This window comes from Gymnodraco acuticeps, unplaced genomic scaffold (assembly GCF_902827175.1).
Source record: "Gymnodraco acuticeps unplaced genomic scaffold, fGymAcu1.1, whole genome shotgun sequence".
Lineage (NCBI taxonomy): Eukaryota > Metazoa > Chordata > Actinopteri > Perciformes > Bathydraconidae > Gymnodraco > Gymnodraco acuticeps.
Window position 1 is genome coordinate 1 of NW_022990989.1, and position 122,078 is coordinate 122,078.

At 41.0% G+C, this 122,078-nt stretch overlaps 6 protein-coding genes, 1 long non-coding RNA gene and 1 pseudogene across 9 annotated transcripts; 3 read left to right on the top strand and 5 right to left on the bottom strand.

Annotated features, from left to right (window-relative positions):
* Positions 1-5,168: 5,168 nt before the first annotated feature.
* api5 (apoptosis inhibitor 5) lies at positions 5,169-15,228 on the bottom strand. 3 transcript variants are annotated; one of them, XM_034235779.1, is made up of 14 exons: positions 15,103-15,227; positions 14,922-15,004; positions 13,326-13,487; positions 13,107-13,200; positions 12,800-12,865; positions 12,125-12,483; positions 11,843-11,947; positions 11,265-11,354; positions 10,617-10,798; positions 10,407-10,500; positions 9,687-9,743; positions 9,496-9,575; positions 9,255-9,397; positions 5,169-5,787 (listed from the first exon to the last, which is right to left on the bottom strand). In XM_034235779.1, the coding sequence occupies exons 2-14, from the start codon at positions 14,991-14,993 to the stop codon at positions 5,717-5,719; spliced, it is 1,575 nt and encodes a 524-aa protein (XP_034091670.1). In that variant the 5' UTR covers positions 14,994-15,004; positions 15,103-15,227; the 3' UTR covers positions 5,169-5,716. The 3 variants fall into 3 exon arrangements, with proteins under 3 accessions (XP_034091670.1, XP_034091671.1, XP_034091669.1); XM_034235780.1 differs by having other exon boundaries at positions 9,291-9,397; positions 14,922-15,228; XM_034235778.1 differs by having other exon boundaries at positions 14,922-15,228.
* Positions 15,229-15,876: 648 nt separating this feature from the next.
* On the bottom strand, positions 15,877-21,640 carry isg20 (interferon stimulated exonuclease gene). The gene is made up of 4 exons (XM_034235781.1): positions 21,550-21,640; positions 20,031-20,685; positions 18,632-18,832; positions 15,877-16,887 (listed from the first exon to the last, which is right to left on the bottom strand). The coding sequence occupies exons 2-4, from the start codon at positions 20,652-20,654 to the stop codon at positions 16,687-16,689; spliced, it is 1,026 nt and encodes a 341-aa protein (XP_034091672.1). The 5' UTR covers positions 20,655-20,685; positions 21,550-21,640; the 3' UTR covers positions 15,877-16,686.
* Positions 21,641-25,394: 3,754 nt separating this feature from the next.
* rlbp1b (retinaldehyde binding protein 1b) lies at positions 25,395-35,459 on the top strand. The gene is made up of 8 exons (XM_034235782.1): positions 25,395-25,498; positions 26,978-27,021; positions 28,260-28,388; positions 30,628-30,832; positions 31,596-31,774; positions 32,710-32,868; positions 33,222-33,332; positions 34,979-35,459. The coding sequence occupies exons 2-8, from the start codon at positions 27,010-27,012 to the stop codon at positions 35,105-35,107; spliced, it is 924 nt and encodes a 307-aa protein (XP_034091673.1). The 5' UTR covers positions 25,395-25,498; positions 26,978-27,009; the 3' UTR covers positions 35,108-35,459.
* Positions 35,460-37,457: 1,998 nt separating this feature from the next.
* Positions 37,458-50,828, bottom strand: LOC117559119 (annotated as a pseudogene).
* Positions 50,829-57,473: 6,645 nt separating this feature from the next.
* Positions 57,474-87,031, top strand: mfge8b (milk fat globule EGF and factor V/VIII domain containing b). Its single transcript, XM_034235774.1, is given in 11 exon segments — positions 57,474-57,650; positions 67,729-67,851; positions 68,268-68,399; positions 78,727-78,840; positions 79,654-79,835; positions 80,334-80,489; positions 82,279-82,423; positions 84,773-84,975; positions 85,201-85,356; positions 86,888-86,918; positions 86,921-87,031. Coding segments are annotated over 11 exon segments (1,422 nt in total). The 5' UTR covers positions 57,474-57,580; the 3' UTR covers position 87,031.
* A 13,442-nt stretch (positions 87,032-100,473) lies between these two features.
* Positions 100,474-107,626, top strand: hapln3 (hyaluronan and proteoglycan link protein 3). Its single transcript, XM_034235777.1, has 5 exons — positions 100,474-100,606; positions 101,380-101,518; positions 103,565-103,963; positions 104,196-104,498; positions 106,494-107,626. Exons 2-5 carry the CDS (start codon positions 101,386-101,388, stop codon positions 106,769-106,771), a joined length of 1,113 nt encoding a protein of 370 aa, XP_034091668.1. The 5' UTR covers positions 100,474-100,606; positions 101,380-101,385; the 3' UTR covers positions 106,772-107,626.
* On the bottom strand, positions 103,748-105,301 carry LOC117559114. Its single transcript, XR_004570926.1, has 3 exons — positions 105,189-105,301; positions 104,234-104,520; positions 103,748-103,950 (listed from the first exon to the last, which is right to left on the bottom strand). It is a non-coding gene; the product is annotated as an uncharacterized LOC117559114 (long non-coding RNA).
* A 1,815-nt stretch (positions 107,627-109,441) lies between the features above and the next one.
* acanb (aggrecan b) lies at positions 109,442-121,679 on the bottom strand (the record flags this gene model as incomplete). Its single annotated transcript, XM_034235776.1, is given in 15 exon segments — positions 109,442-111,357; positions 111,602-111,784; positions 113,596-113,740; positions 113,822-113,904; positions 114,466-114,624; positions 114,752-114,856; positions 115,220-116,347; positions 116,434-116,541; positions 116,701-116,817; positions 117,207-117,500; positions 117,807-117,934; positions 119,121-119,295; positions 119,651-119,851; positions 120,502-120,795; positions 121,552-121,679. Coding segments are annotated over 15 exon segments (3,319 nt in total), but the record flags the coding sequence as incomplete, so codon positions are not given.
* Positions 121,680-122,078: the final 399 nt, after the last annotated feature.

Consider the following 122,078-nt stretch of genomic DNA (forward strand, 5'->3'; position numbering starts at 1 on the left):
TCTGTTCTTGTTGTACTTCCTATACAAGTGGAATCACCAACTTGGGTGCGTGTGTTGCTGTGTGTGTGTGTGCGTGTGTGTGTGTGTGTGTGTGTGTGTGTGTGTGTGTGTGTGTGTGTGTGTGTGTGTGTGTGTGTGTGTGTGTGCATGCGGGGGAGGGGGGGGGTGAATTGTAACGTGACTAGTCTCAGGGGACACCAGAGTACACTGTGTTCCCTGGGTAAGTGTGAGTTTTGGGAGCTCTATGCATACAGACCAAGTGAACTGGCTTAGGCAGTAACGGATGATGTGTAAAGAGATGACGTAATGAGGGTTAACATAAGTAAGTAACTGTATTTGATTACATTAAAAACACAAGTAATCAGATTACTATTACCTTTTTTGAAATAGAGATTACAATACATTCTTCTTATATGAAATATCTTTGTTTCTTCTTTTCTCCGGCACATAGACTTAAGTAAAAAACATGTTATTGTTTTTATTTTCATTGCATTTGATATTGAGGTAATCCACAAGTAATGGAAAGTAATCAGATTACTTTAATATTTCGATCCTCAGATTTCTGATAATTTTTTTTGACATGCAACTAGTTATTGTAACGGATTCCATGTTTAACGTCACCATGCATATAACATCCCCGCCTCCTCTCCCAGCATCCACGACTCTTGACATTCACATGCCAGATTACGTAACGTAGTAAGAGGGGGGCGGGGGGGGGGGGGGGTAAAGAGCCAGAGGTGATGGGGGGTGTTTGAGGTCTCCTTCCATCACAGATAAACGCACGGTTTGCTGCACGAGCGTGTTTGATTGAGACGAACTCATGAGGTGTGTTTTTTCTATACTTCTATTTCTGAAAAGGAGGTCGGGATAAAAATAAACTACCCCCCCCCCCCCCCACACACACACACACCCCTCCCAAAATCCATCATCCACTCTTTGATTCAGAAAGTGTTCAAACCCTTCCTCCATCATCGTGTAAATATGTATCAGGAGATCGGCCGAGGATGCGGCTTTATCGAGATAATGACGATATTTGGGGGGGGGGGGGGGGGGAATTGAGGGGAAAACCCCCCGGTGCAGAAATCAGTTTAATCACCGTTTTCACTTCCTGAATGTCTCACTTTCAAGATGGAATAAATGAAGGAGGTAATTTGCTATCATTTCTGTCTTTTCAGACGCTGAGAGGGTAAACACACCTCTCTTCAAATATCATGTTGTTGTCGTGCGACAGGAGGAACGATCGTGCCTTTTGTAAATAAACCATTGAGCATGTGATAAACAGCAGCAGATAGAGGCTGGTTGGTATTTTTAGCGGTGCTGTGTGCTTCCACAGCCGCTTCCCTGCACTGCTGCTGGAGTTGACATGTTAACACTCACTGGCTGCTATATTTAGCTCAGCCTCACAGTGCTGTTACTATTCCCAGCCTTGTACATGAGGGGGCGGAGGGTGCGTTTTTTAAATATATAAATAAAAAAGGGAAGAAAAAGTTCCCTTTTCACGACAGATATGAAATGGGTTTTTTTCCGAGTACATCCAGGGTCCACATATGACACTGATTCCTCACTAGATCAGACACACTGCAGTTAAAGGGCATCACGAGGTTTGAGACTGAAAGGTGATCGGTTAGATGGAAGATAAATTACTGCATGAAAATAAACAGCTTATGATGCTGGGTGCAGGAAGTAAGGGCATCATTCCACAAGAAAAAGCACTGACCATGAACTCTGACCTCTAAAGGAGCGACAGGTAAGAAAGAAAAGCACTTCTTTAAATTATACATCTTATCAGATTCCAAATAAATATGTTCAAGGTGTCTCATTTTGGACATGGCCTACGACATGATGCTTTTACACTCTATACACCCAAGTCTGGTGAAGCACTAAAGACAAGCATTTCATGTGTTCATTTTTAATCAAATGCTGCTGTCACTGTTGGGAAATTAAGTCCTTACCATTTTTGTAAAGAACAAATCCCATTGGTTGCATTATGGCTGCCTGATTCAAGCCTGTTGTGATTTCAGCACCAAGGACAGTTCACTACGTTTGTGGTGAGAAACAGAGTCCTGAAGAGACCCCAACACATAATGTCCTCTACATGTCTATGGTCCGTAAGATGTGGTCCTTTTCCCTCTAAAACAAGTTAACCTTGACAATGAAGGAGTAAACCATGAGGCCTGAAGGACAGATAAGAGAGAAACTGTGGTGTTAAGGAAATACAATCATTGTTGGAACCAAACTTGGGCATGGGAGGTCGAGAACATGTTGCAAACTGCTCTAAAAGGTATGTTTTAAAATGTAGTTGGCCAGCTGTATCATTACATATCATTACATGTCACTTGTTAGACGCTTTTATCCAAAGCGACTTACATAATCAATACTGTGCAATCCCCACAGGAGCAATTTGGGGTGAAGTGTCTTCAGGGACACAACGACATGCTGGCTGCAGTGGGATTTGAACCTGTGCTCCTCGCCACAGCCTCCCTCCTCATTACAGCAGGAACTGTTAGGTTACATTAGTCATAACAACAATTGGCCATACGCTTAAGTAACCTTATATAACCATATATCTACATTTTAGCCCTCAGTTACACTTTCTTTTCAGGAGACAAAACTTGTGTTGAGAATGATTTTTTTTACCCAACAAAATAAGATGCACTGAAGGCAACACAAACATGTACTAGAGAAGGCTATCAAGTAAAAGCACACACCACAAAAAGGTTACTTAACCAACTTTTAGATGATTTTAGATCACCAAAGCAACACAAGCCTGCAAAACAGAATGACAGATATGTAATGTAGCAGGAAACCGAAACCCTCAGCGTGCACAGTGTACATCTCGCCTCTTGTTTTTGGGGTACAGTAGGTTTTATCCCCACCCAAAGGTTGGTGGTAAAGTAAGGAAACCCATTGAGCTCCACCTCGTGCTTCAGGACTATTGATTTACCTTCACTGCTACTCTCACATGGACTCAGTACAGCCGCTGCTGCCTTCCTTCTCTCTCTGAGGGTCTTCTTCGCTTCCTCTCCTGCTGCAGCCGCCCACTCCTCCTCCTCCTCCTGATTATTTTCAGATCCACCGTGTGTGCGTGTGCGCGTAAAAACGCATGTGCCAGGCTTTGGCTGGCTGGATGGCGGGCTGGTTTGGGAAATACCTGGTCACGATCAATGAGGAGAGGCTGTATCTCGGTTGTATATCGCCCCCTTCTGTCCTGAAATGAGAATAACACGTAGACCTTAAACGCACCATGATGCCTGAGCAAAATGATGTACAGTATCTCTGCGAAGAAAATAGAGACGAAAGCCATCAGCCTGCAACTCAGTGAGAAGGAAGCATGACATTAGTTAACAAAGAGAAGGGGAAATTAATGCATCGTAAAGAATGTCGATGAATAAATCCAAGCATCACTCAATGTATATTCACACACATGTACAATTAAACACATACATTGCATCAAAAATAACCCATTTGTGTTGAATGTTATTCTTTCTCGCCGTTTTATAGTCTTATTTCATTTCAGCTCTGACTGAGCAAGATGCTTAAACAGTAATTGACAAACACACCGGATTATCAATATTCGCATCCATAAAATAAAGGGATGGTGATTTAGTTTCGCGTTGTCTCTGTCCTCTGCATTGCTCGCCAGCATCGCAGTGTTCCTCCGTGCCTCTTATACCGAGCAGAAATACAAAGAGAGACAAAAAGACATCATGAAAGCTTTAAGTGACTCGTTGGGTTTGGGCTAAAAATAGATCTGGTTGCTCTGCGAGGAAAACCCTGGTCTGGGTCGCCCTCTGCAGGGGAGAGTCTGCCAAGACCAGAGACTATTTTAGGATGGACAAGCTTCTAGTTCTCATTATATATATATATATATATATATATATATATTCCTTTTAATACATTTAACGCACTTCCGTAGTCTAAGAAAAACTGGTAACTTCCTTCTGCATTTTAAAGAGGACCACCAAAAGGATGCTTTATCTCCATGCACATTCTTAACAGAGGTATGTTATTTCTGACAGTGAAGCAGATGCATTTCATACCATTTACTCACTGTAGTGCTCCCCATTATGTTTCATTTGTGTCCACTTGATTGTCTCCTCCATGATTTCCTGTTTGTGTTTTTATCATGTTCTGTTGACTATTAGCGTTTTCTTTTTTTTAACAAATTGTACGGTGGCCTTGGGTGTCATGAAAGACGCCTACAAATACAATTTATTATTAGTTATTTAGTGTATTTATTCATTGTTATCCTCTTGTGAATATGTACCGTCCTGTTTTTTCATTTCCACTGCTTTAAACTCCTGAATTTCCCCATGGGGATAAATAACAGTCGATGGTATCTTATTTGCAACTTCTCAAAAAATAAATTGGGTATATTTGTTTATTTGATTAAAACTATTCTCAGATGCCTCTCTGTTAAACACTTCCCCTTTAGAAAATCAAGGCCCTTGCTCCAAAGCATCCCCCCCGGACATTTAAAAACCACAAGTCATTATTGCATACCGTGTAGGAACTCAATTCGGCTTTTGATAAGAGTATAGGTTTAGTTCGATTAAAGTCGGATAAGAATGTTTTCAACGGTCAACTTTCACATCCAATTGGTGCTCCGGACCATCTACAGTTTTAACACCGAGAAGCTACTGAAAGCATTGAAGGACACACCAGGTTAAATACAGAACTATTGAAAATGACAGCAAAATTAAACCCAGCCAAACGTTTAAGGTACACTTCACTCCAGTGTTTAGTATGAAGTTATCGTGCGTTTATAAAAACAGGACAGAGCAAGCAGATCCTCCACCACCAGTGTGTTAAATAAAGTTTTCTAAATATGGCAGCAACTATTTATAGCCCGTTTAATTATGGACACCCTGATTCTAATGCAAAGCTAAACCACACACACTGGGCTGAGGCAGTGCTGCTGCAGACTGCTGAGGAGGCACTCACCGTCTCCCCACTCTGCTTTAGTAGAGATAGATGTGGAAAACAGAAACAAGAGGGAAGACAGATAAAATATATGATGAATGAGATCGTCAGAGGAGTGGATGGGTGGAAATAAAGTCTGGAAAAGGATTGAAACATGCAGAAAGTACATTCGAAGCAGCAGAAGTGTGTGGAGTTGCATCGTTGTCTGGATACCGGACTTAAAACACAAGTAATGAGGACAAAAGTTCATACTTCCATACAAGTTTATGATAAAAATCCAATGAAACCTCATTGATTCATACAAAGTAGCATAGTGAGCCAATTCAACTTAAGATCTAAAAAAAAAAGATTAAATAAAAAGGTAGAAATAAAATGCATTCAACATCTCAAACAAGAGGATCTTTAACTTTCCCTACAACAAGCCGACAAAAATATTTATCAGATACAACTTGGCGGTCTTTTTTTCCACAAAAATACACAGAATATTTATTTTTTAAATGAACGGGGGAAAACATTTAGGTTTACTATAACTATTGCCCAAGAGGATTATGGGGAGTAAATGTTAAAAAGTCTTGATGTGGGATATTCTGAAGACGAAACTGAACCCCAATCAAACAACGACACAAACTGGATGTGCGAGTTGGAAAGTGAAAAAGACGTGGAGACCAGTTTAAAAAAAAACAAAAAACAGTAGTGACAAATAGTCCGTCTTGATGCGGAAAAGATCCTGATGTGATGCAGTTCAATGAGCAATATGTACTGTGTGTGTGCGGGGGGGGGGGGGGGGGGGGTCTCAGTAGGGCCGGCCTCGGCTCCTGTTGCCTCTGAAGCCTCGTCCTCGGCCCCTGAAGCCGCCGCGCTGCTCTGGGGTTACAACAACAAAAAACAACAGGTCAGTATCAACATGCGACAACAACCTGAGCGATGTTAACTATACGAGGCAGATCCCCTCGGGTAAAAGTTATACATAGTTGTATAACAAAGAACTTTCTATAAAATAAATGGATTGTTTTCCGTTGTTAAAGGACACGTCTTATCTTTAACAGGGTTCCTGACGGTGTCACCAACTCAAATGTAAGACTTTTTAAGACCACTTTGAATAGAATTTAAGACCTATTTCACGGCAAGAAAGTATGAAGGAAAATTGCTATGAAAGAAGAAATACGTCCCATAATTACTTACAAAGTAAATGTATTCACGTTCAACATAAGAACGATGACTGAACATAACCGTACACAGAACTGTGTTAGCCAAAAAGAGTGTGTGTGTGTGTGTGAGACAAGAGCTATAGTCAGAGCTCTGCTGCCTTCATGCTGTTGTATGATTGGTGTTTAGCTACGGTATTTAGCGTCTACAGCAGCTCCGCTTTTAGAGTTGACGTAGACCCAAACGTCGCCCGGAGGTCCCCCGGTGTTGTTGCGGGAGCTGCTGCACTAGCTAACGCTGCACTAGCTAACGCTGCACTTGCTAACGCTGCACTAGCAAAACAAACGCCAATTTATTTTGCAAAAGGTGCAGCGGGCTTCAAACACGTTCCCCTCCACTGGTTTCAACCAAGCACTAAATTAGATGTTTTCCAACCAAATACGGTTAAACTTACACTTCCCCATATTTATTTAAGTAGATTCGAAGATACATGAGTTTGACTGCAGCTAGCTGAAGCTTGGTTGCTAGGTTACTAGCTGGGTGTTCTCCAATAAGGTGCCGGGGGAAACGAAGTGATTACTGGTTCCATGTTGATTTAATTCAATACAGATTGCTTTCTGCCCTCCTGCTTCTACTCATGTTGTTTGTTTGTCGGATGTAAAAATTGTCTAATTGTTGAAATAGTAGAATAAATAAAAACATATTCACAAACTTCCGGAAAATCCTAGTTTTTTTGTTTTGCTTTTCAAGGAAGAACTAAATCAATCTTCCTGTAACTAACTCCGATAGCTATCACATTTACTCCCTGTATGTCAATAGCCGCGTTCACACCGGAGTACTTTTGCCCTTTAGTTCCGTTAGTACCCCTTATGTTGCGTTCACACCAAAAAGAGAACTTAGTGCCGGGAACTTTTACCCCCATGTTTAGTGCCTGCTAGAGAGGTGGTACTATCCTGGGGAGAAAAAGTGACCCAGTTCTGATTGGCTGGGCGAATTGCAAACCACGCCCCGTAAAACTCTGAAAAGTTTTGTGAAGCCACCATTTTATTTGTGGCATTAGCATTATTAGCTTTAGCATTAGCCCAGCGCACCAACGGAGAGAGAATAACTTATGGCAACACAAAAGAAAACATGGGAGTGGTGGAGATGAGGAGGTGTCGGCGTTCTGTAGGGGTTTAACGGTACACGCACCGAAATTATTCGGTATATATATAACGGTAAAAAAAAAAATTGAGAACGTGAATAACTTCTTGGAAGTAATCTCAGGTGCTGCAGGTAATTTACTCACATTGGGTTCAACTCGTCATAGAGCGACCAAGTCATTTCATTGGACGAGAGGCATACTATGAGAGCTGGTCACAGGGATGCGTTCAAATTTAGTCAGTAATTTGAGGAACTGTCGAAATAGCGAACGCAGATAAAGTTGAGCTCGAAAATCCTCCAGCATCATTGAAGTCTCCGGTTTTGGTTTCGCAGTTACGTACAAGGATGACGGACAAAGACAGGTGGACCGAACCAAAGCTGTTTGTCGGCATTGTTCAACTACGGCTGGCAATACATCAAACATTCATTTGAAAAGGCATCACCCGAACGTGAATATCACCGGTACCAAAAGAAAAAAGACTGAAGTGCAAACCCAACTCCCACTAGCATGTAAGCCTCCACCACTCGCAGAGAGTTCAGACCGAGCCAAAGCTATTACAAACGCCAAATATCCTTATGTTGCCATGTTAGCAAAGCGCTACCTGGCTGTATCTGCTACCTCTGTCCCTAGCGAGAGGGTGTTCTCCACAGCAGGAGACATTGTTAGTGCCAGCAGATCTGCCCTTTCAGCAAGCAATGTAGACAAGTTCATCTTTCTTTAAAAAAAACATGAAAATACAATGACAAGCAAGTCATTATGTCAAACTGGCTGCTTAGGTACAGTACAGTTCAAATACAGATTATTTCAGTTCAGCGAAAATATTGTTCTGCTCTGGTTTTGTGTTTCTGCCATCTCCGTTGCTCAGCTGATTATGTTTGGCTGCTGTTTAGTTCCTAGCCTCTGCCGTCCTGCCATTAGCCAAACGAGCTCACCGTCGTGCTCTGCTATCCGTGGAATCCCAGCTCTGGAATACCCCAACTGGGCTCCTCTCTGCCCCGCTCCCTGGACTACCCACGAACCCTCCCTCAGTCCTGCCATCTCAAGTGGGGGGTTTTCCATCACCGCTGCTGAGGTTCGAGGTCCGGTTTCTCCCAGGCTAATGGTGCTAGCTGCTAGCTGGCTCGCTGTTCTTCCCACATGCCCTACCCCGGAGCCTGCGGTCTTCAGACTCTGGCCCCCCGCACCAACCTGTGAACCTTCAGGGATAGAGCCTTCAGTATGGCAGCCCCCACTCTCTGGAACGCTCTCCCTGCGGAGATCCACAACATCCCCACACTTGACGCCTTCAAAAGGGCCCTCAAGTCCCATCTGTCTGCCAAGGACTTCGGCCCCAAATCTATTTGTTGTTTTGTCTGACTGCCTTTTGTTATGTTGTGTTTGTTTATACTCCTGTTCTTCCTTGTAAAGCGACCTTGGGTATTATGAAAGGCGCTATAGAAATCCAAGTTATTATTATTATTAATGTTTATTTTATTGTGTATTTATTTGAGTGAATATTCACAGTTTAATAATAATTTTAAAAAATATATATATTTTATGATAATTTTTTCTGCTGTACCGAAAACGTACCGAACCGAACCGTGACCTAAAAACCGAGGTACGTGCCGAACCGAAATGTTTGTGAACCGTTACACCCCTAGCGTTCTGTTGATTTAATCTGAAGCCAGTCCCCAACTCCGGGGACTTCCGCCCGGGGACTTCGGGTGGCAGTACACGCCATGAAGTTGTTTGCAGCCTGCCAGTAAACCCAAAGCAGAAGACGAAGTGACGTCAGCGGCTCATTTGCGTAATCTTCCCTCAGGGAAAAGTACTCCGGTGTGAACGCGATTGGTACTTAGTGCCCTGGGGGTAATAAGTGCCGGCACTTAGTACTGCAAAGTACGCGGTGTGAATGCGGCTACTGAGAAAGAGTTCCTGTAGCAGTATTAGGTCAAAAGGTAAGAGTGAAATAACCCAATGTGCAGGTGAACATAAAAAGTGAACATGCTGAACCAGTGATTACTAAAACACAAATATCCAAGTGCCACAGAGTGCTCCTCACCATTAGTAAAATTGCCAATGGTGGCGCTGTACTTGCCGCTGGGGGGGTTGTAGATCTGCCGCGCGTCCCTCCGGGGCAGAGGAGAGATCTGCTTCTTTGTGCTGCCGCCGGGGCCCAACTCCTCACCTGAGGGGCGCTTCGGCCTGGAAAAAAACAAAAGACAGGAAGTTGAAGTTGAAGACGAGCAAACAAGGAACTGAAACCGTGTTTGGCTTCTGATGCTGAAGAAAGGTAGACTCACGCCGCTGCCTCCGACTTCTGCACCGGTTTCCAGGACAGAGTGACTGAGCTCTTGAATGATGGAGGGTTGTGGAAGAGATCCTGGGAAGAAAAACAAGATATTTAGTGCAAGCTAGATAAAGAAATGTTGATTTGGAACATGTTGAAGCCGAGTGTTACACTGCCACACATGTTAGCCTGAAAATAGCTTACCTTGATGAGGACGTTGATGTTGTTCGTGATCTTGAGGGCCACCACCTTCATTTTGTTCTGATGAGAGAGAAGATAAGTTAGTCTGATATATTTTTAAAGCAAAAGTCAGTACATCTAGACCAGGGGTGCCCAATACGTCGATCGCAAAGGAAGTGTGGGTATAAAATTGACCAAAAATGTACCGAGTTGTATTGTGCCATACGCAGTGTTTCCCCTACCATTGTCTTGGCGGGGCGCTGCGCCCTGCTAACGGAGCCCTGCCTGAAATTCAAGGTGTTTTTTTAAATTAAAAAATATATATATTTATAGCACCAAATTGCAACTGAAGTAATCTATCTCCAATCACTTTTCACATGTGCTCTTTTATTAAATAAACTAAACACCTATGTTATTTATCCAATGCATGTTTCAGTGTCCACTGCTTTGCGTTTCACATTCTCCCTCTGCTCTGTTTCTGAAGGGCGGGGCGGGCAACTCATTTGATCAGCAAATTATTGTCATAAAATGCTGTTTTCAGCATGAGGGGATTTTTTGTATCTCATTTGAACTTATTAGATTGTTTTGGAATGATAAAAAGGACATTATACACACTTTTCTTATATTTGAGTAACTAGTAATCACGATAATTGTTCATTGTTAAGTGCAGCCCTTTAGCTCAGTCTTTATTAGGGTTCCACCCAGACAAAGATAAGTCAAAAAAATAAATAAATCAGTCGTTACCTCGTCGGTCTTCAGAGCGTCTCCCGTCTTTCCTTGCAGTGCTACTCGCAGCTGTCGGATGTAAACCTGCAGGCCTCTGGCAAAGTACTGTAACCTGTCGAACAAAAAGCACAAACACGCATGCTCAGAATATCCAGACCTCATTTTCCTTTACTAATTAAACCCCTGGAGCTGTTTTGGGGATTTCATGATTTGGCCTCACTCCCTCACCTGATCTTGAAGTCTTTGAGGCTCTCGGCGTCCACTTTTTCGATGAGGAAGTCGGGCAGCTTCTTGCCGAGCTGGTGGAAGCCGAAGAGGAGACACTCCACGTAGCTGAACTGCAGTTTGGGTTCCTCCATCGCTGAGTTCTCCCCGTTCTCCGCCTCATCTGGTGGCAGAGGCATGAACTCCTACACAGACAAACAATACATTTAACATCTCATCTTTGTCTCGTTTACTTTATCGTCAAACAACTGGGACCACGCGTGTTAACAGGAGCAAAGAGACATCAGTGTTTCAAACTCTTTTTCAGTTTTGTACTGCCTTTAAAACATTTGTTTTCACAGTTCAAGTAACACCTGATCAGTCCTAAGATTATTGGTAGAAAAATACGTCTACGTGAAAGAGATAAATACAGTGCTGCGCCCTCGACTAATTAATATGACCAAGGAAAGTGAATAAGTACAAATAAATTGCAAGAAAATGTATCCTTAGTAGGCCACAGCAGAAAGCCCTTAAGAGGATGCGCAACAATATGAATGGAAATGTTTAAAGTAGTAACAGCTCGTAATGATCAGTGGTGAAAAACAGCTGTGTTTTGATTATGAGGTGTTTCCACTTGTGTTCCTCCACGTGTAACAGCATCAGGTCTCTCACCACCAGCTTGGTGAACAGCATGCTGAGGTTGGGCTCCAGCTTATCCATGTCTCCACAGTATGGACTCATCTCAGCCAGCAGCTTCAGCACCTACACACACACACACACACACAGCTTAGCAGATCCCTCACACAGTGTAATGTGCACTGCTAATGAGAAACAGTGTTGTGTGGACTAATGAGCCATTAACAACATGCAGCGGCTGACGCCTCCGACAGGTGGCTGCCACGCGCACTTTGTTCACTACGACCACTCACCCAATGTCACATCACAACTGTGGCCATATTTAGTTTGTTCTGCCCTCTTTTATTCAAATGAATTGAGCCATTGGCAATTCAATATGCAACATCATTTTTGATTTAATTGATGAAAATGTAAATTAAATAAACTCCATATTGTCATGTTTTTGAATTAGCAAATTGTCATTGCAACCCTCAATTCAGTTCTAAAGATTAAAAAACAACATGTGTAGAAACCTGGTCTAATCAGTGGTATATAAAAACACATTTTAAATAACTACGGGAATTCACAAGTCTACCTACATTTGACTTGTGTCTCAATATGAAGCCAGAACTCACCTCCAGCTGGATGTCCAGCTCCGGCACGGGACTCGTCAGGGCGCTGAGGTTGGGCAGCACGTGTTCACAGAAGTACGTGATGAAACGTGTAGAGTGGACGTTTTTCTACAGGAGAGGAGAAAACCACGATTAGTTCAAGCTTTAAATCAAAGTAAACTTCTCAATCTTGAGCTTCATGGTCTTCTCGATAAACTGAATGACTTTGGCGAATTGAAGAAGTAACTTTGGGATTGGGCGATTAGCTTTTTTGATAATACACGGTGTTGAATGTGTGTTACTCACGGAGAAGAGGGGCAGCGCCTGGCGGGTGCACTGCAGGAGGCGGTCCACGAGGTCGGGGTCGGCCGTGTTCAGCGCCTGCTCCAGGAAGGCCTGCTCCACCACCAGCTCCACCAGCTGCTGCCGCCCGTTCACCGTCTGCAGCACCCGCAGGTTGGACACCACGCGCATCAAGAGGACAAACTCCTCCCCCGTCACGTCCTCCAGAACCTTCTTTGTTTCTGCAAAGACGTAGTCCTCCACCTCCTTCGTCATGACCTCCTCTGTCAGGGTCTTCAGTTTGGTGGACAGAAACTTGATGGCCCTTTCCCGAACAATGTCCTCTCCCTGCAGGATCTGAGAGAAGAGACCGCCAAGAGTACCTGGAGGACAATAGAGAGAAGGGGTTGCGTCAATGCAGTTTAATAATTACAAACTCAATGGGATTACCCAGGATGCAATAATAATGACATACACAAGAAGTTAGATCCAGCAAACGAGCAGATCTACTGGATAGAATGAGAAAGTGACTTAAAAACAGGCCAAAAATATATATTTGGTTTCACACGGCCAACAAGTCAACTTGAAAAACAACATCACAGGTTACAACTAAATATTTAAACAGGTAGAAGGAAGTCCTACTACCTTTAGGCACAGCTCTGAATCATTTAAGAGCATTAATATGAAAACAACACTCACCTTTAGCATCCATCTTGAAGATAGCAATAAGTGATCCAGTCACTTGGTTGAATTCTGCTGTATCATCTGAAAGCACAACAAAAACAAAAATGGTGGATTCTTCAGTAGTTATTCTTGGAAAAGTATATTTAATATTAGACAGTTTGCCGTTTGGACTGATCGGCTAATCTGATCTCCACAATAGAACATAGCCGAGCATTTAAACAACATGGTATACACTTTCACTGTGAGGAAGGTTGTATGTAAAACAAATACCCAAAAACAGGATATCAAAGTAACTTTAGTGTCTAGCATTAAGCATCCATACCTGTCTGAAGGAGCTGGGTGAGAATATCAGCAACTCTGAGGATGTTTTCTCCAGTCGCAAAACGAGGAAGCTCCTTGATGGCCTGTCGTCGGATCTGGACGTAGACAAGAACACAGCGAGGATTACGATGGGACTACAAATACTGAAGTTAAGGGAGGAAAGCCCACACAAACTATAGCTTACTATGTACCCATGCACACAGTATTCTTTCAAACTCACCGACACATCCTCATCTTCACAGAGATCGAGCTGGGCATTGATGGCTGAATCCGCCAGTTCTGGAAAGCTGCTGAAGAACTTGGGAATAAACTGCGCAGCCAGGCGCTTTTCCTTCGGGCCGCCTTTCACGCCATCCAAGATGACTTGGTAGGCATCTTTGTGCTGCAGAGGAAAAGACACATCAATAAACATGTACAGGATAACAACATTACAATTCATATGAAACTCCAGTTATAATACGATCCAATTCCTAGATAGTGACTGTAGTCCAGGTATAACTGTAGTGAATACAGCTGACCCCAAAACCAGCAGGTGTTACTGAGGACAATGACATTTGGGTATCAGCCCACCAGGTTATGTAGAAACCCCCAATGTGCGGTGAGAGTGACCTGAAACTCTTTAAAAAAGGGCAGATTGAGGACAGTCTGCTTTAGCGGGATAATCACGTGATGCATCTATGCTTCATTTGACTAAATATTTTAGCTCCTAATCCCGTGAAAACCGTTCTTTGAAAAACAACCCGTGTGGTGGCATTCAGCTTTTAAATGGGAGACTGTAACTTTGTTTTTAAATGTACAAACAGGGGCTGTGTAGTTTGAAAAAGGTCTTAGCGTCTGCCTCATCGATTTGGACCAATCAGTCTCTTTGCAGGCCATCTAATAAAGCTCACTACAAAGTGAAACCCCCCTTTACCCATAGCTCGTTAAGGTTAACACTCAGTTCAATAACTAGAAGATATCTCACAAGACAATGGAGAAGTTTTTAATGCGTAGAAAGGCAGGGTAGTTTTGGATATATTACAGTCACAAAACAAACAATGAACCTGCGTGCCTGTTTTAGAGAGTAATCCAACCTGCATGACTCAATGCTACTGACATAGGAACCATTTGATCTGTGCATAACAATGAACTTATATTTGAATGGAAATACATAATTTCCCCAGGAGTGTTTCGGTGTAACAAATCCAGATTCACTGTCTTGCTGGAAATGCAATATAACAACATTATCATAATAAAGATGCCCTGATTTAGTGTAAATTAAAATGTGCTCAATGTTAATTAAATCAACGTTTGGTTAAACAATATAATTGTGGTTATACAAGAATTTAAAAATGTCTTAAAATACAATAAAAAAAACTTTAAAAAGCAAATATTTACATATATTCAGAAGACTATAATGTGTATTCTTAGATACTCTTCTCAATATGTATTTTCTACTATGAATATATAATGTATTTGCTTTTAATATTTATTCAAATGTGTTCTATTTTTAGTAAATGTTGCAATATCGTACTATGACTGTCAAAAATGCTACTGTGACAAAACCATTTCCCAACTTTGGATAAATAATGGATATATCTATCTATCTAGAATAAAATATAATGTTAATATTTACTATTAGTCGAGTTGTATCCTAAGGGTCGCCATTGACATTAGCACGGTCACTACGTTAGCCTAGCCACAGTTAGCACACCACGCACACAACAATGTTATGTAGCTTATAGCGAACAGTTGACGTTAAATAAGCTAATGTGAGGAACCAACACACAAATCAATTCAACTAGGTTTTAAACCACACATTATAAGCGTTAATTACCTGGCTGAGGTCGTCCTTAGCGTCAGCCAGGACCCCGTAGCTCCGATAGAGATCCTCGATAGTGACCGCCATCAGCGTGCGTCCTGCAGCAGAAAAAGATTTAAAAAACTAACAAGGAAACCACTCTCTGGTCCCTTTAGCTCCGATTCAGGGGAGGGTAGCACAAAGGACGCTGTACTACCGGGATATATGTTCTTAGGAAAGGGGATGGTGAGAGGAAATGTCGAGAAACCCGTGAATGAATAACGCTAGCAGTCTGTCTTCCCGCAATCTCAAGCTAATGTGCTACGGAACAATGAGCAGAGCGCATGCGCAGATGTAGCAAGTAGCGTGGAGGATGGCAACACATGTGACCACTTGTGTGCGCAGAAATGGTGCGCAGTAGAACTATTGATTTGTTTTGTTTAATTCAAAAATATGAACATGAAATCAACCTGCTCACGCCGGTTGTTAAAATTAGTTTTATTTCTCGTATATATTTATATTGCATTGTTTGAGGAACCTGTGACCCAAGGTTTTCATTACACAAGATTGAAGTCAAAGATTCAAAGGTTTAATTCTCATGACATATACAAAACTACTGTGTAATTATGTATTTATTCAATTTATCCGTGGCTGTGTATGACATTATACCTTTGAACTTAAATACTAATTCAAATTTGTAAAATACACCATTAATTTGATTGCCTTCATAATGTTTTCTACATGGTACCATATTGGGGTGGATTTGCAGGTACTTAACATGGTTAGGAATCAGCACATCTCTCCCTATGGATGTGGAATTTTTGCCATGAATATAAATTACTGCAGAAAAAAAAACGTTATTCTATCACCTTTAAAATATATATAAATGTCTTTATAGGAAGCAAGCAAAGTACTGTGTGGATTAAAAATGTGTATAAATTACCTTAATTAGGACATCAGAAAGAATGAATTAATCACGCCAAATCAGTCAAACAATATCAATATATTTATATATTATAGTTTCCATAGAGTTGTCACATTCACTCATTAAAAGCAAACATTTAATTTGAACAGGGTGCATTTTTATTGGGACATTTAAGAGCAAATACCAGTGAGAAGTAAGGATATAACATCATTACATTTCACAATTGGTAAGATATAAAACCTTTAAGGCCACATGTACATGGAGGTAACTGCAACAATTTAAACAGGACAATAGTTTGAACTACTTTTTTAAATGTGTTGATCTTTTTCCTTTTGAAAAAGCTGCAACTTGTTCACTGGAACCACATTTCAAACTTCTCAAGATAATAGAAATTAAAAAAACCTGCTCAATTGAAAAATACTTTTGGCAGTATGTGTCAGTTCCATGTCTTATTAATAGTTCAATGTTACATTTCAAGTAAGAGCAAATACTGTTTTAAAACTCTTCATATCATAAGTTAATAAGCCCAAACTTTAAGAGTACCAACATTTGTCCCCCAATAAACACCATTCAACCAACAAACAACTCTATGGTAAATATAGCACAGCAAATACATGCTCTTAGTAACTCCAATCATGTTTAACAGTCATAAGTTAGCATTCTCATTCAGGTGATAAAGTAATATCCCAACGAAATGTAGTTCATCCTTTTCAGTTTTTAGAACCATTTAGCATCAATTTGAATCCCGACTTTATTTACTGTGAATAATTTTTAATTCACATTATTTATAGTTATCTGAATCTGCTCCGATGACTGTACATCACCGTATAATCTGTTGAGGTATGTCCCACTACACATGTCATAAATACTGTCCCCTCATTGGCTGTCAGCTATGACATCACCAGGCCAGTACTCGTCCTTCATGTAGTGGTTTGAGGCGGCGAAGCTGGGTTCTATTGGAGCGTCGTCGCTTCTCAGCTTGTTCTGCAGCTCCTGCTCCCACTCGCCCTCCACCAGCTTGTAGAGGTCGAGGGAGGCGAGCGCATCCTCCACCGAGCAGTGACCCCGCTTCCCCACCTGGACAGGAGAGACACACCGGGTCAGCATTGAAGACCTACTTTTTACATTGGCTTTTGTTTCTACTTGTGTGTGATGTGTTCTGTCCTTATGTTTGTTCCTCTCAGGACTCCACGTGGTCTGTGTTTTTTTTATGTTAACCTTAAGTTTCTGCCTCATGTTGACGTTGTATTCATGTTTCTGGGGTCTTAAATTTGAACTTTTGTTCTTTCTTGTGAATTATATTTCTGTGAAAGGTGAAATAAACGTATTATTATTATTATTATTATTATTATTATTATAAAACGGAGCAAACAGCTTTTCATTCTGGAAACAGACTTTAAAATCACAAAACCATAACGTAGTATCGTCCATTTTCTCTAAGAAGTAACTATTAAAAAAATCTGCAATGTCTCCTACTCTCCAAATCAAACAAAAGGCAGTCACAGGCACAAGCGGCCATTTTTCTCAACTTAGTTTAGGGTTGCGTTCCAATAGTCCATTTAGCTTAGGAACCTTCCTAACGGAGTGAAATGACCCGGAAGTCCCTCAGTGGCAGCCATGACAAGTGCCGTTCCAATTCTCTAAATGAAAGGAAAGGAGGTTTCAAACTTCCTTTATAACCTCCTTTAGCTTTACCACTGGACCTCCCTAACCGAAAGGAGAGGAGAAAATGCTGCCCCACAATGCATTGCAGCCACAGCATTTGCCATCACTCAACAGTCGGCCGTTCACGGAAACAACCGATTATGACCGAGAAATGATATCATGAAAGTTACGGTGCTTATTAAGCATTTTAAAACGTATGTGGTAAGTTGCCAAAGTGCTTTGTTCTGAACGTTCATCAGTATTATAATCAAAGAGAGAAATATGAACGTTAGTTTTTACTGAAATGATCAAATAAAGTCAACATCTCACAGTCTTTACTGAGCTGTGTGGGGTTTGTTCAACTTTTAAAAGATGTTTGAATGGTGATATACACAGTGATAGATGTTAAGGACTAACGTTTATAATAAATACACCTGTATTGATTTTAAGATATTTTCATAGTTCATACAATCATACGTATTGGGATCATTTGTATTAATGTGGACCGGAGGGAGAGGGTGACGAGCATAAGTTTCACTTTCCTTTTTTATTTCAATTCCAACTTTGGTCCTGAAGAATATGTTTCTCTGTTGTCCACGTTCATAAAGCATAAAGCAACAGCATCAGAGCACAGAGTCTCTAGATGAGTCCCTCGTTCTTATTGAACATCCATGTTGTAGTCCGCTGTATAGAAAACTGTAGTTTCCATAGTTACCCCACAGCAGCAGACGCACATTCATGACGTCCGCTGGCGCATCATAAACACGTCGGATAGTGAAAGTGCAGTCGGATTCTCTAAAGCACCGCAGTCTCTTCTCCTAAATCCTTTTGAATTCTCCTATCCACTTTCCCTTAACGTTTCACTCAGAGGTCAAGGAATAGGAAATAGGGTTAGAATTTAGGAGCTGATTTTTGGATTATCGGAACGCAACCCTGGTGTCCTTCCAACAGGTTTTTAACAGAAACCAAATTAGCTGCCGCTTTGACCCTCTCCAAATCGAAGGGATCGTTTCATGAGGATTTGTGAGATAGCTTTTGGTACTTTCAATTAAAACCTTTTTTATCAGTAAGTGTATAGTATGTGGACAATCTAATTTGAATAGACAAAACAGTGGGCCGAACTTTTTATTGAAATAAATGCCCATATTTAGAGCACATTAAGTCTGAAAATGCTCACCTGTATCTTCCGGTCTAGCAGCTTACTGGCCAAGATTTTGAGGGAAGAGCAGCGTTCTCGGGGGAATCCGGCCAGCCGGCTAAGGTAGCGCGTCGTGCACGTGTCTCTGACCATGTGACCTGGGAGGACGGTATCCAACACCTCAAAGTCGTTGTAGATGGCGTGGCCGACCACCACTTTGCCCTCAAGAATACTGAGGATCTACAAGAGAGAAGCAAGTGGAAAGGAAGATCATTATTTACCTTAAGTGGGGGAGTGCATCTGACGAAGAGTTAGGTTGTTGTGCTCCCTATCTCTGTTTCTTATCTATATCTAATAGAACTGCTCGGGTCTTAATAGATTGAGTGGGGAAGTTCATGAGATCTTTCTAGAGGGTTATCAAGAATAACTTTTATCCAATGACCCTCTCTGTCTGTGTCTGTGTATTCTCTTGTTCCGATTAACCCAGACAAATCTTTTTTTTCTCGTTTAGTATCTATATCTACGCCGGGATCCGGAGTCGAGGCTGATCCTCTTGCTGTAGTCCTGTGTCTTGGACCCTCTATTCTGAGTTCTGGATTAAGTCGTGGACTTCGGGTCGTGGCTGAACCTGTCTCTGCGGTCCTGCCTTGGGTCTCGCCATGCTGCTTCCCTGATGGCTTCCTCAGGATTGTAGCTGACATCCTCGTGGATTCATCTTCTTATTACAGACACATGCATTTCCTAACATTCGGTCTATATGCTGTAAAATGTATTATCTCTTCGATTTACACACGGCATCTATTGCACGTCTGTCCGTCCTGGGAGAGGGATCCCTCCTCTGTTGCTCTCCCTGAGGTTTCTCCCATTTTTTCCCTTTAAACTGTGGGTTTTCTCTGGAAGTGTTTCCTTGTACGATGTGAGGGTCTAAGGACAGAGGGTCTAAGGACAGAGGGTCTAAGGACAGAGGGTGTCGTTTTTCTCATACTGATATTCTGAACAATCTGTGCTGTTGTATTTGCTGTAAAGTGTCTCTACTGTAGGCTATTTTTATTATATGTACAGCACTTTGGCTCGATCAAAAATCGTTTATAAATGTGCTATATAAATAAAACTTGATTTGATTCCATTACAAGCTTTCCCAGTCAATAACCTGAGCACTTTACCCAACCTTTTATACATGTTTACTCACTGCCTAAGGTGACTTATTCATTATATCCTTAGTATCACAAGTGTAGGAGCCAAAATGCTTATTTTGTCACTGCTTCCGGCAATTTTCACATGGGTGTGGTTTAGTTGTATTTAAGTCACCTGTTGGATGCCAGTTTTATGGATTACAAAAAGGGTGAACTGTTCTGAGGAGACACTTAGGGAACAAACCACTTGTTCTCGGAGGGAACAAACCACTTGTTCTCAGAATTAAAAGTAAAGCGGGCCTCACCTCCTCCCTGGCCTGATTGAAGGGCACGGCGTTGTACAGGTGATGCCTCCGGATGCCGCTCCAGCGCGTCCTGTAGTCTGTGACGGGATGACACGGTCGCACATATTTATCATACAACACGTTTCCGTGATAGTCCAGGACGCTGCAGCGGGCCAGCGCACTGCAGCGCCCGCCGGGCCCGGTTCCGACCATCTCACAGTCCAACGCTACTACTGTGGTGGAGCCGGATCCGAGGCAAGGTGAGCTTCGTCCGCTGGCTGGAGGACTCGCTTCAGAGGAGAAACCACTGTCCACCTCCCAGCTGTCTCTAAGGGATTTGTCCACATTGTTGTGCTCGGAGAGGCCAGCTTCAGATGCAGCAGTGCTCCTGTTTTCAGAGTCCAGAGTGCTTTGATTCTGGTTTGCATTGGTTGATTTAGTTTTTTTAAGCAGTTTATCCGAGTCGTCGTCCGGTGTGTGTTCGGTTTGGTTCTCCATTGCTTTCCTCTTCACGTTGGCAGCTATTACATTCTGCTGCCATGTTTTCCTGGCTCTTGCGTTGTCCATGGCACGAAGCAGCAGGGATTTTTTACACAAATATCTGTAATTGCTGAAAAGCCCCTGTGAGGAAGACTGCGCCATCATCAACAAATCGAACCCTCCTTACAGTCATTTTCTGAAGAAGTAAAAACACAACACTCTATTATTATCTTGTGAGGACAGCATACACCAGTGTATATTACTTACTTATGAATAAAACAGACTCACCATGAGATTAATTACAATACAGATTCATGTTTTAAAACTCCTTTGTGTTACATTCAGTTCTCATGAGATTTTGAAGATGTGGCCATTAATAGATATCTGACTTGAGGGGCAGGTGATTGACAGGAACAAATGACAAAAGGCCAAATATGGAGTAATAAGACTAATTTTATTTTGCATTGGCTCATGAATTTAACTGACGAATAAGATAATCAATACAAACAACTCTAGCAAAGTTAAGTATGCAAGTGTGGTGAATGTGGAGGAGTATTATTCCGCTGGAGATAATGGACAACAACACATGGTTAGTGTACAACTAAGACAGTTGTACACTTAGCATACACCAAACTAGTAAAACTGTAAGTACCATCCACCACATGTTTACTACAAATGCTTCTCCACAGCCCGACCACGATGGGCAGCAGCGATCAACATGTGACCATGTTTTTTAAAAGCTTAATACCATTTACAGAGACCTGATTAATGAGTAGTAATAAAGCCGAATTGACCACTGACCCAATAGAGATTCAGAGTAAGCAGGGAAGTGTGTTTTATGCTGTGTTTATATTTGTTGGTAGCTCAAACCAACTATAAATGACAGATTTTTCGACAGAGTTTGGTGTCATTCTGCATAGCTTACGCCACGTCAAACAACAAGACGATAAACCTCGATTAATGTCACCTAAGATTAATGCAAGAGGTTAACTAGTTGACTCAAATCACAAGAATAGCGTTACAACATGACATTTTTATGTTATATAATCATTTACATTACCTTTTGAGGTAGCACGTGTACAGTCTGAACGATGCCTGGACATGTTGCTTTTTCTTCTTCTCTTGAAATAAGCGGCGTAGCGTAAAGAGCGTCAGGATGTATACTGCCACCTGCTGTACAGGAGTGAGTACTACCACAGTATTTTAACCCATATCTTTCACCTACCCACCAGCACAAGTGATGTCTTATTTAAAATGTCCTATTTAAAGTATAAAGGAAGCTTATCTTTACCTCCAGAACTAAAAGAGGTTCAATGTATTTATCCTTCAGGAGATCTTATATAGATATTTTTCTGTAGTGAAGAAAATGGAAACTTCTTCTGTCTTTATAGCAATACTTTCTGGTGTGATTTGTATGATTGGCTAGATAAACAAATATTATATTACTCCCATTTTCCTACAATCTATTATTATGAAACATGACTTAGTACTAGTATTTCTACTTTATATGAGTGAATGTGACAAAAAGGAAAACTGAAACATTAAAAGGGATAGTTCGCTCTTCTCTGTTGTTACCTTTTGACATGAAACTTAAAGAAATGGTATCCATCTATGCTCTTACCAAAGACACCAGTCTCAATAACCTCCCAGAAAATGGGGGTGGGTGGCGGTGGGCTACCGCTGCAACCATTGGTTAGTATGTCCGAATCCAACCAATCATACGTCACACAAACTATCGGGCGAAAGCAGAGGAAGACCTTCACCCTCCCTGAGCTTTTTTAACTCCTTGTAGCTCAATGTTTTGGTTTTCAGGTCGGTAATTTCTTTTTGGTTCACTCTCACTGAAGAGGTTTTCAAAACAGATGCATACTACCTGCAACACTAAGCAGTAGTTAGAGACTAGCTGGTGAACATGGTGGTGCACATAGTGGCTATAAATAATGGCGTATTACCCCAGTTGATGGAGAACAAAAAAGAGCAAAAGAAAGTGTACATATCCAAATTAATATATAGTATAAATATAATGCTATCTTTTATGTTTGTGAGATGAATTGCCTTGTTGCATGTGACACGAATTGCAGAGGAACAATTCCAACTATGTCGTCACAGTCTTACCTCTTGATCCAGTGACATGTTAGCAATTAAAGCAGCATAGTTAGCAGGAAGCACATATTAACGTATGTTAGTGTTGGGAAACAGTGTCTTAAAGGTCCCATGTCATGGCCATTTCGACTGATCATAATTCCATTGTTGAGGTCTACTAGAATAGATTTATATTGTGCAATTTTCCAAAATCACATTGGTTTCTCATACAGCATCTCTGTATAGCATCTATGTGTATTCACTCTCTGTCCCCCCCCCTCCCCCCCTCTACTGTGCTCTGATTGGTCAGCTCGCCCACTATGTTCTGATGAGTCCACCACCGTTACAGCAGAACATCAGTGATTATGTTTTACAATGGCGTTGGTTAGCAACCAGAAAATTACACCAGTAATGACAAACAGATGAGAATGCTGCGTGGGGTCTGGGCGCCGTGTTGGCGGGACGTTGCGCGGCTGAGCTGGGTTAATTTCCTGCTTGCTGCGTGGGGTCTGCGAGACAGCGAGACATGGCGAATGGACGCGGGAAGGAGGGGGTGCTGAGGGGGCTGCAGCACGCCCATCTGCGAGGCTCCACTAGCTAAAAAACTGAATCAGGATCTGATATTGTCTAATTAAATGTCCAAATAGGTTACAAAGCACACTGCACTGACTGTTGACTAACCCAAGAAAGCTGGAAGATATGTAAGTCCGGATTTCCACTTTCATTATGTTTATCTTTTAATCTTTCCCAGCATTCCCATCGATAGATACTGACATTCATGAGAGTCATTGAGCTGAATTTCTGCAGAGCCTTATGTGGGTTAGTAAAGCTCTGAAGATATGAGCGTCACTCTGGGTTGTGATATATTGCATTTAATATGTGATTTAAATATAAAACAAAGCGTGCTGCAGGTGGAGCTGTACATTTTGTTTTGCCACGTGGCTCTAAATAGCTTTGTCATTCAAACCCATGAACACACAAAGCCTGAACTCGGCCCCCCAGCTCAGGCTATAGGGAGCGAACACAGAGGAGCTTTGTTTGGGCCCAATCCATCAAATGTATTCCCCAAATCGCTTTATTAGATCAGGCCTGATTTTCAGATTACTGCTTCGACTGCTTGCTCCTTCATTGTTACATCAGAAGAAAAGCGTGTGTTGGTGACGTTAGTGTTAGGGTCAGAGAGAGGAAGATGGCCGACTTACAAACAACCACAGGAAAGATTTTGTTTGTCATTTGTTGATAATCTATTAAGGTTACTGATACAGGTTAACTTGTAAACAAGCTTCCTGTACTCTTTTCAGCTAATCCGAAACTCAGATCGTAGAAACTCCAACACTGGACAGAGGTATATGTCAAGTATGTTTTTATCAAATAATAAAATCAAGACTGTTCTGGTGGTCTTGATGTTTGGCATGCTCGACATTTGGTTGTGGCGTTCCCAGTTCAGGTAAATCAAAAATATTTGTTGCAAAGAAGAATTAAAGATCCAGAGTGTAGGATTTAGAGAGCTCTATGAACTGTAGTGGAATATCTTTTAATAACAATGTTTTCATTTGTTTAAAATCATCTGTAACTAAGAATTGTTGTGTTTCTGTTAGGTTAAAATGTACTCTTCCTATCTATACAGGAAGCTCATCCTCTTCCACTTTTTTGCATGCCATTTTGCACCACTTTCTTTTAGTAGGCCAGGATGGACAAACCAATCCTTTTGTCATTCTCTTGCACATTTTATTTGTATTTATGGGGTCTTTAAAGTACAGTATACAAACCCACAATACATTTTGTTATAAATAAACAACGAGTGATGCATCATCTTCACTCGAAGACTCAAACAATTGTGTGAGATTGTTCTGTGCAAACTTAAACAACATGTTTCTCTCATGAGTTGAATTTGTTCAGTGGATCAGTGGCACCTCGACATCATGAGTGTGTTTGGGGATTACTAAATACGTGCACAAAGTTGATTTGAAACCATGAAGTCCTTTACGGATAAAAGTTAACAACATAAACGGATAAAACAACATAAAATAAAAAAGTGCCACAAGTTTGATCCAGAATATGAATATATGAATATAAAACAAATGTTTAGGAATGATTGATAAGACTTTTTCACTCAAAGGTTATGTTTACTGTCCAGTGGGTCTTTGTTCATTTCTTTTAACACACCTCTCTGTGGCTCAATTACTAGAGATTCATCTAGAGATTTTTTTGCACATGTGTCCGATTAGATGGAGTGCTCACAGAACTGATCACGTTATATAAACCTTTATATCACTCTCAGCTCCTAATGCTGATAAAATGTTTACGTGAGAACCCAACACATGGAGTTCTGGATAGTTTGGGGTTAACTTTTACAGCTATGAATGCGCTTGAGGCAAAAACCAAACCCTTGTGATATGTGTGAAATGAGAATAAATAAAAAAGTGAAAAACATTTTATTAAGTCACACAAAGAGACCTTTATCTTTATCTAAATCCCAGCCGTTTTTGGATGCTCATTCTAGGAAAAGCAATAGTTGTTGTTGCTGTTACTGGTCACATTAAACATTTCACAAACAGACATTTTGAACACCTCTCTTCTCTCACCAAATCAAACTGCGAGTCGGCAGTCACAAACTCTTTTTACTCAAGTCTCCTTGGAATGCAACCAAATCCCTCCACAGCTCTTACCTAAAGTAGTGTATTTAAAATTACATCATATGAAAAGTGCACTGGCCCTGCCTTTTATCACCAGAGACCCTCCACTATTGGCCCAACACTCTCCCCATCACTTCCTCCCACCTTCTGCCACTTTTATGCTGATTGGAAACAAAAAAAGTCGGATGTAATCTGGCGTGACGCGACTAATCCCAGCACTACAAATCATAGGAGCCGTGCACCTCGCTCCACACAGACGAGCCCTCGCCAGCAACCTCACATCTGCCTCAGGTAAGTCCTCTCCGTGATGTGCTGCTTCACTTCTCTTCTCCTCCTCGGATGTTGTGAAACTCTGAAGTTGTTCAATGCTCCTCTGTAGTAACTTTTGTTAAAGGTGCAGTGATTTTGACATTGTTGTCTTATAAAGTGGCATGAAGTAAAAAAAAAAAAGGCTGCCTTTAACTCACTAACACACTTTTCTTCTTGGATCTTGAGGTATTTGAGGGCTAGATAATATTAAGTGAAGACTATTATAAGACTGCGTAGATGCATCATGGGACTTACTGATGAGGTTCATTCTGTGAACCACAATCACTCGTAGTTCTGGGTAAAATGCCAAATATTTATAATATGATAATAATATAAAGATGTCTTGTATTCTGTCCTCTGAAATGTGCTGCAGTGAGACAAAACAGCAGGTGGAAGGTCTTTTAGTCTTCTGAATCCAAATAAATGGAGTAGTAATTTATTTGAAACAGTCGTTAATGCTTGTTTGCACATCAAACCCATGAGAAAAATGCTCAGAAAAGTGTCCAAAGAATTACAGGGAAACGTCTGAAAAAAGATGCAGAAGGCATTTAAATTGAAGTTGCAGCCACACAAATTTACTTTTTTCCACTCAGTTGAAGTATGATATTAAATAAGGGCTGCAACTAAAGATTATTTCATCATGATTAAACTGCTGGTTATTGTAAAAGTGTGGTCTGTGAAATGACACATTTAGTGTAGAGAAATATTCAAACACGTCCAACACAATTGCTAAAAGCCCAAGGTAATGTCTTCATATTGCTTGTTTCGTGAGTTAAGAAATCACATGTACCATCACACATCCTACAGAGAGCTAGAGGTTGTATTTTTACTTGAGAAGTGATTAATATGGCGTGTGACGCAGTGAGTTAGTGCGCTGATCTTCAAATCAGAGGATAGCAAGTTCGAGTACCACTGCAGTCAGCATGTCGTTGTGTCCCTGAGGCACTTCACCCCAAATTGCTCCTGTGGGGATTGCCCACAGTATTGGGTATGTAAGTCGCTTTGGATAAAAGCGTCTAACAAGTGACATGTAATTAATTCATTGTATAATAGATGCAGATACAAAGCCTGTAAAACAATCAATTGATTCATATTAAAACAGCAGGAGGTATGTGCTACAACACACTGTGAGACTGTTTTACTTGTAATCTTCTTATAGGGTTTTATCCTATATTCTTAGGGTTGGTTTTACAAATAATACAAACTGAATTTCTCAACAATGAAGGCCATACAGAATGTGTATTAAGAGATTAAGCTTTGACAACAACTGAGAGCCTGTTGATTATGAAATTGTCGACCCTAAATCTCCTGATAATTCATCCAGGAATGAACGAGAGCTAAATATAGGCTCCAAGTCAAGGTACCCTGTGACAGCAGAGAGGGTGAGATGAAGAGGGATTACAGTGCAGAACAATGTGTCAATTGTTTTTGTATTTTTACCTCTTTTTCTATTTCTTACAGACAGAACAAAGCTGACATAAAGAGCAGAAGACATGGCTGTGGTTGTGAGTATTTCCACTTTGAGTTTATCTACTTATTTTGCCCTAAGAAAACTAATCAATGCTGATCATTTACTGAGCTAAAATTGAGTAATGCTCCAAAACAAAAATGTATTAATCTCCCTGCAACATGGACTCAGCTGCGGCTCAACATTTCTCAACACCAAAGGCCATTGTTGTGGATGCCGTCCACAGCTAGTCTAGCCTTAGCTGCTAATCTCTACTAGTAGCCATTACCATGTATTTACGGGCTTTACTGGAGCCTTGTGAGGGAGATTAATAAACACTGAGGTCTATTGATTGTTGTTCCTGCAACACTGGTGGAAAGGCATTTGTGTCTCACGTGGATAAGATGTGTTTTAAACCTCACACGGCAGAACTAAAGTCTTGTGAGGGAATTATATAACGTGTTTGGCTTCTATCCAGAATGAAATGCAACGATAGATACAAGCTTAGATATCCAGATTTACTAGCAGTCAATGGGACATAAGCTATCCCCATGAGTGAGTATCCATAATAGCAGGGCCCTGGATTTGGCCCAGCATCCATTATTAATGTTATTAATAACACCTGTGCTTCTCCTGCTATGATCAACTATCCACTGTGGAAATAACTTATTCAGGTGTGGACAAAAGTGCAACAGCCTGCTGAGCAGAGTCATTGGATTCGGTGCTCTGACATCAATGATCTGTTAGTTTGCAAAGACAGAAATAGTTTTGTTCCTCTCCTTACTATGAAGCACTTATATTGCAACTTGCCTCCGTACTTTTTGGTGAATGTCAAGTTCTGATATGGCTGTGTGTGTGTGTGTGTGTGTGTGTGTGTGTGGTGTGTGTGTGTGTGTGTGTGTGTGTGTGTGTGTGTGTGTGTGTGTGTGTGTGTGTGTGTGTGTGTGAAGCAACCACATCAAAGAGGTTCAAATCAATTCAACAATTAAAATATATATATCATTAAGGTCATGAAGTGCAAAACCAAGCTGTATAGAAGCCAGTCAAATAAATACAATGAACACTGGAATAGATAGTCTTACTAATGTGAACAAAATCAAATAAAAAATGACCTAGTTACACAAAATCATTTCTGTAAAAGTTTTTAACAAATTAATTTGTCAAACATTTTTTTCTTTCTTATCACTTCTCACACGTCATTGACTAGAATAAAATGGGCTTTTATTCAACTCATCTTTACTGTTCGAACATATTAAGTCAAAAGTCTTTACAACAATACTTTTGCATCTTTTTCAGAGTGGAACTTACCGTATGGTGTCGGAGGAGGAGCAGGCTCTCCGGTCCAAGCTGGAGCGTCTCACCGTCAAGGACCACGGGCCGGTGTTCGGACCCTGCGCCAGCCTGCCGGACCACACCAAGCAGAAGGTGAACACTCCAAAACATCAGGACACAAAACATATCAGCTTTAAGAGTTTAATCACTATACTGCAATATATTACTCATGATGTATTGAACTATATCTAATAATAGGATGAATACAGAAAGCAAAGCTCGTTCTTTTCAAAGTAAGAGATTAGTTTATCATGTAACATCAGCATACATAGGCACTAGCAGTTGAAAAGAGCCAGGCGATGCGTTTACCCTTACATTTATTCACAAAATGTTTTATTCCTGTAGTAACAGTGTCTCACCTGTACAAACCCATCTGCATTACTTTCCCCCATGTTAATCTAAACTAAACTACAGTTGATTTGATTTTAAATGTTGTAAGTGTTAGGGAATAATTTATATAAAATAATGCTGGATTTTCAACAGCACAAAGGTATAATCTGGCATTAGTAAACACTAAAACAGTTTTAAAGCAAACTCAAATCACAGGGTAGGCTAAATATCTTAGTGTATGTATTCTTCAGTGGGTAAAAGGCTGGCTACACTAGTTACAAAACATAGTTCAGCTTTAATAAGCCCCAAGGACCCCCTCGGCGGGTCCTTTTTTTTTTTCCACGACACTGTGTCTCAGGGGATCTTAATATTTAAGAATCTATTAATGTGTTATACCAGATTAACGGGAATAATCTCAGCTAACTGACGATACAAACCAAAACAAAACACAAGTCTCATAAGAAGCATCTAAATGACCCCTGAGCGAAAAATGCTAACGCACTTTGGCACAGAACTCAAGATAAAAGATACCCTTATTACTTATCGTAGCTGCACATACAATATATCCGATTAAAGCTGAGGTTCCACAGATTATTTAGGTATAGTATCATCACTGAGTGATCCGAACTCGCGACAGGGGAAGCAAACACAGACATCACAACACGTACCTTTACGGAGCTTTTACGGGAGATCGTCTCACCGTAGCTGTCAATCTGATCAAGAGACTTGTTCAATGGCATTAAAACGAGAAAGAACGCCGCTGAATCGGTTAATCCATAGGTTGATAATGTTTCTGTGGAACTGAAATAATTATTTATAATCCATAATTCCATTTGTATGTAAACATCGGAGAGTAAAAGTTAGCTGCTATTGTAGCCACCAGAGTTATCGCAGCTTCCGGTTTTGGCTATGCGTCAGTCTCACACACACACATGACCAAATAAGGAGTATGTGGGAGTTCCCCTCGATTCCATTGGCTCTGACGGTTAGAAAGAGATGTCAATCAGCAATATCGAGCAAATTTCACTTGTTTTGCATCAATCTTGATACAGGGTACTTATTATATGTTGTAGTTTGGATTCCTAAAACTTTTAGTCTACCATCCTCCATCATTCAAGGGTGGTTTTTACTATAGGTAATTTTTTTGGATGGACACAATAATTTACATTTTTTTACTGTGAATTAACTTTAAAATAAAAACATCTATATTGATTCTGACACTTCTACATCCAACTCACAGGTGTAACCTTGCTTTGAGAAAAAATGTTATTAATTTAACCCTTTTAGAAGGGAAGATATGGTCATTTGTTCTGGGAATGTCATTTTCGAGCCTGAGACCTGAAAAACAGGCTGGGGGCTTAACAGGTTCACTATACTGCAATATATTACTCATGATGTATTGAACTATATCTAATAATAGGATGAATACAGAAAGCAAAGCTCGTTCTTTTCAAAGTGAGAGATTAGTTTATCATGTAACATCAGCAAACATAGGCAGATGAAAAGAGCCAGGCTATGTGTTTACCCTTACATTTATTCACAAAATGTTTTATTCCTGTTTCACCTGTACAAACCCATCTGCATTACTTTCCCTCATGTTAATCTAAACTAAACTATAGTTGATTTGATTTAAAATGTTGTAAGTATAAAATAATGCTGCATCTTCAACAGCACAAAGGTATAATCTGGCATTAATAAACACTAAAACAGTTTTAAAGCAAACTCAAATCACAGGGTAGGCTAAATATCTTAGTGTATGTATTCTTCAGTCAGAGGGTTAAAGGCTGGCTACGCTAGTTAGCTCGCGAGCAATAAAAAGCACGGTTAGACTGAATATCAGGGAAATAAAAAGGTCAGATTAAACCAAATTGAAACAAATCATTGTCAAACTGTACTCCGTACTCGCAACATTAATAATCATACAGTAAAACCCTAACACTCAACTGTATGAAACAAAGATACAGTTAACTGAGCTAACAGTCTACTGTGGCTCCCCCTGCAGGCCAAGGACGAGCTGAGCGAGACAGATGAGAAGAAAGTGTCATCAGCGAAGGAACTGCGAGAGATAATAAAGGAGAAGGCTGATGGAGGGGACGACCTGGCTAAGGGCGTGCAGGACACGTTTGGGGAGAAACCGGACGAGATGCTGCTCCGCTTCATCCGCGCCAGGAAGTACGACGTGTCCAGAGCCTACGACCTCATGAAGGGTAGGAAACTGTGACCTTTTTTAACATTAAAGCATGTAAACATGTCACAGTAGAGGCTCAAAATACAAATATGAACTTGAAAATTAGCATAATAGGGCCCCTTTAAGAAATGTAATGAATAAGGTTATATTGTTTCACTTCTTTTCGCTGAGCCTTACCTGAAACAGTTTGATCTGTTGGAGGCACATCACCCATTTTTAAACCTCTGACCTAAAGTGTTATTGAACAGTTAAAATGTTAAAAGATAAAAAGATAAGATAAGACTTTATTTATCCTGCAGGAAATTGTTGTGCCAGAGTTACAAAAATACAATAAAAATACAACTGTACACTAAAAAGAGCAACTAAATATCTACAGGAAACATGAAACATAGACGCTCACATAATTAAAGTAAATATGACCAGTATTAGTAGTGCAAAAAACGTAGTGGCAGATACGTAATTGCACGTTATCATAGCACATATTAATAATAATAATATTGCACAAGTCAAAGTTTCAAGGTTTTTATTTGTCATACGAACATAGCTACAGTGTAGTTATGACGATGAAAATCTTAGGTCACAGGCTCACTCCAACAGTGCAACACAATAAAACAGATATTTATATAAGTTATATAGCATCGAGTGTTTTGTAATGATGGTAATGATATTTATATTGCACATAGTGTTGGTGTGGAAGTTCTCAGTTCTCAGTAATACTTCAATACTTGACACCAGAACATTCCTGGTGTGCCCCTTTAATCTGCTCCTGTGTTTCCTCTCAGGCTACGTGCGTTTCAGGAAGGATTACCCCGAGCTGTTTGAGAACCTGACCCCGGAGGCCGTACGCAGCACCATAGAGGCCGGATACCCCGGCATCCTGCAGAGCAGAGACAAGGACGGCCGCGTGGTTCTGCTCTTCAACATCGAGAACTGGGACTACGAGGAGATCACATTCGATGAGGTTTGTCAGAGAGAGAGTTTCTGGTTGAAGGGTCCAATAATGCACCTACAAAAGCACTTCTCTCAAACTAGTTTTCTTTTAAATGCTTAAAGAACTTCTTTGCTGCCGGAATCTGATCTCGTTCTCTGATCTCGTTCTCTGATCTCTCCGAGTTGTGGAAGAAGTACTCCAGTATTTCGTACATTAGATAGATAGATAGATAGATAGATAGATAGATAGGTAGGTAGATAGATAGATAGATAGATAGATAGATAGATAAATAGATAGATAGATAGATAGGTAGATAGATAGATAGGTAGGTAGATAGATAGATAGATAGATAGATAGATAGGTAGATAGATAGATAGATAGATAGGTAGATAGATAGATAGATAGATAGATAGGTAGATAGATAGGTAGATAGATAGATAGATAGGTAGGTAGATAGATAGGTAGGTCGCTAGCATAGATAGGTAGATAGATAGATAGATAGATAGATAGATAGGTATAGATAGATAGGTAGATAGATAGATAGGTAGATAGATAGGTAGATAGATAAGTACTTATTGATCCCAAATTGGGATTTATTTGCGTTGCAGCAGCATAAAAAGACAAGGCAATGTACATACGAGAAATTAAAACACTAGAAATAAACAATCCAAAATAATTCTGAAATGGAAATAAAATAGCATTAAAGTTACAAAGTATACATGTGGAAAATATACATGTTGAAATACAAATTTACAGTAACAAAATATAAAGCAGGATATTATATATATATAATTGTGCAAGGATCACAGTGTAAAAACATTCTGTCACAAATGAATTACCTGCATTCCGAAACATACACAATTATTAGCATACAAATAATACTGTGTGTGTGTGTGTGTGTGTGTGTGTGTGTGTGTGTGTGTGTGTGTGTGTGTGTGTGTGTGTGTGTGTGTGTGTGTGTTCAGATCCTGCGTGCGTACTGTGTGATCCTGGAGAAGCTGCTGGAGAACGAGGAGACTCAGATCAACGGGTTCTGCATCATCGAGAACTTTAAGGGCTTCACCATGCAGCAGGCGTCAGGAATCAAACCCACCGAGCTGAAGAAGATGGTGGACATGCTGCAGGTGGGAGAGGACGATATTCTAGAAAAAACACAACAGATATATAGCCAAGCTTGCATTTAAGTTTCAAATTGCTCGACTGTTTTTAAAGCTTGGGAACTCTGCATGAGTGTACTAGAGTTAAGTGGAAAATATGATACACACTAGACTTAATGATTATCCTTGAAGCAAAAAAGGAGCACTTATAGCAACTTACAATGTGTTTTATCTGCCTTATATTACATGTTCATTCTCCTTGCATTTTCTTAACTACACAAGGCAGTTTACTTTACTGTGCCAAGAAGAGTTGCTTGCAGGACTTCTCTTCAATTTTCTATAGAAGTTATATCACCAAACCTTGTGTCTTGTTCCACCAGGATTCATTCCCTGCCCGTTTCAAAGCTGTGCACTTCATCCACCAGCCCTGGTACTTCACCACCACCTACAACGTGGTCAAACCGCTGATGAAGGGCAAGCTGCTGGAGAGAGTGAGTCACACCAAGTGATCCTGTAATGACCGACTGCAACACTGCTGCTCCTGCCTCTCAGTCTGGGACACGCACTCATGTTAGAGGAAACAGTCTGAACAGAGATAACATCGCACTCATTCATAATTTCATTTAGAAATTGCATGTAAAGTTATACTGCGTGTTGTAATATCACATTACATACAGTCTAATTATAGATTACATTGTATTCAACCTATTCGCTTTTATCCAAAGCAACTGACAATCAGTGCAATCAACCAAGAGGTTCCAAATTCAGAACAGCCTTAGCATTGAGTAAGCCGAAACGTTTAAGGGCCACATACAGAATTAAGAGAGTTGTGAAAATAAAATGGAACAAACCATAAAAATACACCGTTTTTAGCATCAAATATCTTAATTTAGCTTTTACATTTTGGATTTAACACGTCAAATATTAAACAAAAAGTGATCCTGTAATGACCGACTGCAACACTGCGGCTCCTGCCTTCAACCTTCAGCCTGAGATACAGTCATGTTAGAGGAAACTCCACCTTACTACTTTATCCTTGTATTTAGAAATTGTGTCTCAAGTTATAGTATTATTTTTGTATTACATAAAGTTTCAAGGCAAGTTTTATTTTTATTATTACATCACATTTTTTTAGCCTACACTTTTATCTAAAGTAACTTACAATAAGTGGGTCATGACCGAAAGAACGAGATCGCGGATACAAGCGGCCAGGATGGGTTTTCTCCGCAGGGTGGCTGGCGTCTCCCTTAGGGATAAGGTGAGAAGTTCGGTCATCAGGGAGGGACTCGGATTTGAGCCGCTCCTCCTTCGCCGTCGAAAGGAGCCTAGTTGAGGTGGTTCGGGCACCTAGTTAGGATGCCACCTGGGCACCTCCCTAGGGAGGTGTTCCAGGCACGTCCAGCTGGGAAGAGACCAAGGGGTAGACCTAGGACCAGGTGGAGGGATTATATCTCTTCGCTGGCCTGGGAGCGCCTTGGGATCCCCCAGTCAGAGCTGGTTGATGTCGCCAGGGAAAGGAAAGTTTGGGGCTCTCTGCTGGAACTGCTACCCCTGCGACCCGACCACGGATAAGCGGGAGAAGATGGATGGATGGAACTTGCAATAAGTGCAATCAACCAAGAGGATCCAAATTAAGAATAGCAAGAACCTAAGCATCAAATAAGCCAACTCTTTTAAGGGTTAACACAACAATTAGACCTGTCATTTGTATCAGACCAGGTTGTGAAGTAAAATGGTACCGTTCACAAAAGTACACAATGTGTAGCTTTTAGCTTTTGGATTCAAAACACAGAATGAATCCAATAATTAATCTATTTCTATTTCACTTCAGTAATGCTTTGGTTTAAAAAATGTCACATAACAGCACTTCCTTTTGATGTAAAATGTTGCAGGCCAACATGAATACTACAAATACCTATTATTCCCCAAAACGCCATTTTACATTGAACTTTATGCAGTATTTATGCAATTTCTATCTGATCTGTTTCCTAATTTTAACCATTTGTTGCACTCAATTCATAAAGACTTCCCACTTCAGGGTATAATATAATAATAATAGGCCTACTCAAACTAGATGTCCTCTATTTCACACGTGGGACAGTCGTCAGGTGTCTCTAACTGCTGCTGTTCTCTCTAGGTGTTCGTCCACGGAGACGAGCTGGAGAACTACCACAAGGAGTTTGACGCTGACATCCTTCCCTCTGAGTTCAATGGAAAAGGTTCCAAGTACGACGGCAAGGCCATAGCCACCAAACTGTTCGACTAAACATCCTCCTCCTTCTTCTTCTGCACCAACGAGGCCGAGAGCTGTTATATATAATACACACCCTGCAGACTGTGGAGAGACTCAAGGCCCAGTTCTAGCTGTGTGGTTGTAGGGGAAATGTTATGAAGAAAGTTTGTGACAAGGACGAATGATGTTGTTTTCCAGAAGTCCTGACAAAGCACAGTCCAACAGGACACCACTTACACTTACATGCTACCACGTTACACCGGTTTTGCTTGAAAATATGTTAAGATGTTACCGTAATTAAACAAATATTTAAGCAGTCTGTGTTGCCTTTCTGCTTTCAGTACACTGCAAACATTGCTTGTCAAATAAAAAATGGAAGGAAATCAAATCTAACATTCTTTTATTAAACACAATTCAACAATGAACATAAAAAACAAAGATTACATTTCAAAGTGGAGTTTTCAACTGACAGCTATAGTGGAACTTTGCAGAATTGAAATGTAAAAATGTAAAGAAAGTGCTTCTCATTTGTCTTTGAGATGTTCCGTCTCTCTCCTGTGTTTTGTTTGGACTGTATTTCAGCCACACGGCTTGTTTCTAACTCTGGCAGGCCCCAGCTTTCTGAGTTCCACCCTCTGCCCCCCCCCCCCCGTCCGTCGTCGTCTCTCCTTGAAGTACAAGGCTGAAATTCCAACAAATGTCTGTCTCTCTCTCTCTCGTGTGTTTTTTAGTATGAGTATTATGAAGTTTTACCCCATCGAGCTTCCTGGCGCACCAATAAGAATGTCAACAAATGCACAATAAACTGTATATAAATATGAGTTGTGGTCTTTGCATCAATTTGCAAATCTAGGACAGGGTAGAATGTAACCAGGTGCATTAGCTCAAGTACTGCCATTTTGTAAAATGTTCCACTCCACTGTATTTAAGAGGGTAAATATTGTTACTCATCTTATAAGTAAAGTGCTTTTTAAAAACATGTTCTGTTCATATGATATGATGCATAATCTATAGACTATTATACAAAGCACTCAATGTTGAATAACTACATCTCTAAAATGCTGTTGAATGTATTTTCTTCTTAATATCCTAAGATAACTTCAGGTGCTAATGTTACGATACTTTGAAAATGGCAATTCCTCACAATGTTTACTTTTAAGTGCATTTTGCCGACAATACTTCTGGACTTTGTAAGATATTGAATCCAGGAATTAAGTATTTATGTAGACTGTGGTATTTATACTTTCTATTAGTTAAAGAGCTTCTACAATCACTGCTCATATCATACAAATAGATCCGCATGTTTATTATTGCTTTCTTTCTTTCTTGTTTAAGTAATGTGATATAATTAGGAGTATTGGATGTTTTGGTGGGAAGAATATCAGTCTAGCCTACATTTTTTGGCATGTGGGTATAATGTTTAAAAGCATGCCAACACGCAACACCAATAATTAGACACAGAATTGGATTGGTACCTGACCTGTATTGTTCATTTTGTCACCAGGGAACCATTGGCTCTTTCTTACATGTTGTATGGGAGTGTCCAGGAGTATTACACTTTTGGGGGAAGGTTATTAGTACCCTTACAGATTTAATAGGGTTGAGATTACCAATGGAACCTGCTGTACATCTTCTAAATGATGAACCCCACCTTTCCCTTACGGGGAAAACTCTAAAAATCTGGCTAACAGGCTTGACTGCAGCTAAAAAGATTATAGTCCAACGTTGGAAACCTCCTCACGATATTTCAAGTTCTCACTGGCTTCAGAGTTTTTTGAACATTTCTTACCTTGAACTGTCCTCTGCGAGAATCAACGATGCAAAACCTGATACAATTTTAATGTGGACAGATCTGATATCTAACTTAAAGGAGCTCCTGACAAATAAGAATGCTATCCCTGAGGGGATATTGTTGCCCCGGTGGTTGGTGGAGGGGGGGGGGGATGGGTGGGCGATGGAGTGGGTGGGGGGGGGGGCTATGGAGTGGGTGGGTAGATGGGTGGGATGTAGGATAGAGGGATGGGATTGAATTAATCCAAAATGTTGTGCAACCTGAATTGTCTTCTGTACTGTGTTGTAAATTGAAGATGTTGCAATAAAAAAAAAGTATGATAATAAAAAAGCATGCCAACACGCTACATACACGCCAACTAAAGCTGAGACTGGCCTATTTATTTTGCAGGTAAAAATACCCACATTTGACCTAATGATGGCGCTCGAGGAAAAGTCACGTGAACCCCATAGTCAGTATGAGTCATCATCTGAATCTGGAAAAGGTTAATAGTCATTTAAATATTTCTGTCTGGACCGACAGAAACTGTAGATACTTGGCTAGGAAAAGGAAAACCTAGAAAGCTTACAATAAACAGACAGAAAAAAGGAATCTATGTGAAAAATATTTATTAATGAGTGGGTTATTACAAAAATGCGTCATGTCTGTGCAGAACATTAGAACGAAACACTTTAAGATTAGATTATAAACGTTACACCCATATGCTGAATCATACTATAGTGCCACAATACAAAAATAGGAACTGTACAGACAGTAAAGTGCAAGCAAAAAGGTCGGAACATATTGCACAAATACAATAGTGGTGCTGTTGCAGATTATATTCAGTTTTTAAAAAGGACGAATAAAGAATGACAGTTTGATGATTGAAATATTGATTAATAAGACTTGCATGGAGTTGGGTGGAGTCCCCTGCATTTGTATATAGTGCGACAGGATGTTACGCACAGGAAACTGTGACTAACATCAAATATGCACACCAAAGGACCAGAATAAACAGAACACAGGATTTCTTCACATAAAACCACCTCCTTTTTTGTCCATGTTTGAGACTTCTGAATCATAAGCCATAACAGAGGTGATTTCTGTGCGATAGTTTCCATCTGTTTTCTCTTTAAATAAAGTTTTTGTTACATTAAAAATGTAACAAAAACTTTATTTAATGTTCTTGTGTCAAATCCACCCATGTGTTAAGTAGCAATAAGCAGCTTAAAACAAACCTGGAAAACCTTGGTCACTTATGTAACGTATAAATTAGCCCTTGTTCAAAAGTAACGTCTAATACGAGACCTCCATTGTTTTTGAGCCGAAGACACTGTTTTAACGAAACCCCAACAAAAAGAAAAATCACCCAAAATGCAGCAGAATCATTAAAAAAGTACAAAGTTGAGCTGCTTTTTCTAGAAAAAGTGAAGAGTGCTTTGGTCCATTTCGTTTGCCAAGTGCATAAAGTGAAAGTCCATCTGGATTTCTGATTTAATACGCTTACTGTTTGTGTCCCGTTTACTTATTTCTGTCGACAGTGTTGGTTCACACAGATTGACCTAGCTCTGTCCAGAACAGTCATGCAGAATTTGTTCAGTAACACGTGTCCTAAATTCTTTAAAGGACCTTTACTAAGCAGCATTTAGGAAATAATACAGTCTGACCATCCTCATGCTTTTACAGCAGTTCATGGAATGGGACAAGCGGACATGGAGCCATACAAAGAGTACAATCTTAACGCGAGTCTGTATGAAGTACCCACATTCTCAAGAAACAAAACCTTAAAATATGACTTTTTTTAAGCTCTTTAAAAAAAACCTGACACCCTGATTCTTTCATTTTAATTGTCAGCAGCAACAAGGCCAGCTGATGGTCCACTGCACACAATGGAAATGCAAAAAACTGACGTCAAATTGAGAAAAACTACGTCAAAAATATATAAATAAACCAAACTGGATGTTTTTTTAACGTAGTTGTCCTGCATTAAAAAAGCTAACCCTTCCGAATGGAAACAAATGAGATGATTTCGTATCAGTATACAGGAAATTACAATTCCACTCGGGCGCAACAGATGTTTTGTTGAAATCACCACTGTAAACAATAAACCACGTCATACTGCTGCTTATCAGAGGTAGCTCAATGATTCATGAGAGAAACATTTATATTAAGGCACTTAGAATACGATTGGTGAACTCTACAGCTTCTGGAAGGCTTTTTTACAAATAAGTATGTTAAGGGTTAAGGGTTTAAGGCTTCAGACTAGGATACATTTCCAGTTTTAAAAAACAATATTATTTATTCTAGTTGTGCTAACTTTTAGCATCTAGGAGAGTTTTCAGTAGTTAATCGTAGAAACACATTTTTCTCTTTGTTCTACATGCAGGTTAAAGGTCATTTTCAGCCTCTGGTTGCAGTGTGTTTCCCCCTCACTAATTATATCACCCTCAAGGAGCAGCAGCTGCCAACGAAACCAGCAGAGGGTGAACTCGTGTTACACCGGGGGTTAACTGGGAACAAGAGGAACGACTAATTCAACCCTGGGGTCGTGTTACATTTGCAGGTATCTTATGCGAGTTTCCGTTTACAGCTTCCACTTCAACTCTTCTAATCCATTTAGTGACTTCCTACATTTCCCATTAGTACTGAAGTAGAGCGAATACAGAAGAGTTTGCATGTTTTTGGTCTTCTGTGTGTTACCCGCTGAGTGTTTCCTCTGTGGTCTGCAGGCAGGCGTTAGAGTCCCGGTTGCTGCTCCTCTGGCACGCCGGCAGGTTCTTCTCCCAGTGGCAGATGGCGTTGGTGTACTCCACGATCACTTTGTCCATCCAGGTGAGCGGCTGAGGGAAGAGCACGGCCCCCTCGAAGAAGCCCAGGTGGCCTCCGTGTTGAGTCAGGGCGAATATCACATTGGGCATCTTTTCTACACATGGAAAAAGAGGGGTGAGATCAAATAAAAAACACTGTTGGAGTGCAGTGTAAATCACAGCAAACCAAAATAAAGGTTACAGCACACACTAACTAAACATGGAGAAGCAGCGTTCAGTTTAATATCTGGAACAAACTCCCAGAACCCTGCAGGGCCGCTGCAACTCTGACTACTTTTAAAATCCAGGCTGAAGGCGTTTCTTTTGCCGCTGCTTTTAAATCACACTGCACTGTAACTTTTATTATCGTTGCTTTTAAATAAGTGTTTTTAAATACCATTTTATAATATGATTGTTAATGCTCTTCAATGTTGTAAAGCTTTGAATTGCCTTGTGTTGAAAGGGGCTATATAAATAAACTTGCCTTGCCTAAGACGGACATTTATTTTAACAGATGACATTGAAAACAAGTAGAAGGGAACTATTTGTTTTGCAGACTCATCACATTCATTCTGTGCTTGATTGTGCGTCCAGGTGTGTTTTAAAATCATCTGATTTCTTGATTAGCATATATGCAATTGGTTCTTTAAGTATTTTGTATAGTACCCTCTTTTTCTTATATATTAAGAATTATTGTTGGCAAATATTCACCTTGCACAAGATTGTTTCACAATCACAAAGCATCAACAGGAAGGTCAAAGGAAACTGTAGCACAATGTGGCACCATTACAGAAACAGATAGCGCTGGTAGAGACTGCAACATCTATTGCAAGTGGAACCTTTGGACTGAAATTGGGCCCCTTTAGTTTGTAATCCAGCAATTTGGTGATTAAAGGCCCCTTGATCCGGTCAATGGAGGTGAATAATGATCTCTCCTGCTCTGAGACGTTCAGTTTACACACAGAGATACGCTCCTTTCCCTTTCTGACACTTTACACCACCTACACCCTCTCTCTCACTAGACATTGGGAGTTTCCCTGGATTTTGTCACCAATCTATTTATTTTATTATTTGAAAATAATTCAATTTGTGTGGGGTTTTCTTTCTCTCTAAAAACAGAAGAAAGTTGTTAAACTGGCATTAAACAATCATTCAAACTCATTTGTAATTTATGATTAGTATCAACATTTGTTTAAAAACAACTTAACTAAGTAAAGGGTGGTTAATTGTACAGTATTGTTTTAAACGGGGATGTTTTCCTCTAACTTTTTTACATTGTTTGTAGCCTTTATTTAACCAGGTAAAATCCCATTGAGATCAACGATCTCTTTTTCAAGGGAGACCTGCAGCACATTGGGCAGCAACAAAAAGGACATCATACAACATAAATACAGGGGTACAAATTACAACCTATTCACAATGACTGGTATCAAATAACATTTCATCCGAGCTTTAAAATGATGCAAGGGAACCAAAATGCTCAGTTTCAAAACAAATTGCATAGTGTTCCAAGCTAGAGGAGCAGCACGCATAAAAGCTTTGGTACCTAAAACAGTCCTAGCACTTGGCACATGTAATACAAACACATCCTGGGATCTCAGGCAATAGCTACTTGCCCCTCTCGGTGAGATCATAGAGCAGATATAAGTTGGTAGTTTACCCAACATGGCTTTATAGATAAACATGTACGAGCCTCCGTACAGTTAGTGAAGGCAGACCTGCCCTGGCATACAGGGTACCGTGATGAGTAAGTGCTTTACAGTTAGTAACAAATCTCAGCGCACTGCGATAGGCGGCATCTAACTTGATCAGGTAGGTGCATTCATATCGATCAGATCACCATAGTCCAGCACAGGTCAAAAGGTCACAGAGACTTTTCCTGGCTTCAAGCGGGAAACAGGACTTGTTTCTGAAAAAGAAACCTAGCTTCACCCTCAGCTTTCTAAACAGATTATTGACCTGAAGTTTATATATTTAGAGAGGAGGGAGGGAACACACCACACACCACACACACACACACACACACACACACACACACACACACACACACACACACACACACACACACACACACAACACACACACACACACACACACACACACACCACACACACACACACACACACACTACACACACCCACACACACCACACACACACACACACCACACACTACACACACACACATCACACACACACCACACACACACACACACACACACCCACACACACACACCACACACACATCACACCTCACACCACACACACACCCTCACACACACACACACACCACACACAACACACACACATCACAACACACACACACAAACACACACACACAACACACACACAACACAACACACACACACACACACACACACTACACACACACACACACACACAACACACACACACACACACAACACAACACACAACACACACACACACACACAACACACACACACACACACACACACACCTAGTCGTATCACATGGCCCTGAAAAATTCAACAAGACTGTCTGGGCTGGGCGGTGTTGAGCAGATCTCAGCAACATACCTTTATAAACGCTTAATAATGCGGCTCCAGTGTCCAGCTTCAGAACAAATAAGCACTAGCTGTAATTTAGTCTCTGAGAGGACAATGATTTACTGTTGAAGTCATTCGTTATCAGGAAACGCTCAAAACATCCAAAACAAACAAACCATGAGCGTCATAGCAACAGCTAAGTTTACTCCCACGCATTTCACTGCATGAAAACATGTGTACAGGAGGAGATACAACTTGCATAGTTTCCTGTATTGTTGTATAAGGTGGGAACATTATTGTTTTATCATATGTTCCTTTCAATAAGATAAGATGGAGCTCTATTATTCCCCGTCCTATATTTTCATCAAGAGACTCTGATAAAGCCTATGACGATGACTTGGCCATACAGATTGGCTTTTTAGGAGTTTTCCCTTTCCTGTAGTGTTATATTGGTTATTGTGCAAGTAAATGCTCTGCAAGGCTAAAATGCCAGCTAACCAATCAGAGCAGACTGGGCTCTGGTTTCAGACAGAGGGTGAAAAGAGGTGCTGCAACACAGGCAGTATGAGAGAAATAAAGAGCTTTTTGAACATTAAAGCATGGAGACATGTCACATAGAGACACTACATACATATATGAGCCTGAAAATAAACATAATAGGGCCCCTTTAATAGTTTGCGTCAAGTTGTCGATCACTTTGAAGTGGCAATGATAACTTATCACTATGGAAAAACTGTTATTTGCATAATGTAATGGTTATGTTGAAATGATACTATTAACATAATGCTTCTCAATGAGACTCGCTTATATTTAAAATTCTGACAGCCACCAGGTATGGTCTCCTGGGAAAATGAAGGCTTTAATTCTGGGACAAAGGAAGTATATCAACCCAATGTCCAAAGTAAACAGGAAGAGGACAGAGCTTTTGTTTCCCCCAGTAGATATTAGTAGCTATCCTCAGTTTCCAAAGTATCAATGGAAGTTCTTTGTTGTAACTATCCCCAGTGGCAGAAATGCATTTTGGCTTTTAACACGAACCTGCGAGTGTGCGAGGAATATCCAGCAGAGACTGATGAATGAGGGGGTCGTCTGAGGAGTTGACCAGGAGCAGAGGCACAGTGACCTGCAGACAAAACAACACCTAGATTACTTATCAGTTATATTAGTACAAGTAAAACAAGTTCCGTCAAATATTTCTGGCTTCAATTTTAAGAACTGCACATTTTACCCCTTGTTAATTTCTGAGAATTTGCTCAACAGTTGTAATAGTTGAAAAGTTGGTTAAATAAGTGGGCACGGTTTAATGTATATATATGTTTTATGTTGCTAACATTATTCTTTGATGCCAGATTTAGCAAGTTTGTGACTGAGAGAGACGAATCAGACAAAAAAAGTACATTTCCTACTGATTGCCCTATTTAGTGTCAGAATTAGATAAGTGAAGATATGTGGCTAGTGAAAAAAGTCCAGAAGTTACTTTGGTGACTATTAGGTGAAAGAATAGGTCATAATCTGTGCTCATGTTAAATTCTCCCATTCCACTGAATAGACCACGAGTCTCCTAAAGGGCAGCGGTCTCAGTGCGTCGCCTCCTCTTTAACTGGTCTATGGTAGTAGTAGTATTAGCAACAGAAACAGCAGTTAGTAGGAATAGTAATACAGAAATAGATCCAGTGTTAAGTGAAGGCACAACAGTGGTAAAAGTAGTAGAAGTATTAGCAGTTTATCAAAGTACACCTATTAATCATTGTGTTTCTACACTCACTTTGTGCAAGTGGTGCACACAGCTCTCTTTCTCGTAGTACTCCTTCAAGGAGCTGTAGCCGTGGAATTTCCTGTAGTACAAGATTGTGATAAGATCAGATAAGATAAGAGCTCCAAAGAATATGACATTAGAATAAATGTATCCAAATCTTCCCAAACTCCACCTCATGATGCTGTCGTCGATCTGCATCAGAGACGTAGCTGTGTACAGTCGGCCCAGGTCTGCATCTCCAATGTTGCTGGAGTTCAGGCCGAGCAAACTGCTCCTGTTGAACAAACAATAAAAGGTATTTAGACACTTCAAGCCAGGAAACTAAATCTTGTGTGGCTGGTTAGCCCTGTCCAACACAGTCAGAGAGGTTATTCAGCAAGTCTGACTAAAGGAAATCAAACTATTGGCCTATTTTTTCAGCATTTGGCCGACATCTAGGAATGTTACTTGTCTATATTTGACCGATAGGCAGTCAAGAAAGTATTGTACATGGCGTGTTGTCATTAGCTTTCTTGCTAGATAAATCCACTGCAATCAACAACCCAATACTCCCAAATAAAAGCAAGACCCAAGCTTTATTTTGTACATTTCTGATACAGCTGAAAGCCATGATGTCACTGCAGAAAGTGTTGTTGTATTTCCTCACCTGTGGTTCAGGATGAGCTTCTTCATGTTGTCAGCCAACACAAAGTTGTAGAGCCTCCTGCACTGATCCCACTGGAGGAATGTCTCCTGAGCCCTACACAAACACACACACACACACACACACACACACACACACACACTCATTAATGCATGCACACACAATGGGAGGAAAAACACATGACCTGCTCAGAATAAAAGCTTTAAGATAACCAATCCTTAGGTTAACATATATGAATACTCAAAGGTTTTTGGGGGCCGCAATTGGAGTACATGCATTTTAATTTTATTAAGATCAGATATAAATTCAATTTGTTTTCAGTGTTAAAAAAAATTTCATCTGTGGAAGCCGTAGTACTGTAAAAAGCATCTGAGCCGGCTCGGCTAAAGTAACTGGATGGCCTACCTGCCTGTCAGCCTTCCATCTGTGCACAAACTTATCTCGTGCCCTCATTGGTCATGTGCGCGTTCGTGTGTGTTGGAGGAGGGGCTCTGTGAGGAAGTGGCAGATTTTTTCCGGCTGTGTATTTTCAAATTCTAGCGCACTCAAGCTGGTTTCTCCAAAATGACCTACCCCACCTTTAATAATAGCATCAGATAATGTAATTTATCATATTTGACCCCTAGTGGGCCACGAAGGCATTGCAAGTAGGCCGCCAAATAATTTGCAAAACATTATGATTTGTTTGGAAACATTTTCATTATTTCAATTTCTTTTTTATTTGAACCTCCTTTCCTTTCTCTTTCTTGATCCTCCTTAGCAACGGTCATTACAGTCCTTGACAGCGGCCTGTCTGTACTACTGGATTAACAACGTGTCACATGTTCTGAATTGACCAATTGGAACTTTATTTAGCCTCCGTATTGTTTATGGTAGAATGTGGGCCACGATAAACGTTTAGATTCTTAAGTGGGCCATGAGTTGAAAATGGTTGGGAACCGCTGGTGTATACACTATAGGTCTGATGTGCACAGATGGAGGTTTATACAGCCCTGGTTCTGAGCCTGTGTTTGTCTTCACTAACCTGAGCGCGCTGTAGCCCTGGCACACGGTGACGCAGCATGCCACTCGGTCCTGGTTGGATCGGTTCTCTCCCAGGAATTTACAGACGATGTTTCCCCCCAGACTGAAGCCCACCACCACCAGCAGCGTCTCAGGAAGCGCTCGTTTGATGTAGCCCACCATGGCCGCATACTCCCACGTACAACCTGAATGACGGAAATAACTCTTTTACAACTCTGATTCAGTGATAAATACTAGGAGTGTTTGGGTAATGAAACTGATACTCAAACTTTGATGCCAACATTCAGTGTGGTTTTGTGTTCCAGTATTTAAGTACCTTCATTCTTACAGTAACAATTATGAGCCACCGATTAATCTTTACGTTTTTATAGATGGAAAAAAAACTATTATTATAATTTTGGTTTTGGTTTGGTTTTGTATCTAATATGAACCAAACCACGAATTCCGTCACACCACTAATAACTATTTCATTATGACATTAGATAAATGGTCAAATCATTTCAAATGTATTACATTTTCTTTTAAAGGCTATGATAAGTCATCTCCTTCAAAAAGGAGGAAAATCCACTTTTCTCAGTGTGTTTCTTTGTTACAACTTCTTTCCGACTCTTCTGTTTCGTTTCATTTTTCCTTTGTCATGCTGTTCTTCCCCTTAATTTCAGTTCTCCATAATTTAATGAACTAACATCAATTACACAATAAAGTGAGCTTCCCCATTAAGGTTTGAACTGTTACAAATCACACCCGTAACTCATGAGTCTACCAGTGATGATCCCTCTTACCGTAGGTGAACATGCGTGGCGAGGTGAGCTCCATGTCGGGCAGCGCGCCCAGGTGGTTCAGGACGGCGCAGCGGTACCCCCTGCCGCGGGGAGTAATCCACAAATGTCCGGATGTAGTTCTTCTCGCTATGGTTACCAATCCCAGGACAGATTACCATGGTAATGTCATCTGACAACACACACACACAAAGTAGAGTCATGTGTTGCCTAAAAGTGGACGCCGTATGTGTGTGTGTGTGTGTGGTGTGTGTGTGTGTGTGTGTGTGTGTGGTGTGTGTGTGTGTGTGTGTGTGTTTCAGGGCTTTCATTATTAACTATGGACTGCTTGTTTCTTCAGCATTGTGTATTACAATCCAAACTCAGGTAAATAATAACAATAATCAGTGAAATATCTTCACCAACTGTCAGAAGTAGTCGTGTGTAGGGGGCGGCACAATTTGTAGAAAATAACAAATTGGGATTATTTGACTGATATGGCATTTGCGATATGATTTGTAATTTACAGGGATGACCATTTTTGAAACATAGACAATTGAAAAATGTATTCATTATATGGTATGAGTTTTTCAAAGTTGTCCGCTTTCATGTAAGTGGTGTTATAGTAGGTTTAGGGCGACGTAAATGGTCGGCAAGGGCTAGTCCATAATTGAAAATCTATTCATTCTGCAGGCCCTGCTTGTGTGATTAAATCCTTAATGTGCAGTAAATCCAAAGCCAGCTGCTTTACTGCTTCACCAGATGAATCAGTTGTTGCCACTGACCTCCAGTGCTGTGGTCCCGCACGAGCTTCGAAGAGGTCAAAGCCTCGCTGTGGCCCCGTCCTGCATCGGGAGGAACTTGCGCACCCCACATGGCTTAGGAGTGTTGATTCGTCCCATCTTCCCGTACAAGGGCCGTCTGAGGTGTCCGCTCTTTCCCCACAGCAGGGGATGAATGTATCTGAAGAGAGGGATGAGCTCGTTATTACATATCACAGCTGTAACCGCCACCCTGAAGATGTCTCAGAAAAGATTATCACACATCAGAGAGGCTCGCATACCACTCCAACTATAGGAGGTGGCAGACCAGACCTACAGGACTACTGTCAGTCATTTAGAGCACCATGCCAGTCCTTAATTCAGTCTGTACTCTTTACTAGAGAACATTGCATGGTTGTGGTTGGCATTTATAGGCCAGTAAATCCTGCAACTAACTCTAGACTCCTTTGTCCCATGTACCGTAAAAATAAGTGGGTCTTCCAATATTTAGCATATCTGAGGTCTTTGAGTTCCAGGTTTGCAGGATGAACTGGAAGAGCAACATACTGCTTATCCACGTGCAAGCAGCCATGGTTTGTTTAGGATGAAGAGCATGACATCATCATGTTTAACGGTGTAGATAAACAACACGCCCGAAAGACACTGCCACCGTTATCTGAAAACTCAAGAAAAAAGATAATCACAAGTGTAGGGGAGAAACTGAATGAGTAACTCCATAACTTTGTACGCATCAACTTCAGTTTGCAGGTCTTCGGGGGCACTACAACTGAAGACAGTTTTATAAAGATCCAGAGGCAGCTCCATAAAGTTACATGTAATTTAAATGTCTTGGGGATTATCACTACAAGTTTGTACATTTGGAAAACTGGTGTAGAGTTATAAGGATTACAAGCACCACACCTTAAACTCCCACTTAACTGTCAGCTAAAAAATTGCATGTTGGGTTATGTTGGCGACTAGTTTTGAAGAATGTGCAATGTGTTTACACTGGGTTTGTATTTCTATTTGCTAGATAAAGGTCATGACACAATAGACAATTAAATTCCCTTTGAGGACTAGATGGATAGACTGGTTTAGATTTGAGGTAATCTTACAGCCCTGTTATTTGTATGCCTCTCTTTCGTTCTTGGACTGTTGAGAGAGTTACCCTAAACACAAAGCTAACAACTGATAACACAAAGAGCGTATTGTACTTCCCTAGTGACACAACAGTTCTCCTGTGGGTTTGTGTTCCACTATAACAACAACTACTTGAAGTTGGTAAAGTAAAAACTACTTTTCATCAACCTGACATCTTAGAAAGTTCTTTTTACTTTGATTCTTTACACCAAAGCATTTTTCAGGTGTTAGGCAGCTCGTACAGTTGCTAGAAGCTAACTAGTTGATTTACCAAGATAAGATAAGATCTACTTTATTGATCCAGTTTGGGATTTTTTTTAAACAAGGATTCTGCATTTGACCCATCCTTGTGTCAAATGCAGAATCCTTTTTGTTGTTGCCAGTATGTAAGGAAAGATGCCTTGCTCAGAGGCACCTTCCCTCTGTATAGCTACCTTAGATAGATTTATTTATAAATGATACTACATTTAAAAAAGGGGTTTGATGACTTAACAAATAATGTTTTTTTCTTCTTTACTTATTTTGATCGCTCCTTCTTATCACTGTATGTGAAAATGACCTCTTAAAGTAAAAAACATCTTGCACGTCCTCAGTTTCATGTCTGAGTCTCCAGGTCAAGTATGAGTCGTTAATGTCTGTGCTTGTATTACATAAGGCTGTTACTGATAACTAAGATTAGCTAGTGTAAATGTAAATGCCAAAAAGGTATGACACACACACACTCTCTAATGAGTGCTCCGGTCCAAGGTCCATCAGAAGTATTACAAACTGGGAGTGTATAATAATAATAATTAACACTCACTCTTTGGTCAACATGGGGCAGGTTTTGAACAGGTAGCGGCTCAGCGGTGTCTCCTGGTAGACGACCTCAGGAGGCGAGGCGGTGCTCTTCAGGTTCAGACAGCGCACGATGATGTAGAGGACCGTCGCCACCGCTGCCAGCTTCATGCCATCAAACATGGCCGGCAGCTCCGGGCCGCAGGTGTTCATCTCAGCGTCCTCCAGGGTGGTCATCATGCACAGAGAGAGGACCTCTGCACAGCTAGGAAAGCAGATGCATGACTTATTAAGAGCTTACAGGAGGTGTAGGGTTATCGAGACAGTAACATGACTCCGTTTTAATTGTCCAAATGGCTGAGATTGAAAGAAATAGTAGTTTTAGAAATATGCCTGTAAAGGTTTTGGGCTTCCCCTTCTTTGGCAAGTGTGGAGTTTTTACTATTCTTAGAAAAATCAAATCTGTACTCTGGTGTCAGTGGGAAGTTTTAGATCTGTCATCCTGCCAAAGTACATCCTGACACAGAATGAATAAATATTGACTTTTGGAGAAAAAAGGTATTGGCAGAGGTGGAAGAAGTATTTTACTTAAATTAATACTCCACCTAAAAAAATATCAATTGAACACCACTTACCTGAACTTAAATTCTCCTATGTTTTGATAGATTTGTTCTCTTACCCGAATTCTTAAAAAGTTGTCTGTATTTTTGGATTATCCATTCATCATGGAGACTTTGAGGAGATAATTAAAGTTATTTAAATTCTTTATCTGCTGGGTAGATGGTGAATTTCCCTAAAGGGATCAATACAGTTGTATCTTAAATAATAAAAATACATCATAGGCTACTGCTTTTGTTGTTATGTTTGCTTTACATTTCCATATGGAAAGTAACTGAAGTCATAAAATACATGGGGTATAGAGTACAATGTTTGCTTCTAACATTTTAAAAACCTAATGTTGTTGTGGATTAGATGTATGAAAAAGAAAATAGAAATACCTAAGTAAGGTGCCACAAAATGTTACCAACAGTACTTGAATAAGTGTATCTACTTTCCAGAACTGGGTGTTGGATGCTTCTATTCAAAAGTATTTATACAGATATTTATCATTGGGAAATCATTGATGAATTATTCTGTACACATAGTTTGCTATTATTAACCAACAGAGTTGCCATCTATTGATTTTACCCACCTTGTTATCTGACTTTGACGGAAATGCAGTGGTGGTCCCTCCTGTTTGTTTGATGATGCTCTCTCAGTGCTGGAAAACAAACAAATACTAGTTAAGACTTATTGGTTTCAGAGCCTTAGGGTAAACCAACAGAAGGTTACACCCAAAACATTCAAAACCAGCATGTAATGTGCTGGTTTTCACATTTTGATCCATTTATAATGCATGAACGAGAACGACACAACCGCAACGACAAAAAGTAGAATATGATAAGCTATGATAAAACAAACAGCCAGCTGAGCTCCGTTTAGCTTAAACACGACCAAAACTTAGTGCCCTTGGTTTAAGTTTCTTGTATTCTTTGTTTTGATACTCAGGTAAAACTATTCCTGAAGAAGGTGGAGATGAGGCTGAAGGCGTCCAACTAACACAAACACCACATGGACTTCACTAAAAGTACATATTAAGGTTTTAAAAAGTACACGGAGAATATTTCCGGTCGTACCATCGTTGTTCGTAGTTTTCAGTCCAGTTTATGGTCGGATCCAGCCGGAGTCAAGTCCGTGAACACACCGTCTGTTTACAGCAGAGAAGTGACTGACCAGCAGGGAACTAAGACGCGTTCAAGGGCTCTTATAAAGCTCTGACTTAAAGTCGTATAAACATCCAATAGTACAGAAATAATACATTTAGCGAATTTTTTGTATAACTGTGACTTTATATTGTTTATCACCTACTCATTAATAAGTTATCATAACTTATTTATGGATTAAATCCACATTTTCTGAGTTCTTACCTACTTTAGCTTCCGTATTCGTTTTTTCTAAGTTTGGAATCGGACAGCACTTGAAGGCAGCATTACGGTGTAGTTTACTTCCTATTTATTCAGAGAAACCAAGCATCCTAATTTATAGTAACAACATGGATGGGATTACATTGGGCAAATCCATGTCCACCTATAAGTAAACCCACTCTCTTAAAATGAAAATATAAATAAAAATCAGGGTTTAATCTTGGCCAACTTTACTGGCTTCGTAGTAAAAGAAAAAAGCATTTGTAGGCCTAGTTGTTTTTTCTCTTATTTATTTAAATTGATATTATGTCTACCACTACAACTATGATCATAATTATTATTAATATTATTGTATTATTATTACTATTAATATTACGTGTACTATTATTATTCACTGGAGGCTTACTTTTTACAATGACACGCAGATATCAACACACTTCATGTAGCTATACAAATATTGATATTATTTCAAACACTTATAGTCAATATCTTGGGTCTGATTAAGCTCAAATAAACGTAGTACCAGATATTCTGATTGTATGTGACACCAAAAGGGATATACACATAGGCCTAGATGGGATGATTTTATTTATGTGAAGTGACAACACAACAACAATTCAAACATAGTCCTGTTTTTGATTGCATTGTTAAAGCTTTTTTGTAATTCAGATAAACTGAGATTACAGGGTAGTAATTCATTACATTTCAGTGTTCAGTGATGAGCCAGACTCTACTTCATTGCGTTTTTCACCACTAGAGAGCGCCATCCACCAATGGGACATCCAGCGTGATAAGTAGCATTCATGTTTATTCACAGTGACTTTATCATGCTTTTAATGTATTCTCTTACTGATATTTGTGCAGGATCCCTTTCAAATTGATTGCATCTTTATTATAATGTGTCAATGGCACTGTTTATACGAGGAAATATGAGTACATCTTCTTCATAATGTCACCCCTTACATAATATTTAAAATGTATTAAGAGAAGGACATCCATTTGATGAAGTGGAGTGTGAGTGTTTTAAGTTGTTTTCACTTTGTAAAATATGTTATTTCAAATGTAATGATTCCTTTTATTTCATTATTTAGAATTTCAAATACACATGTCTTACAATAAATAAGGCCTAACTTTGAGAGCGTATTTTGTGTTTCATGTAAACTTGATACTTTTTTATTTTAATAAACAAAGTTGAAAGAAATAGGTGCACAGAGATGTGAATGCACGATTAAATGATGATCATTTGATTTTCTTTTTCATTTGATCTGATTCTTTGGCATCCAATCAATTCAGTATTACCTCTGAACATAAACTGTTTATCTTTAGAGACCCCTAACTCTCATTGTTGTTGTGCATTCATTGGGTGTGGCACAGTGCGGATTAACTTAGTGAGCAAAAACAGCTGTGTATAAAATAGGTTTAAATTGAACTGTGGCTTTTTTTTGTTCTTCTTCCAAATAAGAAACATCACAGGAATGTAAAATTCCCCTCCTCAATCATATCCACTTCCTCATCATGTATGTGAATCCTCACTTGTGTTTTCAGATGTAAGACAGAAGTGAAAGAGGACTCCTTTTAATGTGGAAAACAGAAGTGAAAAATTCACAGATACACAACCTGGTATAGATTTATGAATGAAAGCATTTCCTTCTCCGGGTAAAGCACATTTTCACAAGGTTTGAGTGTACAGGATTATTCTGTGCTTCACATTGAGGATTAGGATCAAACAGGCTTCTGTCACATTGAAGCTTCATCCAACAATTATGAACTTCTGCCTGTGCCTCAGACTCAGTGAGGGTCAGTCATGAGAAGAAGCTTTGTCTGACAGAGGGGGAACATCAGAGGATGCTGCCTGGTGGACGTTCACCACATTTGACGGCTACTTTGCGTCAACCAGCCCGCAGCACATGACTCCTCTTATGGTTTCATGACTGCACGGATAAAGCCATTCCCTCCCTGTTGAGACTCAGCGTTTAGGGATCTTGCTGACTCCAAAAAGAAGAGGGGTTTAAGTACTGAAACACACTTCAACATGTTGAAAGCTTTGGCATTTTCGGTGCCACGGGAGTGGAAAATATCTGTCATCCTTGCATTTTGCTGTCTTCTAAAGCATCAAGAAACCTTTTTCTGGCATGTAGTGGTTGTCACCAGCTGTTTTTATGATGCTCTTAAACCGGAAATTTGGTCAAGTCAAATATCTTAGGGACAGGAAGAGTGCTTGTCTGGGATGCTGGGATAATGACATACATACATGTGGTTTAAATAAAAAATGCATTGCAAAAAGATTTAAGGAAAAGGCTGCAGGCTGCATCTAACACAACAGTGTTTAGTTCTTTAAAGTTGTTGACAGAAGAAACATGACAGGAGGGAGACAGGGCTCAATTCATCTGTTGTGTTGGATACAACATGATCTGTGGGCCCTTTACTGGACCCCTGATTCTCCCACTCTCTCCGCACACATTTGGAATGCATTGTTTTGAACAAATGATGATCCAATTCAATTGAGAAACCATGAATCACTTGCCCTTGTGCCCCCGAGGACCTTACAAAGGTAGATGCAAAGTCTCCACCTGCACCTGCACTCTGTGGCACCTCGAAATATTTTTCAAAGGACTGAAAACTGAAAATCACGGGGGGGCACACCAACACCATAAACCATAACTGAATTCCAGGATCTATACTATGCCAGTGTAGTTTAATAGGTTAGTTAAAAAATATGAGAGTTAGGAATTGTACAGACAGACTCTGGTTTCTTATCTCATGTGCATAGAATGAATTTAGTACATTTACTTTGAATTGACAAAAATGCAGCTTTGCATGCAACACGTGTTATGTCTTCTGTTATTTTTTAAATATTACTCACATTTTTACTTAATAAGACATACAGTATATTTGGCATGCATTTGAAAGAGATATAAGGAACAAAAGCTTACTGGAATCAGCCTAGTTTAAAAACATCAATCAGAGGCTTCCCATATAATGCAAAAGAGACATGCAAGGGGTGACCAGGGGGGAAGTGCCCCCCCCCTCCCTGCTCACACCTTAGTGGTGCCAAAACTTAAAGTGCTGCTCTTGCAGATCAGTGTCAGTGCCTAAAATCCAGAGGACAGTGTCACCACCACTATGTTGCATGAGAAGAACACGATTTTGACGTTTAAACATGCTTAATATTTAGTTACAGTATACAGTTGATGGATTATATAACACATCCCTTAATGCAGAGTACAACAAATGACTAATGTGATTAGCTGTAAACTGCACTTGCTGTATTTCAAACAAACCTGCTGAAAAAATCATTTCTATAGTTCCCATATCTATCATTTAACCCCTATACTTTTCCAATACACAATTTGCACACACAGAAGCGTGTACTGTAATGTCACTGCTGCTTTAAGTTTCCAAGCATATCCTTGGTCTGCCTCGGAAACACCTCACAGCCTTCTGCATTTTAATTCACGTGATATTTAAAGGACAGAAAACTGAACACACTTTACAAGATTTGACCGAATAAAGGGAAATGTGCACTTTCATTTCTTTTTTATGTCACATCTCGGGTCACAAAGTCCTTCAGTTCCGGTCTGACAGTATATTCACCTTCTGTTTGACCTACTGTTCATCACACTAATGAGTGGGAATATATAGGAGCTTGGTATCGCCCCATTTAGCTAGAAATGTTGCTTTGATGTGAAAAGGTCATCTGGGGAAAAGGATTTTTTGTTGGTCCTGCATGTGAGAACAAGGGCTATAGGTTTCACACAAGACTGAGGCATCATTTTGAACTGCATTTGATCTTTATTACATGAGAAAGGAGAGACAAATGAAGCATGGAGATGTGATGTGAGCACACTATCAAAGCAGCCTTTTTCCTCTGTATTTTTCCACCAAGCGTGAGATCATTTAAAGCTGCATTTAAATAACTTTGGCCTGTTACTAGGCTACAGAAGAGTACATGTTCCCCTGCTAATCAAAGTGTGTAGAGTTCATCTGAGAATACGGTTGCTACTACTGTAATGAGACACATTTCAAATAACAGGGAAACAAAGAATGGATGCAGAAATATACTTCATTTTCATTTCATTTGATCATTTATTTGAATAGGGACAATGCACATTAATGAACACTTTAGACAAATAATGCTTCAAGTGTAAATATGCCGGATTTTAGCTTTGAGCTAATTTCCATCCGTAGTCCCTCACATACATTGTTTCTCAACCATTCTTTGAGTTGACCTTTGAAACTATTGAGAGTGGGACAATCCCTTATCTCAGTTGGGAGGCTATTCCACAAAGAGCTGCCTTTAATGGAGAGTACATTTTGTCCAAAAGTGGTCCGTCTGCGGTGGACTTCACAGTCTCCTCTGGTTTCTGACCTGGTGCAGCGTCCAGTGTGTTTCTTGTGGATGAATTCCCCTAAGGGAGGGGGGGGGGGGGCAGTCCATCTAAACATTTATAAATAAAACACATACTTTTAAAAGACTTAAAATTGTCAAAACTCAATAAATTGTGTTTTTCAAGGACGGTACAGTGGTGGTATGAATGTGGCTTTCTGTCAAACACCTTGATAGATCTCTTGTACACTTTTAAGGCTAAAGCAGAAGTCACATCCTTTAAAGTTGATAATGACTGTTGTTATATTCAGGCTGCTTTTGTCTCCTAAATGTGGAGAAAACATACAACCAAATCCTTTTCATAGATGCAGGAGGAATGAGGTGAAAGACAGAACCGGCCTACACGGTTGGACATCCATCTCAAATTCACACCCATTTGAAACATTTTTCGCCTCACGCCCACTGTCTCCACGAGCACAAAAATCAATTCTGACCCATCTGGATGTTGACGCAAGAAACGCCCACACATGAACCTTTTTGGCTCTCCACAATAAAACATTGGCCTTAATCTGCATTTCAGAGGAGGATTTCATGCATGGTGCAATCATGGGAATTTTCCCAGAACTATTTGAGAGTGGGCCAACAACAGAAGAAGACATTACGGATTTAAGATGCTTTGATTTCACCAGTTACTGCCTGCTTGATTCAATTAAATTAAGAACAAACATGCGAACGCAAAATAACTCTTGATCATCTGCTTAACAGAACGTAAAGCAAAGAATACATGTGTTCTGGTTCATACAATCTCACACATTTAGCAAATATTTACGAGTGTGCACTTTATAACCAACCTTTTTGTACAAATTCTACAAAGAGCTCTAATTTAGCCACATTTAATACAAGGCAGACACATGTTTTGTCAGCTCCTTATAACTTAATGGACACAGAGACCAAGAAAGCATGGTCTTACAATTTATGTGTGTTCTAAATCTGTCAATTTTAGGCAATTTCATTGAATAGTAGCAATGAAAGTCTTCCCAATCCTTTTGAAACAAGTATGACTTCACAGCCCTATCAAATGACTCAAGTAGGCTGACTTCTTCACCAACACCCACTGTTATGATCCAAATGCATTCAATTGAACACTTTATACACATTTTTCGAAACAAAAGTTACTTTAACCCTCCTATTGTCTTCGTTTCCCCCCCCTTACTTTGATGTTGGAGGTCAAATTTGACCGGTCCTGTTTTAACTGCTATTACATTAACACAAAAACCATTAATCATCACCAAATTTCATTTAACACCCTTTCAAACTGTAAATATTGTATCAGACTACTGGTATACATGAGAAACTGCAGTAAAATATACAAAGAATAGACACTGAACATGTATTGCGTGTGCCAGGTGTGATCCATGTGGGGGGATGGGCACACAAGAGCGGGAAATGTGTCAAATTGTTCTGTGTGTTTGTGTGTGTTTGTGAGTGCCAGGTGTGATTCACATGGGGGGATTGGGCACATAAGGGGGGGAACACAGATAATGTGTGTGTGTGTGTGTGTGTTTTATCTGATCCGGATGGTTACTAATTCCTTTTCTTTATGGCCGGGAACACCATGGGTGTTACAAAGTTGACTAAATCATCCAAAATGCAATGAAAGTGGTGATCAGCAATTGTATGTGTTCAAATGTGAGAAGGATATCATAAAGCCTTAATGCAATCGAATGTAAAACAAAAAAGTTATGATTGATGAAAGTAGTACATCGGTCAGATTTGACCCGAAGACAACAGGAGGGTTAAGTCAGACTTTCACAATCACAATATCATAGTAAATGCCCCCTGCAGGGAAGCATGTAACCCCATGGAAACACTAAATAGGTCAGCTGCGAAAATTGGGGAGCAATTATTCCCCTCTCTGTGGTTTAATATTAAATCATGATATATGTAATGAAATGCAGCTCATTAACGGATACTTTTTGTTTACAGGCTGATTTGCTGCTCTCTGTGAGTGTTTTTGTTTTGGGTCACACAGACAGCGGGAAGGAAGGGGGAGGACTTACAATTAAAATGCCTCGCTGTGATTGGCTGGTAGCTGATGCGCACGTGCTCCTGCTCTACGCCTGCTGCCTGGGAGTTTAGAGCCGCACAACGAGCACGAGCCACAGAAGCAACAACAGTCCGGAGAAACGCTGTATTCCGCCTGTCGTCCCTTTAACTCACTAAAACTAACAAAGTCTGACTTAAACAGCAGCCATGAAGCAGCACAGTAGTTTTGTCGTGTGGCTGCAACTTTTCTCTGCTTGTCTGGTGTTCGGTGTGAACGGTAAGTTGGCTTTTGTTAGATTTGTTAACAGTTCAAATAATAGCCGTTAACGTCCGTTACAGTTGAGTGGCAGCTTTGTCAGTTGAGATTTACGTTAATGTTGCTCTTTATCCGTGTTTTAATATAGTTGTTGTTTTAATTTTCTCAGTGTGTGTTTCATATGCGTCAATTTAAATCCAGTTGTGGAAAGTAACTAAGTACATTTACTCAAGTACTGTACTTTTTTGGACATATTTACGCTTCACTTGAGTTTTTCCTTTAGTGCTACTTTTATACTTATACTCCACTACATTTATTTTGACACTCCTAGTTAATTTGTACATAAAAACACATGTTGATATGGTATGATACTGTACTACTAATCTACACAGTATTTAAATGTAATGCGGACTAAAATCGGACTTTTACTTAATGGAGTACTTTAAGACCACAATATTTTTACTTTTAATTAAGTAAAGGACCTGAGTACTTCTTCCAACACAGTTTAAATCTAAAAAGACACAAGTGGCCCCTTCAATTCATCACCAAAGAAGTAACGGTAACAAAGAAGTGGGCATTTTAAACTAAGTGCACAAGTTCAAGCAATCCTTGATTTGAATGAGTGAACAGGACGTGTGGGAATGTTAGACTTTGTTTGCTCTGAAACTGCAAAAAAGAAGACAGCTGAATGTGTAGAGACATTTTAGAGTGAACGATTTCCATCTGGCAAACAACAATATATGCGTTTTTTGTAGGCCAGACACACTTATGTCTGAATGTATGGCTACAGAAATATCCCCTTAGGGCATTTTTCTTTGCAGAGTGCCCCTTCTAAGAAGCACATATGCAATGTGCTGGCTATTATACTGGTCCAGTGTTAACCTCTTGCCATTGGCACTTGGCTTTGTTTGCATTTCCATGCATCAAACACATTTAGGGCAATGGACAAAATGGCCTGATTCTCCTGCCTTCCTTTCCTGCTCAGCAACCAGGAAGAAGGCATCACATGTCAAGTGTTTTTGTTGGTGGGATGAAGGATTTTCCAAATGTTCCTGTTCCATTTAGACTTTTGCTTGGTGCTGTGTGAAAGCTGCCCTGTGTGTTTCTTGTCTGATGGACTTTGAGTTGAGGAATAGATAGTCAACATGTAATGCCTCATGAGTCAATGCCCACAGATAGGTCTGGGATCGTTTCATTCTTTGAGACATTTATTAGAAAATGTACAGAACAAATGTATACAATAGGTCATTTACCACAAAGTTAGTCGTATTGCTTTGGTTGTATGTGTTTCCTTATGACTTTGGCTTGAAATTATTTTATTGAATCTTAATGCAGCATTATGTGGTTATGGCGTAGTGTATTTATGCTTTACCCCATCAGCTTCCACAAAACGGCCACTAGTCTTCCTGGGGTCAACAAAAACAATATTAAAAACAAGCAGCAAAAATATAAAGATCAGCACACGAAAAAGAAAGAAAATACTTTGACACATTAATACAAATAAACAGCAACAAAACATGTTCTAAGGTTTCACTTAATTTACTTAGCTGTTCATATAGTTCACAAGACATTTTTAATTTCATAATAGTGTCCACATGTTTTGATGCTTCAGTTGATCCACTATGTTGACAGACACCGCGGCTGCAGAAGCAAGCATGTGACTTCACTTCTGGTTGATTTGTTCAATTTGGAGATTAGCGCTCTACTTATCTTGGAACCGGGTTACTACAGGAACTACATCTTTACAGATATCCAAAACGACTCCAGCTCAACTTAGATTCCTGCAACCTCCCTCCAGTGTTTCCCACACATTGATTTATTTGTGGCGGGCCACCACAAATAAATATCGTCCGCCACAAATGGATCTCATAACAACATTTAAATAATATATATATCTCTTTTTTTAATTAAATTTTGGTGGTCTAATGGATAGTGAGGTGGGCTGATGATCGGAAGGTTGCGAGTTCAAATCCCGCCTGGAACACCACTACTAGTAAGGCACTTAGCCCTCAGTTACTCCAGGGAGAAACACTGTAGACCTGCGTGTAAACCCTCCCTGGTGAATCACATACATCGATGTTTGATACCCTTTAAAAAAACAAAACGTTTAGTTTGAATAGAAATCGAAACAGAATGCTGCCTGATGACAACGGAACAAATGCCAACATGTTTGTACCCGAGGCTCAGGACAGCCTTAGGGAATAGGTGTGGTTAAACTGGTTGAGTCACTTTTCCTGGATGAATTCGCCAACACTGGCATGCCAGCGAACCTCCGCCCACAACAGCACTCGCTCAGACCTTTCCACGCTGTCAGGGAGCTGAGGGGGGGGCTGCTGGGTCGTGCAAAATGTTTACAGGGCAGGATAAGAGCTGAGGGAAGGTTCCCCCCGTGGTGTTTTACCTGATTAGGCTACATTCAGCAGGTTTAGTCCTTTTTGTTGCTGAATGGAGAAAAGTGGAAATGGTTCTCTGTCTGGGCTGAGGCAGACTTTTCTCACACCAAGACCACTTAGGGTTACTGAGTGAACAGGGGCTAAAGTCAGCACCTGGACCAATGGCGTGCCATGATTGTGTGTATGTGTATCATTTGTGAATGTAGGCGGTTGCATAATCACCTTTCAGTTGAAATTGCTGCAATTGACTTGTGGGTGTAAGATAGCGTTTGATGACAATGTATCAGGCAGTTACTGATCAGGAATGAAATCTCCTGCTGACGGGGACGATTTTTTTAATCTTCACGGAGTCAAATCATGCAGTGGGACTTTTATGTTGTATTTATTATAGATAATTGTTTTTATATTGGAATGATTGATCAGTCTGTTAACAGAATTATAAGCAGTGTTGTGCTAGTTACTGAAAACCAGTAACTAGTTACCATTACTAGTTCCTTCATTTCAAAAGTAACTCAGTTACTTTACTGATTACTTACACCAAAAAGTAATGCGTTACTGTGAAAAGTAACGTTTTCGTTACTTGTAAAAAGGGCTCCCATTAATGCCCGTATCGCCTTCATTTCAGTACTGTTATTGCATTGGAGAATAATACAATCTGTTGATCAACTTGACATGCATTATATGCAATCTGGATTGCATCGATATTAGCTGGCTTTCCATTTTTGTATATTCTTTCTCCAGGTAGTTGGAAAAAGTTTTCCGTCCCATATGCCGTGTGCCGCCCGGACATGGTATCATACTAACTAGCTCCCTGAAAGCGGGTGACTCCACTGTAGCAATAGCCTGCATGTGTTCTACAACATACCGTGCAATGGCTTTATCGACTTTCCCCTGGCCAGCAGTCCCTTGGTTAAAATCCAGCCGCTGTTGCTTAGTCGGCTGAGTCTCTGTGGTCTTAGCTACTAGCTTCGTCCCAGCATGTTGTTTTTGCAGATGTTTTAAGAGATTTGAATTACTGGTTTGGGCAGTAGATAGGATCTTTGACCCGCCAAGACACAACTTACATTTAACTAAAACGTTATTTTCTTTGTGCTCGACAAAAGTGAAATAGTGAGAATATCTCCAGGTGGAGAAACTAGACTTGAGCTCCGCCGCCGCCATGATAGTCTTGTTAGTAAACAACACAAACACGCCCACAGCCCGTCTCCGCATGTGACACAGGAAGTATCTAAGTACATTTACTCAAGTACTTAAGTACAGTTCTCATCTCTGTTCGCCTGGCTGTTGACTATATTAAAAAACTAACGGAGTAACGCACCATGTAGTAACGGTAACTGAGTTACTGAATTTAAAAAGTAATGCGTTAGAGTACTAGTTACTGCCAAAAGTCAGTGTTGGGACTAACGCGTTACTTTGTAACGCGTTAGTCCCAACACTGATTATAAGCGCCAACTATTTTGGTAATCGACCAACTACAACGAAGAACAGAACAAATCTACTCAAGAATACTGACATTTCTCAAGCAAAAAGGCCAAGTTTATCCACGTTCTGAAATGTGAGGGAAATGAAATGCATCTGTAGATGTCCTGCTGGGCTCTGGATGATTATAATGTGCATTTACAAATGATTTATAATAGACACAACTATTAATGAGTTCATCAAAAGATGGAGGAGGAGAAATAATAGTTAGAGGCAGCCCGAGCTTAATGCTCTGTGTGTCAGTAAGTTTGAATGTGTGAGAGAAATCCCATCTGCCCGGTCGGGTCTTTCTTCCCTTCAGGCTGCTGTCTTCCTCAGCACTGATGACTTTATCATTACTTTTCCTACCAAGTCCCATCGGACCGGACAGGCTCGGTTTCCTCGGTTTAAAATATGAATAGCTTCCGTGATCAATGTTTCATTGCAATATGGACTGTCTTCTCATTTGGGCCAGTTTATTAGTGGCTTGGCCCCACTTTCCAATCTGCCATGTTGAATATTTTACACGCTCTCTTGCGACCTTAAATATCGAGCCAAGGACAACTTCGGAGGTACTTGAATCCCGCAGCAAGACCGTTTCAAAGTTTGGGATCATGCAATCAGACAGAGCCACTTAGTGCCGTAGTGAGTGGAGATATATATTTATAGGTACAACTCAATTCAGTTTAGACAGGTGTTGTGACACGTACTCCAGGCTCTGTTTCAGTTACAGTGCATCAGCGGAAAGCGTGTTGTTTGCTCGTGTGTGCATGACGCAGCCGTGTGTATTTTTAGTGCCTGGGCCTTGTTTTTGTTTTGTTTTTTCTTAAGCAGCAGATGGCAGATTCTGTGGAGTAGTACTTGCAGATTACACTGTGTGTGTGTGTGTGTGTGTGTGTGTGTGTGTGTGTGTGTGTGTGTGTGTGTGTGTGTGTGTGTGTGTGGGGGGAGAGAACGCTGAGTGCCTGCTAGCCTCGACTGCAGAGCGGAGCGTTTACTGTTTTCAGGCCAAAGGACATATCAGATATTACATTACTCACTTGTTAGACGCTTTTATCCAAAGCGACTCACGTACACTCAGCACTGTGGACGATCCCCACAGGAGCACTTTGGGGTGAAGTGTCTCAGGGACACACCGACATGCTGACTGCAGTGGGACTCGAACTTGCTACCCCCTAATTCGAAGTTCAGCGCACTAACCACTGAGCCACAGCCTCCCAGATATGAGCACTGATGTAAGCTAACATACACACATATGTATATCAACATGTTTGCATTCATGCATTTAGCAGCCCCTGCTCAAGTAGCAGGTTTTCAGGAGAACACCGACATATTTGTCACTTTATTTCTTTAAGTCGCTTAAAGTTTTTGCTTATGACTTTTTCTGTATACAAACTATACTGATTTATTCCACGTCATCTTTAATAACTCAAGATTAATTCCGATTAGATAAATGTAATTGGCTGTGCACTGTGTGTTTCCCTAACATGGCACATAGCGTGCTTTGGCAGGAACACTGCCTCCCCCAGAAAGGATTTTTATCAAGGCTTGCTTGCTGACTTCTGTCAAGTAGATTTTTATCCAAAGTGCTATTTTCTCTAATATAAGCTGCAGAAACTGTCCCTATCCACCCCCACCGGTTTGTCCTGAAATGGCTCCCTCTTCTTCATCTCCATTCATGGCGCAGAGCCCTTAAATGACTTCCTAGAGAAGCTTTTACCACACAGTCTCTGGTTGTGATGCCTCCTTAAACGTATACATGGGTTATGTTAACGTTTTGTCCACCTGGGCTCATATGGTCAGAGGGCAACTTTAACTCAGATAACTGGTTGATCCTCTCAGTAACAGCCGGTGAACTTGTAGTAACTCCTCCTTCTGTGAAGCTCCTACAGCAAAGGCACCATTTGTGCTGCCCCTCGTATGTTTCCAGAAAGTACACACAAGACTTATGGTAAGACCAAGCCCCCTGAAACGAAACGCCAGGCGCTATAGTCAGTTATTAAATATAAGGCTTGCAAGTGTTAAAACCAAGAGGGGAAATAGTTCAACAATGTCAGAACAGCTTGTTCTGGTTGCACAAGTATCTCCTGTCATCAGACACAATAATGGATACTTACAATATATTAAAATACCCAGATGAAGTGTGATACCAGACAGTGTTTTTGGTGTCTATAAAATGTTGGCATTCAAATATTTTTATTGCAAAAACTGTCATTATATCCTTCCCCAGCTGTTTCCCTTATATCTGGGGCTCAAGCTTTTGCAGGATCACATTCTATTTCTTTTTGGCAGCACTGAATCATTATGTGATTCTGGCTCGAACAGCCCTTGCTTTTTTTTGTGTCTGGTATTTGAACCTAATTCTTGGACTGGGGCATCATGGGAAAGGCACAGCCCATGACTCATAAGGAAAAGCACAATACACGTTGGAAATGGCTTACCCTGCCAAACATAACTCCACATACTTTTCAAATGTGTCATAGTGGTGTGGAGGAAGTTGGGCACCATGTTGGGTGCTTTTAGTTCTGCTCTCTACAAAATAGATGTGGTTTTGGCAGTATCGTCAGACTCATCAAAAATCTGTGTGTTTGCATAATAAACAGCTAATATCTTGTTTTTGGGAATACAGCCAGTGTTTACAGGTACGTGCCTCATTTCATTAAATATCAAGACAACATTAACATGCCATGTTGGTTATGACTTCAGCAACTGCCCAATATTGTCACATGCAGACTAAAGAGGGTTACTATGAAGTGTTTGCCACACACTTGATGTGTTTTGGATAATGGAGTAGTTTTTGGTATTGTCCTTATATAGCTGAAGCAGCTCAAAGGGCAAATAACACAAAAGCATTTCTCACTTATATTTCTTGGTAACTAACCATGCAGACGGTTTGTGTTACTAGAAAGTAGTTCCAACTGTTGACAGACACGGAGACACTGATTCTGGAGAAAGATATCACTGTTGAATTCTGAAGAGGTGATTTCCCAAGCAGGAGCTCTACAGGAGATTTCTTTCATCTTCACTGTTTTTTGGGATGGAAGCTGAAATGGAATGTCTCATAAAACCACAGTTATCTGTAAAGCTGGACGTTAGTGAGGTTTGAGGAAATAGTAGCTTTTGTGCATTTGAAATACTATTTTCTGCAGCGATTTCTCAATAAACGAAACTGAAACTACACCCACAGATTTGTCTTGAAATATAAACTCCTGCTTATCTGACACTGTATTCCTCTGTCAGCTCAAGATAACGGGAAAGAACAAGTCTCTGGTTTCCTCTGAAACAGCAGAGACGTTACTGGTTGATGTCGGGCGGAAACCACATAACACACAATAACTGCACATTTTCCTTTTATTGTTTGAATGTTACATTTTGAGTGTCTCTTTTTACCCTTCCGGAAGCAAAACCTGTCAAAACACCTCATATTTCACTATAAAAATGGGGAGAATAAACGACCCTTCATTCCCATGTGGTTTTTACAGACAGTCGCATTACTAGGGATTTCCAAGGGGGCTCTGGTGGTTTGACCGCTGTCTCTTGGCAGACAACCTTGACTAATACGTCACTAATTTAATTTCCTCAATAAAACTCCCGGCTCAGTTACCCTTCAGACCAAAAGCAACGATAACAGAGATAGATTGAGTGAGATGTCTCTTTTATTTCTAACTTCTTGACATTATGAAGAAGTACATTAGTCCGATTGTTCCATTCAAATATTCTTGGAAGCGCGTCATTTATCCAACCTTGTTTTTCCTCTGCCTGTGTAGGAAGGGCGGCGGTGTAATTCTCCAAAGATAAACAGGCAGGAACTTTTGGATAAGGAATACGTAGGCAGGGCCACGAAGCCTGTTGCCTAGTCCTGTGAAGGCCATGCAACTGGATACATTACTGATAACACCAAGCATGCATGGGAAGTGCAGTGCAGTCGATAAACAGACAAACAGGATGTTGTGTATCTCATTTTGTATCGTCCCTTCTGACCTGACCTGATCTACTCTCAATGTTTAATAGATAATACATCCAGAGACTCCAGATTAAAATAGAACTGCTGTCCAATAGTGACGTGTCGGTCGCGAACACCCTTTTAAGTGAACGACGGGAGCCGGCTCGCGCCCGCGAACGAGCCATTTTTTGTTTTTGTTTTGTTAAGTAATACAAGACAGAATGATATGATCTCCGCGCTACAGCTGCTGCATGCAGTGACATGTAATATCCAAGGATTAGAGACTGTTGGATGCTGCTGTTTTGAGCATTGCAATATATTTATTTGTATTATGTTATTTATTTATGATTATCCTGAGGCTCAGCAAAGATTTGATGTCAGCTGTTGCTGTCTTTTTTTCTTTAGTTAATACTGAAATAGAGCCCTGCTGTTTTGTCAGGGCCTTTTCTTTAAATATAATTTTTAAATGTCGATACAGTAGCCCCTTTTTTTAAATGTCTATGCTTAAGTTTTTATAGGTGTTGCTATCTGCTTTGTGTAGCGTGGTTCTACAAGCAAGTCAGTGCATGCATGGGGTGGTATCAGAGAGTTAGGGTCTGTAAATGCAATGAAAACATTTGGCCACAGCAAATCATTTATATTAAACATGTCATTTTTACTTTTGAATACTTCAGTACAAAGGATGTATTGAATAATTTAAGTGATATATGTGTACACATATAAATCATTCATTAGTCAAAACAGGGCTACATTTGATTTAATTATAAAAGGTATAATATGTGGTAAACTGAAGAGCCGAAAGAGCCGGCTCTTCTTGGTGGGTCGAGCCAAATGATCTGGCTCACCAAGAAGAGCCGGAATTCCCATCACTACTGTCCAATGCAATCCACAAACAATGTTTTCATTATTCGTCTATGGTAGCAGGAGCGTTGGTTTTAACAGTGCTACTTTGTTGACCATAGTTTGTGCTGAATATACTTCTGAGCCTTGAGAGATGTATGTAGTTTGGGGTTTGAAAGATATAGAGGATTTGATGCACGGGAAGTTACAAATCTCTTCAAAATGCTGTTTGCAGCCGTGGCATCAGAATTATACCCTTAGACTAAAATGACAATTTTCTTTCCTGTAGAAGTCTATACAAATATTTATCTTCTCCCACAAGTCTTCTTTTTTGGGACTAAAAGAGGTATCGTGCTAACACACTCAAAGAAATGGGTAAGAGCTTATTTGAGCCTCCATTGCAGACACTGTGGTTCTTCAACCGCCACTTTCAAACTTGGGGTCCGACCTCAATTTCCTCAACAATTATCTAAATGAGTGTTAACTTGGAAAAGACTTCCCTGTCTTCAAGGGTGTTAAAAGCCTCCCAATTATTCACTTCCTTCATATTCTAAGTGTCAAAACACGGGGTAATTGAAACCTTGACTTCCAAAATGCTATATGCAGCATCTATATTGGGGAAAAATGTAATTACTGGTTCATTGTTCAATATGTTGTTTTTATCCTAGGTGCTATCATTTCATTTTGTCAGGAACTAGGCCTCCTTACTCGTGTATCATACATTGTTTGCCAATCATTATTTTGTAAACAGTGTGCTCATAGTTTCCAAAGGTTAGATACTTTTCAAAACCACTACACACCTCTTGATTCCCTTTTTTCCCGACCCACTGCGAGCTGACACGAATTTCCTCATGCCCAGAGAGATGCCAGATTGTCAGGTTCCGGCATCAGTGATGCTGGTGGAAGCATCCAGTGTGTTGTTGTGTTTAGTAATGGCTTACTCAGCTGTTTAGACCAGCACATCCAATGTCCAGCAGGCTCTTCACCCTTTATTCAGCAGCACAGCAAGAGAATGAAAGGTTTTAATAATGATTTGATCTGATACTCAGAACATGTTTAACTCTTAAACTGATTTCAATATCTTTGTTTTGATGCTATAAAATACAAAAGGAACAAGACATGCAGAATACCTCTTCCTAAGGCCAAAAGCAACTTGCCTTTTCCCCCCTTTTCCTGTTCTGAAATATGGGCCTTGGTTTACTTCACTTTGTACAGTTTTGTTTTGCGAGCCATAAACATTACTCACTCATTATACCAAACACACATCTTATCAGTCATGAGTCTTTAAGCCAAGTCAAACTCCCAACATCTGTCTGATTGCACTAGGGACAATATTATAATGGGTGGGGACACAAAAATGATGCCGTCTGTGTTTGGGAGGTTCTGTGAATTACAAACAATCTTTTTGACGAAATACATTTCTTTGAACTTAAAACAATCCCTCTCCTTCTCTCTCCCTCTCTAGGTGATTACTGTCAAATAAACGTGTGCAGTAATGGTGGAACCTGTGTGATCGGGGCAGGAGCTCCGTTCATCTGCATCTGCCATGATGGCTTCTCTGGAGACACCTGCAATGAGACTGAGACTGGTAAGCCAATTCTCTGATGTAAAACCACCAACGGGTCAAATTGACCCGCTATTGATTTTCAAGGTACAATGTTCTTTTATTTATCATACAGAACAGTGAGTTTTGATCGCACAGGAATTAAACTTATACCAATAGAATCTGTGGACTCTCAGCTTTTCATAGGATATAGTTTGTGCAGATAGCATGAAGTATAACATATCGCTACCAGTGCTGATTTAAACGCTTGGTGTTCGACTTGTGTTTTGTTTAGTACAAATCTATCTATCTATCTATCTATCTATCTATCTATCTATCTATCTATCTATCTATCTATCTATCTATCTATCTATCTATCTATCTATCTCTCTATCTATCTATCTCTTAAGTTAAATGTTTCTCCTCTCCTTCCTCTAATGTGACTTTATTTCGTCCAATAGGGCCCTGCCACCCCAACCCGTGCAAGAATGATGGCACCTGCGAGTTGACGGGCCAAACCCGCCGCGGGGACGTCTTCAGCGAGTACGTCTGCCAGTGCCCGCCAGGCTTTGACGGAGTCCACTGCCAGACCAGTGAGTCTATGCTCCCTCTTCAACAGTTTCATCAGTTATATAACACCTATTCCACAGTTATCAATATGTGGTTGAATTTGTTTGAGAAACTATGTGTAACAGTCTAATTCTCATGTAATTCAAAATCAATTCCACTTGGAAGACTTGGATTTTTAATCAATGGACATTTTTTTTTATTTGCAAGTATTTTTGTTGTGACCAGATTAATAGTGAATTTACATTTTGGTAGGCCATTTTCCGAAATAAGGTCCCATGGAGGTCCCCCGGAAAGGGAGGGACTTCGCCTCTCTAAGCATGGAAAAACTGACTATAGGCGCGTTCACACCGGAGTACTTTTCCCGTTTAGTTCCGTTAGTACCCCTTATGTCGCGTTCACACCAAAAAGAGTACTTGGCAGAGGTGGGACCAAGTCATTGTTTTGCAAGTCCGAGTCAGGTCTCAAGTCTTTGCGCTCAAGTCCGAGTCAGGTCTCAAGTCTTTGCGCTCAAGTCCGAGTCAAGTCTCAAGTCAGGATGTTCAAGTCAAGTCCAAGTCCTAAACTTTGTAAACGATTATTCCTACACTCTGGTACTTTTACTCAAGTACAAGATCTGAACTTCTCCCACCTCTGACAATAAATCTTGAGTGGTTGCCAAAAAAAAAACCTGCTCTGAAGGTTAGTTTCATTTTACAAATCTTGCACTCAGCTTTGCTTTCTCCAATATCATTGAAATGCAGCCAGATGCTGCTTATTTTTTAGGTTTTCGCTAATTTCTTGACTTTTTCCGACGCGCTTGCATTTAAATCCAGCTCCCCGTCTCCCTGTTGCTCTGTAGCTGGCCTGTACCACTACACCTGCTATCTTTGGAGCATCTGCCCCCCACCCTTCTTTCACATAATGGTATGATCCTAGTGTGTCCTCGCATATGATTGGCCGCATGGTGGCTCAGGAAAATAAAGTCCCGCCCCTGCCTGCATGGATTCACAGCAAGAGTTGGAGCGGCTGAAGATTCTGCTCTCCCCGACGGGAGTCTGCTCTTCTAGCGGCATCTTGCGATCGGCGTGTTGGAGACCTCTGAATTAAATTATCTAGTCACCTCAAGTCAGAAGGCTCAAGGTCAAGTCCAGAGTCATTGGTGTCCAAGTCGAGTCGCAAGTGTTTTGTGATTTTGTCAAGTCGAGTCCAAAGTCATGAATCGAGTCTGACTCGAGTCCAAGTCATGTGACTCGAGTCCACACATTTTTAGTGCCTGCTGAGAGGTGGTACTCTCCTGGGGGAAAAAAGTGCCCCAGTTCTGATTGGCTGGGCGAATTGCAAACCACGCCCCGTAAAACTCTGAAATGTTTTGTAGAGCCGCCATTTTATTATCCTCGCATTAGCATTATTAGCATTAGCATTCACCCAGTGCACAAACGCAGAGAGACTAACTTATGGCAACACAAAATAAAACATGGGAGCGGTGGAGATGAGGAGGTGTCGGCGTTCTGGCGATTTACTCGGAAGGCTTCAGTAGAAGCTGCTGGGACTCCCAGCAGCTTCTACTGAAGCCAGTCCCCAACTCCATGGACTTCCGGCCGGGGACTTCGTGTGGCAGTATACGCCGTGAAGTTGTTTGTGGTGTGAACGCGATCGGCTCTTAGTTGCATAGGGGAACTAAGTGCTGGGAACTAAGTACGGCAAAGTACTTGGTGTGAACGCGGCTATTGAATGGATATGACAAAGAATCTCTTAACCTGTCAAGCCCCGAGCCTGTTTTTCAGGCCTCAGGCTCGAAAATGACAGTCCCAGAACAAATGACTATAACTTCACTTCTAAAAGGGGTAAATGAATAATCTTTTTTTCTCAAAGCAATGATAAACCTGTGAGTTGGATGTAGAAAAGTCAGAATCAATATAGATGTTTATAATTTAAAGTAAATTCAGATTGAACATAGTAAAAAAATGTAAATTATAGTTTCCGTTAGGGCTGCTCAATTAATCGTATTTTAATCGCAATTACGATTTTGGCTTGCAATGATTATGAAAACAACATAATCAAAATAAAACGATTATATGTGTGTGTGTATATATATATATATAAATATATATATTTTCTTTTTTTTTTCTTCAGTTGAATTATACTTAAAGTTCAGGGTCTGTTAACTGTTAAAAACATACTGTTCACATTTATTTTTTCAATAAATGGATGTTTTCAAAGTAAATGGAAAATCGTTTTTAATAAACATAATATCAATTATTGACCCAAATAATCGAGATTATGATTTTTGCCATATTCGAGCAGCCCTAGTTTCCGTCCAAAAAAAACCCCATTACTTATACTACTACTTATACGAAATCTTAACAGTTTAAAACAACATTTCAAGATCAGTGGGCATATTTGAGATGGCATTTCACAAAAAAAATCACATCTTAGGGCTATTTTATTTTAACATCTCTCTCATAAAGACTGCTGATATGCATTCCTATGCATGTAATTGGCAAGTCCAGTTCGGCCCCAGCTAATCTGTCTTACCTGGCACACTAACATGGAGACAGCTGCTGTTTGCCGGGGCCACCAGACGGACAGATGTCGTCCTTATGGGAGCTTCATTCACACGTCACTCAGACCTGGTTGGTTCACTCAGGGTCAGCCCGAGAGAGGGAAGCAACGGTGGGAACATGTGCTGCCTGCAGTCATGCACACAGAGACAGATGGCTACTGTTTGCGTGAGGAGGTGGCAGGAAAACAGTGGCCAATTGTGCACAAACAAGTTGTTTAGCAGGACTCACTTGAGACTTTTAGGAAGAACCCGAGTGTTTGTTTCTGATTGTTCACGTATGCCTTTTTATCCTAGGTGTCGAAGGGGCAGAGTTAAGTTCGAGAAAAGGTAACGGAGCGCTAAAAAGACTTGAGGAGAGAATGATTTGTGTTTGTTTTTGTGCTGTGGTCTTTAATCCGTCTTGAATCCAGGTGCTCTCTGTTCTCTTGGCTGCATTTCAAACATACACAAAACATATACACACACAGATAGAGAAAGCATTCAGCACTATCTCTCCTTAAGTCAAGGCCAGCAGAAAATACGTGTTATCAGTCCGCACACAGACGGGAAGGAAGTCGTCCTTTCTCAGACAAAGATGTAACTCCCTGCTGGCTCATCAGTGAAACTATACATATGCTTACTGAGCCAATTAGGTTGTTTCCAAGTTATCAACCATTTTAATTTAGAATTCTCCAGCCCGTATTTACGCTCCAAACATTCTAATCTGTTGGTGTTTTCTTTAACCCCAAAGAACCACAAATCACAGCTCATCAAAATCCATATATTCACAAGTCCTTTGGCAGGTTCTGTCGGCTTTGCTGCCAGAATACGAGCCCTCTGCAGAGCAAGCATTTAACTAATTAGATAATGCTTCAGAGATAATGATGAGGAGAATTTATTTGACCGTGTTGGTTTTTGAGAGCCTGAGGACTGCTGGGTCAGGGAGTCGCCCCTCCATTCACAGCTACTGATGACAGTGTTGTGACATTTTAAGTGCTCCCTAATTGTGTGTGTGTGTGTGTGTGTGTGTGTGTGTGTGTGTGTGTGTGTGTGTGTGTGTGTGTGTGTGTGTGTGTGGTGTGTGTGTGTGTGTGTGTGGTGTGTGTGTGTGTGTGTGTGTGTGTGTGTGGTGTGTGTGTGTGTGTGTGTGTGTGTGTGTGTGTGTGTGTGTGTGTGTGTGTGTGTGTGTGTGTGTGTGTGTGTGTGTGTGTGTGTGTGTTGTGTGTGTGTGTGTGTGTGTGTGTGTGTGTGTGTGTGTTGTGTGTGTGTGTGTGTGTGTGGTTGTGTGTGTGTGTGTTGTGTGTGTGTGTGTGTGTGTGTGTGTGTGTGTGTGTGTGTGTGTGTGTGTGTGTGTGTGTGTGTGTGTGTGTGTGTGTGTGTGGTGTGTGTGTGTGTCGCGCCTGTGGAGGCGTTGTGTCGTCGTACCCCCTTTCTCTGGCATCCTTTCCCCATACTCACCTTTACCAATGCCTCTGTTCCTTATGTCTCTCCAATTTTCTCAGTTTTCAAATGTGAAGGTGGTATGGAAGCCTGTGATTGGGAGGATAAACTCCACAAACCACTGCATCTATAAATATATAAATGTTGTAAAGATATGGAAGATGGACTTGGGAATAGAATAAAATAGCACTCCTCTCCTGCAAGGCCTGCTGTCACTTATGGGAAAAAAGAAAATGTTTTTTATCAATATGTTTTTCTTTGACGAATAATCTTCTGCCCAAAGGATTAAAATCTTTCTGATTCAAGGGAGCAAAAAAATCTCGACTGGAAAAAGCTTAATCACGTGTTGGCTGCACATCCCACATGAAGAACCACACACAGCTCATGATCTCATATACACACTGTTTAGCACACACACACACACACACACACACACACACACACACACACACACACACACACACACACACAGCTCTTCTCTTGTGCCAGTCGAGCCAACAGAAAGTGGCGGTCCATGCTGAGCGCTCGCAACGTCAGCGCTGCTTCTGTTGCCGGGCGGAAAACGTGGAGGCGGAACGGTGAATTAAGTCTGCCCTCCTGACAATGTCACACTCACTACTCAGGTCTGACTGCAGCACTTCTGACTGTACTGTCAAATTGGCCTAAAAGCCTTTATGGGCTGCTGAGAGAGAAGAGTGTGTATGGAGACGGAAGGAGAGAAAGGGCGATGTCAATTGCTGTTCACTTTACTTCTCGCCAAAGCAAATAGATAAGATAGAAGCAGAGAGAGGAGTCTTTCTGTAGTTTCGGTCTGTAAATCCTTGACTTTCACAACAGATTAAGGCACTAATTTGCTTCTTTCAAGTTGCCAAATGGGTTGTGTATTAATGTTCTGCTCGTTCAGTTGTTTTGGGAGAGTCTTTGGCTCCTCCCAAGATGTGGCAGTGTGGGCAGACTGGGCTCAATGCCCCCTAAGGAGTACAGGGTGTGTGTTTTAATGTGTATTTGCATGTGTGCTAGTGCTGTCTGGCATGCGTGCACTGGTTAGTTTGTCTGCATTAAACCAACTTGATTGATAAGATCCCCAAAGCTGCTTACCTGGGATCACAACATGGTCTTAAGTAACAGATGTTGGGTGTTTTTACTAGTGCGGCATAACCTTTACAGGTAAGCCTTATCTTCAGAACATCATGAGACAACTAGAGAATGCAATTCCTGAAGAAATTGCTTGTGGGAATGCTTTATGCTGAAAAGCTGACGCTGAATTGCTATGCTGAAATGTAATGTGTAAGAAGAAAGTGGAGAATTTAGATTGAAATGATACATGAACACTGGGGGCTTGAATGTGTGATGAAAAGAAAGTAAAAAGGCTTGGAAAAGCAGCAGAATATTTGAACTGCAAACTTTTGAACTAACTTGATGGCGAATGATCTGTGGCCATGCCAACGGCATTTGATGACATCCCATAATACGCTTAGATGCGTTGATGGCTGCATCGTTACCAAACCTGTGAAGTTTTGGGCCGTTTGGAGCATTTTCACTGAAGTTATGAGAACCGTGTTTCATGGCGTGCCTTGTGTTACCATGGCAACGGCATTTGAAGAAATCTCAAAACTCTCACGTAGATGTCGTCACAGCTGGACTATTAGCACACGTGAAGTTTGAGCACTTTTTGAAAATGTTCATAGGAGTTATAGCGACATCGTATTTTATGGCGAGGGATGCGTTTCCATGGAAACGACATATGGTGAGATCTCAGATTTGGCGTAGAGCTGTTGAGGCATGGACCGGCATTTTCACTGAAGTTATGAGAAAACCGTGTTTCATGGCGGGCAATGTGTTGCTATGGCAACGGCATGTCCCGTAGATGTCTTCACGGCTGGACTGTTAGCACACATGTGAATTTTGAGCACTTTTTGAACATTTTCATAGGAGTTATAGCGACATCGTGTTTTATGGCATATGGTGAGATCTCAGATTTGGCGTAGAGCTGTTGAGGCATGGACCGGTGATATACAAGTGAAGATTGGGGGACGATTGGACCGTGCCCATTAGACTTACAGCGACATCGTGTTTCATGGCGAGTGGTCTGTCGCCATGGCAACGGCATTTGATGACACCCCATAATACGCTTAGATGCGTTGATGGCTGCATCGTTACCAAACCTGTGAAGTTTTGGGCCGTTTGGAGCATTTTCACTGAAGTTATGAGAACCATGTTTCATGGCGAGCATTGTGTTGCCATGGCAATAAGGTGTCCAGAGATCAAAGGTTTCCATTGTTCTGAATGAGAGATAAACCTCTTACATGTGAACGTTTTGTTGAAGAATTGTAACAGATATCGGTGAAATCTCAAAGCGTGAAGCATCTCAAGGACCTTGAGTATCTGAAGTGTGCTTTTTGTGTACTTTCGGGTCAATAATGTGGCCTTTTTGGCAGATTAACTAAAGGTGTGCTGCTGTGAGGAAATATCAGCCTGAAATTACAATGGGCTTCAATGGAGACATGTTGAAAGTTTTTGTCACTTCATGCCCTCAAGAGGCATTTTGTTTAATTATTTTTTGCTTAATTATTTGTCATTTTTCAAGCTACGAGATGTTTTCCTACGTTTGTCATGAAAGATTATGTCTCAGGAATGTAGGGTTTTGGGAATTATGGCAGTTTAAAAAAAATATATCAAGGCAAATTTCAAGATTTCCGAGCTGTGACATCACGCACTCTAGTTAATGTTAAAATCTGAAGAAGGCCTCTGTACCAAGGTCTGAACAATGTTTAATATCTCTAAAAGTAAGAATCAGATTTAAAAGTTGTGTTACACGAATAATGTCAGAAAGATGTGTAACATTTTAAAGTTGGAATGAGGTTTCTGAGTGAAAGTATGAATGAACAGTTAGCAGTTGAAGTCGCATGAAGATTTGTTGAATTGTTGTCGATTCCCGACCGAGCTGAACGTTTTGATGTTTAAACAGAGTTTCTGCGATGTTCAATGCAGGAACATCGCAGAAACTCGTGGGAATGCTGTTAACAGCATTCCCACTAAATTAAGCCACAAGGTGTGTTCTCACTGATTTGTAGCAATACAACTGAAACTGATATTAAATGTGCTGAAACACAGTTCATTATCACGTTCTGCCATCAAGTTGGTATACATGTAAACAAATCCTACTGTAGAAAGTCGTAGATCTATAGTAAGCCCATGTCTCCATGTGTACCTACATACCTATAGGTCTGCTAAACTAGAAAATAATGAAATGAGCAAGAGTGGAGTTCTGCATTTTCACATCTTCAACTTTTCCTCAGTTGACCACAAAGCAGTTGGGATTTGAGTGCCTCGCTTGAGATCCTTCAGAAACTATAACAACCACATACTCCACATAAAATATGTAACTGTAATGTTTGTTTAGATAACACTAGAGTAGACAGATGTTCAGCGGGGAAAATCCAACATTTGATGCTTCTCTTTTTTTTTTGAAAAGCCCTTTTTAGAACCACCTAAAGTCAATACAGTTTGATGACACTTTATTTCCTTAAAGTTCCCAAAGATAATTAAAAAAAACCTGCAATCCGCTTACATGTATGGCATCTATATTTACTGTAGGAATAGACTGCTCGATCTGCAGAAACCCAAACATTACAAAATCGTATAATGCTGCAGACTTCTAAGAACCAGTGCACAGGATCTGGTGTCACCATGCGTCGATCTTTTAGACTTTAGAGTGATCGCTCGGAAAACACAGCTTTAAATATGATGCTCTGTAAATATACTTTATGACATCAGTAGCCTCCTCTCCAGCACACGGTCACCCTGGCAGAGGTCCGGTTCAGAGCTATTCTGGGTGCTGCCGGGGCTCCCTGCTGATCTGCAGCCAGTCCACACAGCAAATTACACATCTGGAAACCTTTTGGAACCTTTTTTATGTAATATTCTTTTTTTATCTGGTTACCATCATGCTTTACCACTTGGTTGTCGTGGAAACCCAAAGAGTGTGATTACAAAATATGTAATTATTTTTTCTGCAGCAGCCCGTTATACATAGCTTGACTAAAAGATGGATTTTTGGTGTTCATAAAACCTTTGCTAATATATTATGTTTTTTTAGTTGTGCTCCTCAGATAGTTACAGCTTTTTGTCTTTGGACACAGTGTTGTTGTCAAAGTATAAACATCACAGCAAATGTAGTTTCAAAACTCAGTTTGAGTCCCTCGTGAGCTGAGGTCTTTTCTAGGGCCAGATCCTGCTGGCTGCAGCACAGAGCCCGGGTGTAGATGCTCTGCTGATCGCCACGTGCACGGCCAGCTGACCTTGGCTTTCTATCGATCGGGATCGGATTTCAAACAAGCTGCATGAGATCTGTATTGGTTTTAGCTGCATGCTGAGACAGATATTGACGCTCTGAATATTGTGGTAGTGTGCTATTTCTGTTTGGAGCTATAGACAAGTACATGCAATATCCCCAAATCTATATGCAAACAGTGGATAAAGTTAAATAGGTAACAGATGATAACCTGTCAGTATGGTCTTCCTTGGTTTGCATTTACATTAACACTGGTTTCATCCTGGATCATCTCTATAAGGCATATCATGGTTACAGTGAATCATTTGTGTGGAGGAAATATTTGCTTAGCTACTAACCTTTGACCCAGTTCATCATTCTTTACTTTTTCTGTCTCCCTGGCCCAGGCATGCGGCCTTGGGGTATTCCTGTTATCTCTCTGAGAGACGCAGCTCTGTCTCTTTGTTATTGCAGGCGAAGACTCAAGCACATAGTTTATTGGCTAGGGACATCTGGTAGTCCACCTTATAAGGTACCTATGTCCCTTTGGCATACATTCTTTACTCAGGGACAAGAGTTATAGTCCTTTGGCCTGTTTTATCTTGTCGTTCTTAATGTTGATTTTGCCCATAGAACTAGTTAAAGTCTCCGGCTGGAAGAAACTTCAGAATCGGTTAGGCAGGAGCTGTGTCTCTTTGTGGCTGTAGCAAATGTCTTCGTCAATCTGCATCAAATCAAGTGAATCTTCAGTGTTTGCCATTTCAGTTCTCCTGTGTTCTCATTGTGTTTCGAGACCTTGCTCCAGAAGACTCATTTGAAGTTGACCATGAGTATATTGACACCTTCAGACTGTCATTAACTCCTGATATAGATGTCCGTCATCCTTTAAATCTGGAGTGAGCAATGTTTAGAAACCTGCTCAAATAAAAAGTAAAGTTTTCATGTGTGCCCTAAGCAGCAAATGAACAATACATCTTTTTGTATCAATCTTTATAACATATATCTTAATCCAACACTGATTTAACCAAATTAGTAAAACACATTCTGCCAGTTTTCTTTAACTTATCCCTGTATCTGTATACAGAGGGATCTGCTACCTTCTCAGGCATGTTCCAAAAAAGTAAATTGATTACATAGATTATTTACAAAGTGAAGAGAGTTTAAAATATTCAGATGCTTTAAAGAAATCAGTTTTATGTGATGTAGTTTAAGCTTGCAGAGCCAGAAGGGTCACAAATGTGGACCCTGTTATCAAGACTCGATGGATGCCCATTTCAAAAGCACTGTATTCTTCCTTTGACTGTGTGAAAATGAATGTTTGGACACGGAGCTATTTATAGAGAGCATGTGGGTAGGGAGATGCTGCCATGTGTGTGTCGGTTGGATAGAAGCATAACATCGGTGCGCCTGGGTAGCTTGCGTGCATTTGCCTCCATAATAACAACCACTGAGGATTAAAGCAGCAGACAGTGACTGAGATATATTTTCTTTTGGTGTGCCATCATCTAAACCTCCAGCTAAATGTGCACGTGAGGTCAATCCTAGTGCGTTTTAAAGCTGGTTTACTCACACAGCTCTCGTCGGGGAGAGATGAAAAGAGTTTGAGTTTATTCAAGTGTTATTCAGAGGTTGATTTGTTTTCCTCCTTTCTGACTCATCCGACAGACTCTGAGCTGGGTAGATTTGTGATGAGGGTGCCACCAAGAGGCAACACAAGGAATTGCAATTAAATAAAACAAATGAAGCATTGTAAAGCTTCACACTCAACCAGTTCAACACATTTCATTTGTGGACCTTTCCACTAAATACTCCACGTCCTGACCACAGTCTCCTGGTGCAGCTGGGTCTTTGATGCCACGTATTCCGATCAAGGCTACATTAACAGTCTATTAACTACCTGTCTCTTTACTCTCTAATACAGCTTCAGTTCTGTTGGCATGGCTTCAACTAACAGTTTGAGGAGATATCAAATCCTGTCTCTAACGCATGACCTGTGATCGTCACTCACACTTCTAACTAACTCTGATCCACTTTCAGATTTGGTGATAGCAGTTGTCCAGTAAGCTGTTAATGTCTGTGACTTCAGTAAGTGACGGTGGGATTTCTCTCTCTGTAGACGTGAACGACTGCGCCGCCCAGCCATGCAAGAACGGAGGCACCTGCAGGGACCTGGAGGGAGACTTCAAATGCCACTGCCCGTCCCCTTATGTGGGCAAACAATGCCAACTGCGTAAGTGTCACCGGTCAAAACTTCATGTGGCCAATTATTCTCATCTGAATCACTGTCGTCTCTTTTTTTCTGAACATATTGACAAAGAACTTACTTTAAATAGGTATAGATTGTGTCCTTAAAGAACAACAGTATAAGTAAAATACATGTATTACAATAAGAGAACCTAAACAAAGAAAGAGATGTTGGCATTGATATTAAAAAAGTTATAATGCTCCTTATTTTAACATATGAAATGTTCACGAGTGTTGTTGAATTAGTTGAATGAAGACGTTATTAATGATAGGATTGGGAAAGTGGCTAACTGCTGCACTTTAGTATGATCAATAGGCAGGATATAGAAAGTAAGCTAAATGAGAAATCCATACTTTATTCCATTCAGTTGACCTAAAGATCTGCAGCCTTAATGACTTTAAGGTTTGCACAGATGAGTGAAGTATAATCTCTGTATGAGATATGGCTGAGTGTGTATTAGACTTTGATTATGCAACCATATGCTCATACATTTCTCTTTCTTATAGGAATCAGTTATTTGTATTCTGCAGAATGTAAAACAGTTATTATTAATAATAACTGTATTCATTTAGCACTTAAAATCTGATTTGAGGCAACATACTGAGAAGACAATAACAGCATAAAGCCAACAGTAAGGCCAAACAAAAAACATGACAACATTAATGATGCATGGACATATACATGAAGTGTGTGCTACTTCAGCCTTTGTCAGGTGACTGAATTTGCATTAGGGTCAGAGTGTGAAATGTTGCACTCACGTCAGAGTCATCCCCCCCTCGCTTTTCCTCTACACTACAGGCTGCATCTCTCTGCTGGGCATGGAGGGGGGGGGCATCGCTGAGTCCCAGATCTCCGCCTCCTCAGTGCGGTACAGCATGCTGGGTCTGCAGCGCTGGGGGTCCGAGCTTGCCCGCCTGCACAACAAGGGGATCGTGAACGCCTGGAGCGCCGCCGCACACGACAAGAACCCGTGGATTCAGGTGAGACCAGGACACATGGTCATATATAGTTCATACAGGGACTTTCTTTGATGTATTCAAGTCCATACACACTTGTTTCTTGTAGATCTAACAGTTGAGGTATACCTTTCCTGACATTTGATTATTTACATTTGTTCTTACTCTAATGCTGTTTTATTTCTATTTCTATTTTGAGATGTTTCTATTTTTAGAATTGTTTATTTCTACTCTTTTAATTTGTTATTATGAGCAATGTTTTGTTTTATGCTGCTGCAACAAATTGAGATTAATAAAGTACATCTTATCGTATAATAATTGAAACTCTTATATTGTGAGCAAAATAAAACTTGATTTATTAACTCATTATTACACACATGAAGATACTCTTTGCTTCGGACCTGTGTGTTTATGTTTTTAAAAGTATTTGCCCTCCCCATGTTGCTTGCCTTAATTTGATCTCACTTCATCTCGCCTGTAAAAAACACAACTCAACTCTTAACTATAAAACTCCATTTTCAGATCAACCTGCAAAGTAAGATGCGCTTCACTGGTATCGTGATGCAGGGCGCAAGTCGCATCGGAACTTCTGAGTTTGTCAAGTCCTTCAAGGTGGCCTCCAGTCTGGATGGCAAGACGTACACCATGTACAGGACCGACGGACAGAGGAAGGACAATGTGAGGGGACACAACAAAGTGCACCATATTAGACTGATTTATATGTACTGCGAGTGAGTCAATGTACATAGCATCTCTATATACCAGGGGTCTCCAACACGTCGATCACGAGCCCTCAATAAGTATCTCACCAAGCAGATCCAAAATACACAAAAAAATAGGAAATGTTAAAAGAATCTAATGTGACAAAAATGTGACACGCTGCAAGCAGGAAACCACACCAGTAAGACAGCTCGCACTGTCAGCTCCTCGCAGCAGCGAGCTGACCAATCAGAGCACACTGGGCTCACAGGGAGGGGGGGGCAGGAGCTCCAACAAGCCGTTTAGGACAGAGAGTGAATACACATACTATACAGAGATGCTGGATGAGAAACCTGTAGAGGAAACTTCTGTGTAGCAATGCTGTAGGAGTCACCGACTCAGGAAGGAGACACGGTAGGAGCAGTAGCTTTGATGTCAAACACTGATGGTTTATTTGGAGTTAACGGCCGGAGGATTCACATCACAAGTCCAAGAGCCAGAGGTTCTGACTTCACGGTAGAGTTGCCACGTCAATTCTGGAGAGCCTCTCTCTTGCCAGCTCATTTAACTGGTTCCACAGAGAGTCATCAACATGTTTTGATAAGATGGCTTTAGATAGTTTGGGCACACTAAGTTACCAGCTTCTGCCACTTATGGCCTTGCATATGTCATGCCCTGGAGTCCTCAGACAACAGAGAAGGAAGTGTCCCAGTGTACCCACAATACAGACCATCTGTGACCCAGTATTGACCGGTCACAGAATGGGAACAATAACATTATTGGCTGAAGCAGCCTGTGTCCTTAAAGGAGGTAAACAGACGTCAGGGTTGGTCCTGTACGTCATATCTAGGAGTCTAGGACAATTATTTCCCTAACAAAACCAATATGAGTTTGGAAAATTGCACAATATAAATCTGTTAGTATACCTCAACAATGGAAATATGATCAGTGGAGATGGCCATGTCATGGGACCTTTAAAGGGGGAGTGATTAGTAAAATAAAAAGAAAGAATGCTAACTAGGTAACATAAGATAAGAATAAACAAGTTTAAATGATTTGTTATTGGTTGTGATCATATTCTAAAGATGTTTGGATTATTGAAAAGTAAACAGCTCCCTTTCATCTGAGTGTTGAGAGCTGTATCCATACATTCATGTTGCTCTCAAAGTGCACCAGATTGATGCTTTTAACTTCAACATTTAAAAAAAGAAGCATGCCCCCCGACCCCCCGAGAAGATGTGAGGTCAACCCCCAAATAAAGCAGGTTAAAATAATTAAATTGCATACATTTTCTTTTAGTAAACACTGCAAACGGGTCCCACAGACCCAAACAGCACACAAAGGTTAAAGGTCAGCATATAATAATGTTAAAATGTGCTAAATACATACACTGCGGAGTAAAAGTAGCTCACGACTTGTTTTATTATTGAAAGTAGCTCTCATCCTATAAAAGGTTGGAGACCCCTGATGTATACAGTAATACAAATATACCACTAGAGGGAGCAGTGACCAGACAGGACACACAACCCTTTGAACTCTAGTGCACGTTATACACAAAAGAGTTTGCTCGCTAAATTAATTCAACAAAGATGAATGAATCAGGGAGTGCTGTCCATCATTGTTTTGGTTTAGTTGCTCTTTCTTTAGAATACATACATCTACTAAGAACTGTCACCAAATATCCATTTTCAGTATCACTCCCCAGTCATCATCATGAGAGATTAACAGCCCATTTCAGGCAGTATACTAACTCCTCCTTTCTATGTAGATATTTGTGGGAAACGTGGACAACGACGGCACCAAGACCAACCTGTTCGACCCCCCCATCATCGCCCAGTTCATCCGCATCATCCCTGTGGTCTGTCGCAAGGCCTGCACCATGCGCATGGAGCTGGTGGGCTGTGAGCTCAACGGTAAACTCACACAGAAAACACAACGTCGTACACACTGTTCAGTCTAATGATGTTGGTTAGAGACGAGTCATTCAGACTCCATGTGGATAAATGTGCTATCCAACAGCTTTTAAGCAGTAATTAGCTCATATGTTTCCGCACTAATTATGTTCAGCCCTGCGCTCAGTGATTGATCTTGAATTCAAAGGATATGTCTCAGAGGATTGCACTTCTTAGTAACTAAAGCAAGCGTGGACATTTATCACAACCATATGATCACACTGTATCAGAGTAACAAGCGTGCTGCAGATGGCTGCCAATGATTCAGAGATCTTTTTACTGGTCATATTCATATAATACTTGTCAACCCAGAGGCAAACGCATGTAAGTGTCCTCTGTTCATCTTGCTGTTCCTCTTGTGTAAAGCCAGTGTGTGTGTGTATCTCTTAATGGTTGTTTCCTCCATCAGATCAGTGTCTGTTCTTCTCTCGTCACCCGTTTCCAGTTTGTGCATGATTCCAAAACTGCTTTCTTTGAGGCATGTTGGGTCACCAACATGGGTCTGATTTGAGATCACAACCAGATTGCATGACTTTGCATGTTTTCACTGCGTTTGCTTTAATGTGAAACAGTCATTGGGACAAGACAGTCTGTTCCTGAAAGGTTATCTGGGTCCGTGCTTCAAACCGTCGTGTCACAACTAAAGAGACACTGTTTTCAAAATGAGAGGATGTGACCTGTAACAACGCAGCTGAAGTTTTTTTATTGGATTTTAAGCACAAACATCCAACATCATATACAGACTCAGAGAAAAAACTAACAGTACCAGAGGAATAATAAATAAATCAAAACAGGCAGGGACAAGTATCCATACATCAAAGTAAAACATCCAGTCATAGCAGCGCACATTAGTGCATGATATTGTGAGTGTCCCACATCCACTTATTAGTGTCTTCACACGGTTCCACCTTCCCCAGACAAGTATCTACTGAAACTATCCCATTGTTCATTAGCCATGCCACTTTGAACATTCAACCTTCCCAGCATCTTTTCACATGCAGCCGTCTCCATCATTTGAACCCTCCACCCTGCACTCAGTGTAGGAGTTTGGGGAACAGCTGAAGTTTTGAACCCTGTGCATGCTACATTGACTCTCTGTGTGTCTGACCTGCATGCGCATCTGCTTCACTAACCCACACTTAATAACAAGTCTCTTCCAGCCTTTCTAGATTGTAAAATGAGCTCCACAAGTTTGTTTCTACTTTAGGTTTGGCATCTTAAAATAAATAATAACTTTGTTTATATATCACCTTTTTTTAAACACAGCTACAATGCTACATGAACTATTACTCAAAAACTAAACACAGAGTAAAGTCAAATAAAATGTCTTGCAACAATAATTAAATTACAAAAAAAGCTATTATTTCAAAATCATTTAAAAAGAAAATCCCTGACCTCCTCAAGCAGGTCATTCCAGAAGAGCCTGGCTTCTAAGGCGCCATCACCTTTGAGTTTTGGAAATAGTGACGCCCATGAGAAAAGTCTCAAGGTGCAGGAAAATACAATAAGAGGTCCAATAGTAATCTCTCAGGGCTAATTCAGCTCATACTGATCATGTGAAATGATACGTTAAGTATGAAAATACAGCAAATTTGATGATGGTTCATGTTAGGGCTGTACCCGAACATCCGAATATTCGTTCGTTGGAGTACTATTTCGTTATTCGTTTTTTTCGTTTTCTTTTCAAATTGAATTTATTGAAATCTCCAATATCAACGTAAGAGCTTGTGCCTCTTCGGGGGGTGCTAACACTTAACCATAAACGTTATTGTTTACTTTCTCCGTCTTTATATGTAGATATGACTTTTTCTCCGTTAATCTCCGTCACGTTGTTTCCATAGCAACAACAACTTCCTGTCAACAGCGCTAACTCTCCTTCAAAAATAAAAGCATGTCCATACAAAATAGGAAGCCAAGCCAAATTCCACTTAAGACATACAACTGCAACGAAAGTATCAAACACAATGCGATATCCTTTTAATTTCAAAGAACACAAATCGGGTAACATTAACAAATAACTACAAAACAACAATACTGTAGAATAACAAAATGAATGCCGTGAATAAACCGAATTACACGGGTTGAAGCGGTTCACTGCTGATTCGGGACAGCCCTAGTTCATGTGAGCTCAGGTAAGCCTAAAGCAGGTCCACCCGTCTCTCTCCTCTGCATCATCCTCTCTGTTTGCTGCTTCACATCACTGGCTGGCCTGGGCTGCTTCCTGGCCGTCCCTTGTCTATCATACTCTCTTTTCTCTTTCCATTCCTCCCTTTGTCTCTGTCTCCTCTCTGCCTGGTCTCACCTCCACAGTCTATTCAAACTCTTTAGGTTGCTCAGAGCCCATGGGCATGAAGTCCCGGCTGGTGACCAACCGCCAGATCACGTCGTCCAGCACCTTCCGCACCTGGGGCATGGAGGCGTTCACCTGGTACCCCCACTACGCCCGTCTGGACAAACAGGGCAAGACTAACGCCTGGACCGCCGCCACCAACAACCAATCAGAGTGGCTCCAGGTAAGAGATGAGGACACAGCCAGCTACACATTGTTAATAATAATAATAATAATATATTAATTTTATATAGCGCTTTTCTGGACCCAAAGACGCTTTACATTTGGGAGGGGGGGTATACAAACAAAACAAAACAAAACAAAAAACACAACAGAAAAGCAGTCAGGAGGAGGATTGTTGTTGTTTATTTGCTGTGTTTGTAAGGACAAGCTGTGTCTGTGTCCTCAGGTTGATCTCGGGTCTACCAAGAAGGTCACGGGGGTCATCACTCAGGGGGCCAAAGACTTCGGCTCCATCCAGTTTGTCACAGCCTTCAAAGTGGCTTACAGTAATAACGGGCGGTCCTGGACCATTGTGAAGGACGAGACTACAAAGACAGACAGGGTGAGTCCAGCTGTTCTCAGAAAACATTCTAATACATGGCTAAATGGATCACTATGGGAAAAACATAAGAGTTTCATTAAGTCTGTCAATTTTTAAGTCTGTCAATTTTTAAGTCTGTCAATTTAAAAAAAGAGAGAATAGCGCCTGAAAAACCCATTGACTTACAAACATAGGGGAAATGCATGTTTGCAGTGCGTACAAAATAAGCAAATAGCATTATTTAATATATTAATATAAACCATAAAATATACAATAATAATCATTAATTTAGAACAAAAATCACTGATAATTCTTAGTAGATTCTTGGGAAAGAAATATAAAACACCATTTTTTTTAAAGGGCTTTGTTTGTAGTTGAGTTGAACTTGTTTTGGATCCTTTTTTTTACACACTGGTACCAATTATTCCTGACTCTGTATGCAATCATTCATAATGCTATGAACCGGCCAAAGTACAGCAACAGGAAGTCCTTAAACTAAGGATCTGGAACATTGACAGGCGAGGACTTATCCAATGGAACATTTATAATTAAAGTTTATGATTTTAATCAATTTTTGTATTGGATAATGTTTGCCTTGTTTATGAGCCTGTGCTAACTGTAAGGCCTGCCCTTTATTCTTATTTCATTGTGTGTTATCGAGAGGCGTTTTTCATATATATACATATGTGTAATGTTATATTCTATTTCTTATTGCCTTGGAAATATTTTCTGAAGATATATCGTTTTTTGTCATAAATATGAAAACAGTTTGTTTAAAAGCTTTTATTTTTTAGTATTCTTTAATTAAAAAAACAAAACTGGTTTAAAATAGTCTGACCTACATTATGGGTTACAGAATATTGGGGAAACTAAACAACGGTCTTCAGGGGGTCCGCGGGGTCTTAAAAAGTATTAGAAGTTGATAAATCAATTTAGTGAAAATGAAGGCTATTAAAAAGTATTAAACGGCATTTTCCAAGGTATTACATTCTGTAGCTTGTTTTCAATAAGTATGTGAATGGTCCAAAGAGGTTGTATTCTACAGTCTGCCTGAATGTAATCATTGCGTAGGTGTGTAGTGTGATTCTGTGTAGTTTATTGATGGCATCCCGTTGAGTTTGACGTCATCTGAACAGGACATCGCACGCTCACTGCTTGATAGCGCGAAGGTGCGTTTACGCCGGTTGTTAAACAACATCGTTATGGGGAAATGCAAGTTTGCGTGCAAATGGTTGGAAGATAAGGAGGAAGGACAATCAATACTGCATATAGTCAATGTGAGGTAAAGTGTGTCGCCAAGGTAACCGGTTAAAACTCCAAGTGGAGATGAGGTCTTAAAATGTACGGAAAGGGTCTTAAAAAAGGTCTTAAAAGGTTTTACATCTGACTTCAGGATCCCTGCATATACCCTGAGTCTCTAACTCCAGTTATTTCTAGAACTTTTTAGTTGTAACAGAAACAAGCAGCATCAAAACGTTTTGTTATCAGATTAGTTAAGTCTACCAGCAGCTTTGATTTGTGTCATTTTCATTGGTTGCTTTCCTCTGTCCAGATCTTCCCAGGCAACAGCGACAACAACATTCACAAAAGAACATCTTCGAGCCCTCGTTCTACGCCCGATACGTCCGCATCCTGCCGTGGGACTGGCACGAGCGCATCACCCTGCGGATGGAGCTCCTGGGCTGTGAAGAGTAGCCCCGCACCCCCCTCTTCCTCTCTCTAAAACCATACGTTACCTCGCTCTACCAGGAGAAGAGAACACCTCCTCCCCCCTTTCCTCGTCCTCTCTCTAAACCTCCTCCCCCCTTGCCCTCTTCCTCTCTCTACACCTCCTCCCCCCCCTTCCCAGCTTCCTCCCCCCCTCTTCCCTCTCTCTAATAACCTCCTCCCCCCCCTTCTTCCTCTCTCTAAACCTCCTCCCCCCTTCCCTCGTCCTCCCCCCTCTTCCCTCTCGCTACCTACCTCCGCCCCCCCCGTTCTTCCTTCTCTCTAACCATCCTCCCCCCCCCCTCCTTCCTCTCTCTACCCTCCTCCCCCCCTTCCCTCATTTCCTCTCTCTAACATGTGATCCCCCCCTCTTCCTTCTCGAACTCCCTCCGACCCCCCCTATCGCCTCTTCTCCTCCCCCCGCTCTTCCTCTCTCTACCACTTCCTCTCTCTCCTCTCTACCTCCCCTCCCCGGCCTTTCCCTCTTCCCTCTTCCAATCTTCCGTCTCTCTACCTCCCCCCCTCTTATCCGGACTCTCCTAAAGCCTCCCCCTCCCTTCCCTCTTGTCACTCTGCCTCTACCGTCCGCCCTCCCCCCCCTCTTCATCTCGATAGGCTACTCATCCTCCCACCCCTGCTTCCTCTCTCCTCTACCGTCCTGCCCCCCCCCCTCTTATCCTCGCGCGACCACGACCGCTCCTCCCTTCCTCTTTCCTCTCTCTACCTACTCATCTACCGCGTCCTCCTCCCCCACCCCTCCTTCCTCTCTCTACCCTCCTCCCCCCCCCCTTCTTCCTCTCTTCTAACCTACCTCCCCTCCTCCCCCCCCCCAAAGCCTCCCCTCTCTCTTACCAAACCTTACCGTCTCTCTACCGCCTCCCCCCCCCCTCTTCACTCTCGCTAACCTCCTCCCCTCCCTCTTTCCTCTCTCTAAACCTCCTCCCCCCCACCTCTTCCTCTCTCTTAACGATCCGCCCCCCCTTCTTCCATCTCTCTACCCATCCTGCCCCACCCTCGTGCCTCGCCGATCTCTAAACCATCCCCCCCCCTCTGCCGCTCTTCTAACCTGCCCCCCCTCTTCCACTCGCTACCTCCTCCCCCACCTTACCTCTTCCTCTCTCTAACCTCCCGTCCCATCTTCTCCTCCTCCTCCGCCTCCCCCCCTCATCCTGCCCCCTCTTCGAGCTCCTCCCCCCCTCTGTTCCCGTCCTCTCCCCTCTTCCTGCCCCTCTTCCCCCTCTTCCTCCTCCTCCTCCCCCCTTCCTTCTCCCTCCTGAGCCACACCTGCACTGCCTTGCTCTCAGCCCTAGGGGGCAGCAGACACCAGAGTAGCACAGCATCACCTGACCCTGGCTGGTTTGGAGGTGGGAGGTGTTACCCCTAACCACTGTTACCAGGGCGATGACAGTTTACAGCCTCCCCTCTTTGTTTCCTGAAGTGATCACTCTTCTTTCCACCTGAACCAAATCTGTGATCATTCCAAGAATCAAACGTTTCTCTTGTTTGTCACTGAGCAGAGCTGAGGTCAGATTAAACAAACATGGCCCCTCCCTCGTCCCTGGGTCAGAGGTCAGGGGTAACGGGACTGCTGCTGTATCCGCTGGTGCTGCCTACACTCTGATCCTAGATCAGCTCTACCTGGAACATTAAAACCTCTGAGACCCACGGCTGGTGATGTACATACGCTCCACCCGACAGCTTTCTCCAGTCCTATAACCCAACCCTTCACACAATATCAATTATCTTCATTGGAAACGCTTGTGGCTAATCAAACAATATGATCATAACTTGACAAGAAACCTTTAATATCTGGTAAGAATTGTGTTGCTTTAGGTTGGAAAAACTCACGAGCAAATCTGCTTTCTTTTTGGTACTGTTGAGCAATAATAAGTGACTCAACGTGTTTCACTATTTCTACTATTTCATTGCAGAAGTTTAGAAAGTGAAATCAAAACTTAAGATTTACTCTAAAGCCAACAACAGAAAGTCCCACTATTTACTCAAATCATGTACATAAGCATATTACAACCTGACGGCATCAGGGCGAATCAGGGCGAAGTCATCCCTTTATCCTTTTGCCAACTGAACCTCAGATTGTTTTTATTTGTGTAGAAAATAATAGTTTATGGTGAGCTGACGCAGACACATCCAGAACAAAAGACTTGAACCATCACAGGCAGTTAAACAGATTTAAAGCCAGAGGAGACGCCCTCTCTGACCGACAGGATGTTATAAACAAAACAGTTTGAGATCATCATTAAACTGAAACACTTTATTGCTCTTGGGGAATGAACAATAGCCGTTGAGGGACATTTAACACGTGCTGCTGTCATCGACATCTTACAAAGGATCTTTAGAAGTCTTATTCATTCAGATAATTGTTTTTATTACACTGTCTCCATTTGTGATCGGCTGAGACGGCACATGTGTATCAGAAAAAAGCCACGTTTCTGGTCAGGTCACAGTTAACAAGGCTCCTCTCTAAGGCTGTTGGGATTCTTTGGATCAGATCTGCACTTAAAGTATTAAATCAAAAATAACTTCAGGGTCGTGTTTGTTTCTAATTGGTTGGCATCAAACAGGAAGAGATTGACGCTAGCTGCAGATTTAAAAATAATGGTGGGTGTTATCGTCTCAGGTCAAAACAGATCTGCTCCTATTGTACAGTTAATGCTACTGAAACCTATCAATACACACACACACTCTCTCACACACACACACACGCGCGCACACACACACTCACACACACACTCACACACACTGCTTTGCTTCTTGTTGTGTTCACCGTTTTTTTATGGCACTTTGATGTTTGTGTTTTGACATTTGTAATATTCAAAAAAAAAGTTATTGTTGAAGAACAAGCAGTAAACGTGAATTATTACAAACATAAGAAGAAAAAATATACTTGCAGTTCAGTTTTTGTTGTTTTACATTAAATTGCACTTTGGTTGTGTTTTGTAAATACGTGAGCTGCATTTAAACAGTTATTTTGTACTACAATCTGTCCATGTTAGTAGATGTTATTGTTCGAAGCAGACCAGTTCTCCAGGGGCCGACATTTAGCCTCCAGTAGAAAGCTGAGGCCCCGCTGATAACACGAGAGGAACCAAATTAAAACTGATTTTGTACGGTTCCGTCGGACATGTGACACGAACCTTCATATCATCTGCTTCTGCCGCCCCCCGCCGCCACAGTATTCTAAACCTTTCCACCCCATGAATTATGAATAATGGGCTTGTGCAATATTATACTGTGTTAGTTTTGATAACAATGAATATTAATTCAAGCCCCTTTAAAAAATGCATGAGGGGATAGCGGTGCCACTGAGAGGGCGAGGAAGGATGCTGGTGTCAAACACTGTTCAATATTTATTATTGTTGCAGACGCTTCCACGTTCCCCACGTCTGCATGCATTTTATTGACTTACAACCGATTTCTGAATTTATTGGTGACATAGCTTCATTTTCTTCCCGGTGTTCATCAACATTCAAAGTATTGTAGATATATTGTTTCCCAGGTGTTCAGGTTTTCTATTATTGATCAAAAAATATTCATGTTTTTATGGTATTGTATGAGTTCATTTCAAGATTCCTTTATGTTTGGCCTTTGTATGTTAAAATGAAGAATAAATAAAGAATTTAAAACATATAGCCTGTGTGTTTTTACTGCATGGCATATATCACTCACACTGCTGAATTAATTGGAGCTGTTTTCCATTTAAAAAGGTGGAAGATCAAAAGAGGGAAAGCACTGAGGGTCCTTTTCCCTGTTTAGCATTTTAAACGCCCCAGGGGCCTAATCTCTCTTTGTACCAGGTATCTCCACGGCTCCTCCTCAGCCTCATTACAGTCTGAAGGTCACACTAAAGTGGGGGAAATCCTCAGCAGGGGTTTCAATCATGAGAGAAAAGATTCATGCTGTGAAGGTTAAACGATGTTGGAGCCTCACTGGATCGATGTTGTGCTGCAGCGTTTCAGCACAGCAGTAACGCTTTACATAAAATGTTGCCGTGCCACCAGATGTGTGACTTTTGGTTTCCCATTAGTAAACCCCAGACAACTGTTGTCTTACACGATGATCTCATCTCGAACCCCTCCCAAACACACCAGCTGTTTTCCCCTCACGAGTTGCTTGTGTTTAAAGTGTTGAGGACCTAATGACAGCTTTATCCTCCGGGTCCCCTTTGTTATTTAATAAAACTCTCCCATTCCCCGTCCTTTCTCCCCTCCTTGTCCTTTTCTAGAAGGGCAGTTCTTACTAGTCCAGTATTTAAAGGACACATTATTTTCTTTCTTTATACTGATGCTTTTAAATGACTTGTTAATGGTTGGATTCACATTGTGTGGCTGTACTTCACCAATAAGGAACTAATTGCCTTAAAAATGCAGTGTGCTTCCTGTATGTAGTCACATTTTGTTCTATAGTTAGTAGGAATTCATTTGAATTTTGAAGCCACTTTTTTATAATAACTTGCAGGATTTTATTTTCACATCGTATGTTGGGAATAGGCTTATTTATTTGAGCACATTTTGAAGAAAAAACATAAAACCAACAATAGGTCTAACTTACTTTGTATGGAAGGGGATTAACGCCATATGTGACTTTTATTTTGGTTTGACCAACGTTTTCTCGAGTCAGAATTCTAACTATATTCTCTGAATACTACGATTTTGTTGTTTTGAGTTCATTCTCAGAATTCAGTTTTTTCCCCGCAGAATTCTGAGAATAAACATTTCAAGTTAATTTGTCATTTAAAAAATCCTTTTACCAAAAACATTCAGATGAAAGCAAGAGATTGTGACCAACGTTCGTTAACCATCAGAATACCAAGGAAAGATTTTGAGTTTCTCATTCTAAGAAGAAAATATGTCAGATCAAATAATTTGTTTAAGTCAGTAAGTGTATTTTCTACCGACAAAACGTTGTGGATTATTCAACAAATACTGCCCTATACGTTCAATGTAACTCGGATATTATCTCGCAGAGTTGTGTTGGAAAATATGTGGAATTGAATCCGTCTCGCTGCACATCCATCAGCTCCGTGTCGGCCTCTGTTTGCTTTCCTGGTATGCCAGCTGGCCGGGGACGAGCCAAAGGAGGCAGGAAACTGGAGGCGCCGCAGCAGCGGGCTCAAACAGGAAGGATCCACTCCTGGAAAACAACTGCTATTTTAAATCCGGTATGCACCAAGTCAGACAAAACATCTCAAGGGACGTCACCTAAAAGAGGGGAAATCCTATGTTATTTCTGCTCAAATAAATGCTCTTAACTGTGGATCTGACAGGTGGTGAGTGGCTTTTATCATAAATACACTTCTTAAATGGCATTTTGTATGTTTAGTTGTTGCTAAACTTGCATCAGAGAGTAACAACAAGATGGGAAATTGTAGTGTTTACTTGTTATTACAGCTCATTTTGCCCTCTATCTTTTAATCACGCTTGAAACCGTCACCCTGAGCCCTGCAGTTCACTCTCCTGTTGGTCTTTTATTGAAACCTTCCTCTCTAATCATTTCAGTCCCGCTGGAAACACACTCTCCCTCCCTCCCTCCCTCCCTCACACACACACACACACACACACACACACACACACACCTTCTTGGGGTCTGACCTCTGTATGACGAGTCTCTGCTAATGACAATGTGTGACTTCAGACACGATCACCTGCTCTGACTCAAACACAAACACACACAGTCATCTCTTCGGGCTTCTCTCGACCTGAATGTTGCTGTTCTTGCAGAAATTACACCCCCAGTTCAGAGGGGCTGCTGGTATTTGGGGCCCCGGGCCAAAAGCTTTCATGTGGGGCTTTGGGAAGAGCAGCGGTCTGTCTCTTCAAACACACTGGGAGATAATGGCTTAGAGACACACAGGGAGGGTGGCGGGGGGGGGGGGGCCGTCGTTAACAGACACTAAAGAGGGGGTTTAGTGGCTGTTAATGACTTATCTCTCTGCCTTTTACAATGTTATGATGTTCATTTTATTTGGGGATAAAACTAATTTACTGCATCACTATCATCCATTAACAGGACGACCCAGAAGTAGGCATTGCAACGGCTTCCTTGACAAAAAGCAGTGTGATTTTTCCATTGGATTTCAGTATAGTGCAGAAAATAAGCTTTGTACAAAAGGGTTTATGACTTATTTACTTAACACGTGTTAATCAGCAGAACCATCTCCACATGTACAACCGTTTGTGATCTTTAAAGCATAAATGCAATTGGGAGAAGACAAAAGCCAACGTTTATAGAGAAACGACATCATGGTGTCATGACTGTGCATCACCAACACTAAGCTAAAGGTGGACTGGTGTAGGCGTGATGACGTTTACTTGTCTTATTTAGTAACTTGTTAGCAACCGCCATTTTTCTGACACATACTTATTGACTGACGTGTTTTTTGTCATGGAATAAAACGTGAACATCTCCTCCTCCTGTGTTAACCACAGACTTTATCTCAGGTGTCTAACTACAGAGACTTTTGAAAACCATTGTCTTCAAGACAAGGGAACCAAAAGTGTTCAAATGCAAACTCACTTCCAGGTTTGAGGACTCATTCCTGCACCACTTTATACCGTAGACTTCATGCCACAGGAGCAATGACCCAAGGACACTTTGCATGTTAAATGTAGAGGATGGGGACCGTGCTATAAGTAGACACCCAGTTTTTGGGGGCTTTTTTGGTTTGTAAAGATAGATACAGATACAGGACAACACATAAGGCTATACAACTGCATTAAAACTCTGTGGTCAGTCTTTGTACATGATGCTCATTACAAAGTTAGCTATCGTGGCGTCACCCATTTACCACATTTCATTGCAATCCATTCATTAGATGTAGAGATATTTGACTCATAAAAACACATGCTTAAATAAAAGTTAGAGGATTGTGAGTCAGTAGCATTCGTCCTCTTGGAACCGTGAATTATAGCACCGTTTCGTGGCATCCATAGTAGTTAAATATTTCCGACGTGGTGCACCACTCTCTCTAACCTTCCCTGGAGAGCTGTGTTGTGGCGTAAAAGGAAATCCCAGGCAAGGAAGTGAGCCCTTCTGAACCCGTCGTAGATATTTTCTTTCAAAGCAAATATTTCAGATGGAAGTGGAGAGAAGAAGGAACGAGTGGTTTCAGTGCGTCAATGATGAGTGAAGATGCAAGCATTCAAAAAATGCACCGAAATCTTAACCATAGATGAATTAACTTATTTTAACCTTGTTTTAGTGACAAATGCGACAATAATGTCCTATTTGTATGACTGTGTCAATGAATCATCATCTCAGTTTCCACATGGTGTAAGTTTGTTGGGAGGAACACAATGACATTGCTGTTTGTGGTAAGAGGAGGAGTGGCAGACTCACAGTTGTTGTGGGTTTGTGGACAGAAAAGAAAGTAAGAATGAAGGGAGGAAGAGAAGGAGAACAACATGAGGAGTTCAGTTTAGGGGAAACCACAACTGATGAGGTTTGTTGTGATCCAGATCTGGGATTGTCTGCTACAGATTTAATCCCTCACTTAAACATTAACGTAGATTGACTGTCTGCAAGGTCACATCAAGTCAAACTGAACGTCAAGGGCCCATAAGTAAAAATAAATATGCATAATATCAAAGAATTGTCTACTTTTTGTTTAAAAGGGAGACATGTTGTGGGGTCGTATGAGGTATCTCTCCAAAGTCAGTTTGCACTGCTAATACAGCTAAATGTATTCTAAAGGAAAGGTCATTTGACTGCTTTCCCTCGCTGTGAGACTGTGATACGATCTATGTCTCCAGCAGGGAACTAAAGCTGTGATCTATTATCCCTTCAAAGTCACCATGCTCCATCGACAAAAACAGTCATTTTACCGCGGGCCGGCGATCACAGAAGATACTGCTGTCGCTATTGGTTGTCTTCTTTTTTGTGTTCCTTTGAATTTTGTAAAGCAGAACTAAATACTGTTTAACCAAAGCCACACAAAAACACAAACAAACCATCTGATCAAGGCAGAATAAGTGCAGCATCTCCCAGGTGCTACAGTATGAGGTAAAATTACTGTTTTTGTCAATGGAGTCTGGTGGCTTTGAAGAGACATTGAAAAGCTTCAGATCTCAGGAAAGCTCTGACAGTAAGGTAAAGCAGTGAAATTATACCAAAACAAGGTGCAGTTAAAATCATATGAACCTTTTTTAGTGGCTGAATTGCGTTGTGCTGCTAAAGAGTCTGCTTTGCTCCCGTTTCAGTATTTATGCTTTATTCTCCAAACTATGGTCAATATCATATAACAGCCAATGGTGGTAATACACTGACGATGGATAAGGACCTCATTCAACCCCATTTCAAAACATCTGAACTCTCCCTTTATTGTAATTTCCTTTTAGAGGACGGAAGAGTATGATGGCAGAAATGTAGGAATGTGGTAAATACACACATTGTAACCTTGATTAGTGACCACAAGTGATTTAAAATGAAACCCTCAACATCCTCGTCGTCTTCCAGCGGCTCGACATCTCTTAATCTTGGGTTTTTGTTATTCGGGCCGGGTGTCAGTCAAGTCAGAAGAAAAACTGCAGTGGCTTCAGAGCGCTGACCGCAGAGGAAGGAGTTGCGTGCAGGACTTTCAGACTTTAAACTTGGTGTAGTGTTGTGGCTCTTCTGGGGACAATAAATATCATGTTCAGGATTCACGTTGTGCTCGTGTCAGGAGGGCAGCTTCCATCTGCACCGTGAAAACCAGCCGTTACTCAGATATTCGGGCAGTAGCTCCTTCTCTTTCGGTCCCACTGGAGAACTGGAATTGCTCTTGTTTTCCAACACGGCTGCTATTATTTCCACCAACGATTGAAATATGAGGTCATGTGGCAATATCTGCTGTGTTACTTGAGGGCATGGCCGAACAGGGGCATTCAATAACAAGCTATATCAAGCCTATCAGGAAAGGAGAAGTTGGCAGCATGTTGTTGCTGTTCAAAACAACTTTCACACCTAATTATTTCTCAAAAAACCTGCCATATATCTTGGTAATTTAAAAAACATGCACTTTGTTGTGGATCTGAACTCTTAGGACATTAGAATCTAACACAATACAAACACAGACACTGTTGATTACTGTAAAAGATGACACTCTTGTACACTTCAAGAGACAAAATACTTCCAACAAATCAGTCTGAAGATGTGTCTGAAGATTATCTTAAATGTTAACTCTCTGTCACACAAAGTCAACACTCATTATGACAATGTGGAGCTGGATATTTGGACCATCAATGGTTTCCTGTCAATATTCAACCTTTAAAGCAGTAGAATAGCCGTCATTAAAGGGTTCCCTATACGACAATGATTAAACCAACATGATAACAAAACAACAAGGCCTGCTTCTAGAAGTTTTTCTTGGTTTCTCCAGCACCTGCCCAACAGCTCATGATGACAAATTCAAATGGAAAAACACTTGACACCTCATTTATATTTTAAAATCCAGGGTCAGTCTAGGTTGCGTCATTTTGAGAAAAGGCACACCTGCGTTGTTAAGTGTTAATGAGGACTTTCCTCTGCTGTTAAATGGACCTTAACCTATTAAAATGACCAGGGTTTTATTGTTTGCTTTCATGAATGTTGAAGCCTTATATTTTTTATTTGGATAAACAAGATATTGCACATCCCAAATTGGTTAAAAAAGTTTGAGAAGGCGATCCTTTGAAGGGATGAGACGGAAATGGGTCAACTGTTTTGACCTGACCCCTGTTAATTTTTAAACAAGAATTGAGGTGGCATCTGTCTGCAAGATGTGCTGACGTGGCGTATCTGTACGGGTATTTGTATTAGTTTCACAGTTTTCACAATAAGTCAATAAAGTCTTACGAATATAAGCAGAACAATTACCCATGTGACTGATATTCTATTTAGTTTGTTATATCATAAGTGTTGCTTGATTTGTAGTAAGTTGAGGAGGAGCCTCACATTGTGTATTACACCATCTGTCTTAACTGTGGTATTTTTTATTACGTAAAGTACCAACCCAGTCTCATAAAAAAACGTGTAATAACTACGTTGGTCCACAACGTAGGACGTAGTATTTCTACAAAAACGCCTCTGAAATTGTAAAATACCTACGTTTTTTTTCACCATTCATTCCAATGACTGGCGTCTATGTCACGTGATCTTCACATTTCTCCCTGCAGAAAAAAAAAACATGGCCGAACTTTGTTTTATTCTCGGTGTAAAATGCCTATTTTAAAGTTAGTTTGGCCATTAAAATGCCTTTTGATGTCATTTGATGCGAGAAATATGAGTTGTTATTTCAGATTATGTGTGCAGTGGATGCACATGATCTTTAGTTTGCTAGTTATTACGAAGATTACTTCAGGAAATTGTGTCTATATAACGTTTTCATTGTCACCAAGGTGGTTGCTAGGGATGCTGCTATCGATATTATTTCTGTTATGTTGTGTAACTGTTTAATGGTGTTATCTTTATTGCTACCCCCTTCCCCGTCAATGTATAGTGTTGGTCCACAGCGCAAACGTATTAGTTTAACAAAATCCGCATCTAAAATTGTGGCATAGATAGCCTACGTTATGTTCCCCTGTGCAATTCTCCATTTACTCAACAATAACACATAATTATCCTTGTGTTTATTTATTTGTTTGATTAATTAATAAACACAAGTTGGAGTCCGTCAGGACCGAGGGTCGGAGCAGCTCATTTGCTTTACAGAATATTACACCCGGAAGTAAGTATTCTCTCCGCTTCGCTTGACAAACCCTGTGATAGTCCTCAAGCTCTGTGATTGGAGAGTGTGCCGAGCGTCGAACAGCACTTGAAATGGGATGGAACCACGGCAGAATGTCCAAAACTGGATTTGAACGGGCCCACCCCGTCCCCCCCTCCCCCACCCCGTCCCCAGAACTACACATGCTGGCTATTGTGTTTCGCAACATGTTCTCTATCTATGGCACGTCTCTACTGGGAGTGTAGTTTTAAAAGACGTTTTCGTATTTCCCATAATAAGAAGTGGCCAGTATTAAACTGTGTACATCCCTGGAGGTTTAGGGGATAGGAAACACTCAAATGTAAAACATATAATTAATAAATGGGTGAAAATTGCTTGTGCCCATAATGGGTAGCATTACCCACATGCCAGCTAAGGTCAGAAGAGCTTTATTTAACAGCTGGTCTTATGTTTGTGACCCCTCCTGTTGTTAATTGATGAGCCTGAAACATGCACTTGTCAAGGTTCAGAGGCACATTTTGCAAATATGGCAGTAGCCATCGATCATCTTAAGATAAGATATACTTTATTGATCCCAAGTTGGAAACATTTGCGTTACATCAGCATGTGTAACAGTTGTAAATATGCAGTGGTGTTTATTTGTAAATCATTTAGTATAATCACACAAATTCTGTGTTTTATATTTAATAATTCTGTGTTCTATATTTATTGATTGTTCAATACCTGACAAGGCCGGAGATGAAAAACTTTGGTCGCAGGTTCCTCAACAGTGCATTACAAGACATCTATCAATATGTGTGTACCTCCACCATTAAACTGTCGTATTCTGCACATTTATTATACTATCTACATACATCTTATATAAGAGTATAATACATATGTATAATATCAGTTAAAATAAGTGCTTCAACATAGTTAACATTGCTGGAGGTATACACAACGTTTTTCATTCATTGCATAACTACACCGTTTGTGTATATGATATGTCAATAAACCTTAGAAAATCTTGAAATCTTGAAAGGGATGTGCAAAATAGTCATTATATACAGTCTTTAATTAACTATTAGTAGAGAATAACGAGTAATTAATATACTTTATAGGGATCCTATTAATATCTAATAATAAAAATAATGAAATTCAATAACATGCTTTAATGCTTTATGTCCCTTTATATCAGCTGTGCACCTTTATGGTGTAAATACAGCCTATCTACCAATTGGATAAAATATAAAAGTCAGCCGAACTAGTGTTGATACTGCAAGGAGACGTATTGTGTGAAAAGAAATGTAAGATGTTGTTTAATGGCTGATATATTTATGATCCATGTCACGTTTTCAGTGTTGGCGGCAGTTCCTCATGTTTGTCTAGAAGTCTTCTCATCAGGGCTCTATAAATAGAGAACTACGGCAGATATGTAATATTTAATGCAGCCGAACCGTGTATTACAATGCCGTTATGTGATGACTTTCAAAGAGAAAAGAAAGCACACTCGGAATAAAGTGTTTTCGGTCTGTTTCCGGTATTTGTTTATGACGATGTGATGTGAGATGTGAGACTGGAATTGCACAGGGGAAAATAATATTGTATATGCCACAATTTTAGATGCGGATTTTGTTAAACTAATACGTTTGTTCTGTGGACCAACACTATACATTGACGGGGAAGGGGGTAGCAATAAAGATTACACCATTAAACTGTTACACAACATAACAGAAATAATATCGATAGCAGCGTCTCTAGCAACCACCTTGGTAACAATGAAAAACGTTATATCGACACAATTTCCTGAATTAATCTTCGTAATAACTAGCAAACTAAAGATCATGTACATCCACTGCACACATAATCTGAAATAACAACTCATATTTCTCGCATCAAATGACATCAAAAGGCATTTTAATGGCCAAACTAACTTTAAAATAGGCATTTTACACCGAGAATAAAACGAAGTTCGACCATGTTTTTTTTTTCTGCAGGGAGAAATGTGAAGATCACGTGACATAGACGCCACTCATTGGAATGAATGGTGAAAAAAAACGTAGAGATCCTACAATTTCAGAGGCGTTTTTGTAGAAATACTACGTCCTACGTTGTGGACCAACGTAGTTATTACACGTTTTTTTATGAGACTGGGTTGAAAGCACATGTTCCACTACTGATAACTGTTATAATGAAGTAAAACTATTAAAATAAGGGGAAAGCAGAATATTGTTGTATTTGTGAAGTTGGAAACATTAACAAATGCTTTTCTAAATCATTCATCCCTTCTGCACTCAAACTTTTAAATTCTTGAAAAGGCTTTTAACTTGATTATTTATTTATTATTGTGATGCTTTGAACTGTTTATAGTGTAAATTGGAATTATCCACATCTGTGCTCCCAGGTGTATCTGTGTGTTTTCTTCTTGTATGTTCCTGCCTGTGTACATGACATAAACTGCTGCTCATAACCAATTGCCCCTTGCGGGATTAATAAAGTTGTTGATTGATTGATGTGTGCATGTTAAATGACTCAAACAATGAAAAAAAGTTGTCAATTCATTATTTGTTTCCAGTAAAAGCATCACATGAAGAGAAAAGGCTTAAGAAAAGCACAAATACCTAATTACGAGTATAAGTAGGTGTTTTATTTATTTTTTGTTTTCTGGTCTCGTGCATGATGTGAGGTCACTGCTCACTTCAAAGGGGATGCCTCGTCGCGTGACGTAGCGCTCGTGCTGCTCTCAGTGTGTCTGAGAGAGGCAGAGGATGAGGAGGAGATGATCTGAAGACGCTGAGAGGACTGCTGCTTTCTGTGTGACTCACTTTACGACTTCTTGGTTCCCATAGACGGACGATAAAGCGGCGGAGGATTTAAACCGCGGAGGTATTCACTGTTTGGCTTTTTCTTTAGTTTTTCATTCTTGATTTACGGGTGAATTTTCGAGAAATGGTAGCCTAATAATTCAGTTAGTCAACAGAGAGTAGTAACACTGTATAGGCTATACCTTGTAAAGCAGCACGGAAGAAGTAATTAAAATGTAATGTATGTAATGATTACATTAACATATCATTATTATAATCATAGCGTTATTGGTGATATGTAGGGGGTTGCAATCTTTAAAGGAGAAAGAGAATAGGAAGGAGATAATTGAATATATTAAACGTAATTGTCTAATGACAGGGGTTTGAGAGAAGTTTATTTAGTTCCTAATAGATTGTCTATAATGTCATAAAATAAAATGAGTGATAAATGTTTTTTATATACTTTGACGTCATTTTTACAAATGTAGGATGAAAGTAGGCTGTGTTTAACAACCATTGTGAACACACCAAACATTCTTTCATCTAAACGCTGAAGAAGCTCATGTTTTATTTATGTATTTATTTACATTTGTATTAATGTAATGCAATACTGATTCTGACATTGGATTATCAGCACTCCAGCGTCTCCTTTGAGTCACATATTTTAGGGATTTTGAAAGATAATTATGTATATCTCTTTAATACAGATGCTTTAATACAATTGCGTGCATCGAATTAATTGCTTGCCAGTGTGTGATTCATCGGCGTCCTCCTCTTGGTATATATGTTGCTAATATTAGTAATTGACAGCAGAGCAGATAGGGGTTCACTCATGTTGTGACGGTTGCTCCGCAGATCAACATGCTGACCCCGCTGCGCTCCCTGCTGGCCGCCTGCCTGCTGCTGCTGCTGCCCGGCTCTCAGGCCTGGAGCCCCCGCTACAACAACGGCTTTCACTACCAGGACATCAGCCATGGAAACGGAAACGGAGAGAGTAAGTGTGTGTGTGTGTGTGTGTGTGTGTGTGTGTGTGTGTGTGTGTGTGTGTGTGTGTGTGTGTGTGGATCTAAAAGAGAGGGCTGTTCATGTCTATGTGTGTTTTAATCATAGACTGTGAGAATTGTTGTAGCACATTTGTTCCCTTGCACTATTTTATTTTATTTATTTGTTTTATGTCCAATATATATTCATGTTGCATTGTTGGAGGAGCCTGTGACTTAAGTGTTTCATTGCCATATCTACTAACTATGGATATGGATATATTTCCATGTTACAGTATGCTTTACTTCTACTCCACTACTAAAGGGAAATATTCTACCCTTTACACTACAGAATGTATTTTTAAGTTACTGGTTCATTTCCATATTCAGATTGATAATAGCGCTACAAAAATATTTCAACAAATGAATTATGATTTATTACATCATTCAGCTGCAGGCAAATAAAGTTGAAATGTGCTCCTTTACTCACTTAAACATTAGACTTGCGTATGAATGCAACAATGATTATAATCAAGTGATGATTCTGAAATGGGGCTGTCTGCATGATGCATACTCTTATTTTGATATGTGAAAGCTAATATTTTGGTATTTTTTAGTAAAACTTTAAATACTGTTTACTTGAAACAGAATATTTGACACAATCAGAGCAAGTCAGAACTTTGAATACTATTCCACCTCTGCTGTGTGTGAGAAGCAGATTAATGTTTGTTTACATCACAGCAGCTGGATGTGCTGGGAGGAGGGGTTGAAATAACAAACTCTGTAGTTATTGATGTTGTTTTTGTAACGGTTGACCTGTGTGAGTGTGGTGAACATATCCGTTTGTGTTGCACTAAAGAAAATATAGACCTATCCAAAGTAATTAGTAGCGTTTATTTGTCTCATATAAAGGAAATAATATAAGACATTTGGGACCACTGTTAACATGAAAATCATAGACTGTACAAAGTTGGAAATGCAGACTCATTGACGTAAACAGTCCTGCAGGGGGCGTACATTCTGTGTTTGATGTCAGACCAGTCGAGGGTTAGAATATGACTGAACACTTTCTCAGGGCAGTTTCTCTAAATGCATTTGTGTGAATAATAACATTTATGATTACGCTCTAATCCATGAAGTTTGGCCAGAGAGACTGTATTGATGTTTTTAGTAACACCTTAGTTTAACAGGTAAACTGTCCACTGTGAGGTCCGTACAGCTGTGAAATGATGCTGATTCAAAACAGCTACAAAATTAATCTTATTGAAATATCAGTGCTCCTGTAAAAGGTTTCTTCCTATGTTTATGTGTTGCACCATAACATCAATGCAACTTCCTTAATATACTTATTAACCTGGCAATAAACTGGATTCTGATTCTGGTAAACAAATCTGTGGGACCTTGTGGGATGGAGGATTTAAGACAAAGTGCTCCATTACATGACCAGTGAGGAGTAAATATCAGAAAGATTTAGCTTTAATAATCCTATAAATACATTATCTTAAAGGTCCCCTATTCTACTGTTTTTCATCAATATGTTATAGGTCTCAGATATATACAAAACAAGTCTCTGATTGGCTGAAACACCAAACAGATCATTGCAGCATTACCCATAATCCCCTCTGTTTCAGCCGTTTCCAAAGTGCAGATTCTCTGTCTGTTACTCTAGATGAAAATAAGGAGCCCCTCCCCACGCCCCTCTGAGAGAGATTTGGTTAAAAAGAACACAAAGGTGCTCTAGGAGGAGATTCAGGTGATAAGGTGGGGGGGGGGGTTACCTTGGTTGGTGATTGGCTAATGGTTACACACGCCAAAACATCGTTATGGCCAAAATCTGATCAGCTCATTTTCAGACAGGTTTTTATGTAAATGGTTCAGGACAAAAAGAGAGAGAACCTTTTTTCCTGAAACTTTCAGAATCTCTTTCCACAGAGGGGACACATGGTGATGTAGAAGAGACATGAAGAAGAGGGGACACATGTTGATGTAGAAGAGACATGAACAAGTGGATTTTGCATAATATGTGACCTTTAATATTTCTGTTCTTGTGTTTTCTCTAGTCTACTTTAACGGGGTGCGCCTCCTGGTGGAGTCCCCGGAGATCTCGGTATCGGCCTCCAGGGGCAGCAGTGTCACGCTGCCCTGCCACTTCCACTACGAGCCCGAGCCCTCCGCGCCTCGCAGGACTCGGGTCAAATGGTCGTGGCTTCCCGCCAACACTGTCAGTGCACCTGTGTCCCTGCAAGCCCTCGCCATGGAAACGGAGGTCATGGTGGCCATGGGCAACCGTCACCGCAGCTACGGCAGCTTTAAGGGAAGGGTCCGCCTGCGACGCTCGGCCCCAGGCGACATGTCGTTGGTGATCAACGAGCTGCAGCTCAACGACACGGGGAGATACCGCTGTGAGGTGATCGATGGCCTGGAGGATGAGAGTGTGACGGTGGACCTAGAGATGAGGGGTGAGGAGAGTGTGTGAGTGTGAACTCCAAGAGGAGAGGGGCTGGCCTTTTTGACAGAAGTAAAACGGACAGAGTAAAATTCAACTGGTGCACCTTTCAATCATACTTGCCAAAATACTATTCATTCATAATCATTGCTCTTTCTTAATGGGACAGTATCTTACTACCAGGTCTATGTCTATGTCTATGTATCACCATAAAAGCTCATTTCTAACCTCTCCTCCCTCTGTAGGTGTGGTGTTCCCCTACTTCTCTCAGAAAGGACGCTACCTTTTTAACTTCTTTGAGGCCAAACAGGCGTGCAAGGATCAGGAGGCCACACTGGCTACATTTGAGCAGCTCTTCACGGCGTGGGATGAGGGGCTGGACTGGTGTAACGCCGGCTGGTTGGCTGACGGCACAGTGCAGTATCCAATCACAGCCCCTCGTGACGGATGCGGTGGAGATGACTTAGCTCCTGGTCTGCGCAACTATGGACAACGACATCGCCTCCTCCACCACTACGACTCCTTCTGCTTCTCCGCCTCTGTCAAGGGTCAGTATGACCAGGGTCGGCTCTAGAACAAATCAAATGGGGGGGAAATCATTTACCAAGGGGGGGCACACACTGCCGTCAATAACCAACACACAAACACCAACGCAACTTCAATTTAAAAAAAACATGCTGTAAAGCTATTGTCTCTCACACACATTGCAGGGGTGTAGTGCTATTTTATAGCGCACCTATGACTTGTGCAGACATATGAAACATATGGACATAGGCCACCATATAAAAAGTGTGCAAATGTATCCATGTGAACATGTTTTAGGTGGGGGTGGACCTAACCTCCTCTAGGAGGGTCTGGGGGCATGCTCCCCCGGGAAGATGTTTTTTTAAATATTGAAGTTAAAAGCATTCATCTGGTGCACTTTGAGAGCAAAATTAAGAGATCTATGGATACATCTCTCAACATCCATATGAAACCGAACTGTAAACAGATTTACTTTTTCTTTATGGATATTTTACTAATCACGCCCCTTTTAAATGGTATTCTTGTGTTACTGTCCTATAGTATTTCATACCCGTTTTCCATTTATTCTCTTATTCTTTAATAACTATAATGATCATATAAAGGTAGCCTATTCCTCGCAAATACTTGTTTACATAAATGGTCACCAAACCGTTTGAGACCCACTGAGATAACTTACACTAAAGTGAACTATCTAAACACTGAGAGTCCTTTACCTCACTGAGCTGACGTTATAAGATCCTCTCAGTCTGACAGGAGAGGACTCTCCTCCACCTTGGTGTAGAAACAGCTCTTTATTCCGTTAGCATAGCTAGCTAACTAGATGCTAACAACAATATTCCACGTTACCGCTCGCGCACTGACAAAATGCGCTCGTGCCACACACAGAGAGCCGAGCTTGAATGAAACACAGAGACCCATGTACTTGTACTGTACTGTATATCATATTATTTTCGATGACTTTACTGTATAATCAGTATAACAGATGGACAGATCGCCACTGGGCTTTCATCTAAACACACAGCCACGTAATGATAACAAAACAAAGGTCGGGGGTCATTGGTCAAGCAACACACCAATCAGAGAGCAGCAGTGAGCACACCTCAGGCTGTGTTTCATATAAAGAATAAATAAAGAATACCAATTTGTATTCTTTATTTCTGATGTACTTCACACAAAAAACTTTTAGTGGAAACGTTTTAACTTATATGATTAAAAAAAAAAAAACGGCAAAGTGGCAATAAGGCTTGCCCACCCTGCATTGGGGGGGGCACAGTGACTCATTTGGGGGGGCATGGCCCGCGAATGACCCCCCATGAAGCCGAGTATGACTGATTGGGAACTTTTCAAAAGGTGCAAGATATGGCCATAGATATCTACTTATTCTGGTGCAAAGATATCTAATGAACTTAATGAACAGTCTAGGCCCATTCTTTCTTGTAATAACACTTCCTCCTCGAGATGCAACAGTGAGTCACTAGTGTCCAGTTTCTACTTATTAAAGAATGAAACTACAAAGAAAATATTCGAAAGACCAGAGAAGTAGAGCCGTCCGAGGCCATGTCAAATTTCACGTTGAAAGTACAGGGTCAGTTTATCGGATTCAATCCAATGAGGCAGAAACAAAAACGACTCGTGTTTCACAACTCGTTCTCCTCGCCTTTGGCTGGTGGTTTTGGTTTTGCCTCGTATTCGGGTAACACAAAACCGGCGCTAGGGTTTGTGTTTCGCTGAGATTGAGCTGCTGTAGACGCTAACTGAAGGTCCATCTCCAATTTCCTTTGCCCCTTTTCCTTATGTCATGTGGTCTAATGGAACTAGATTTAGTTCGTTAAATACAGCTTACATGAACTGTTCAGCTCCCGGTTTCTGTCACAGTAAACACAAAGATGGCTAGGCCGCGCTATTTTAACCTACTAGGCCTATAACTGATGAATGTAGATTTAGACTGTCTACTCCTTGTCTTCAAACCCAAATACATCAAGTTTAATCTCTTCACCTATGATTCTCTTCTGATTTAGGGACCGTGTACTTCTTAAAGCACCACACCAAGCTCAACTTCACAGAAGCGGTCCAGGCTTGTGCCAGTGATGGAAGTCAAATAGCCAAAGTGGGCCAGATGTACGCCGCCTGGAGGCTGATGGGGTTGGACCGCTGTGACGCCGGATGGTTGGCTGACGGGAGCGTCCGTTATCCCATCACAAAGGCCCGAGCTAACTGCGGCCCACCAAAACCAGGGGTGCGTAGTTTTGGGTTCCCCCCTCTGAGCCTGAAATTTGCCGTCTACTGTTATCGGTAGATGCTTCGGCTCAAAATAAGACAAACAGCACATTGGTTCAAAACTGGGTTTGTGAGGTTAGCATTAGCTATAGCCTGGGAGCAAATGAGCAGTTTCTTCATTTCTGAGCTATTTCAGTCCATTTGGGTTAGTCACACTCCACCTCCGTAAGACTATATTCGTATTGAACTTTACTACCGACAACCTCTGTTTAAATGTGTACATTTATCTTGGGATGCCACTTGTACTTAATTAAATGTCTCTGTAGGCTATATGGCCAGAACAAGAACATTATACCCACGTCTCAATACAAAACCATGGGCATTAGCATGCTGCTTATACAGCTACAATATTTTTAAACCCTATTTTATAGGTTGATATTGGGCAATAAGGCTCACTGTCTGTGTTCCAGTTCATCTCAGAGGTGTCAGTGGGTTTCGGGCAACTCTTTGGTAAGCGCCGTGCTAAAAAGCACCTTGTTGGATGAGGTAGTGAAGAGTGTTTTCCTCTCAGATCTTTCCAGATGGTCCATGATTGTACTCTCATTTACTCTAGGTAACTCTTTTTGACTTTCTAACACTGTGAAATATACTAGAGTCTTTGTATGTCTTTGTATTCCATTAGAGAAGTGTAATGCATCTCTTTTAGCATTTTTCTGGGCGATTAAGAGTAGTGCTCTGTGATGGAGAAACCAGAATTTAAGAGTAAGTATCTGTATTGTTGTTATGTTTAAACTACCTTACCTTGTTTACATCCTTTGTGGAAGAAGAAGCAGTGTTTCATCAAATACTTATGTATCTATTGGTTTTGTGTTTCATTGTATATGTATATGCATTTGTACTGTTTTCTACAAATTAATAAAAAGACTACTGTAAAGATGTTTTCATACAAAGTGCATTGGTTATAATATTGGGTGATTTAGGAAAAATATAATTTCATACATCAAAGTTATTGCAGACGGAACATGTGTAGTTTCGTGTCTCTTTGTGGTCCTTTGATCCGTTTGTGTCTCATAATTGTTTTATGGCTTTTTGTAGTAATTATGCGTCCCAACACTTTGGTCCCCGGATGTGCCCTGTAGATATTTTAGTAATCCGTCAATGCTTGTACAACTATTATAAATCATAAGAAATAGTTTGGTAGATTAGCAGGAGTGTTGTTAGAGAATGGAGGACTGATTAGCCACTGATGCTAAACCCCTGGAGACACCATGATAACAGCTGAAGAGGATAGGTTTTCACCATGAGCAGAGAATCTTTTTGCTTTTACTGCTGTTTTGGACCATGTGATGGTCTTGAAGGCTCGAAAGCCACTTCAAAGCCTTCTTACGGTGCATGGGTGAAACAGAGTCCAGTCTGGCTGCTTTGGGTGAGTCAAACGTTTGTTAACTACAGTTATCAAGCTAAATTTGAATGTATGCATGCTAAGGCTAGCAGGTTGGCATAACACCTTGTTAACATGCTAGCAGGCTTAGTAAGCAATCTCTATCCGGGGGTTGGATGGCAAGAAACACACTACAAATTTAAATTAAGCTATTGAGAATAAAAGGAAGAGCCATGTGCCAAGAAAACAGACAAAAAAGTGGCGTTGTTCAGCATTTGTTAGTTATAAAATTATAACTGACAAATGCTGAACAACGCCACTTTTTTGTCTGTTTTCTTTTTAATGTGACCATCATTTACTGAATGAATATCAGGAGAACATTTTAAACTAGCAATTTAGACCATAAAGTTATTAGGAACATGTCTGAGAAAGTAAAGTGATAAATTCATTTCTCATAGACAAGCTAATTTATTTGTCTCCCCCTGCTGGCTACTAATGATAATGCGTGTTTAAGACTTAATGACTTTACTTTATTAGAATTGAAAAGGTTGTCACTTGGTGGCTAAATACTGATTATCAGTTCTCAAATGTATAACATATTTAGATTTTTGTTATGCTTTGAATTTGCTGGATTTATGAAACACTGATGTTTTCAGTCTGAGCCACCCCTGGTTGGTGTGGCTCTCAAGGTGTGATACAGTTTCACTCACAGTCCAAACAGGAATGCCAGGGTAGAGAGGTGAGATGGGTACCTGACTCGTACAAAACAGCCACTGTATGTAAACAGCGTCTCTCTGTCTGGGCGCGAGATGCACTTTTAGACGAGTGGGGTCGAAGCGTTACTTCGCCCTCCTGCATCCCGGTGTGAACAGTAGTCCCAGTGATTATATGGTCAGCTAGTTTTTCATAAACACGTCCTATTTACACCTGAACACACACACATAAACACACACAGGGATTACATGCCGACACGCACACATCAGATTAATGTACACACACACATATATACAGTGTGACTGTGCAAACGTGCAACCGCACATGCATTTGTATACAGAGAAGATCTGTTTGAGGCGACTGATGGGATGAAGGTAGGCGCTGTAGAAGAAGAAGGAGCTATTTACTGTGAGTTTTTCACGGTTGGGTTCCTCAGGAAGGCGAAAACAAACTAAATGCCAGGTTTGTTCCTTTGGCTCGGAGAGTCCACCTCAAATTCAAACAGCTCTGGGGAAAGATGGTGCTTCTAGAAAATGACAGAAAACCTCTGTGTGTGATTTTCATGAATGAAATACAGTTCTTTAATATAAAATGTCAATGACTCCTGGATAATAAGTGATGGCTTTGCACACTAGGCCAATAACTTCACAGAGAGATGATTCCAAGTTTTATTTGGTACAGCACAGTTCAGTATGTTCACATCAGGATTGGGATCTGAACACAACAGACGTGTCTGTGTGCCACGTTACACACATTTTGGTTTACTCGTCTAAAGATTTGATGAAAAATCAAAAAACTGATAAAGACTCACTGATGTTATCCTCCATGAGCATACACTCTGTCATTGATATCCAGATCGACTTTATTTACTTTGAGCCAGCTAGGTGTACCTTTGTGGCGTCGTCACGCAAAGTCCTACTTTCATATTTTGTAGTGTGTATACTCAATTGTGAGTGAGTGTGTGTGTGCGTCCATGTGTGTGTGGTTGCTGTTTAAGAGTTTGAATCCTGACCTTTTAAAGGTCATGGTCATCATTTTAAAACCTCCATCTCAACCCTCTCTTTTTAACTTAATTTTTAATATAATTTCTACTGTTTTCACAGCTTATTTTCCCTACAACTGTGTAACTCCTCAAGGGTTAAGAAATACATTTCTGCTGATAGATCTGCATGAAACACAGCAACTTCCACAAAGATGTCTTTATTAGAAAAATCATATTGTGTCTTCATACGCTGTTTGTCAAAATCAAAAGTCATTCCTGCTTGATAAATAACTCATAGCTGCAACTTAACAGCTATTTAAACTAACAAAGCAACACACGGATTGATGAGGAACTAAACAATTAAATTGTCAGCTCTGTGTGGGTCATTGACAGATCCTGCTGTTCAGAGAGTATTTACAGTGAGAAACTTCATTCAGCAAACACTGAATCTCATAAAAGCATGATCTGACGGTGCTGACATCGATTGCTCTGGAGAAATGTAAACCTGCAAAATTGGGAGGAGATCTTTTGCCAAAAGCAACCAATTCAGTGTCATACTGTAGATCTCACTTTGATTCAGTTTCCTTATGTGTCAGCTACAGATGAGGATATGTTTAAGGTGCACTGGATTCAAATGATTAGCACAGAAGTGACTGAAGACTCCTAAAAGTGCATGAGTGCTGATTATTTTAATCCAGGTGAGTTGCAGTGACTTTATTTACGTCTTGATTTCTATATTCATCATCAGTTGGAACAGCACAATCATGTCAGTATTGCCGATACTGCGGTTGTGTTGTTGCACAGGGGCATCATCTCTTGCCCTTGCTTGTACTCATATCTGGGATTTTATGCAATACTGTAAGCGTCAAGGCTCTGATAAATCCAATAAACGTTACCTTCACAGTTCTCTGTTGTTAACAAGAGCTCATGGCTGTATTTTAAGGGGTCACTGTATTCGCCTATTATGTAAAAAAACAACATAAAACAGTATTCCACCAGTCTGAAGAACATGTAGTCCTTAAAGATCAAATAAAAGAAATAAAAATGACTACGAAACACAGATCTAGAAAAGTACCCTAAAAACATAGCAAAAGTCTATGTGTTTGACTTCAGAGAATCCAGCTGCAATCGAAAACACTTATTTTAATTGGTTGTTTTGGACTTTGCGTGTCACTCTAAAACCTCTCATGTCACACTCTACCTTAACTCTGTGTGCAATGCTGGCAAATGATTGCAGGAAATGTCATAATGCTTCCAATTACTAGCTACAAATCAGACAGTATAAATACCTATGGAAACCGCCTTCAGAAGGTGCAGGGTGACACTCAAAGATCCAAAACAATTACACTACCACTGTCTAAATGTGCTTTAGTGTGTGTCCATACACGGTGGGGAATGTTATCTTTTTGGTCGGGCATTTGCATTGGTGTCCATGCTTCTTTACAAGAGGGGGGGGTCCTTTGTGGCTCTCTGTTGTATGTCCTTTTTATTCCTGCTCAGAGCAGCTTCCTCTGTTCCTATTGGCTCCTGACGCCTTTACTTCTCCTCCTGAGGGATCTTTTGTGTAGCCTGTTGCTGTTGGCGCCGGCTGCGGGAGAAAAGGAAACCAAGCTGTTAACATCATGAGGGGCCAACAGATGAATTATTGATCTAATATATCATATTCCAATCACTTATATATAGACTCTTATTTCACTACTTTACTATTTTTGTTTGTATTTACTGTTTTATTGTGTTGCACTGTGGGAGGAGCCTGTGACCTAAGATTTTCATCGACATAACTACACTGTAGCTATGTTATTGTTTGAGACACATATGACAGTATTTCTCACCTTCTGTACATTCCACTTGAGGCTGCTCCCACTGTCCGTCGGGCAGGCAGCGGATTACGGGCAGGTGGCGCTGTGTGTAGCCGGCGTCACACTGGTAGCGGACTATAGAGTCGACGGGGTATCGCTCTCTGCCGCTGCCCATCGGTCGGCCGTGCTCCACCTCAGGAGGGGATCCACACATGGCTGGAAAACCAAGACAGAGAAAATGTTATTAAAGGTCCCCTATTATACTGTTCTTCATCAATATATGATAGGTCTCAGAAGTGTTTTGCTCCAAACACCAAACAGATCATTGCAGCATTACCCATAATCCCCTCTGTTTCAGCCCTGTTTCCAAAGTGCTGATTCTCTGTCTGTTACTTTAGATGAAAATAAGGAGCCCCTCCCCACGCCCCTCTGAGAGAGATTTGGTTACAAAGAACACAATGGTGCTCTTGGAGGAGATTCAGGTGATAAGGTGTGTGTGGGGGGGGTTACCTTGGTTGCTGATTGGCTAATGGTTACACAAGCTAAGAAATCGTTATGACATCATAAAGTGGCCAAAATCTGATCAGCTCATTTTCAGACAGGTTTTTATAGAAATGGATCAAAAAGAGAGAGAATCTTTGTTCCTGAAACTTTCAGAATCTCTTTCCACAGAGGGGACACATGTTGATGTAGAAGAGACATGAAGAAGAGGGGACACATGTTGATGTAGAAGAGACATGGAGAAGAGGGGACACATGTTGATGTAGAAGAGACATGGAGAAGAGGGGACACATGTTGATGTAGAAGAGACATGAAGAAGAGGGGACACATGTTGATGTAGAAGAGACATGGAGAAGAGGGGACACATGTTGATGTAGAAGAGACATGAAGAAGAGGGGACACATGTTGATGTAGAAGAGACATGAAGAAGAGGGGACACATGTTGATGTAGAAGAGACATGGAGAAGAGGGGACACATGTTGATGTAGAAGAGACATGAAGAAGAGGGGACACATGTTGATGTAGAAGAGACATGAAGAAGAGGGGACACATGTTGATGTAGAAGAGACATGAAGAAGAGGGGACACATGTTGATGTAGAAGAGACATGGAGAAGAGGGGACACATGGTGATGTAGAAGAGACATGAAGAAGAGGGGACACATGTTGATGTAGAAGAGACATGGAGAAGAGGGGACACATGTTGATGTAGAAGAGACATGAAGAAGAGGGGACACATGTTGATGTAGAAGAGACATGAAGAAGAGGGGACACATGTTGATGTAGAAGAGACTTGAAGAAGAGGGGACACATGTTGATGTAGAAGAGACATGAAGAAGAGGGGACACATGTTGATGTAGAAGAGACATGAAGAAGAGGGGACACATGTTGATGTAGAAGAGACATGAAGAAGAGGGGACACATGTTGATGTAGAAGAGACATGAAGAAGAGGGGACACATGTTGATGTAGAAGAGACATGAAGAAGAGGGGACACATGTTGATGTAGAAGAGACATGAAGAAGAGGGGACACATGTTGATGTAGAAGAGACATGAAGAAGAGGGGACACATGTTGATGTAGAAGAGACATGAAGAAGAGGGGACACATGTTGATGTAGAAGAGACATGAAGAAGAGGGGACACATGTTGATGTAGAAGAGACATGAAGAAGGGGGGACACATGTTGATGTAGAAGAGACATGGAGAAGAGGGGACACATGTTGATGTAGAAGAGACATGAAGAAGAGGGGACACATGTTGATGTAGAAGAGACATGAAGAAGAGGGGACACATGTTGATGTAGAAGAGACATGAAGAAGAGGGGACACATGTTGATGTAGAAGAGACATGAACAAATGGGTTTTGCATAATAGGTGACCTTTAAGGCAACTAGTTGTAGTAGAAGCTTGTCTTGGTCCAGGTTGGTTGTGCATCATTTATCAATCAAACTGCTCCACATCCTGAACAAATGTTCCTTCTAGAAAGTAACTTCCTGGCCTGATACATATTAAAACCCAGTGAGCCTACCAGGTCCAGTCTTGCAGGTGAAGGGGAGGTGGTAGTTGCACGGCACGTCGTTCCACTGTCCGCCCTCGTGCCAGATCATCACCACACAGTCCTCCTCAGAGTTGAAGTAGTTATCTGGCTGGTTGGGCCTCCAGTTCTCAAAAGACTGAAAGGAACATAGACGATTAATGGATACATACAGTAAACAAAGATGAATAACTTATAGCTGTAAAGAAACCAGACTCACCAGAGGACTGCCGTCTGTCCAGCGGAACTGATTCTGCACGTCTTTGTCGTTCAGTCCAATCCACTGGTAGTCCTGGCCATTGGCTGCATTGCAAAATAAAAAAACAGATTTAAGCTTTTTAAACCACTTTTTTAAGTCCTCCCTCAAAGTAGGGGTCCATACCTGGGGTGTGGATTAGCATGTGTGGGAACAGATGGATGCATTGATGATTACATAGTTTCAAGTCCCTCTTAAGGCAGTGTGAAATATCACGCTTTAATCTCAGAAATAATTATAATTTCTTTTTTTAGCGCTCATTCGCCAGTAAAGTAGTTCTTGTTACATTGAGTAAAAGAGGGACATGATCATTCAATGGCTTCCCACTTGTAAACCAACTTGTGTAGCATGTATAGCTTTCTTAATACAGCCCACCTGTAACTAATCTATTGTATTCGATATTTAAGATATTTCCTTTAGAATTATATATATATTGTTTGCAGATCCAAACAAAAACAAAAAACACTTGCATTCGTATGACTTGAGTTTGCACATGATCAAATGCCAAAGATTGCCCTGCAACCAGCTAGACACAGACACACACTCACAGATGCACACATGCACACACTCACAGATGCACGCACGCACAGACACACACAGATACTCACAGTTGACAAACTGCTGCTCGTCCTGGGAGCCGATGCTGACCAGGTGGGCGTTGACCTCCTGGCAGCGCTGCTCGGCCTCAGACCAGGTGTCTCTCTCAGCAAAGTGGAGGTAACAGCTGCCCTTGAACTCCAGCCAGCCCTCAGCACAGCCCTGCACAGCTACACACAACACACAACATATTTGGTCAGAAGCAGAAAATATGAAATGTCTTGTTATGAAATGTTCTTTTTAGCTAAATGGCATTTGAAACAATATGTTGTTTGTTATGGTAGTTTGGTGACTCACGTGTCGAGCAGTCTGCCCCAGAGAAACCAGTCGGACACTGACACACAGCGAGCTCCTCCTGCACCGAGCAGGACCCTGAACCGCAGGGGTTTGGATCACAGGGGTCTGAGGAGGTTGAAAAAGTTCAAAGTTAAGTCATTTCGATTTTGTAGTTCTAACTCATCAGTAGTAAGAAAATATAGTCAGTTTATCAAAATGTCTTGCGATGTTGTGGGAGATGCAATGGGACGGCTGGCATTAGTGCCTGAAGCTGTGGACTTATTTGCATATTTTAAATGGTAGATGCATTTGAGACACAGACAAAAATGGTCAGAAGTAACCTTGTAGTTTCTTTCTAAAGTATTACCTGTTACTTTGAATGGAACACCTGGCTTTTGGGTGGATAAATATGTGTATTTCCCAAAATGTTGAACATGCATTTGGCAGATTTTTTGGCCTAGTAAAACAGTTTGATCTAAAGACACATACCTTCCACTACTTCAGGCTGCTCCATGACAGAAGGAGTTGCGTAGGACACTGACGGTGCTGTGGTAGGGCTGGTGTAGGCTGCGTCTGGAGTCACGGCATAAACTGTAGGTTCTGCATGTCTTTCCAGATCCTCTTCCTCGTGTCCTAATTGGTCGGTTCTGGTAGTTTCCTCATAGATTGTAGTCTGAGAAGATAATTCATGAGGGACTCCACTTCCGGAGTGATGCATGTTAATGTCGAAGGTGCCACTGAACTCATGATGGCTCCCTGACCCACTGCCTTGCCCGCTGATCTCCACCACTCCTCGGCCATGCTCTGGGTGGCGTATCTGTGGCGCTTCGGTCACTTCCATCATGTTGTTGTCCGTGAGGTAGATGACGTCCCCTCGATGCTGGATAAAGTCCTCGGAGCCGGAGCCGCTGCCTGAGACACCGGATGGAAAGCCGCTGTGGAACCCGGATCCAAACGGACGATATCCAGACACCTCCTGCTCACCGGACGGCTGGACTGTCAGGTCGAAGCCACCCTGGTCGACGAATGAGATGCCAGAAATTCCACCGGAGCCTGACCCGGACATACTTCCAGATCCAGAGGCGCTCGACTCCAAGTTAACCCCACTGCTGTCAATGCCTCCCTGGCCCCACTCCTGCTCAGTGGGTCTTGGGGGAGTTGGCCACACCTCCTTCATATTCCCGTCCACCATGATGATCATTGAGTCTCCACTACTACCACTAATGTCCCCACTTCCGCTGGTAAAACCTGATCCGGATGCCTTGAAGCCAGAGTGCTGTCCGTCGAACCCTTCCCCAGATCCAGATCCAGATTGACTACCACCTTCTCCGGATGAGACCAAGACGGCGCTTCCTCCTTCTGCCTCCTGCGGCCCTCCAGAGGTGGACTCACCCCCGGAGAAGACGTCAGGACGTCCGCTGAAGAGGACCTGTCCCGAACCGGAGGAATCACCACTGGACCCCGAGGTGCTGGACCCCGAGGTGCTGGACCCCGAGGTGCTGGACCCCGAAGTGCTGGACTCCTCTGGGATCTCCCCGCTGGAGGAAGGTTCAGCGGATCCAGAGCCGGACACATCAACAGGTTTGGAGGTTGAGATTGGAGGTAAAATTGGACTCACTGGGGGAAACATGAAAACAAATCAAAAGTTCATTAGATACTACTAGTCAAATGCTGTGTTTAGCTTCATGGTAGAATGCACTTACCAGTGGGAGCAACTTGTTGAGTTGTGACGGTTGTCTTGTTGATAAACTCCTCTATTTCGGTAATGTTTACACTGGTTTCAGTTTCATTGTAGTGTACAGTGGTGTCAACTAAAATCCAACAAACAAGAGATTCAATTATTAACTACAATATTACTAAACTTCGGAAAAATGTACTTTTGGACAATGTTTTAGAAATATTAAAACTTTACAACCAAGCCAAGGTAATTACAAGAACTTCATAGAAAGTATTTCAAGCATTTGTCTCACCTGTGGGAACCGAGTGATCAACCTTGACTATTGTCTTGTTTATCACATCCACCATCATGAAATCAATCGTCAGATCAATACTGGTTTCATTATCAACGTGATCAACTGGAATTTCAGCTGAAAAAGACAAAAGGAAAGAAGAAATGCTCAGTATGTAGGATATAGCATTCATATAGATAGATAGATAGATAGATAAGTACTTTATGGTCTGGAGGAAAAAATGGTACTTTATTGGTCTGGAGGAAATGTTTGCGTTGTACATAAGAGAAATTAAGACACTAGAAATAAACAGTCCAAAATATTTCTGAAATAGAAATAAAATAGCATTAAAAAGTAAAAATTATATATATATATACATGAGGAAAATATACATGTGGAAATACAAATGTCCAGTAACAAATATAATGCAGGGTATAATGTTGGTGATTTTGTCTGGAAGATGATGGAGATGTGAAGAAACGTAGTATTTCAGCTATTCTTTTCCTTCTAAAATCTACACGTTCTACCTTTGAAACAATAGGCGTCGTAGCGTGAGTGTTCATCGGGGAATCCTGTCTGGTTGGGGTAGGCGTAGATCATGTGGACGCCGACCTGCCCTCCTCCACAGTGGGACCTGGGGGTTGTGATGGGGAAGCGGACGCTGCGGTCCAACAACCAGCCCGGGCGGCACTTATCCAGCCCCTGGTTCCAGGCGGCAAACAGCTGTCCGGTGGTGGCCAGCGTCGTGTTGAGTTTCTGACAGTGCTGCACAGCCTCCTCGTACGAGAAGCTGTCGTAGTCACTGGTGAAGAAGACCTCACCTGGAATAATAATAAAGCTTTATTTATATAGCACTTTTCATACAACACAGTGCTTTACAAAATGACACATCACAAGTTAAAAACAAACAAGAAATTCCCCCTGATTATTTGTTAAGAACTTTAAAAGGCACATGCAGCAAAATACAACATTTGATCAGGTTAACAGACACAAAGAGGTCAAATGTATGATAATACAAATCAAATAAATAATGGTTTCACTCTGACAGATAAGACTCAAGACAACTGAGTCGATGCAACAATATAAAATATAAAAAACATATACAAATATAATATAAAGCTCCTCACCTTTCAGACGTTCCATATAACAAAACACATCGAATTGTTCGCTTGCTGGTCTCAGGCCGTAGGATCTGACTCCGGGGATGTGAGGCAGATTACCAGCACAGTTATCTCTGGGCGACACGATGGGATACCTGAACAGGAAAGAGGATAGGGGGACACTTTAGTACGGCTTTTCGTTTCTGTAACATCCCTCGAGGAATCCGTGTTGTTAATCAGAATCAGGATACCTTTAATCGTCGCACAGAGTTGTTTAGAGTTTTGTATAAAACATATACAACCAGAGATTTTAAATCCTGGGGTTTTGATTGGTTTCAAATAGTTTATTAATAATAATAATAATAATAATAATAGATTACATTTGTATAGCGTCTTTCAAGGGACCCAAGGCTGCTTTACATGGTGAACAAACAAACAAAACAAAAGGGGCAAATAATAAAGTGACAAATTAAATAAATAGCAGTAGGAGTGGAAGCAGGGGGACTGTGATGGGTTAGGGGTCAAAGGCCATGGTGAACAGGTGAGTTCTTTTATTTATTGAGTCAGGCACAATGAGTTACATTTATACGGTCTATATTTTTCCCTTTTTTTTTGTAGGCGAGGACAAGACCAAAACATATGATTCATGTTTGCTGGTGACGTGTGACATCTGTTACAGGTATCCGTGATATTAGGGTCTATTTTGGAGAGTTTAGAGTTGGTGTAATAGATACGGTGGACAACTTTAAGTTGTATAAGATTGAGCCTAGCACAGGACGTACTATTGTTCACTCTCGCTACTATCGTTCCTCTTCCCAATCTTGTTTGATTTTACCAAGAGATGTTTCTGTGAGACAGGAGATGGAATTGTAAATTCTTGAAACCAGACCTTTTTCTGTTGTTAGAGTGTCCAGAATTGAGTCAATTATTGAATCCGGAGGGATATTGGGGAAGGAAGGGTTGTTTAGTTTAACCCAGTTTCGGACCTGGAAGTAGCGAAATAGATGAGAGTCTGGGAGGCTATATTTGTCAGAGAGTTGGCTAAAGCTACCGAAAACATTGTTGATGTAAAGGTCCCTTACTCTGGTGAGTTTTTAATGATGACTTGAAGATGTCCAAACGAAACCCAATGTTGAAACAAGAGTAGTATGGTCTTGAAAATGTCATTGTCAGGTTTTATTGCAGTAAAAAGCCTAGTCCAGTAGCTATTATGTTGGGGAAACAGCAAGGATTTTGATGAACTATTCAACAAAAACCTGTAATCATTAAATTCAATGAAAATCAGCCCATTATGGGAAACATGTTGTGGTTGATCTCTGTTTTCCCTCGCCTCCTGCTCACCTGACAGTCTGGTCTCGCAGCCAGCCGGCGTCACATTGGTGAAGACCTTTCTCGAAGGCCGCCTGCAGCTGCTGGCCGCTGGCGATGACGGCGCCGACGCTCTGACACGCCTGCTGAGCCGCCACGAAGCTCAGAGTGTACCGACCGGTGATGGGACGGTAGTGAAACACCACACCTGGATGAGGAGGGGGAGGGAAGAAAGCAGTTGCAGTCATTGTTGTCATAACGATTTCTTGGCTCGTGTGACCATTAGCCAATCACACATTCAAAAGGCCTTTTTGAGATACGTTCAAAATGTAAATCCAACTTCTTTCTTAACTTTTATTACTTAAAAGTAATTATAAAAAGGCAGGAACTTGCAAAGCCAATGCCAATGGAGAATATTCTCTTGTTTTGGGAAATAGGTGAAGGTTTAACCCTCTCTAAAGGCTACACCTTTGCAGAAATGTTCCCTAACAGTTTAAATAATTATTTCAAAGTGTTTTGTCAATCATCAAGGGTTAGGGTTCACATATCTAATCACATCTTACCTGTTGGAGCCATGGCAGTATCTACATCTGTCATACTAGGTGGGATGGGTAATGCGAACAAGGTGTCAACTCCTCCAGTCTTGCTCTCCTCTGTTCCCGGGGAGAGGTTGAAGCCCGGGTGCGGCCCAGGGGGGGGTGTCATGCGGATAATGTCTGGGAAAGGGGTCGTTCTCATGGGAACAGCATTGGAGTCCTCTTCAGCTGAGAATACAAGATTGCATAATGGCTTGATGAAATGGAAAGTCAGAAACCCATCATAAAATAGCATTATCTTAAAGGTCCCCTATTATACTGTTTTACATCAATACATTATAGGTCTCAGATATATACAAAACATGTCTGAAGTGTTTGGCTCCAAATACTAAACAGATCATTGCAGCATTACCCATAATCCCCTCTGTTTCAGCCCTGTTTCCAAAGTGCTGATTCTCTGTCTGTTACTTTAGATGAAAATAAGGAGCCCCTCCCCACGCCCCTCTGAGAGATATTTGGTTACAAAGAACTCAATGGTGCTCTAGGAGGGGATTCAGGTGATAAGGGGGGGGGGGGGGGGGTTACCTTGGACGCTGATTGGCTAATGGTTACACAAGACAAAAAATTGTTATGACATCATAAAGTGGCCAAAATCTGATCAGCTCATTTTCAGACAGGTTTTTATAGAAATGGATCAGGACAAAAAAATCTTTTTTCCTGAAACTTTCAGAATCTCTTTACACAGAGGGGACACATGTTGATGTATACAAGATGTGAACAAGTGGATTTTGCATAATAGGTGACCTTTAAAACAACCTAAAAAAAGAAGCTCCTAAACGACACTGACCAGTAGATTTTCTTCTCAATGAAGGACTTACCTTGGAAGCAGACGGCATCGTAGCGAGAGTCTGGGTAGGGGTATCCTGTCTGGTTGGGGAACAGGTAGACGGTTCTCACTCCGATGAGCCCCCCTCCACACTGAGGCCTGGCGATGTTGATGGGGTAGCGAACGCTCCTGTCCCCCAGCCAGCCGGCGTTACACACGTCCATGCCGTCCTTCCAGGCCAGGTAGAGCTCTCCGGTGTTAGCGAGCCGAGCGCCCAGTTTGTTACACTGATCTCCTGCTTCGTAGAAACTAAACTTCTCTACAGACATGGAGTAGAAGACCCTGCCTGGAGGAGAAAGGCATTACAGACATTATTATATTTGTCCTGTTAGTCTGTACAACACTCTCTTACATTTTGGCTACATGGTATGTTTTGGTTATAATTGTGGTTTAAATATTGTACGCCTTCAATTGAAGATCAACTATGTATGTCTTGTCAATTAATGTACAATAGTAGAGACTAAGCTGAACACTAGTAGCTTTGAACTGTTGAACATTTGTAACTGTGGTTCCTGTCAATGTACCAAATATATTTTCTGTGTCTTCAATCAAATATATTTTTAAAAACACTACTACGTTACAGAGCAGGAGTTCTAGCTCAAGAAACTTTTAAATACTAGAGCGCTTTTTGTTCCAGTGTGTGCCGCCCTTCACTGTCTCACATTACTTTTCATGATTGATTTAAACGTTTGGCTTGAACGTACAAATCATTAAATAGGCTAGCAACAAACGTTCTCTCCAACATTTGACAACAATACGTCCCATTAATAATGCCCGTTGCTACGTGTTGTCGCAGTGTCAGGGCCTGCAGAGCAGCACATATTGCTACTCTGCAGTTGTTGCAGTTGCTACTTGTAGTTTGCAGTTTTAGGGGATTTGGTATTAATTGGAAACAGGTGAAGAAGTGCTTGGGAACGAGAGAGGCATGTGTTTTTCTCCCAGGGGAAAAAGTGGATGTAAAACCAATGTTTTCTTGTATGTTTAATTGTGGAAACCTGAGGAAAATAAACGGGATAAACATAATTCGTGTTGATGACAGTACCTGAAAGCTTCTCAGCAAAACAGTACACGTCGTAGGTCTCGTTGACATCTCTCACGCCATAGGTTCTCACGCCTGGGAATTCCTCCTTGTCTCCAAAGCAATGCTCTCTGGGCTCACGGATCGGATACCTTCAGATGTAAAGAGAGATTTCAGTCAGCAGATAGACTTTGTTTTTAAAGTTATTTGTTTTTATATTATCCTTGTTAGAGCTAGAAACGACACTAAAGCCTGGAACATTGAATTGATTGGACTGGCTGATCCGACCGCCTCTCTTAAAAGGAGAGCATACAAACTAAAGGGGTCAGTCAGTTGCATATGGAGTCGTTGTAAACCAGTTGTACATTCCCTAACCCTAACCCAATCAGTCAACCAGGCCCATGCAACTATTCACCACAGTCTAACTGGTTGAGAGACTGAGAGAGAGAGAGAGAGAGAGAGAGAGAGAGAGAGAGAGAGAGAGAGAGAGAGAGAGAGAGAGAGAGAGAGAGAGAGAGAGAGAGAGAGAGAGAGAGACTATCAAGTGTCTT

Excerpts from the sequence above, each read along its gene's own strand:
- hapln3 (XM_034235777.1), top strand. The coding sequence starts at position 101,386 with ATGCTGACCCCGCTGCGCTCCCTGCTGGCCGCCTGCCTGCTGCTGCTG. Across the intron at positions 101,519-103,564 it reads TGGAAACGGAAACGGAGAGA|TCTACTTTAACGGGGTGCGC; the intron begins GTAAGTGTGTGT and ends TGTTTTCTCTAG. Across the intron at positions 103,964-104,195 it reads GGTGGACCTAGAGATGAGGG|GTGTGGTGTTCCCCTACTTC; the intron begins GTGAGGAGAGTG and ends CTCCCTCTGTAG.
- rlbp1b (XM_034235782.1), top strand. Across the intron at positions 31,775-32,709 it reads AGGAGATCACATTCGATGAG|ATCCTGCGTGCGTACTGTGT; the intron begins GTTTGTCAGAGA and ends GTGTGTGTTCAG. Across the intron at positions 32,869-33,221 it reads AGATGGTGGACATGCTGCAG|GATTCATTCCCTGCCCGTTT; the intron begins GTGGGAGAGGAC and ends TTGTTCCACCAG.
- api5 (XM_034235778.1), bottom strand. The coding sequence starts at position 14,993 with ATGGCGGTCACTATCGAGGATCTCTATCGGAGCTACGGGGTCCTGGCT. Across the intron at positions 11,355-11,842 it reads AGCTGGACATCCAGCTGGAG|GTGCTGAAGCTGCTGGCTGA; the intron begins GTGAGTTCTGGC and ends GTGTGTGTGTAG. Across the intron at positions 5,788-9,254 it reads CATTGGCAATTTTACTAATG|AGCAGCGCGGCGGCTTCAGG; the intron begins GTGAGGAGCACT and ends TTGTAACCCCAG.
- isg20 (XM_034235781.1), bottom strand. The coding sequence starts at position 20,654 with ATGATGGCGCAGTCTTCCTCACAGGGGCTTTTCAGCAATTACAGATAT. Across the intron at positions 18,833-20,030 it reads TCAATCAGGCCAGGGAGGAG|ATCCTCAGTATTCTTGAGGG; the intron begins GTGAGGCCCGCT and ends TCTCTCTTGTAG. Across the intron at positions 16,888-18,631 it reads TGCTAGACCGGAAGATACAG|GTGGGGAAGCGGGGTCACTG; the intron begins GTGAGCATTTTC and ends TCTCCTGTCCAG.